General features: G+C 45.6%; 4 protein-coding genes, 1 long non-coding RNA gene, 1 other non-coding gene and 3 pseudogenes across 12 annotated transcripts; 7 read left to right on the top strand and 2 right to left on the bottom strand.

Moving 5' to 3' along the window:
- Positions 1–27,904: 27,904 nt before the first annotated feature.
- Positions 27,905–50,357, bottom strand: LOC111759643 (uncharacterized). Of its 2 annotated transcripts, none has more exons than XR_011647084.1 (4): positions 50,084–50,357; positions 46,402–46,492; positions 45,688–45,863; positions 27,905–28,238 (listed from the first exon to the last, which is right to left on the bottom strand). It is a non-coding gene; the product is annotated as an uncharacterized lncRNA (long non-coding RNA). The 2 variants fall into 2 exon arrangements; XR_002793565.3 differs by lacking the exon at positions 27,905–28,238 and adding an exon at positions 42,581–44,381.
- Positions 35,887–36,740, top strand: LOC101421372 (general transcription factor II-I pseudogene; annotated as a pseudogene).
- Positions 50,358–50,433: 76 nt separating the features above from the next.
- Positions 50,434–54,639, top strand: LOC101411454 (HLA class I histocompatibility antigen, alpha chain G-like). 2 transcript variants are annotated; one of them, XM_058285421.2, is made up of 8 exons: positions 50,434–50,545; positions 50,669–50,938; positions 51,231–51,506; positions 51,630–51,905; positions 52,020–52,139; positions 52,531–52,563; positions 52,725–52,768; positions 52,933–54,639. In XM_058285421.2, exons 1-8 carry the CDS (start codon positions 50,482–50,484, stop codon positions 52,951–52,953), a joined length of 1,104 nt encoding a protein of 367 aa, XP_058141404.1. In that variant the 5' UTR covers positions 50,434–50,481; the 3' UTR covers positions 52,954–54,639. The 2 variants fall into 2 exon arrangements, with proteins under 2 accessions (XP_058141404.1, XP_004475377.2); XM_004475320.5 differs by having other exon boundaries at positions 52,698–52,768.
- Positions 54,640–55,257: 618 nt separating this feature from the next.
- Positions 55,258–64,663, top strand: LOC101412576 (LON peptidase N-terminal domain and RING finger protein 1-like). Its single transcript, XM_058285126.1, is given in 5 exon segments — positions 55,258–55,352; positions 62,317–62,535; positions 62,537–62,578; positions 62,761–63,428; positions 63,801–64,663. Coding segments are annotated over 5 exon segments (1,887 nt in total).
- A 9,108-nt stretch (positions 64,664–73,771) lies between these two features.
- On the top strand, positions 73,772–82,114 carry LOC131275291 (U2 small nuclear ribonucleoprotein B'' pseudogene; annotated as a pseudogene).
- Positions 82,115–88,879: 6,765 nt separating this feature from the next.
- Positions 88,880–91,189, top strand: LOC101422259 (saoe class I histocompatibility antigen, A alpha chain-like). The gene is made up of 6 exons (XM_071211075.1): positions 88,880–88,943; positions 89,075–89,341; positions 89,493–89,780; positions 90,430–90,621; positions 90,735–90,842; positions 91,146–91,189. The coding sequence occupies exons 1-6, from the start codon at positions 88,880–88,882 to the stop codon at positions 91,187–91,189; spliced, it is 963 nt and encodes a 320-aa protein (XP_071067176.1).
- A 17,597-nt stretch (positions 91,190–108,786) lies between these two features.
- LOC101422700 (SIN3-HDAC complex-associated factor pseudogene) lies at positions 108,787–120,268 on the top strand (annotated as a pseudogene).
- On the bottom strand, positions 109,498–109,604 carry LOC111759645 (U6 spliceosomal RNA). The gene has a single exon (XR_002793566.1). It is a non-coding gene; the product is annotated as a U6 spliceosomal RNA (small nuclear RNA).
- A 6,481-nt stretch (positions 120,269–126,749) lies between the features above and the next one.
- Positions 126,750–131,372, top strand: LOC139437321 (saoe class I histocompatibility antigen, A alpha chain-like). Of its 5 annotated transcripts, none has more exons than XR_011647083.1 (8): positions 126,751–127,061; positions 127,186–127,455; positions 127,605–127,951; positions 128,511–128,707; positions 128,901–129,008; positions 129,397–129,429; positions 129,585–129,632; positions 129,796–131,372. XR_011647083.1 is itself a non-coding variant. In XM_071211030.1 (8 exons), exons 1-8 carry the CDS (start codon positions 126,772–126,774, stop codon positions 129,798–129,800), a joined length of 1,377 nt encoding a protein of 458 aa, XP_071067131.1. In that variant the 5' UTR covers positions 126,753–126,771; the 3' UTR covers positions 129,801–131,372. The 5 variants fall into 5 exon arrangements, 4 of the variants coding, with proteins under 4 accessions (XP_071067133.1, XP_071067132.1, XP_071067131.1 ...); XM_071211030.1 differs by having other exon boundaries at positions 126,753–127,061; positions 128,511–128,786; XM_071211033.1 differs by having other exon boundaries at positions 126,929–127,061; positions 127,676–127,951; positions 128,511–128,786.
- Positions 131,373–134,669: the final 3,297 nt, after the last annotated feature.

Genomic DNA, 134,669 nt, shown 5'->3' with positions numbered 1-134,669 from the left:
TCTCCACAAAGATATTAGAATAAATAAATGAATTTATTTTTTTGTCTTTTTTTAAATGTTACATTAAAAAAATATGAGGTCCCCATAAAGCCCCCACACCCCTCACCCCACTCCTCCCCCCATAACGACAACCTCCTCCATCATCATGAGACATTCATTGCACTTGGTAGATACATCTCTGAGCACCACTGCACCTCATGGTCAATGGTCCACACCATAGCCCACACTCTCCCACAGTGCACCCAGTGGGCCATGGGTGGACATACAATGTCCAGTAACTGTCCCTGCAGCACCACCCAGGACAACTCCAATTCCCAAAAATGCCCCCACATCACATCTCTTCCTCCCACTCCCTACCCCTAGCAGCCACCATGGCCATTTTCTCCACACCAATGCCACATTTTCTTTGATTACTAATCACAATAGTTCATGAATATAATATCAGTAAGTCCCCTCTAATCCATACTCTATTCCTCCATCCTGTGGACCCTGGAATGGTTGTGTCCACTCCACATCTATTTCAAGAGGGGGCTTAGATTCCACATGGATGATGGATGCAATTCTCCTGCTTGCAGTTATAGGCACTCTTGGCTCCCTTGTGTGGTGGTTGACCTTCCTCACCTCCATGTTAGCTGAGTACGGTAAGTCCAATAAACCAGAGGGTAGGAGTTGCAGGTCTGTTGAGGCTCAGGGCCTGGATATCACATGGAGAGTCCAGAGATTCAGGTCCCTTGCACATACGGCAAACCCCAGAACCAACCACAGGTCTGGTAGAAGTAACAGGAGAGGCTTGTGAACAAAGATCACATCTGAGTTCAATTCTTTCACACTCAGGAACACAAACTCCAAAGTAGGGTCAACTGACATGGCACTGAACTCCATCTGCCATCACCATAGAACCTGTGGGTCTCTGTTGCCCTCAGAAGAACCAATACCTGGGCTTGTATCTACTTTTGCTGCCTCTGGGACTCTGCTGAGGTGTGCATAAGAGCGACCCCTCTGATTACCTCCTGACTCTTTTTTGGAGACTCATAGCCATATAAACTCATTTGTCCTTTCTATTTCCCCCTTTTATTCAAGGTCAAAAAGCATTTTTAACACCTGATATTACATGTGGGCTGAGATATTCAGCTGATCTGAGTTGACCCTTTTATTCATGGTTGTTTTCTAGTTACATCATCAGTTAGTGCTTGGTAGTAATCCCTCAACACCAGGAGGCTTATCCCCAGGAGTCATGTCCCATGCTGGGTGGAAGGTACTGCAGTTAGATGCTGAGTTTGGCTTGGAGACTGGCCGTATTTGAGCAACATGGAGGCTCTCAGAAGGTAACTCTTAGGCACCCTGCTGCTCTAGGCCTAGTTCTTATTTCAGGTGCACAGGCTCACAAGCTTAGTCATTAGTATCAAGGGCTCAATGTTGGACCATCTTTCTTTATTGATCTTAGCCATTGCACTTGGGGGATTGTTGCTGTTCCATTGGGGAATGTGATAGAGCTTCCCTGGCTAGAAACTCAGCACTCCCTCAGTTGTCATTTTTAATTGTAACCGCTATGAAAATATCCAAACATTTTTATGTTCCCTGTATACATGCCCTGGAGAACTCCCTTCCAATCATGTGCCTCCTATCAATAACATCCCACACCAGTATTCCTCCTCTGCCATAGTTGCAACTCTGTGCTGCAAAACTTCTTAAAAAATGAAGCCTAATATATTGCCAGGTTCCATTAATAGTAAAATAGAATATAGTGATGGGTTTAAAGGTTAGATATAGAATACATACTAATTTAGAAAAATTAAAGTAAAAATAAATTGGGGTATCAAAAAATTAAAAATGAAAAAGCTTTGTTTTTGAAGTTTTGCCTTTTATCACTGCTATAAGTGTTGCCCTGTATATACAGTGGCAAGGCAATTTCTTCCATTTCTTCCTCAGTGTCTACATCCTTTCTTTTTTTTCTAATATTAAGTTTGTCTTCACAAAAGTTTTAGATTACAGTAATTCATATATACAATATACAGTACTCCTACATATCCAGCATCAAACACTTTGTCCCTTCCCCAGCAATGATCTTTTTACATGTTCATATTATATTTGCTGCAACTGATGTACAGCTATTGAGACAATAGCTTTCAAACAAGGTTACACTTGGGTTTACATCATGGGTTACATTTTAGCCTATAGGCTTTTATACATTTTTGGTGTAATTTACCGTGCCCTATATTCATTTTTGCATAATGTTGTGGAACACTTCCACTGCCCCATAGTTACACTGATTCCATCTATTCAATATCTCTTTCCCCCTCCCCTCAGGGCCCACAGTGACAATCAATCTTCATTACTTGAAGGACCATATTCAGAGATTCTTGCAATTATGTTGAGGGTTGGACATACTCGACTGCCTTAACCCATTCACAGCCACCAATTCCCATGAGAGATACAATTCCTTCTGTTTGAAAACGTCTGTCCTCCTCAGGATGTGGGTGTTTCTTCACTCTCATTGTATGAGTCTCCATCCAATGATATAACCCACTATGACAAAATGAGCACTCACACCTTCCCTAGAAGTCTGTCCTGTGTCAAATTCTCCCCTTTAAGTATCTTAAACAGGTAACCTTCCTTATTATATTTTTGAAAAAGTTTTCTCAACATTATACTTTCAACCATATACCTTACAATCTCCTATGAAGAACAGTGTGCTGTTAAGTCATTACACAGCTGCGACCACAGAACTGCAATGGTCTTGCCTCTTGGGTAGACTCCTCACCAGGACAAGCTGAGCAGAGGGCATCACTGCTTCATCTTTATTTTTTCTCTTTCTTTATTTGCGGGCAGCAGTGGGCCTCCAGGAGGGTCGGCAGTTGGCCGGGCGGGCTCTCCGGACGGGAATGCGGGCAGCGGCGGGCCTCCGGGAGGGTCGGCAGTTGGCTGGGCGGGCTCTCTAGACGGGGGCTGCCCCGCAGTCGAAGGAGAGGAGGGGGTTCAGCACGAAGCCGTTGGGCCCTCGCTCTCTCCGCTCAGGCACGGGGGACGCGCGGTGCAAGCAAGAACACCACGGAGACAAGGTCTGGGCACAAGTCTGCTTTATTGTTGAAGGGGACATGGTTTTATAGGGTCTAGGGATACGTAAAGGGACTTGATTGGTGCTGGCGGGTGCTGTTGCTTGCGTAGACGGTTACTGGACAGTAGGCGGTTACTGGACAGTAAGCTGGCTAAGAGGTTAGGAGCAAGGGAGGGGAAGGGGAAAGTGTGGGCTGTCTAGATAATGGCTAGGCGGAAGATGGAGAAGGGGAGAAGGAGGGGCAGTGCCGGCTGCCAATACTGGGCGGGAAGGAGATGGGGACAATTGCTTCCTTTTGTTTAAAAGTATGTGCTTCGGGGGAGGTGAACTGGTGGCAGCAGGGGCAGTATGGGACGGGGTACTGGGGTAAGACGAGGGGAGGAGGGAGACCACGAGGACCGGCTGGTGGTGAGAAGCAGAGGGCCCTCCCAGTTGCTCTCAGCTGCAGGGGACACAGCGTCTGGCCAGGACGCATGTGCCTGCTGCTGGGGTCGGCGCACGCCGGCACCTGGAGCGCGCCGAGCTCTGCCAGCAAAACGGGGTCATGATGTTCCTGAACCCCTCGCCCGATTGGGGGAGAAGGAGGGAGATGAGTGAGGAAAGGGAGACAGGAGGTTACAGGCGTGTGGTTTGGTGTTTGCGGCGGGGGCGGGAGGAGCGCGGCGGATGGCTTGGTGGTGGCTCTTTAGTGGCGAGGCGTTGATAATGAACCTGCACAAAGGAGCTGAATACCGCGTTGGCTTGGTCTTTGGCAAGGCGGACTATTTTTTTGACGGCCCAGGGTCCTACAGTGAGGGCTAAGATGATGATGATGAGTGGGCCTAAAAATGGAAGGAGGTATGGGAGGAGGGTATGGAGAACACTGGAAAAATAGTTCGCATTTTCTCGCTCTTTGCAGCGCTTATCCAATCCCTCCTGGACCTTTCTCAGGTTGTCCTCGACTAAGCCGGTGGAGTTGGCGTATACGCAGCACTCCTCTCCAAGGGCAGCACAGAGACCCCCTTCCTTAAGGAGGAGGAGGTCGAGGCTGCGGCGGTTCTGGAGGACTACCTCAGAGAGAGAATTGAGAGAAATTTTTAGATGTTTTACAACATTTTGAAGGTAGGTGATATCTTCGTCGACGGCCTGTCTGAGAGAGGAGAGGGCAGAGGACTGTGTGGCGAGGGCGGCGATCCCTGTGCCTGCCCCTGCAAGACCTAGAAGGGTAGCGACTGTTAGGACTGCGGTGACAGGCTCTCTCCTTTGTAAGTGGAGGGAGGTTTGTCTGCTCAGCACGCGGCGGAAAAATTCGTGGTCAGAATGGTAAACGACTCAAGGAGCGAGAAGGATGAGCAGGCAAGTCTCATGGGTAGCATTGAGGGTGGCGACATTGAGGCAGGGGGTTAGCCCGGTGGAGGTGCAAAGCCATTGGGAGGTGTTAAGGGGAATTAAGAACTTGGCAGAAGCGCTGGGAGAGGAGTAGTTAGAGCAAGTACTAAGGGAGGGGTGGGAACCTTGACGAGAATGAACACGGCGTCCTGTGGAGGAAACAGATTGAAAGGTTAGGGGGACAGAGGAAGTGTTCCAGTTGCACTCGGCTGGGTATACTGAAGTGGATTCGTTGAACGTGAAGTTAATGGCGACAGGCTCATAGATAGGAAGGGAGGGGGAGAGGCAGAGCCAACAGTTCTTGGTGAGGCTGGGGTGAGAAGTATTTAGAGATAAGTAGGATGCATAGATTAATGCGAGAAGGGGACTGGAATACTTGGTAGAGGGGGCCATGGCTGGGGAGCGATGGACGAGGGGGGGGTGCTGCTGGAAGGGGGGGAGGCGGGGGGATTGAGGACTTTATTGGGGCCAACAGCGAGGGGTGGGGATTCAGGCATGGGCAGTAGTTTTCTGATGATGAGGAAGGCTTCCTCTTGCCAGCGCTGGAGGGTCCAATTGGAGCGTTGATGGGCCGAGTTGACAACGGCCGGGGAGATGAAGGGAAGCATGACGATGAGAGCAATGGGAAGAACGGAACTACCCGCGTGGCGGCGAATCATCTGTGGAGACAAAAGAGAGAGAGAGAACTACAAAGGAAACAGCGATGGGAAGGAAGCAAGTTAGGTAGGCAACTCATTAGGAGGATCATTGGTGTCAGTGTTAGCGGAAGCCTCGGTGGTGTGGGGCTTGATGAGACGTCCTGGGACCCAGATGGGCTGCGGCTCTGATTCAGGGAAAACACAGGCGAATCCCCGTCCTTGGGCTAAGAGAGGGGCAGGTCCATGCCATTGGGTGGTCTGCGGGTCACGCCAGAGGACAAGCGGTGCAGGGGTGGGCCGGAAGGTAGGCCCCCAGTGCATGTGGACCGGTGAAAAGCCTTGGGCATTGAAGGTCATCAGGTTGTGTCAGATCAGGGCCTCTGTGACGACATTGCGAGGGGTGTGACGCGGCTGGTCGGCAGATGTCTTGAGAATGAGGGTTTTGAGAGACTGGTGAGCACGCTCTACTAGGCCTTGCCCCTGTGGATTGTAGGGAATGCCGAAGTGATGGGTGATGTCGTAGAGCTTGAGGAATTCGGCAAAGGAGGCGCTCCGGTAGGCAGGTCCGTTGTCTGTCTTGATGTCCCATGGAATGCCCATAAAAAGAATAGATTCTCTGAGCGCTTGGATGGCGTGCTTGGCCGTTTCTCCGGTGAGCGCGGTTGCATAGCAGAGATGAGAGAAGGTGTCGATGGCTACGTGGAGGTATTTCCATCGGCCAAACTGGGGGATGTGAGTGACGTCCAGTTGCCATCTGGAATTGGGGCGGAGCCCACGAGGGTTAACTCCCTGCGGTTGGAGCGGCCCCAAGGGCAGCAATGGAGCGCACATTCGGCATGACCGCACAAGGTGTTTGCAGGTATGGATTGGGAGGTCTGGAAAGAGTTTGTGGAGGCCAGCTGCTGAGAAGTGAAATCTGGCATGCAGCAGCTTGGCCTGATTGATGAGGTCTCCGACTGCGACGGTGGTCTCAGCTGGAAGCAGGTGAACGGCCTGATCAGCAAGGTGGTTGCCGCGGGCCAGGGGCCCGGGAAGGCCGGAATGGCTGTGGATGTGAGCGATGAACCAAGGCTGTTGGTGGTTCTCTATGAGCTCTTGAAGGTCCAGGAGAGCAACGTTGATGCTTTCACTCGCTGAGTTGTCGGGCGGAAAAAACGCAGAAAAGGCGATGACTTGGCAGACTTGTAGGCAGTAGAGGCTGTCTGTAAAGATGTTCAGTGGACAGTGGGGATGGGTTTGGAGTGCTAAGATGGCAGCATGCAGTTCGGCCACTTGCACAGAGGATTGATGGAGGCGCACATGTGAACGTGGCTGGTGCTCGCCGGGTGCAAAGACAACGGCGGCAAACTTAGTCTTGGAGGCGTCTGTGAAGATGATGGTGGTGTCTGGAAGAGGCTTGCTGACGGAAAAGGGAAATGGCCGGGGGCGGCGATTTCTAGCAGGGGAAGGCCCTGCAGTAACCGATGCTGTGGAAAGTGGTTATCGAAGTTGCCATGATAAAGCTCCATAAGAGTCTGCATATCAACGGAGCTGCGTAGCAGGGTGGTGACTTGCCCTGCGGTGAAGGGCCACACAATGGTGTCAGGTGGGCACCCATAATGATGGGTGGCTTGTGTGACTAGGGCGGTGGCGAGCTGAACGAGTAGGGTGGTTTGAGGTCCAATCTTTCGGAGCTTGCTCTTTGCCATATGGACCCAGAGGAGCAGTCCATCTTGCCAAAGAAGGCCAGTAGGTGTTCCCCGAGTGAGTAAGACTAGGCCTAACAACGGTTTCCCAGGCTCATGTCGCTGGAGTTGGCACTGTTCGATGGCTCTATTTACCGGGGCCAGGGCATTTTTGGCCTCGTCAGTGAGGCAAATCCTCTTTCCGGGTGTGGATGATGGCGGAGCGTTGGAGCAGAGTCGCCAGTACAGGGGCTGGAGTTGCTCTGTGGTAAGCGGCAGCGCTGGGCACGACCAACTGATCTGTCTGCAGAGCTGTTGCAATTCGAGGAGCATAAGCAGGTCAGGAATTCTGATGTGTGGCGTTTGGGGCGCAACGGTGGAAGTGATGGAGAACCCTAGGAACTGGTAGGGTGGATGAACCGTTAGCTTCTGTGTATTGACTTTGAGATCTAGGTCTCGAAGGTGGCGCAGCAGTTGCTCCAGGACTTCGTGCAGACCTGACTCTGAGGGATGGGCCACGAGCAAGTCGTCCATATAGTGGATGATGTTAGCGTACTTCACGAGTGGCTGGATGGCTTCGCGTACATACATCTGGCAAATGGCAGGGCTGTTTCACATGCCCTGAGGCAGAACGCACCAGTGGTATCGCAGTGCTGGTTCCTGATGGCTGGTCTGAGGAACCGTGAAGGCGAATTTCGGTCGGTTGTCCGGGTGCAACGGGATGGAGAAAAAGCAGTCTTTAATATCTATCACTGCAACAAACCAATGCCAGGGCACCGCGGTAGGGTGGGGGAGGCCGGGCTGCGGCGATCCCATAGGCTTGATGTGTTTGTTGATTTCTCTTAAGTCTTGAAGTAGACGGGACTTCCCGTTCTTCTTTTGAATGAAGAAAATTGGCGAGTTGTATGGGCTGGTGGAGGGCTCGATGTGGCCCGCGTGAAGCTGCTCATCAACAAGCCCCTTAAGGATGTCCAGTTTAGGGATCGGGAAAGGCCATTGCTCCACCCAAATGGGCTCCTCTGTATCCCATTGCAGAGGAATGGGTGCTGGAGGTTGAACGCGAGCAATGGCCGAAACTATTGGGGGGGCAGCTGTGGTGGCGTGGCAGTGAGAACGGCTCCCGACTGATGCAGGATATCACGGCCCCAAAGAACTTGCGAGATTTCCTTCAGAACAAGGGGGCGGAAGGTTCCCTGTTGACCTTCTGCATCTCTCCAGACGACGTCCTGGGCAACTTGCTGGGAGGGCGCTTGGCCGGTGGCTCCCACCACTAGGGGGCCATTGGTCAGAGGGAGGTGCCCGGCCTGGTCAAGTGGGATGCAGGAAATTTCTGCTCCTGTGTCGAGTAGCCCTGTGAGCCAGCGGCCAGAGACTTGGATAGAGAGAAGAGGCCTGGTGGAGGGTGCGATGGGAATAGACCAGAGTACTTTCATGGGCGGGGGCGCTGAGTCATTGCGGCCTCTTTGTTGCGGGGCTGAGGCCTGCCCCCATGGCCGTTTAAAGGCTTGCAGCTGGTGTTAGGGACGCGGCAGTCGCAGGTCCAGTGGTATCCTTTTCCGCACCGTGGGCATGGAGTGGAAGGAGGCCGTGGTGGATGGCCTATGTTGGGCACGTCCGGCGGTGGCCGTGGCTTGTTGGGGCAGTCTCGAGCGAAGTGGCCGAGTTTGCCACAGCGGAAGCATTCGTTGGAGGCCGAGATGGCAGCGAGGACAGCCTGGGCCACGGCGGAGACCTGGGCGTTGACTCTGGAGCAGGCGAGGACCCAGTCGTGGAGGGGCTTGTCTCTCAGCGGCCTGATAATCGCCTTGCAAGTTGGGTTTGCGCCCTCCTGAACAATATCCTTGATGAAGGAGGTCTGGGCCTGCGTGCCAATGACCTTGCGCCCGGCCGCAGCCTGGACACGCACCATGAAGTCGGAGAACGGTTCCTCTGGTTTCTGGAAAAGTCTGGTGAGTGGCTCGGGCGCGGAGGCGGCACAGTTGTGGAAGGCACGGAGGGCACACTGCCTTCGCTGGAAGTAGAAGCCTTGAGGGAGGGCGATGTAGCTCTGTGGCATGGCGTAGCGCCCCAGTCCGAGGAACGCGTTGGCAGGATATCGGGTGCCGTCGTGGGCGTTCTCGGCGATTTGTTTTTCGTTCTCGGCAGCGAAATGTGCGCGCCAGTCAATAAACTGCCCCAAGGGAAGTATGCCTCTCACAAGGGATATCCAGTCGTAGGGGAGACAGTGGGCAAAGGTCATACGTTCAAGGAGGTCTTGAGCATGGGGGCTGGCGAGACCATCCTCTCGGATAGCTCTGCGGAGCGTTTGCATGTCTTTCGGGGAGAAGGGAATCCATACTTGGGGGTTTGCTTGAGAACGATTGGGATTTAGCGGATACATATCAGCGATTGGAGCAGTGGGGGGCTCGAAGAGAAGATTATTAGAGCGTGGGAGGGGGTGTCTATTTGGCGGCACATAAGATGGCGGGTGCTCGTACGCATCATCTAGGTCGTCATCAGAAGATGGCGGATGAAGCGCTTCCGGTTCCAGGTAAGGGCAAGATGACGGCTGTTCCGGGTAGGGGCAAGATGGCGCCGAGGCAGGAAGGGGAGGGTACAACGGCAGATAGTCCTTCCGTGAAGAAGCAGGAAGGGGCGGGGAGTGCGGCTTCTTCCTCTTTTGGGAGGAAGAAGGAGGGAGCGTGCCCTCTTGGGTGGGCTTTCCTTTGTTTCGTGAGGAAGAAGGCGGAAGTGCGCCATCCTGGTTGGAGTCAGAATCAGTGGCGCAAGGGGGGTCAAGCTCAAGCGCGGCCTCCAACTGAGCCGAGAGTGATTCGGCATCGGAGTCGTTACCGGGAGCGCCGTCTTGGCGGCCGCGCCCTTCCCCTGACTCAACCACGGTATCGCACGGGAAGGCCTTGGCCTCGGGAGTGGGCATGCCTGGCAAACAAGCGTGAATGGCCACAAGAGCGGGGAGGAGGCTGGGGGGAAAGACCCGGCCCTCATGTTCCATGGCTGAGGCTACTCATTCGATCAGCCGGGCATAAGTCTGAGGACTCCAGAGCGGGCAGGTGATGAGCCAGGGATTGAACGGGAGAAGTAAGTCCCAGTAGCGCTGAAGCTAGCGGACGGAAACTCTAACCTGGTTAGTTTCCAGGAGGGCAGCCAGGGCCCGAACCTGCAGGACCTGACGGGAGGAGAGCGAAGCACCCATTCTGGTTTGAATGGAAGACGCCGAAGAGTCCCTACCTTAAGCAAAGCGTGGGGGGCAGGCGTCAGAGTGGGCCCCACCCATGTTGGGCGCCAAATGCGGGCAGCGGCGGGCCTCCGGGAGGGTCGGCAGTTGGCCGGGCGGGCTCTCCGGATGGGGGCTGCCTCGCGGTCGAAGGAGAGGAGGGGGTTTGGCACGAAGCCGTTGGGCCCTCGCTCTCTCCGCTCAGGCATGGGGGACGCGCGGTGCAAGCAAGAACACCACGGAGACAAAGTCTGGGCACAAGTCTGCTTTATTGTTGAAGGGGACATGGTTTTATAGGGTCTAGGGATACGTAAAGGGACTTGATTGGTGCCGGCGGGTGCTGTTGCTTGCGTAGACGGTTACTGGACAGTAGGCGGTTACTGGACAGTAGGCGGTTACTGGACAGTAAGCTGGCTAAGAGGTTAGGAGCAAGGGAGGGGAAGGGGAAAGTGTGGGCTGTCTAGATAACGGCTAGGCGGAAGATGGAGAATGGGAGAAGGAGGGGCAGCGCCGGCTGCCAATACTGGGCGGGAAGGAGATTGGGACATTTATTTCTTTTTTCTTTCTTTCTTTCTTTTAAAATAGATTATTTATTTTTAAAAGATACATAGATCACACAAAATGTTACATTACAAAATATAGGAGGTCCCCATATGCTCCACTCCCTGCACTCCCCACTCTTCCCATATAAACAACTTCTTTCATTAGAGTGGTATTTTCATTGCAGTTGATACATACACTTTAGAGCATGGCTACACCATAGATTATAGTTTACACTCTCCCCCAGTCCATTCAGTGGGTTATGGCAGGATATATAATGTCCTGCATCTGTCTCTGCAACATCATTCAGGACAACTCCACATCGCAAAAATTCCCCCATATCACACCTTCTTTTACCCTCTCCCTGCCTTCAGCAACTCCTGTGGCCACTGTCTCCATATCAATGATACCATTTCTTTCATCGCTAGAGTCACTATAATTCTAACGGCTGTTCTTTCTGAGAGTTCTTTTACCGCAGTTCCTAAGGAAAGCCAACATTCTCAAGACCACCCAGGAATTCTATGGGTTAGAAGCAGGAGAAAAGAGCATTCTAAGAAGCTAAAACACTTAAACATGTAAGAAAAAAATAAAGAGAATTTTAAACAACTGGAATGTTTTGCTTTGATAGTGACATCTTTTACTTTTGCACCCAGATCTTCATCATTCTTTGTCCTGTTTCAAGAGTGCTCAAAAGTGTATATTTCCATAAGTTCAGGATTCTATGTGTTCCCACTGAAGGATCTTATTATTCAGATATGCTATATCTTTGTTAGAAGAATCCTGATATTTTAAAAATATTTTTTATTACAGAAGTTGTGAACTTACAAAACAATCATGCACATGTGTAGAATTCCCATAAACACCTTTCACCAGCACAAAACACCATTCTAGAACATTTGTTAGAGATCATGAAATAATATCATCAGACTATTACTACTAACTGTGGCCCATAGAATACATTTGGCATATTTTTTCCATACCCTCCTATTATTAACACAATTCATCTTTGGCATTGATGCAAGGATATTACAGTATTGCTGTTAACTATAGTTCATAGGTTATATTAATTGTATTTTTCCCAAGCTTCCACATCCCCAGGGAAGGATCTTATTTTGTGGTTAAAATATTCTATGTCCTTATTTTTTTGTTTATAAATATTAACAACTGAAAGACATGTGTTTAATATCTGCTTCTCTGTTGCCTTATCAAAGTCTCTGTAATTCTGCAATGAATTACTGGATGCATTAATGCTTAGAATTGTTAGTTTCCAGGTAAATTGTTCATTTATAAAGTTCCTATTTATCTAACCTATTAATACTTTTTGATATTTTCTTTAATATTGGTATTGATAGTGACCTCAACTTTCCCTTGGTTGTCATTGCCTGCAGTGTCATTTCAAATCTTTTTTTATTTTGCTCACTATTTGCTCTCTGTATGTTCTTCTGTTTCTACATATGCCACCTTTCCTTCACAAGAAGGCTCCAGAAATCAAACTCTGGACCTCCTATATGGTAGGTGGGAGCCCAATTGCTTGAGCCATATCTACTTCCTTTCCTTTATATCTTTCAGCATCAACATTTATAAGTTCTTTTGTAAGTAGCATAGCTGCATTTTAAAAATCTAATCTAGGAGCTTGTCTTTTGACAAATGATTTTTTTCTGTTTTTGTTTATTATGGCTATTGATATATCAATTTCTATCATGTTATTTTGTGTATTCTTTTCATCATTTCTTTCTGTTTTCTTTCCCCCCTTTTTTCATATCTTTGTTGAATTCATTGACCTTTCTTTGTTCCATGGTTTCTCTTTTCCTGGTTTGGAAGTTATGAATTCTTTGTTTACTCTCAATATATTTTTAAAAATTATTTAATTCATTTACACAGAGAAATCATTTGGAGTGATCTATTTACAGTCTTTCCCAATTTTCATTTGGACTGACCAAATGCATTTCACATAATAGTCAACATTCACTTGAATTGACACAATTATAAACATGCCATGATTTAGGACCTTTTGGGCCAGAACTTTTAAAGAACATGAACTCACTGTTATTTTTAACAGAGAAAAATTAATTTTTAATTTCACTATATATCCCCATGTAAAATTTTATGATAAATGATTCATTAGTCTTTTTTCCTATCTAATTAATAAATCCACTAAAATTGATTTAATATGGTGAAATTTTCAACACATTTCATTATTTTCAAGCTCATTATTTGCAGGTTTTATAAACCAAGGCAAAAAAAGGTCACTTCCCCTCAAGCCTTCTACAACTTACTATACACCCTCAAGTTTAGAGTTTACTATCTTCTTTCACCTTCTGGCACAACCAGACATTTTATTTTAAGACAAACTTCCTCTCTTTTCCCTTCTTTTTTTTTTTTTTTTTAATTATTGCACATCAATTTGCCATTCTCTTGCTTTTCAGATTCTAAAACTTTCAACAAAATTCTTAAGGTGGTTTTCTCTCAGTAGTCTGGGATATACTACATCAGTTCATGTGTGTTCAATACCCCAAAATGCTACATTTTAAAAACTGTAATTTTCTATTTTTTAAAGATTTATTTTTTTATTTATTTTTCTCCCCTTCCTCACCCCCAGTTGTCTGCTCTGTGTCCATTCACTGTGTGTTTTTCTGTGGGAATCTGTCTCTTTTTGTTGCATCATCTTGCTGCATCAGCTCTCCGTGTGTGCACAGCACCATTCCTAGGCAGGCTGCATTTTTTCACATTGGGTGTCTCTCCTTATGGGGTGCACTCTTTGCATATTGGGCTCCCCTCTGTGGGGGACACTACTGCATGGCAGGGCACTCCTTGCATGCATCAGGACTACCCATGGGCCAGCTCCTCACATAGGTCAGGAGGTCCTGGGTTTGAATCTTGGACCTTCCATGTGGTAGACAGATGCCCTATCCATTGGGCCAAATCTACTTCCCTGTAATTTTCTTATTTGGCTCAAAAACTGTATGTCTTGGTTTCACTTGGTAAAGTTAATATTATTTAAGGAAAATACATACACATACACATTTTTAATAAAAAGGGAAATATTTAAAAGACATGCCAATTTGAATAGATTTTAAAGAAAAAATAAAAGCAAATATTAAAAACTACTCTACAACAATAAAATAATAAATTTCCAAGTTAAATAGATGAAAATGAGGATATACAATGGAAAACAAACTAATGGCATTCCAGTTGATATAATGGAAAGATTTAAATTTTATGGTTCTCCACAAAGATTATGTTTCAATGTGTATTTAGAGATACAACATATGTATATCCCACACAGATTTTTAGGTGCCAATGTTAAAATTTCAAATTCTGCATGCAAGACATACCAAAGAAACACTGGTAAAATACAAATATTTGCAAAATTCTCTAAGTTTTGGCAAATATTGTAAATATCACAATTGGTTGGTATTGAAAAGTCATGACAAATGCAGACTTAGGAGAAAATCTATTTAATAAGAATTTCATTTGATTAAAAATGCCAAACTTACATGTTATAAATGAACCCAAAAAAATCATATCTTAAAAGAAAAAAGACTAATTTAACAGTAATCAGTGTAGCTTTAGATGCCATTGGGGAAAAAATCTAAAAATCATAGAAAATGTTAAGACTTGTTTAGGGAAGTGGCTGTGGCTCAAGCAATTGAACTTCCTTTCACCATGTGGTTTAATCCCTGGAACCTGCTGATAAAAAAGAAAGAAGAAAGGGCAGCACACCTGAAGAGGCAACAAAAAGATACGATGACACAACTAGTTAGAAAATAAAAAGAGCTAATAAAGGGGTGGGGCAAGATGGTGGTTGAGTGAGTGCAACTTATAGTCTCTCCTGCAAAGAAGCAGCTGGGCAGCGTTAGAAATTCTTCAGGACCAGACTGTTTCAGGATTTTGCAGGGCAGGAGGTGTCTGGACATTGATTTGGTGGGAAGGCAACAGAGAAAATTCATCTAAAAGATAAAATTGAGGCTCTCTTACAGGGAGTTAGGGGCTGCAGGTGGGATGATCCCCCCTGGGGCAGGCAGAACCGGAGCACTGCAGTGGCGATTCCTGGAGGCTCTGCGGTACTGGGGAATTCATAAGCCATGAGCGGGCTATTCAGGGGCTTGCAGGACAGTAGGCCTTCACAAACCGATTTGGTAAGACAGACGGGAGTTCTTTGCGAGGCGGGGAATAATAGCGCTTCCAGCTACAGCCCCATCCCCAAGGCCGGCTGCCGATCTGCAGCGGCCTTAAATCGCTTGCAATAAAGAGACATCACCAGGAGGCTATTTCAGGGGCTGGCAGGGTGGGAGGCATCTGGAAGCCGATTAGGGGAATCTTTTCCGAGGCATGGTATTTTCAGTTTTGGACACTGATACAGCGCTTCTGGCTAGAGCCCTATCCCCTAGGCCTGGCTGCGGATCTGCAGTGTCCTTAAATTGGCTGCAATATAGAGGCACCCCCAACTGACTGTTTTGGGGGCTTGCAGGGCAAGAGGTGTCCTGAAGCTGAATTGGTGATACAGCCACAGAAGAAACCCTAGTGAGAGGAGGAATTGTGGGTTCCTGACACATATGTCAGAGCTTGTGGATGTGACCTCCCCCATAGGGCTGGCACCCAGCTGTGGGGATCCCTGAAGGCTGTATTGCCCTGCAGTGCTCCCAGGCTTCCTGTTAATTGGATTTGAGGTTTCCAGGTCTGTGTCCCCTAAACCCTGGTGGCCCATACCCCAGAGACACACACCTCTTGAGTCTGCAATATCACAGACTTTCCATCCCTGAATTCACCAAGCCCTGAGGTCCATCTGAAGTCCTTGAGTGTCCTAACCTTCAACACTTGCATTTATTTTTATTTTTATTTTAATTTTTTATTGTCCTGGTTGCTAATATTGCATTATTTCCTAGTCTTTTCTCTCATTGTATCCCTCAAATTCTTTTTTTTTCATTTATTTAGGTTTTTTTTTGTTGTTGATGTTGTTGTTATTCTATATCTTTTCTTTTCCTTACTTGTTCCCCTCACTTTTCTTTACCCACCCCCCCTTTTTCTTTCTTTCTTTCTTCTCTTTTTTCTTCTTTTCTCTTTTCCCTCATTTTCTTCTTTTTTGATTTTATCTTAATTATACAATAGGTGCTGCAGGGAACACCTCACATTTGCTGGGTTTCTTCATCCTCCATTGCCTCATTTCTGTGTGAATTGATTTTGGCTACCTACACTGTCCCCTTTCCCCCACATCTTGATATCCTCCATCATCTACTGTCTCTCCTATATTCCACCTCCCTTTCTTTGATCCCCAAATTGTCTAACTCTTAATTTCTAATACCTTTGTTTTGTTTTCTGTGTTTTATCCACTCTTGAAACTATTGCCTTTCTTTTCTCTTTCCCTCTCTCACAAAAACACTAGCTTTTTAATTCATACCATATTCCTCCCATATTCAGTCGACTAACTCATTATAGATACTCTACTTATTGCTTTAACTCTACACAACTTACATGAATCTAATATCCATCCTCCCAGATCTCATATTGTTGCTCTGTTAACATTTATTACCAATACTACTTTACACATTTTCCTTGCTTACACAATTGCCTATCCCTGGTCCTAATATTTTCCTTCAAAGTGAACTCAGCCAGCAATAAGAAATTAGAATAAGAAGAACAAAGTGACGAAGAGAAGATATAACACTTATGCAAAAACAACAGCTAATTAATCCCCAAGACTAGACAAAGAAGCTAAGGAACTGATTAAACCCGTCAAGATAAAATGATGACCAGACAGCAACAAAAATCTACAAACCAAACCAGTAATCAGGAAAACATGGCTGAATCCAAGGAACAAACTAAAAACCAGGAGGGGAGCAGAACTTCACACAAGTAATTAAAGATCTCAGAACATATATGAGAGACAAATTTAATGAAGTAAAGCAAGAGGTAAACAATATGAAGACAACACTTGGAGAGGAAATTGCAGACATATGCGAAAAGATAACAGATATGATGGGAATGAACACCACAGTTCAAGAAATCAAAAATACACTCACAGCAAATAGCAGCAGATTAGAAGAGGCAGAGGAGAGAATTGACGATGTGGAAGACAGTACATCGGAAATCAAACAGTAGAATTGATTGATAAAAAGACAGAAAAAATCCAGCTAGGACTTAGGGACCTGACTGACAATGCAAAATGCACAAGCGTACATATTATAGGCATCCCAGAAGGAGAAGAGAAGGGAAAGGGGTCAGAAGAAGTGTTGCATGAAATAATGACTGAAAACTTCCCAAATCTACTGAAAGAGACAGATGTACATATCCAAGAAGCACAATGCATCCCAAACATCATAAACCCTAACAGGACCACCCCAAGACATATACTTGTCAAATTATCCAATGCTCAAGACAAAGAGAAAATTCTAAAAGCAGCAAGAGAAAAGAAAACCATCACATACAAGGGAAGCTCCATAAGATTAAGTACTGATTCCTCATCTGAAACCATGGAGGCAAGAAGGCAGTGGTATGATATAGTCAAGGTACTAAAAGAAAAAAATTTCCAATGAAGAATACTCTATCCAGCTAAACTAGCATTCAAAAATGATGCCAAGCTCAAAATATTCACAGATAAACAGAAATTGAGAGAGTATGCCACCAAGAAACCTCCCCTTCAAGAAATTCTAAAGGGAATTCTGCAGGAAGAAAGGAAAAAACAGGACAGGTAGAACTGGAGGAGAGTGTAAGAGCAACAAAAAAGACAAAAAGAGAAGGAAAACAAACAAACAAACAAAATATGACAAATACAAGTCCAATCAAAATATGGCTAACATAAATAATTCCTTGAAAGTAATAACACTGAATGTCAATGCATTAAACTCACCTATTAAAAGATTCAGACTGGGACATTGGATAAGGAAATATGACCCATCTATATGCTGTCTACAAGAGACACATCTTAGACCCAGAGATTCATGGAGGCTGAAAGTGAATGGTTGGAAAACAATCTTACAAGTAAACAATAACCAAACAAAAGCAGGAGTAGCTATATTAATATCAGACAAAATAGATTTTAAATGTGAAACAATTGTGAGAGACAAAGGAGGATACTACATATTAGTGAAAGGGACAATCTCTCAAGAAGAATGAACAATCATAAATATTTATGCTCCTAACAAGGGCACCTCTAAATACATGAGGCAAATGCTGGAAAAACTAAGTGAAAGAATAGATGCATATACAATTATAGTGGGATATTTTACTACACCACTATCAACTCTGCACAGAACATCTCAAAAGAGAATCACTAGAGAAACAAAATATTTGAACAGTATATTAGAGGAGCTGGATCTAATAGACATATACAGATCATTACATGCAAACATAGCAGGATATACATTTTTCTCAAGTGCACATGGATCATTCTCCAAGATAGACCATATGCTAGGCCACAAAGAAAGGTTTAATGAATTCAGAAAGATTGAAATCATACAAAATAATATCTCTAACCACAGTGGAGGGAAGCTGGAAATCTGCAAGGGCCAGAGGCTGAGATTTCACACCAAGATATGGAAATTAAACAGCACACTCTTAGAAAAACAGTGGGTCAAAGAGGAAATCTCAAAAGACATCAATGACTACATTGAAGCAAATGACAATGATAACACAACATACCAAAATTTATGGGATGCAGCAAAAGCAGTACAGAGAGGGAAATCTATAGCCATAAATTCATACATCAAAAAAGAAGAAAGAGCAAAAATTGAAGAATTAACTGCACATTTGGAGGAATTAGAAAAAAAAATAATCCCACAGGAAGAAGAAGGAAGGAAATAACAAAGATAAGAGCAGAACTAAATGAAATAGAAAATAAGAAAGCACTTGAAAAGATAAACAAGAGCAAGAGCTGGTTTTTTGAAAAGATCAACAAAATTGACAAACCTTTAGCGAGACTGATGAAGAAAAAAAGAGAGAAGATGCAAATACACAACATAAGAAATGAGAAAGGAGATATCACCACTGACCCCACAGAAATAAAGACTATCATAAGAGGATATTTTGAAAAACTATATTCCAACAAAAACAACAATTCAGAGGAAATGGACAAATTCCTAGAAACATATAAGCAGCCTATATTGACAAAAGAAGAAATTGAAGATCTCAACAAACCAATCACAAGTAAAGAGATAGAATCAGTCATTAAAAACCTCCCAACTAAGAAGAGCCCAGAGCCAGACTGCTTCACAGGTGAATTCTACAAAACATTCCAGAAAGAACTAACACCAATCCTGCTGAAACTATTCCAAAAAATTGAAACAGAAGGAACATGCCTAAAATATTCTATGATGCCAACATTACCCCAGTACCAAAGCCAAACAAAGAAACCACAAGAAAGGAAAATTACAGACCAATTTCTCTAATGACACAAAAATACTTAACAAAATACTTGCTAATCATATTCAAAAACACATTAAACGAATTATACACCACGACCAAGTGGGATTCATTCGAGCTATGGAAGGATGATTCAATGTAAGAAAATCAATCAATGTAATACACCATATAAACAGATTGAAGGAAACAATCACATGATCATATCTATAGATGCAGAAAAAGCATTTGACAAAATACAGCACCCTTTCTTGATAAAAACACTCCAAAAGACCAGAATACAAGGAAATTTTTTGAACATGATAAAGAGTATATATGAAAAACCCACAGCCAACATCGTTTACAATGGAGAAATCCTAAAATCCTTCCCTCTAAAGTCAGGAACAAGACAAGGATGCCCACTGTCTCCCCTTCTATTTAAGATTGTCTTAGAAGTACTTGCTCGAGCACTGAGGCAAGAACCAGATATAAAAGGCATTCAAATTGGAAAGGAAGAAGTCAAAATTTCATTATTTGTAGATGACATGATCCTATACATAGAAAACCCTGAGAGGTCTACAACAAAGCTTCTAGAACTCATGAATGAGTTCAGTAAAGTCGCAGGTTATAAGATCACTGCGCAAAAATCAGTAGCATTTCTGTACACCAAAATTGAGCAAGATCAGGAGGAAATCAAGAAACAAATACCATTCACGATAGTAAATTAAAAAATCAAATATTTAGGAATAAATTTAACTAAAGAGGTAAAAAACTTATACACCGAGAACTATACAAAACTGTTCAAAGAATTCAAAGAAGACCTAAATAAATGGAAGAATATTCCCTGTTCATGGATAGGAAGACTAAATATTATTAAGATGTCTGTCCTACCAAAACTGATCTACACATTCAATGCAATCCCAATAAAAATCAACACAGCCTTCATTAAGGAACTAGTAAAACTAACTATGAAATTTATTTGGAAAGGAAAGAGGCCCTGAATAGCCAAAGACATTTTGAAAAAGAAAAATGAAATTGGAGGAATCACACTACCTGACTTCAAAACATACTACAAAGCTACAGTAGTGAAAACAGCAAAGTATTGGCATAAGGAGAGACACACAGACCAATGGAATCAAATTGAAAGTTCTGATATAGAACCTCATCTATATAGCCATATAATAATCAATAAAGCCACCAAACCCTCTCAACTGGGAGAGAATGGCCTCTTCAACAAATGGTGCCTGGAGAACTGGATATCCATATGTAGAAGAATGAAAGAGGATTACCATCTCACACCTTATACAAAGATCAACTCAAGATGAATCAAAGACCTAAATATAAGAGCCAAGACCATAAAGATCTTGGAAAGCAGTGTAGGGAAACTTCTACAAGACCTTGTAATAGGAAATGGCTTCATGAATATCACACCAAAAGCACGAGCAGCAAAAGAACAAATAGATAAATGGGACTTCCTCAAAATTAAAGCCTTCTGCACCTCAAAGGAGTTTGTCTAGAAAGTAAAAAGGGAACCTACACAATGGGAGAAAATATTTGGCAACCATATATCCGATAAGAGATTTATAACTTGCATATATAAAGAACTCCTATATTTTGAAAATAAAAATATAAAGAACCCATTTTAAAAAAATGGAAAAAAATTTGAACAGACACTTCTCCAAAGAAGAAATACAAATGGCTAAAAAGCACATGAAAAAATGCTCCAAATCTTTAGCTATCAGGGAAACGCCAATCAAAACTACAATGAGATACCATCTTACTCCCTTAAGATTGGCAGCTATGGAAAATACAGACTACTACAAATGCTGGAAGGATGTGAAGAAATGGGAACACTCATCCACTGCTGGTGGGAATGCAGAAGGATTCAACCATTCTGGAAGAGAGTTTGGTGGTTTCTCAAAAAACTAGCCATAGATTTGCCATATGACCCAGCAATTCCACTGCTGGGTAATACCCAGCAGAACTGAAAACAAGGACACAAACCGATATATGCACACCAGTGTTCATAGAAGCATTGTTCACTATCACCAAAAGTTAGAATCAACCCAAATGCCAATCAAAAGATGAGTGGATCAATAAAATGTGGTATATACATACAATGAAATAGTACTCGGCTTTAAGAACAAAAACACATGTGATAACATGGATGAATCTTGAGAACCTTATGTTGAGTGAAGCAACCCAGGCATTGAAGGACAAATACTACATGACCTCAATGATATGAAATAAGCAAGCTGCCCCAGAGAGCTAGAGACTGAAAGATAGGCTTACAGGAAATCGGGGGGCAGAGGAAGGATGTAAGCTAACATCTACATGGGTGAAATCTATGATAAGCTGGAGGTAAGTATGTGTACAAGGAAGGGATAAAATGGAGGCATAAGGTTACCTTTGGGTGGGACTTTGCGGGTTTGAGTGGGACTAGGGATGGGTGGATGGGTAATATTGCCCAAGAATTTGGGGGGAGGGTGGGGCAACATACGAACATAGAGATTGTCAAGTGTTGGTTCAGAGCATAATGCTGAGAAAAACTTTTCAAAATATAATTAGGAAAGTTACCTGTTTAAGATATTCAAAGGGGATAATCTGATGCAGGACAGACTCCTAGGGAATATCTGAATGCTCATTTTGCCAGAGTGGGTTATACCATTGGGTAGAGACCCATATAATAAGAGTGAAGGTAGACCCACATCCTGGGGAGGACTAATGCCATCAAATACAGGGAACTGTATCTCTCAAGAGAAATGGTGGCTCCCAGGGCATTAGGGCAGTTGAGCAAGTCAAGCCCTCAACACTGTTGCAAGTATCTCTGAACATGGTTCCTCAAGAAATGAAGATTGACTGTCACTGTGGGCCCCAAGGGGAGGGGGAAATAAATATTGAGTAGATGGAGCCAAAGTAACTGTGAGGGCAAAAGAAGTGTTTCACAAGAGTACACAAGGATGGATATAATACATGTAATATTACACTAAAAACATATAGGGGCCGACAGACTAATAATGTAAACCATAAAGTAAAACATAGGATAACTAAAAAATTTAGAAAACTGTATAGCCTAATGTATAAACCACAATGTAAACACAAATGTTACCTTGTTTGAAAGCTAATCTCTCAATATCTGTATAACAGTTTCAGTAAATATGATATGAATAAGTTAAAAGATTATCGCTGTGGAAGGGAAAAGGTTTTATAATGGATATGTGGGAGTACTGTATATTGTATATATGAATTACTGTGATCTATGGCTCTTGTGAAGAGAAGCTCAATAATTAGGAAAAAAGAAAAGAAAAAGATAGGATGTAGAATTTTTCCAATTCAATATGTATTCTATATCTAACCTTTAAACTCATCGCTATAGTCCATTTTACTATTAAGGGAACCTGGCATTATATTGGGCTTCATTTTTCAGGAAGTTTTGGATCACAGAGAAGTTCAACAATGGCAGTGGAGGAATACTGGTATGGGATGTTATTGACAGGAGACATATGTTTGACAGGAAGTTATACAGGGCGTGTGTCCAGGGTGCATGGAAATGTTTGGATATACTCATAGTGGTGCACCTGAAATAAGAACAAGGCCTAGAGAAGCACTGTGCCTAAGAGTTACCTCCTGACAGCCTCCATGTTACTCAAATATGGCCAGTCTTGAAGCCAAACTCAGCATATAAATGCAATGCCTTCCCCCCAGCGTGGGACTGGACACCAGGGGATGAGCCTCCCTGGCACCTAGGGATCACTACCAAGTACCAGCTTATGACGTAACTAGAAAATGACCTTGAATTAAAGGTTCAATGCGGACCAGCAGAATATGCCAGTCTACATATAACAACAGGAGTTACAAATGCTGTTTGACCTAAAGTAAGGGGGAAATGGAAAGGACAAATGAGTTTATATGGCTATGAGTCTCTAAAAAAGAGTCTGGAGGTTGTCAGAAGAATTGCCCTTATGCACACCTGTGCAGAGTCTCAGAGACAGATAAAGTAGATACAACCCCAGTTATTGGTTCTTTTGAAGGCTAAAGAGACCCACAGGTTCTATGGTCATGGCAGATGGAGTTTACTGCCAAGTCAGTTGGCCCTTCTTTGGAGCTGGTGTTTCTGCATGATGGAATTGGACTCGGAGGGGATCTCTTTTCACAAGCCTTTCATGCTACATTACTGGAATTGTAGTTGGTGCTGAGGTTTAAGATATATCTAGGGGATTTGAATCTCTGGACTGACAATATGATAGCCAGGCCCTGAGCCTCAACAGACTTCAGCTCCTACACTCTGATTTATTGGACTTACCCCACTCAGCTAACATGGAGTTGAAGAATGTCAACCACCACACCATGGAGCCTAGAGTGCCTACAACTGAAAGCAGGAGAAGTGCATCCAGTATCCATGTGGAATCTAAGCCCCCTCTTGACATAGATGTGAAATGGACACAACCAAGCCAAGGTCCACAGGAAGGAGGAACACAGTAAGGATTAGAGTGGACTTAATGATATTTTATTCATGAACTATTGTGGTTAATAATCGAGAAAATGTGGCATTGGTGTGGAAAAAGTGGCCATGGTGGCTGCTGGGTGTGGGGAATGGGAGGAAGAGATGAGATGTGGAGGCATTTTCAGGACCTGGAGTTGTCCTGGGTGGTGCTGCAGGGACAGTTACCAGACACTGTATGTCCTCCCATGGCCCACTGGATGGAACGTGGGAGAGTGTGGGCTATGGTGTGGACCACTGGCCATGGGGTGCAGCGATGCCCAGAGATGTACTCACCAGATGCAATGGATGGTCATGATAATGGGGGAGAGTGTTACTGTAGGGGGAGTGGTGGGGTGGGGGCGGTGGGGCAAATGGGGACCTCATATTCATTGAATGTAATATATTTTTTTAAATGAATAAATAAAATAAAATAAAAACAAAAAACAAAACACAAAAAAACAATCATTATATAAACTAATGGGCCAAATAAAAAATGAAGGAAAAATAAATAAATAAAAAACAACCAAAAAAAAAGAATATGATGGACTGTTAAGTAGATGGAGTTGGGAAAACTGGCTCAGGGTATAGAGAAACCTAGAGTTGGTTCTCTTAGCCCACTAGATGAATTAAATACTTTGTGAATGGAAAAATTATAAAAGTAATGGAAAATATGCACACATATGAATATATTTATGATCTTAAGGGGGTAAAAAAATCATACACCATAAGGTAAAAATTTGATAATATTTAATCACCAAAGTTCAAGAATTTTCTCATGAAGAGCACCATAGAATCAAAGTTAATGAATTATATTTCCAAGGCTAAAAGGATTAATATCTGGAATATATAATAAATTCCTGCAAACCAACAAAAGACAGCCTGGAAATTGAAAATGGGTAAAGGGCATAAATTCCAGGAGAGATGCTCAATTTTACAGATAATCAGAGAAAGTGAAAATAAAAGAATAGAGAGATAAAACTTTATAGTTATCAGATTTTTTAAAAGTATCAAGTTTGATAGTAGAATCTCCATGCCTCTTTGGTGGAAGTATAAACTGACATCACCATTCTAGGGAGCAATTTGGTGATACTTGAGGAAATTCAGGGTGCAAGCCCCCCATGCACTCCTGATGTGGCTCAGAGAGGCTCTTGCACAGGATCGTGCAGGAGTGTGAGCAGCATTGCTTGCAGTCCTAGGCAGGTGTCCATTCTGAGAGCAGGTGTAAATGTGGTGGGCATGTGCTGTGAAACATCCTCAGCAGTGAGGAGCCCTGGTGGAGTCTATGTGCAACATGGGGTCTAACACCATGGAACTGGGCTATGGTAAAATAGAAGCAGCAGGACAAATGCTGCCCTGTTTCTCTAGTCAAGAGTCCCTGTGTCTGAGAACGTATGAAAAACATCAGAGAATAGCTGCCTATGGGGGGCGGGAAGAATGGGGATAAAAGAGAGAGAGAAAAAGAAAGTAAGACCAACCATGCCTGTGTACAAAAAACAGAGGCATGTGAGTGAGCTAGATCCCTGAAGTCCAAAAAAGGAAGGCCCTGAGGATGGGAGGGCAGGAAAGGACCAAGCAAGGCCAGTGGCCCATGCATGGCCAGGAGGCTAGACCTCCATGGAGCAGAGCAGGCGGACAGACAGACCGCACCTGCCGAGCTCTAGTTCCCAACATCCCACCCAGTGGGTCACTCTCTTGGCTCCAGACAACCCACCCTGACCCATTTCCCCTCCTTGCACTGACCCCTCTCTCCTGGGACACCTCAAGCTGTGGCTGCCCCTCACATCCAGCAGCTTGGCCATCTCTGGTGAGGCCTCCTTTGGCTGCTGCCCAGGGGTGGACAGAACAAATACTCCAGGAACGAGCACCTCTCTCAAGGGTCAGGACAACACTGAGTGCACCGAAGGTCTTGCAGGGGAGACAGGAAGGCTTCACATCACCAAAGCTGCCAGCAGACCTCTATGGACTGTCCAGCGGCCACCAGAGGAGTCTCCCCTCTGCTTTCCTCCTGGCAGTGCCCAGTCCACACCCCTTACTCCTGGGCACACCCAAACTCACCCTCAGACATTAAGTTTCTCTTTCCTTTCTTTTATTTTTTTAGGTACTGGGGCTGGGGATTGAACCCATGAAACCCATATGTGGGGGGGGGGGGAGCCGTCACCCAACCACTGAGCCATGTGAGCTCCCTTGAGTTGGTTTTCTCATTGTTTTTGCTTATTGTTGTTTTTAGGAGGTTTCAGGAACCAGTTGAGACTTTCCACGTGGGAAGCAGGCACTCAACCACCTGAACCACATTTGCTCATCCTCTGTCCTTGCTCCTGCAGGGCAATCCTTTTGCTCAGAACTTCCAAATATGCCATCCATATCCCTCAGGGAACTGGACAGAGTAGGACACATGGGAGACTTGCAGATGCAGCGTGAGCGGTTGCTCATTTGTTCCATTCCACACCCACCCAGGAAAGCCCTGCCTGACTACACTCCTAGTACAACATGCAGCAAGTGAAGCAGAGCCCGTGGGGATGCGAGTGCAGAAGGTGTAAGCATGGTGGGAGGACCCGGGACTGAGGGCAGGGCCAGGTACCTGTGGACTCTACTTCCAGCAGCCACAAACCAACTGGGCACAAACCAGACAAGTCCATTTAAACATGTGCCAGTTTTCTCAAGCACAGAATGAGAAAAACAAAATTAGTCCTATGTATTTCACAGATTTGTTACAAGGTTCAAATGAAACTGTGTCATTTTCAGATCTTAAGTCTATAGACTTCTGTGATGTTGGACAAGTATTACCACGAGCATGTGTGAGTGGCAAAACAGTAATTATGGTATAATCTCATTTGTGTAAAAAAAAATAAAGCCACACACTTCTATCCAAAACTGGCAATTATGCAAAAATTTGAAACCAGTAGTTGTCTATGTGGTGTGATGAGGGAAGTGGGGTGGAGAGGGGTTTCTCACCTCTGAAAATGCTGGTATTTTTACCCCTGAGCACATGCTACTTTATGACAAACACAAGGCAGCGCTCCTGCTCCTCCTGCTGGTGGGACCACCAGACCCCTCTGCTTCCCTCTGGTGTAGACACGTGGTTCCGCCCACCTCACTGGAGGACAGAAGAGCCTCTGCTTCTTTACAGCAAGGCCCCCTCTTGCCAGCAGGTCACTCGGGTGATTGCTCAGGTCACAGCCATTCGCAGTACAGTTTTGTAAGGAAGCTCACGTGGACGAGGGCTTGGCTGCCTTGACCCCGGGCTTCAGGAGTGGAGCTCCACAGCCAAGACGAGTAGAGGCTTCTCTGCGGGGACCTGGGCTGCAGGTGAAGGCAGGTTTCTTTAGGGGCTGGGTGTGAGGGTGAGAGTGTGAGGATCTACCTTGAAAGGAGAGAGAGCTAGAGCCATAAGGGCAGGGGAGGGAGCTGTCACCCCGATGTGATTTGTAAGGTACTTTGTCAAGGGTTTTAGCAGCAGCCTGCTCCTGTGTCCAGATAATAACAGGAATAATAAACATTTAGGAGGCAGCCAGACCTGAGGAAAAGCCTCATTTCACAGGACGATGGGCTCTGGTGCTTGCTCCACTGTCATCAGGGAAGTCCTGGTCACAGTGACGGCTCCCCCTCAGCAGCCCCCCAATTGTCCCCACAGAGCCACTAGCCAAGTCTTTCACTCCACATGTGACATGCACAAAGTCTGGTCACTCACTTTATTAGGACACTCTCTGTGGCTCTAGAGAAATGGCCTGGAGGAATCAGATCAGAGGGGACGTGAGTCCAGCAGGGGAGGAGACCCAAGTCTCACTCGGTCACACAGCCCCAGTGGACGTCGAGAGGAACCAGCCTCTGCTGTAAACTTAGTGCCAGCCTAAGAGACCTGATTTTCCCCAATACGAATATTTGAAGAATTTTTATTTTAGATTGTTCTCCCAAAACTGGCTGGCGCCTGGTGTGCTGTGCCCTAGGCCAGCCAAGCCTGCCTCTGCTTCTCCACTGGAGGAGCAGACAAGGCGGAGCACGTGGGAGGATCAAATAAAATCAAAACCACTGGCTGCCCTGCCTGCACGGCCGCCCCCTCCCCTGGACCCCAGGGCTGGCGCCGAGCCTCGCTGCGCCCCAGCCTTTCAGGTACCTGGAACCTTTCTTCCCCAGGCAAGGAAGAAAAGCTTCTGCCTAAAAATACACGGCCAAGGAGAGCATTGCCCGCGTCTGAGCGTCCAGGAAGGTCGCTCGTCTAAGGCCAGGCGGCGCCCACTAGGCAGGACCGTGCTCAGCTCTGCCTTAACCCCCCCAAGGCTGGCCCCGCCTTCCCCCGTCTTCACCTGCCGCCCGCGCCCCTCGCCGCCTCCTGGGCCGCCCCCTCGCTTCCTGCCCCTGCCCCTGCCTGGACACCGCCTTCGGCCACACCTCCACCTATAGAAGGACCCCCGAGGGAGGCCCTCGTGGCGCAGGAGGCTGTGCGGCAGAACCCGCTTCGGCCCAGCGCCCCTCCCTGATGGCCTGTCCTCAGCCAGGGCCAGACTCGGGCTGCTGTGCGTGTACAGGGAGCCCTCAGGGCAGGGGTCCTTAACCAGGGTCCTTGAGCTCGAAATTCAAAAACACTTAATTCTTGTGGGGACGTGCTGGTGGGGTGTGATGTATTTATTTATTTATTTTTAAACAACAAACATTTATTATCTTCTAGTTTCTATGATCAGAAATCCATTACATGCTTCAGTCGGTTGCCTCAAGGAGTCACATGGAGTTATAGCCAAGCAGTCAGCTGGGCCTGCAGTCATCTCAGAGTTTGACAGTGGGAGGATCTGCTTCCAAACTCACTCATGTCAGCTTCTCCGCAGAGCTGCCCGTAAAATGGCAACTGGCTTACTCCAGGATTAATGAGCCAAGAGTGAAATAGTACACAGTGCAGTGTGGACTTAGTGCGAGGTCCGTGGTTTTCAACTGACTGGCAGAGGGAAGGGGTCTGTGGAAAAAAAAAGATTAAGACGCCCCCTGCTGTAGTGAGAAGAGATCAGCTTTGGGAGAGCTGGCAGGATGTAAAACGCAGAGAGCAGGTGAGTGCACTAGAGCAGGTGAGGCCCTGGAGCAGGTGAGGAGGAGCGCGGGGGCAGACACCTGCCCTTGGCCCGGCCCTCTCAGCTCAGTTTCCTCATCTGTCTCTTGAGGAGAGAGGACAACCACTCTTCTACCTGACCGCCGGGTGGCTCTTCAACACCTTGCATCTCCAAGTGTGGTCCAGGCCCAGAGCAGCTTCCTAGCATCTCCTGGGATCTTGTTAGAAATGAGCTTTGGGGCCCACCCAGACCTCCAGAGTTGGAACCTACCTTTAACAAGCTCCCCAGGTCATCTGTCTGAGCATCAATTGGAAAGGACTGACGTAAGGGTCTCTATCAGAATGAGATGAGGTTGGGGTTGCAGGGTCTAAATTACAAAGCAATTGAAAAGCAAAAGCTATATTTTGAAAGTGGGATGGTATTTATTCAATTCAATAAAGATTCTGGCACAGTGCTGGGCATAAAGCTAAGGCTTGATGGATGTTTTTGAATGGTAACAGCTATACAAGTAACTAATATTTATTGAACACTTACTGTGTGCCAGGTACTGTCCTCAACTCTGCATATGGCCATTCATTTAGTCCTCACAGCTGCTATGGGGTAGGTGCTATTATTCTTCCCGTTTGATGTACGTACGAAGATGTTGTGGAGCCAAAAGTTTCAATAACGTGGCCTCTTTTACTCTAGCAAGAGCCAGAACAGAGAACCCAAGCAGCTGGGCTCTGGGGATCCTGCACAAATGCTTTCCTGATGGGCTGGAATGGAGCTCCCAACACCCCAGCTCTTAACCTGAATCTGTTTGCAGGTGGAGCACCAAGTTGTGTGAGGGAAGAAGAAATAGAGCTGTGACTCTGTGTTCCCCAGCCAAGAGGGTCCTGGGTGCAGCATGAGGACATGGGAGAAGCCTTCTGGGGTCTAGGGGAGAGAGGTGTGCCTCCTACGGGAACACTATCAAGCACACAGGGCCAGCCCTTGGGGAGTGGAGGGGATGCCCCAGGAGAGGGGATCACTGAGGGAAAGCTTACTGGGGTCGGGAGATGGGAAAACTCAGTGGTGGTGGAGAGCAGAAGGGCAGCTGATAGGAGTGAGGTGAGCTGTGGCCCTTCCTATGTACTGGAGAAAGTTCTCACCATCACTGAAAGGGTCAGTATTTTCCTGTGGAGGGTACGGATCTTTTTGACAAGGTCAGCAGCAATGGGCTCTGGACACAGGAAAGTCTTCATTTCAACTCTGAAGACAGGTTGGTAGCCAGTTAAATCCAAATTCCTGACTGATGTGAGGCTAAATGCACAGGGAGGGAAGCTCTTGGGTCTGTGGTGAAAATTAGATGGTGCCACCTCTCTCCCCAGCTGCCAGGGCAGGAGGCTTTCAGTTAGACCTAAGAGGAAGGGGCAGTGGAGCCAATGGGGGGGATGCAGGCATTACCTCTGCTCACCTCCAGAGGATGGTGTGGCACATGGCAGAAAGTAGCCTTGAACCAACATTCTAACTTGTGCTGTGTTTTTCAAGAGGGAGGGGACAAGTGGAGATGAAAGTAGAGAAGAAAGGAAATACACATTACAGTGAAAAAGCCCCTGGTTGGTCCCCTGCTAGCCCCTGGCTGGTGACCTTGTCAAGCACTTCATCCTCTGGGGCTGTTTCCCCAGGAGCCCCAAGGCCCATCCAGACTCCTGGACAAGCAGGTGAGAGGCACCTCCTGACTCAGTGGTACCTGGCTCAGCCCCTCCACTCATGGAGGGCACACAGCACACGGCAAGTGTTCTCTTCCCCTCCCAGGGCAGATGGCTAATGCTTGAGCACTGAGGAAGGAAAACGCCTGTATTCCAGAGCCTGCAAAATCCTGAAAGCTGCCCTTTCTTACAGCATTTTGAAATTCTGGAGGAAAAGGTAGAGCTGGGTGGGAAAGATGACTGGAAGGCATCTCTGGTCCTCTGGGGTTCTAGATTTATTGTATTCTATGGAAGATCATTCCCCTTAGAATTTTACATTTTAAATGGTGTTAAGCACTGGCTTGAGTACTAAAAATTTCATAGATTAAGTAGATATTCCAGGACCAGCCTAAAAACATGATTATTTATAATCATTTCTGAGGAGGATGGGAGCTGTCCTCCAATAGCAAATAATCGATTTTTAAATGATGTGACTCTTTAAGCAGAGCTCTGTGGTGGGCTTGGGTGTTTGTGTGAGTGAATGACACGTTGTGTATATCAGAGCACCCGTGCTCTCCTGCAGAGTCATTCTCATGGGGGGTTGTAAGAGCCCCCTTCTCTGGAAATGCTGTGTTTAGGGGGCTGGGGAATGGGCCTCCCTGCTCTGGGTGACTCCAACATCCTACAAAAGCAGAGAAGAGCAGAGCTTAGTCCCACATACCCTTCCTGGGGTCCTACACATCCTTTCCTCCTTGAAATACGAGCTCAAAGGCTCCTCCTGAGAGAGCACCCCCTGCTGGAGGACCTGCTCCTGGAGCTCCTTCACCTTGACTTTCCTCACTACCTGCAGCTGCCTGTTCCTCTGTGCAGGTTTCTTTCTCCACCTCATCCTGGGAAGTGTTCTGCCTCCAGCAGGTGAGTGTGTGAGATCAGGGACTGGACCTTGAGTTATCAGCCGGGACTTGGGATGCAAACCATCTCTGCTAATTGGATAGGATGACACTGGTGATACCGCATCAGCCATGACTTCTTGCAGTCTTCCTGGGTGCTGGGACCGTGGTGAACATTTACGTGGATTAGTTCTCATAATCTCTGCAACATGCCGAACATTTACCTGGATTAGTTGTTATAATCTTAGCACAGGCCTACACCATCATCTTCTTCATCATCATCATCATCATCATTATACTAGTCAGACAAAGGGGTACTGATGCAAAATACCAGAAATCTGTTGGATCTTGTATAAAGGATATTTATTTGGCATTGAAGCTTACAGTTACCAGGCCATAAGTTACTTCCCTCACCAAATTCTACTGCCATATGCTGAGGCAAGATGGCTGCCGATGACTGCCAAGAGTTCAGGCTTCTTGGGTTCCTCTTTTTGGAGGCTTTGTTTCTCTCTGGTCTTAGCTGCTGTGCTCTCTGTTCTCTACAGCTGCAAACTACCAGGCAAATGGTTCATCTCTCGTCCCTGGGCCTTCTCTCTTTCCTCACAAACAAGCTCTTCTGTGTGCTTAATTCCCAGGGGCCCAGCTCAAAACAGCAACATTAAAACTCCAACATCAAAGCTCCAACTCTGTCCCTTGTAATGTCTTTTATCTTTGAGTCCCCATCCACCAAGGGCAGGGTTCAACACCCTACTAAGGTGCCCCAATCAAAGCCCTAATCATAATTTAATCATGCCCAGGTACAGACCAGTTTACAAACATAATCCAATATCTATTTTTGGAATTCATAATTAATGCCAAACTGCTACAATCATCATTGTCATCATCAACATTATCATCATCATCACTACTGAGCACTTCCCTGTGCCAGGTGCTGTGCCAAGCTCTTCTACATGTCTCATCTTGAGGGCAAGCATGCAAAAGTTTGGCTCTCAGAACTGGCCGCCTCCGAGGTCTGAGGCACGAAATACGCCTCCCTTGGTTGGCCCCTCGGGACGAGGTATGCACCTACGCCTCCCCGCAGGGGAAACTCACGCAAGCCCCCTCACACCACCTCCGTCTGGGCCAATCTCAGGGCCTCCTACCTCATAAAGACATGCCTGCTCTCTTCCACCTATCAGCGAGCTATCCAGCTCAGCCCTCTCAAATTTAAGCTCTCCCTAGTAACTACTGACCAGCCTAGTAGACGGGTTCTGCTTCTATGCCCTTATAAGGTAACAACAGCTAATCTAGCCTATCAGAACCCAATCACCCTCCACCAATCCCCTCTCTCCATACTCTATAAAACTGCTTGTACTTCCTCAATAAAGTAGACCTGCGCCATCCGCCTCGTCTCCGCAGTTGTCCTTCGAGTCACTGTGCGTCCTCTCATGCCTGCGCCTCCCCACCCCGAGCCCCCTGTCTAGAGAAGCGGGGGCTCCTCACCTCATCATCTCATTCACTCCTCACTAGTACAAGGAAGGAACCACTATTGTTCCCAGTTGTAGACCAGGGAACTAGAAGCTCAGGGTGCCTAACAGGACCTCACTAAGGTCACACAGCTAAAACACAAGTCAAGCTCTGAACCAGCAAACTTCCTGCTTCTAGAGCCCAAGTTTTTCATTACTGACCACAGCAGTGTGAGGCTGTCATTTCCCCAAGAGACCTGGAAGAAAATAGGTAAAACCTACCCCAGTCTTCAGAGAAACAAGGAGAAACTTAGGGGGTAGAAGCAACTCTCCCCCATGGTGCACAGCTCCTTGAACAGGAGTTAGGTCAGGAGGTCCAAGAAATGGGAGGATAGTCAGTGCTCTAGGCCCTGGCAGAAGTCATGCTCCCCAAGGTCAATGTAACTGGCAGAGCCAGACCAGAGCAGGTTCACAACCTATTTGTATTCATCTTAATTCTGCTTGTTCTGAGGGCCATTTGCCCAGTCTCAGGATCCCTCTACAAAGGGACCTCTGTGAGAGGATGATTTTGGTGGCAATGGCTTTATTGTCTTCCCAGGATAATAAGCTCTTGTATCTTATTTCTAACAGTGGGAGGATTTACAAAGATAAGCTTCACTGTGATAGCCCAATAGACACAAATTAAAAGAAATGCACACAGCTGTTTTCATTACATCTACTTTTGGTCCTGTGGATTTGAATACATCTATTTTTTTTTAATTGCCTGCTCTGGCCTTTCTCCCCTGACCTCCTCCTCCCCACCCCTGCAGGGAAACTGCACCTCTTGGAATTCTGAGGGCACCCAGCTCTAGAGATAAGCAAAGACTTGGCCGTGAAAAACCCACCCCAGGTTCTGTTTGGTAGATATGAACTGGATCACACCCGTTTAATTCTGACACTCAGACCAGCTGAGTGAGGCATCATCACTGAGCCTCCAGCCGGGTCTCATCCTGAGGGAATCTGCCCCAACTTCATCAGCAAGGCTGAATACCACGTTTATTGCCAGGCACTGTGCCACACCTGGGTTTGTTAGTCCCCTTGGTCCTCACCATGGTCCCATATCTCTATTTCCACAGAAGGAGACCAAACTTCAGAGGCATTAAGTAATGTGCCTCTGGCAGAGAGGGGATTTGAACTGTCTTAATAGTGAAGTCAAAGGGGTGGACTGTACTAGGCACTGCTTGACACAAGCAATTGTCCTGGAAGTAGATCCCTTACCCAGACACCCAGCCGCCATTGGGTCTGGCCCACAAAGCAGCACTGAGACCTGCAGAAGCCCTTCTCGGGAATTTGGAGTTTGGAAATCCATCATAGGGGCTGATGGGAAAAGCTGTGATGTGAAGCCTGATTCAATGTGTGGGTGGGTCAGCAGTGCCACCATACCCAGGAGCTCCTCAGAAATGCAGCATCTCAGCCCCCTTTTCTAAATCAGAATCTGCAGGACCCAGTTGCTCCCTGGTGCCCTCTAAACACTCTGAGCTTTGAGAAGCTCTTTACAGATCATGGCAGCACAGCCAAAAGGCCTGGGTATATTGAAGGAAAGAAAAAAATCTAAAATTACATAGCACTCCAAAAGTAGAGTTTTCCTCAGAAAGGCCATGATATTTTAATATCAGAAAATCTAATAATAGGATGGCTAGATCCATGGACAGATAGTGACTATCTCAAAAGATGATAAAAGGTATTATTTGAAAAAGTCTAAGAAAGCTAGGAATAGAAAAGGACTCTCTAACTGGATAAGGATGTCTACCAGAAAGCCACACTGTTCATTCTACTTAACAGGGACCTCAGTGAACTTATTTCATGGTAGGAGAAGGCATAGGCTGCCCCTTGTCATAGCTATAGTGCAACACTGACTGGAGGGCTCAGCCCACTCAACAAGGTGAGAAAAAGAAGAGTGATAACAAGTAGAAGAAAAGAGTCAAAACTGTAATTTTCAGAGGTGAAATAATGACAATTTCTATAAGACAACCCTACAGTATCAACACATTATTAGAATTATTAAGAGCATGTGAAAAAATTGCTGAAAACAAGATTGACTTAGAAAAACAAGTTATGAAAAAAAGAAATTTCAGAATAGCATCAAAAACCATGTAGATTTCATATAGACTATGAAAAATGCACAAACCTTATGAAGAACTCATTTTATTTTTCTTATAAAATATTTCAGACCTACAACAAGTGCTCTAAGGGACCTAATGAATAACCCTACACCTAACACCCAAGCACGCCCAATCCATATCTTTTGACAAATGGGATTTAGTCTCTCGCTAGGAGATAAAGCATTGCATGTATGTCTTTCCAATCCCATTTGCCTCCTTTCTTCCCCACTCAAGGTAACTACTATGGTTTGTTTTTATGCTATTACCACCTAAATATTTTCCCATAAATAATATGTAGCATTGTTTTGTATGTTTTCAAACTTTTACAGGAAGAGCTATCCATATGCCTAACTTGTTTTTTTTTTTTTTTGGTTATTCAATGGTGTGTTTTTGAAATGTATCCATGCAGAGACATGTAGCTGTGGTTCATTAATTTAAACTGCTATATGTTGGTATATTACATGAATATACTATAATTTACTACTGTATTTTAAACTGTATTGTAGTTTAAACTGTATTTACTGTAATTTAAACTGTATTGTAGTACTGAATGACTTTAACTGCTGTATGTTGGTGTGTATTATGAATATAATTTATTATCCATTCCATAATTTAAACTGTGTTGTAGTACTGAACAATTTTGAATTTATCTCCCTGTACACATGCATGAGTATTTCTCTAGTGGGAGTATTATTGGGTCATATGATATATTTGTTGCTAGATATGGTCAAATTTTTCTATGAAGAACATTTCAAAATCCTACTAAAGGATATAAAACTAGATCTAATATATGGAGAGAGACAATATGCTTATTGATAAAAATAATAATACCAATTTTCTCCAAATCTAATAAAATTTGAAACCAGTATCACTATAATTTTGATTATCTGCAGCAGGATTTTTTAAAAAAGAGTTTAACAAACTATTCCTGAAGTTTACATGGAAGCATGAGGGTTTACAAATAGCTAAGATAAATTTTGAAAGAAAGAGCTAAGAGAGGCATGTAGCCTATTGGATGTTCAGTTTTGAAACGGGATGCACTGGTCAGGGAAAGAAAGACAGATGCAATGGAATAGAAACATCAAAAACAACTTTTTTTGAAAAAAAGAAGTTTTAGATTATATAAATGCTACATCAAAAATATGGGTGAGGGAAGAGCAGAGATAAGGGCCACTGCTCACAGCTCCCTGCAGGTACTTTTTAGCAGGGACTATGGGTCACTCCCTCCATCCCTGTGACTGGACCAAGATGCTGAAAGACCCTCTGGGGTGGCCTTGACTGTGACCCAAGCTCAGCCAGATGCAAGGACCCTCCCTCTTGCTTCAGCCCAAACCTACTCTGTGGTGATCTCAGGTGACTGCACCCACCCTCACTTTGCTTTGGTTCCCCCACCCCTTCCTCTTCCCTACCTAGCCCTAACCCTGCCTGGAGGATGCTGCTCTGGAGGATCTTGGCCCAAGCAGTAAGGTCTCCCCTGCCTGTTGACAATGAGGAGGCTTGGGAAAGCAAGACGTGGTGCCCTCCTCGTGTCTGCTCTTGAGTCAGCATGTAAAGAGCTGGTCAAATCCAAGGCAGAAGTGACCTGCATTGCACTGTAGGAAACACATGTTTGTTGTTGGAATGGAGAGAGGACAAGTTTTCAGAGAGATTTTGTAAAATACCTTTTGAAGTAAAGGTTGCAGAGATGCACAAAATGAAATCTACAGCAGACAAATAGGATGAGTGTAGATGCTGCAGAAATCAAAACTCTGAGAACAACAGTTGAGGACTGTTTCTATTTTTGCTGTGGAAAAGCTTTTGCCAAATCAGCAATGGTGCCCATTCCAGAGGAGATGTTAGGAGACCAGTCAGCCATGGTAGTTCAGGGCTTCATGAAGGAGCTGCTTTTAAATGGCCTGAGATTTATGATCTTGCAACTCTGAAATGGATTCTGGAGAACAAAGCAGGGATTTCATTTATCATTAAGAGACCTTTCCTAGAGCCAAAGAAACACCTAGGTGATTGTGATGCAGTAACAGCTGGTGAAAGGTCAATACAGTCTGCACATGGAAGTTGTAACCCCAGCAAAGTGAAGACTGAACCCACGGAAGATTCTGGAATTCCCCTAGAAATCAAAGGTGTGACCATAAAGAAGAATCTGAAGACCCTGATTGCTCTCACTCCAACCTTCAAGGCAGCTATCACTCTTCCAAAGGCAATGATGGAACAGAAATGGAAGCAGTAGCCGAAGGTTCTACTCAACATGTTGCTTTAGAAACAAGTGGGGACCTTGAGGTTGATGTGTGACTATTGAAGATGATGAACAGTTTCCACCAAACAAGAGAAAAAGACCAGTGAGCCACCACAGTTCCCAGTTACTGAGTCTGCAAATTCTGGAAAACAAAAAAGTGAAGGGAGTTCAACTTTGCGAAATGGAATGCTCAAATTACTGATCTACATAAGCAAGTTGAAGAGTTGTTTGAAAGAAAACATGGCAGGTCATGCAAGCCAAAGGTCCTATGATGATCCCATATCTCCTTTTCCAGTCACATGTGGAAGATCTTTATGTAGAAGAACTTCCTGAAGAGATTCCTTTGAAACAACTATCTATTTACTGAATTCCTCACTTGAGAGGAGATTACATGCAAAGAAAAGTATTCATTTGATATTAAGAAGCATGAACTTCTGAATTCAACAAATGAAGATTTACAATTTGATAAACCAGCTTCAGGAGTAAAGGAAGAAGGGTATGTCAGGATCACAAAACTAAGAAAGATGGTACATCAGATTTTCTGAAAAAAAATAAAAAATAAATTTTTAAGATTGGATAGCACTGAAGCCAAGGCTGTCTTTTACCAGAAATTTGAGGCACATCCTAATGATTTCTATGTGAAAGATCTACCAGAAAACATTCCTTTTAGAAGTCCCTCATGGTATGCAATTCCAAGAGTTAAAAAAAATCATTCAAGTGGGCAATTGAATTACATTTGTCATTAAAAGACCAGAACTTCTGATTCACAATGCTATTGCAGTTATTCAGCCAAAAACAAATACACTAGTCAAAGAAGATTGGAATGTAAGTTATCAAGCTACACAAACAAGTTGAAGTGATTTTTAATTTGAAATTTGCTCTAGCTCTTGGGCTCACAGAGGCAGAAAAATACCACACCTGGTGTTTGAATCAAATTCCGAGTTCCTTTGTGCAGAAGGCGTGCCAGAAGGAATTCCCTTTTGAAGCCCTACCTGGTTTGGAATTTCATGTATTGAAAGAAATGTAGGTGGGAGTAATAAAATCTAGTTTGCTGTTAAAACACCTAAACTAGTTTTGTCCTATTTGCCTCCTGGAATGGCAAGTAAAATAAACACTAAAGCATTACAGTCCCTGAAAAGACCACAAAGCCCTGGGAGCAAATCAAAGGTTCCTGAAATTGAGGTCACTTGGAAGGCTCTAATGACAGCAATCCTCAAAGGACAGCTGTTTGGACCCCCAACCAGACTAAGGGTTCTAATGTGCCCCTCAATCCTCAAGGAAGGGAGTTTTCCTCTGAGGTCTGGAATGCCAAAATCATGGACCTAAAACAGAAAGTTGAAAGTTTTTTCAATAAAAAATGTGGTGAAGCTCTTGGCCTTAAACAAGCTGTGAAAATTCCATTTGCATTATTCAAATCTTCCCTGGAAGACTATGGGGAAGGCTCACCTGAGAGTGTGCCATTCCCAAGACCTACTCTTTTTTTTTTTTAGAGAGAAGGAAGTAAATAGTTTATTAAGAAACAAATATATGAGAAAAAGTGCATGGTCCTAGGTATGGTCACAAGCATGCTGCAAAGTGAGAGATGTGCCACAATCTACTTTTGAAATTCCAAGGCTGGATAACACACTCAGAAACAAAACCAAGATTAAATTCATCATTAAAAAGCCCAAAATGTTTGAGACAATCATTAAGGAGAGCACCTCCTCTAAGCCCACCAAGAAAAATAAATTAATCACCAAATGTTAATGCATTTCACCTGCATCCTTCAGGTGAAAATTCTAGATGATGATGATGGATTCTTCAATGATTCAAGTTCTTCCATTGCTAAAATAATAACAAGTCTAATTTAGTCCCTTATGCTTGTTGATTCCTCAATCTTGAGGATTTGGGGATGGTAATGCCCACTCTGTTTCTGATTGAGAGGGGACTTAGATCCCATGGGGGCATGTGGATGTCTTGGTCTTGCTTGCAGTTGTAGATGCTCTGTTTTTTGGGATGGAATTTGTCCACCAACATCCTTTTGTTAGTTGTCCTGGGTGAGTCCAGTGAACTGGAGAATGGATGTTGCAGCTCTACTGAGATTCAGGATTCAACCAGCATATGAAAAAACTGAAGATTTAAGTGTAGTTCTAATTATATGTTCAAATGAAAGGGGCAGAAGAGCCAGGTGTAGAGAAATTATAAATTCTTCTAACTGTTACATTGGGAAACATATATTCCAAAGTTAGTCCCACTGACAAGGTGCTAATTCCTAAGATTTTCTGCCCTGCCTATAGTGTCTAGATGTCTCTAGAGCCCTCAGGAGGTTGCTGTTTTAAGCAATGTTTGATGTGACAGTCAATGAGACCTGGCTGACACATGCATAAGCGTAACCACTGGTGTGACTTTCTGACTCATTTTGAAATTGCTTAGCCATAAAAACACATTTATATTTAATATTCCCCCTTTTGGTCAAGGTCTTTTCCCAGATGTATCACTAGTCAGCAGCTGATAATAATCCCTCAGTGCCAGGGAGGCTCATCCCTGGGAGTCATGTTCCACCCCAGAGGAAAGATAGTGCATTTATATGTTGAGTTTGGCTTAGAAAGAGACCAGATTTAAAAAAAAAAAAAAAAAAAAAAAAAAAAAGGAGACTTCCAGGAAGAAACTCTTAGGCAATATATACTACAATGCATGGTTTCAGTTTCAGAAGAACAAGGTTCGTAAGTACAAGTGTCACTATTAATGGTCTGGTGCTAGTGTAATGCTCTGTTCACCTTCACTAGGCATTGCCCATGTACTCAGGGGATTCTTGCCACTCTATTAGAGAAGGTCGTAGGAATCCCCAGGACAGGAATTCAATATTCTTTGGTTATTGTGTTGGTCTCCACACAATATGACATGAGACAGTGCCTCACGACCACTTGAACATATTCATATGCTATATAGACATTCCCAAGGTGCACCCCTCCTCTCACATCTCCTCACCACTGACACCCCACACCAGTGATCCTCCCCTGTCACAGTTGTGACCCTCAAAAACTACTTCTATGCTCATGGAAAATTGGTCTACTAAAATTGGTCATTTGGAATATGATGGACTGTTAAGTAGTAGAGTTGGGAAAACTGGCTCACAGTATAGAGAAAACTAGAGTTGACTCTCTACTAAACACTAGATGAATTAAAGACTTTGTGAATGGTAAAATTATAAAACTAATGCAAAACAACACATACACATGAATATATTTATGATCTTAGGATGGTTAAAAAAAACACAAAAACTCCCCAGACTTTCAGGAATGGGAGGAACCTTCCTCCCCAAGGCAAGGAAGAGAAGCCTTTGCTGAGAAAGATGCAGCCAAGGAGATCAGTGCATACATCTAAGCATCCAGGAGGGTCACCTGTCTAGGGCAAGGCAGTGCCCACATGCCCTCCCCCATGCTGACAGCAGGGAAAATGCCAAGAGCAGGTGAGGGCCTCAGGGCAGTAGAGCATCTGGAGCAGGTGAGGGCCCTGGAAAAGGTGAGGGCCCCAGGGCAGGTGGGGATGAGTGGAGGGACAACAGAGTACTGGCCTTGTCCAGCATGCCTTCACCCAGCCCCCTTGGCTCAATTTCCCCTTCTGTCTAATGAGGACAGAGGACGACCACTCTTCTACCTGACTCTCAGGTGGCACTTCAACTCCTTGCATCTCAAAGTGTGTTCAGTGTCCAGAGCTCCTTCCTCCTGTCCCTGGGAGCTTGTTAGTAACAGGCTTTTGTGTCCACCAAAGACCTCCAGAATCAGAAACTGCCTTTAACTAGCTCCCCAGGTGATCTGTCTACAAATCAATTGGAAAGGACTAATGTAAGGGTCTCTACCAGAATGAAATGAGGCTGTGGGAGCAGTGTCTAAATTACAAAGCCGTTTAAAAGAAAACTATGTTTAGAAAGTTATACATTTATTCAATTCAAAAAAGATTCTTGAACAGTGTTGGGCATAAAACATGGGCTTAATGGGTATTTTTAAATGGTAACAGCTACATAAGTAATTAATATTTATTGTGCACTTACTACATGCCAGGTACTGTCCTCAACTCTGTATATGGCCATTCAGTTAGTCCTCACAGCTACTATAGGGTAGGTGCTATTATTCATCCCACTTGATATATGAAGATGTTGTGGAGCAAAAGTTTCAATAATGTGCCTCTTGCACTCTAACAAGAGCCAAAATAGAGAACCTAAGCAGGTGGGCTCTGGGGCTCATGTGCAGATGCAGTCCTGATGGGCTGGAATGGAGCTCCCAATACCCCAGCTCTTTACCTGTATCTGTTTGCAGGTGGAGCACCAAGGTGCATGAGGGAAGCTGAAATACAGAGAGCTGTGATGTGTTCTTTATGGGCATCCCCAGCATAGCAGGTGCTGGAAGCAGCATGAGGACATGGGAGAAGCCTTTGGGGGTCTAGCGGAGAGAGGTGCACCCCATCCAGGGTCAGCGTCGGGTACACAGAGCCTGCACTTGGGGAGTGGAAGAAATGCCCAAGGGTGATGGTCCCAGAAGAAAAGCTTACCAGGGTTGGGAGATGGGAAACTCAGAGGTCGTGGAGAGCAGAATGGCAGCTGATAGGAATGAGGTGAGCTGTGGCCCTTCCCATGTACTGGAGAAAGTTCTCACCATCACTGAAAGGGTCAGTATTTTCCTGTGGAGGGTATGGATCTTTTTGACAAGGTCAGCAGCAATGGGCTTTGGACACATGAAAGTCTTCATTTCAACTCTGAAGACAAGTTGGTAGCCAGTTAAATCCAAATTCCTGACTGATGTGAGGCTAAACGCACAGGGAAGGAAGCTCTTGGGTCTGTGGTGAAAATTATCTGGTGTCACCTCTCTTCCCAGCTGCCAGGGCAGGAGGCTTTCAATTAGACCTAAGAAGAAGGGGCAGTGGGGCCAGTGGGGATGGAGGGGAATGCATCACCTCTGCTCACCTCCAGAGGGTGGTAGTACACACAGTGGAAGGCAGCCTCAACCAACTTTCTAACTTGTGTGCTGTGTTTTCCAAGGGGGGACTGAAGTGCAGACGAAAAGTGGAGATGAAAGGAAATACACATTACAGTGAAAAAACCCCTGGTTGGCCCCTGCTAGCCACTATCTGGTGACCTGAAGCAAGCACTTCATCCTCTGGTGCTGTTGCCCCAGGAGCCCCAAGGCCCTTCCAGACTCCTGGACAAGCAGGTGAGAGGCACCTCCTGACTCAGTGGTACCTGGCTCAGCCCCTCTGCTCATGGAGGGCACACAATACATGGCAAATGTTCTCTTCCCCTCCCAGGGCAGATGTTTGAGCACTGAAGATGGAAAATGCCTGTATTCCAGAGTCTGCCAAACCCTGGAAGCTGCCCTTCCAAAGAGGATTTAAAAGCTCTGGAGAAAGAGGGGGAGTTGGGTGGGAAAGAGAAGTGGAAGGCATCCCTGGTCCTCTCAGGCTCCAGATTGATTGTATTGTATAGAAGATAGTTCCACTTAGAATTTTACATTTTAAATGGTGATAGACACTGGCTTGAGTATTAAAAATTTCATAGATTAAATAGATGTTCCATGGAAGCAGTGGACTTGACCCAATGGTTAGGGCATCCGTCTACCACATGGGAGGTCCACGGTTCAAACCCCGGACCTCCTCAACCCGTGTGGAGCTGGCCCATGCGCAGTGCTGATGCACGCAAGGAGTGCTGTGCCACCCAGGGGTGTCCCCGGCATAGGGGAGCCCCACGCGCAAGGAGTGCGCCCGTGAGGAGAGCCGCCCAGCGCGAAAGAGAGTGCAGCCTGCCCAGGAATGGTGCCGCCCACACTTCCTGTGCCGCCGACAACAGAAGCGAACAAAGAAACAAGATGCAGCAAAATAGACACAGAGAACAGACAACCGGGGAAGGGGGGGGGGAATTAAATAAATAAATAAATTTAAAAAATAAAATAAAACAAAAATAAAAAAATAAATAGATGTTCCAGGACCAGACTGAAAATATTATTATTATAATCATTTCAGGGGGGAGCTGCCCCCCAAGACCAAATAATTGATTTTTGAATGATGTGAACCTTTGAGCACAACGCTGTGGCTAGATTGAGTGTTTGTGTGAGTGATTGAGATGGTGTGTATATCAGAGCATCCATGTTCTCCTATAGAGTCATCCTCAATGGGGGGGGGGGGACGGACGGACACGGTGAGAGCCCCCTTCCCTGGAAACGCTGTGTTTAAAGGATGTGGGGTTAGGAAATGGGCTTCCCTACTCCAAGTGACTCAGACATCCTACAAAAGCAGAGAAGAGCAGAACTTAGTTTCCATGTGTCCTACCCTGGGGTCCTGCACATCCTTTCCCCCTTCAAATACCAGCTCGAAAGCTCTTCCTGCAGAGAGCTCCACCTGCTGGATGACCTACTCACTGGAGCTCTTTCACTTCACATTGACTTTCTGTTATTTATTTATTTATTTATTTATTTATTTATTTATTTATTTCTCTCCCCTCCCCGCCCTGGTTGTCTGTTCTCTGTGTCCATTTGCTGTGTGTTCTTTGTCTGCTTCTGTTGTTATCAGCAGCACGGGAATCTGTGTTTCTTTTCTTGTTGTTGTGTCATCTTGTTGTGTCATCTCTCCATGTGTGCAGCACCATTCCTGGGCAGGCTGCACTTTCTTTCGTGCTGGGCGGCCCTCCTTACAGGGTGCACTCCTTGTGTGTGGGGCTCCCCTACGCGGGGACACCCCTGCATGGCAGGGCACTCCTTGCACGCATCAGCGCTGTGCATGGGCCAGCTCCACACCGGTCAAGGAGGCCCAGGGTTTGAACTGCGGACCTCCCATGTGGTAGACGGATGCCCCAACCACTGGGCCAAGTCCGCTTCCCCACACTGGCTTTCCTCACTACCTGGAGCTACAAGTTCCTTTGTGCTGGTTTCTGTCTCCACCTCTTCCTGGGGAAGTGTTCTGCCTCTAGCAGTTAAGTGTGTGGAGATCAGGGACTGGACCTTTAGTTATAAGTTGCAAACAACCTCCACTAACTGGGAGGATGACACTGGTGATACCATAGCAGCCATCACCTCCTGCAGTTTTCCAGGGTGCCAGGACCATGTCGAGTGTTTACCTTGATTAGTTCTTATAATCTTAGCAACATGCTGAGCATTTACATGAATTAGATTTTATAATTTCTGCAACACGGTGAGCATTTACCTGGATTAGTTCTTATAATCTTAGCAACAGCGCTGTGTGGAAGTGCTATTCATATTCTGTTGTCTACAGAGACTAAGCAACTTGCCAGGACCCCACAGCTAGAAGGGCCATCTCAGTCCCAAGACTCAGCCCAGCGCCCTAACAAGACCCAGTGACCAGGGCGGTCACTGCACTGTCAGCCTCATTTCCTCTCTGTGCCAAAGGAACCAGATACCCCTCAGTCCCCCCATTGGAAATATTCCCCAGTCCCCTTCTCCCTCTCTCCAGCATCCCCTCAAAGGGCGTTCTGCCTCCCTCTTCTATCCCATGTGCCGGGGAGTTGCTCATTTTAGGAGCTCACGTTCTGGCGGCTGACACTTCTCCAGCTCCTTGAATAGGGTGCCAAGCCCTTGACTTAGTCCTTGCCCTCCTGCAAGACTTGCTCCAACTCCCTCAACCCGGCCAGCAGGAGGCACTGCTGCCACCCCCAGCTCTTGCTGCAGCCTCTCAACAGCTGCTTCCATCTGTTCCTTCTTGGTTTCCATCTGAGCCTGTGAGGGGTAGAAGGACAGGCATGGTTAGGGAGGGGCTCATGGGGCAGGGCTCTGAGAGGTTCACCTAAATATTTACTATTGATTAAGTTGATGGGTGATGGAAAGGTTTTAGAAAAGGTGGAAGTGATGGCAGCACAACTTTGTGGTGTTATAAATACCATGATTTGAAAGTGATTAAAAAGGCAAATTTTAAGCTGTATATATGTTACCACAAGAAACACTTAAAAAAACAAACATAAAACTGTACACTACAAACACTGAACTCTATTGTAAACTATGAACTATACTCAGTGATATAATTATAGAGATGCTGGTTCATCAGTGACACCAAATATACCTCACTGCTGCAGAACATTAATAGGGAAAGATGCATTCAGGGGTGGGGCAATGTTCGGGGACTCTGCCTGGTTTTTCTGTAAATCTACAACTACTCTAAGAAAAAGAAATAAAAAAAAACAAGAGAAAGATATGGAATAACTCGTTCCAAGGCTTTCCCCCAAATAGCACCATGGTAGAAGCGGCTGGTCTCAAGATGAGCTTACCATGAGGAAGGCGTTTTATCCAGAGATTCCATAATGATGCGACAATATGCTCTCAGAGCCATATGGAGCTAAAAAATCCTTCCACATCTGTAATAGCATTTCAACCCTATAAAACCTTGGCAGGGTAAAGTGAGCAAATTATGGTCACTTTTAGAGAGGAAGTGAGTGCAAAGGAAGGTGGGATTAGCATCAACAAGCTGAGCAGAAGAGCGTGTGGCTGGTCTTGGCCACATCTCCACCTCTGGGGTGAGCTTTGATGGGAGCTGAGGGGAGCTGAGGAGATCTTTCTGTCTCAAGACTCTCTCCTGGTCAAGTACCAGGAATTGCCTCGCTTTGATTTTTCTACTGGGTGACTTTATAACCGGAAAACCAGAGGAGAGGGTCCAGATATGCCACGTCCTGAGCCTGTGGTCCTCAGTCGGCCTCGTGGCCAGGACTAGAGTCCAGGCACCAGCTGAGCCTTCAGTCTGAGCCCCCCCCAAGTGGTGTCCTCAGGCAGGCAGGCTGGAGTGGACATGGCCTGAGACCCCAAGGACCTGGGTGCTAGTCATTTCCCCAGATGTGGGCTTGGCCATGCTTGCTGAGCACCACACGCTGGACCTTAGTTTTCTGCTCTGTAATAAATGACTGATCCAAACCTTTGGGACTTGGACTAGAGGATTCAGAACCACTTCTGCTCTGTTGCTCAGTGACTCCACAACCTGGATTCCAAATGCCTCTGTGCAGGTGGTGAGTGAATGAAGAGCGTCTTTCTTGCTTACCAGCCATGGACAGATCCCAGAGAGCAGCCTCACCAGGTCGTGGAGAGGACACTAAAGGAGGGGGCAGGGGAGCAGCCTTCACCAGAGCACCTGGAGCTCCTGGGCTTCTCAGCACTCCATGTCCTCCATCTCATCTCCCTCCACGGTTAGAGATTCCAGTGCATCCTGAGACGTTCCTGTGGGGAGGCGGAGGGGAAGAGAGAGGTGGAGGAATTAGCACCTCAACACACAGGTACAGGTGTCTGCCCTGGGTGGAGTACACGGTTAGGGGTTGGGGGTGTGAAGGTGCTAAAGGGCAATCATTGTCCCTAAAAAGAGCACCATCTAGGAAGAGTGCATCCCCAGTGGTCAAGATGCAGACACTGAGCTGTGCACAGAGAGGTAGAAGCAAGAGGGAAGGGCTTTAGACAGCACAAAGCATTTATTTTTAGGAGGTATGGGAGTTTGCATCCGGAAACTTATACAAGGAAGCAGGTGCTCAACCACTAAGCTACACCATTCCCTGCACAAAGCATTTCAGCTGGGACTTGAGAGTTAATCTCAGCTGGACAAGAGGAGAGGAGAGCATTCCAGGAGGAAGGGCTAGCCTGTGGGCAGCTTCAGAAGTAAGAAAGTTAGGACAGCTCAAGAGAGTAGGTGCGGCTCAGCCTGGCTGGACACAGGTGCCTTGGGGAGGGGGCTGGAGAGGGGATGGAAGGGAAGGCAGCATCCCACCTGCAAAGCCTGTGTGAGCAGCTCCTGGGATGCCAGACACCTTTGGGCAGAGCAGATCCATGAAGGGGCTCTGAGAAGTGCAGGATGAGCTCTGCATCACAGGAGGGGGATGATGAAAGGGGTGAGAACGGTGGAAGGAGTGTCCCGAAAGCACCCAAGTCTGGTGAGAGCTGGTGAGGCCTGGCTGTGGGGAGGGCAGAGTTGAATACTGAGATGTTTCTGGGGAAGCCTCTTCAAGACCTGGTCACCTTCAAGACCAAAGAAGGAGCCAGCTCTGAGAAGCAGGTGTGGGCAGTGCCCTTGAGCCCAGGGGACATTCCGACAGTGCTGGGCTCCAGCTGCTCCTCCCTTTTTCAAAAAGAAGGGGCACACCTTCGGGTTGCCCTGCCCTTCCTTTCTTCCCTTGACCCCAGTGCAAGATCGTGGTCAGTCCATGGCTCAGGTGGATCCTGGGAACCTGATGCACCTGCTCACAGCCAACAGGGGGGTTTCTTCTAGGGTGGGGTTCTGCCGGCAGCGAGGCCAATTCTTCACTGCACTGTGGGGTCCATAAGGACAGTGATGGGGATGGCTCCTTATGGAGAGTCCTGTGAGGCTGGAGCTCAAGACCCCTAAGAGTGAACTCCCACACAGCCAGATGGAGCCCCGTCCCCGGGGTCTCTCGAGCTAACATTGTACTTAATGGTGAAAGATGAAAGTTTTCCCATTAAGATCAGGAACAAGACAAGGATGCCCACTTTCCTCTGGTATTCAATATTGTGAGAGAAACTCTAGATAGAGCAATTAGGCAAGAAAAAGAAATAAAAGACACCCCAATAGGAAAAGAATAACTAAAAATTTTGTTATTCACTGATATGAGTCTTTACCTTGAAAATTCCTCAAAATCCACCAGAAAACCAATAGAACTTATAGATAATTTCAGCAATGTGATGGGTACAAGATTAATAAGAAAAAATCAAAAGTCTTTCTATCCATTATCTTAGGAGGAATCTTACGAGGAAATCAGGGGGAAAAATTCTATTTACAATAGTGACTAAAAGATTCAATAGGAATAAATTTAGTCAAGGCCCTAAAAGACCTGTATTCAGAAACCCATAAAACAATGCTAAAGGAAACCAATGGTTATCTAAATAAATGAAAGTGTATTTCCATGTTAATAGGTTGGAAGACTACATTTCATTAAGATGACAATTCTACCCAAACTGATCTACAGATTTAATAAAATCCTGATAAAAATCCAAATATTCTTCTTGGTAGAATTTTTTAAAAGATTTATTTCATTTATTTATTTCTCTCCCCTTCCCCCTCCCCCCAGTTGTCTGTTCTATGTGTCCATTTGCTGCGTGTTCTTCTTTGTCCGCTTCTCTTGTTGTCAGTCGCACAGGAATCTGTTTCTTTTTGTTGCCTCATCTTGCTGTGTCAGCTCTCGTGTGTGCAGCGCCATTCTTGGGCAGGCTGAACTTTCTTTCATGCTGGGTGGCTCTCCTTACAGGGTGCACTCCTTGCGCATGGGGCTCCCCTACACAGGACACCCCTGCATGGCATGGCACTCCTCGCAGGCATCAGCACTGTGCATGGGCCAGCTCCACATGAGTCAAGGAGGCCCAGGGTTTGAAACACGAACTGCCCATGTGGTAGATGGACACCCCATCCATCGGGCCAAGTCCACTTCCCTCTTGGTAGAATTTGAAAAGGCAATTATCATATTGATCTGGAAGAATCAGGGTACCCATATAACCAAAAATATTTTTTAAAAGAAAAGCAAAGTTGGAGGACTCACTTCCAGACTTTAAAGCATATTATCTAGCTACAGGGGTAAAAACAGCATGGTACTGGTATAAAAATAGAGAGATTGACCAATGGAACCAAATCTAGTTCAGAGCAGACCCCACCAACTATGGTCAAGTGATCGTTGACAAGTCTGTCAGACCCACTCAGCTGGGTCAGAATAGCCTATTCAAAAATGGTGCTGGGAAGACTGAATATTCGTATCTCAAAGAAAGAAAGAAAGAGAACACAGTTTATTCAAAAATTAATTTAAAGTGGATCAAGGACCTAAATGTAAAAACTAGAACCATGAAACTCTTAGAAGAAAATGTAGGGAAACACCTTCGAGATCTTGTGCTTGGTGGTGTTTTCTTGGACCTTACACCCAAAGCACAAGCAACAAATTAAAAATAGATAAATGGGACAGCCTCAAATTTAAATACTTCTGTTCTTCAAAAGACTTTGGCAAGGGAAGCGAACTTGGCCCAATGGATAGGGCATCCATCTACCACATGGGAGGTCCACAGTTCAAACCCCAGGCCTCCTTGGCCCATGTGGAGCTGGCCCATGTGCAGTGCTGATGTGTGCATGGAGTGCCCTGCCATGCAGGGGTGTCCCCGGTGTAGGGGAGCCCCATGCGCAAGGAGAGCTCCCCATAAAGAGAGCCGCCCAGTACGAAAGAAAGTGCAGCCTGCCCAGAATGTCGCCACACACACGGAGAGCTGACACAACAAGATGACACAACAAAAAGAGACACAGATTCCCATGCCGCTGACAACAAAAGCAGACAAAAGAACACACAGCAAAATGGACAGAGGGAAGAAACAAACAAAAATAAATCTTTAAAAAAAAATACTTTGTCAAGAAAGTTGAAAGGCAGCTAATTCAATGGGAAAAAGTCTTTGGATACCATATATCTTATAAGGGGTTGTTCTCCATGTTATAAAGATGGCAAGTCACCCTATGAAAAAATGGGCAAAAGATTTTAAAAAAAGACACTTTTTTAAAGTGGAAATACAAAAGGCCAAAAGATATAATATGAAAAGAAGTTCACATAAGTAGCTATTAGGGAAATACAGTTCTAAACCCTCATGAGATATCATTTCTCATCATACCTGTTCAGACTTTAGCCCATTTTAAAAATTGGGTTGTCTTCTTATTGTTCAGTTTTATGAGTTCTTTATGTATTCTGGGCAGAAATCCTTTATCAGAAATGTGATTTGAAATATTTTATCTCTGTGGCTTGAGCCAATGATAAAATGTAAGCTCTCAAGAGAAAATTAGAATTTTGGAAAACTGGTATCCATCACCCTAAGCTTGACACCTTTCCAATACACACACATTTTCTGGTGGGATCTGTGTTAATTGTACCAGGTATCACCTTTTGGAAATATGTAAAGAAATGTGTCCATACTGGAAGATGTACATAACTCAGTGGGACAATGTGCTACTTTAAAATCCTTATGCATTTGTACAAGACCCTTTCAATGTGTAAAGATAGGCCGGAGGATTTTAGTGTTACAAGATGAAATATTCAAGAATAAGATTTTAGACTGCAACTATTCTTTAGAAACTACACTCATGTGCTTTTAGTTTAGTATCAAAGATGAACGTCAACACTCAATTGAAAAGTCTTTTAAACATACTCCTTTCTTTTCCAACATTTATAGCAGAGGCTGAATTTTTTTTTCCAACCAAATAACAGATTGAATGTGATATGAAAGTTCAGGGGTCCTCTATTGAGACTGTTGAGAAAGATTTGCAAAAACGTAAATTGATCCACTCTTACATTGTTACCTTTTGGAATTATTAATCAACGTGTAATGAGTTTTGGTATAAATATTAATCTATAGGAATTAGTATTTTTAGGAATTCGTATTTTAAATTACATTTTGAATTCTAGTATGATCAGTACCTGTAGAGGTAACCAGAATTTCCTCGGGGTCCTCACTAATTTGTAAGCTGTGAAGGATCAGGAGAGGGCCTCACTGACAGGGGGTGATAGAGCGCTCGGTGCAGGGGAGGGGTCGGGCAGTCCAGGACCCGGTCTCAGCTCTCAAGGTCTCTCCCCGAGGCTGGCCTGCGGGGCGGAGAGGCCGAAGGGGGAGTCCCCGATCCCCGCAGTTTCACTTCTTCTCCCAACCCGAGTCAGGTCCTTCTGCCCCAACTCTCGTGACGCGGTCCCAGGGCTGCCTCCCATTGCGGGCCCGGTTCTGGAGAAGCCAATCGCCGGCCCCGCGGCCCATCCAGAGCCCGCCCCGCCCCGCCCCGGCCCGCCCTGACTCAGCCTCCGCCAGACCCGGGGATCTGGCTATGGCGCCGGGGACCCTCCTCCTGCTGTTCTCGGGGGCCCTGGCCCTGACCCAGACTCGGGCGGGTGAGTGCGGGGTCGGGGGGCGCTGCCCCTGGAGTGGGGCAAAGGGACCTCCGGGGGGGGGGGGCAGAACCACGGAAGCCGCGTCCCCCCCACGCTGACCCCCGCCCCTTTCCTGCCCCCCAGGCCCCCACTCCCTCAGGTATTTCAGCACCGCTGTGTCCCGGCCGGAGCGCGGGGATTCCCACTTCATCGCCGTGGGCTACGTGGACGACACGCAGTTCGTGCGGTTCGACAGCGACGCGGCGAGTCCGAGGATGGAGCCGCGGGCGCCGTGGGTGGAGCAGGAGGGGCCCGAGTACTGGGAGCAGGAGACGCAGATAGAAAAGGGCCACGCGCATTGTTTACGAAGGCGGCTGCGGACCCTCCAAGGCTACTACAACCACAGCGAGGCCGGTGAGCCACGCCGGGCCGGGGGTCCGCGCACGACCGGGATCCCCTGGACGGGCCGGGGTCGCCCGGAGTCTCGGGTCCCCACTGCACCCCGAGGCCGCGGGACCCGGTACCGCCACCCGGGAGCGCAGCAGGGACTTTCCCTTGATTTCGTTTTCGGTTTAGGCCAGAGGGGCCACACCCCTCGCGCGGAGGGCACTGCGAGCCTGTGGGCGGACAGGTGGAGCCTGGTGGGCGGGCGAGACCACGGGGCGGTTCAAGGAGTGGGCGGGCCTGACTGCGGGGACGGGTCCAGGATCTCACACCTACCAGTGGATATTTGGCTGCGACATGGGCCTGGACGGGCACCTTCTCCGTGGGTACAGTCAGTACGCCTACGACGGCGCCGACCACATCGCCCTCGACGAGGACCTGCGCTCCTGGACGGCGGCGAACAGGATGGCTCAGATCACCAGGCGCCAGTTGGAGGAGGCCGGTGTTGCAGAGCGCTATAGAGCCTACCTGGAGGGCAGGTGCATGGAGTGGCTGCAGAGACACCTGGAGAGCGGGAATGAGACACTGCTGCGCACAGGTACACGGGGGCGGGGCTCCCCCCAACCGCAGATGTCCTGTCCATTCCTCGTGTTCACATGAGCACTGCTAGAATGGCCAGGAGAGACATGGAAAGTTCCTGAAGTTTCTGACCTTCCCGCAGACCCCCCAAGGACACACATAGCCCGCCACCCCCTCTCTGACCGTCTCGTCACCCTGAGGTGCTGGGCCCTGGGCTTCTACCCGGCGGAGATCACGCTGACCTGGCAGCGGGATGGGGAGGACCAGACCCAGGACATGGAGTTTGTGGAGACCAGGCCTGCGGGGGACGGAACCTTCCAGAAGTGGGCGGCTGTGGTGGTGCCTTCTGGGGAGGAAGAGAGATACATGTGCCACGTGCAGCACAAGGGGCTGCCTGAGCCCCTCACCCTGAGATGGGGTAAGTGGGACAAGGTGGGGGCCTCTTCTAGGGAAGCAGGAGCCCTTCTGAGCTCCTCCAGCAGGGTCAGGGCTGAGCCTGGGGTCAGGGCCCCTGACCTTCCCCCCTTCTCAGAGCCGCCTTCCCAGCCCCCCATCCTCATCGTGGGAATCGTGGCTGCCTTGGTCATCCTTGGATCTGCAGTACCTGTGGTGGCTGGAGTTCTGATCTGGAAGAGGAGGAGAAAGAGCTCAGGTAGGGAAGGGGCAGATCTGAGGTTTCTTGTCCAGGGGGGTTTCCAGCCCAGGTAGCCGTGTGCCCTGCCCCTTCCTGGTGCCATAAAGCCCCTCCTCACACACGTGCCCATCCAGGCTGGGCCTGTTTCTACACTTACTTTATAAACCTGTGAGAGAAGTAGGACAATGTCCCCCCATGATGACATGGAGGCCCCTGTTCCCAGCAGTCAGAGGGAAGGGGCTGCTGAGGACAGACCTCCAGGAGGGCAGAAAGTCCACCCCACACATCTCCTACCTCATGTTTCCTGATCCTTCCCTGGGTCTGCAGTCACGGTTCTGGAATCTTCCCTAGATCCAGGACTATTTCTCCAGGACCTCACGTCCTGCTCTCACTAGTTGTTTTTCCACAGGTGGAAAACGAGGGAGCTACGCTCAGGCTGCTTGTAAGTGGGGGATGGAGAGGGAGGTGGTGTGGAGGGTGCAAAGTTGACCTGAGACTTTGGGGAATGTAGACGGAGCCCACGGGGCAGCTCACCTCATCACTCCTTGACTCACATCTTCCTGTGGCTCTAACCAGACCCTGTGTTTGTTCCTCTCCATCCAGTGACAGTGCCGAGGACTCTGATGTATCTCTTGAAGCTTCTAGAAGTGAGACCCTGGGGCGCCTGAAAGGGGAGAGGGCTTGGGCTGAGAGGACATGTTTGGGTCCTGGGGATTCCTTGGACATGGACATGAGGACTGTGGAGGGCTGGTCATGACATCAGCATTTACAGAGACAACCTGAATGTGTTCTTTATTATTTTCTTCTGTAGCGTGACGAAGCTTCCTCATGAGGAATGGAGTGAGTCAAGAGCTGTTCATGCTCCTCATGTGACTTCAAGACCCCCTTCCTTTGAGATGTGAAGACTTTCTTTCCTGCAGCTGGCTTCTGTGTATCTGCATTCCCTTGTATACTGGAGAATGGAGAGGTAGCTCACCCCTGCAACCCATGAAACCCCACATGGACCTTTGTTCCCTGCCCCAACCAATCCTGCTCAGGAGAGCTGGGTGTAGAGTGTCCATAGCCCTGTCTTACTTCGTGGTGCACTGAGCTGACCTGTCCTGCTTCCCTTGAAAATGAGAGTCTGTATAAGACTTTGTTCTTACAAATTCTTGCTATTAGGTGGGATTGAGGAATCAATTGAGGGAGAGGAAGATTCTTAAACAAGAAAGATTGCCTAAGAGTCACCTCCTGAGAACCTCCATGTTGCTCAAATGTGGCCACTCTCTAAGCCAAACTCAGCACTCAAATGCATTACCTTCCCCCCAGTGTAGGACATGACTCCTGGGGATGAGCCTCCCTGGCATCTAGGGATTCCTACCAAGCACAAGCTGGTGATGCAATTAGAAAAAGAACTTGAACAAAAGGGGGAAGTGGTGAAGACAAATGAGTTTATATGTCTAAGAGACTTCAAAATCAGTTGGGAAGTCATCAGAGGCATCATACTTATGCATATCTCAGCAGGAACTCAGAGAGGTGAAAGTAGATAGAACCCCTGGTACTGGTGCTCCTGAGGGTTATGGAGACACACAGGTTCTATGGTCATGACAGAATGGCTCTGGAGTTCATTGCCTTGCCAGTGAGCCCTACTTTGGAATTTGTTCTCCTGATTGTGATGGAGTTGGACTCAGATGTGACCTCTCTATACAGGCCTCTTCTGTCACTTTTACTGAACCTGTGGTTGGCACTGAGGTTTGTGTATATTCAGGAGACTTGAATCTCTGGACTGTCCATGTGCCAGCTGAGCCCTGAGCCTCAGCAGAGTTGTAACACCTACTCTCCGGTTCATTGGACTTACGCAGGTCAGCTAATGGGGAGGTTAGAATGGTCAACCACCACACCAGGGAACTGAGAGTGTCTACAACTGCAAGCAGGAGAACTGCATCCATCAGGCATGTGGTACCTAAGCCCCTTCTTGATTTAGAGGTGGAGTGGACATAACCATCCCAGGGTCATAGTTTGGAGGAATATAATACAGATTGGAATGGACTTGTTGATATTCTACTATAGAACTGTTGTGACTCTAGCAATGGAAGAAAATGTATCATTGATGTGGAGATGGTGGCCATGGGAGTTACTGAGGGCAGGAAGAGGGAGGAAGAGGTGTGAAATGGGGCATTTGTGGGACTTAGAGTTGTCCTGAATGATATTGAAGGGACAGATGCAAGACATTATATATCCTACCATAATCCACTGGATGGACTGAGGGAGAGTGTGAACTACAATGTAAACTATGGTCCATGCTGTGTGGCAGTGCTCCAGGGTGTATTCACCACATGTAAATGAATGTGCCTAACTGATGGAATTGAATGGTGATGTGGGAGGTGCAGTGGTGGGGTGGGGAGTGAACTATATGGGAACCTCTAATGTTTTTTAAAGTAATGTTTTATGTCATCTATCTTAAAAAGACAATGGAAAACAAAAACAAATTTAAAGAAACACACAAGAGGAAATAAAATGCTCTGAGTACCATCCAGAACCCATGTGTCTGCTGTGGTTAGTGATGATGCATGGGATCCGAGGGTGGACACAGCTGTATCCAAAAGTGCTCCATCCACGTGGGCTTCATGATGAGGAGGATCAACAATTTCAACTGAAATTCCTGGTGGTTTGGTCCTTCTCTGCCCACCTGCCCTCCCTCTCTGCCCTTCCCCAGCTCCACTGACCCAAATGCTGGTTACAGATCAAGCCTATGGATTTGTAGATCAGACTCTAGTTGAGATCCACAAGTGGGCAATGGGGTCGTAGCCTGGATTGCTCTTGTCTTGGAGGGAATGGAAATTGTGCCGTACTCACAGAGTGGGTGGAGGGGAGGGGGGGAGAGCAGCACTTCTGAGGACAGTCCTGGTGGCCTCAGTGTCAAGTGAGTGGAGGTTGTACTATCGCTGCCAGGAAACCACACCTGTGTTAGGAAATGCACTGGGTGGGGAGGGCCTCATTGACCACTCACGCACCTGGTCTTGGTGGAGGACTGCAGGATGCCCCTTTTTAGCTTCTGGGAAACATTTGTGAACTAAAAACAGCTAAAATCTCTGGCCTCAATGAGAGGGAATGTGCTCTGTGAACTCAGGTGGTCAGTGTGGGCCTCACTGAGGCCATGAACTTTGAGGAAAGCTTGAAGGTCATGAAGGGTGTATCCCTGAGGATGTCTGGGAAGGTCTTCCCAGGCTGGGACCCAAGCAGTGTTTCATGGTAGGCAGGGAAGCCTGTTGTTCTGGGAAGTAGAGGAGGCCAGAGTGGCTGCAGCAGCTTTATGGAGATGGGCAGAGGTCAACCAGATCTTGGGGCTTGTGGATATTGGAAGACATGAGGTTTCTGCATGAGATGGGCCTTTTTTGAAAAAGAGACAAATGTTACAATTGCTCTTAAATGATTTCTTTAACTGCTGTTCTGAGAATAGAATTGAGAGATCAGGGGTCATTGAGGGAGTTGGGGAAAGAGGATGAAATCAGTGCAGTGTTTCAACTAGAGATGTGAGTTGCTCTGCCTGAATAGGAACAGGGAAAACAGTGGGAAATGGAGGTGTTTCTTTACAAATATAGGGATTCCTAGTGGATTAAGTTTGGGCTGTGAGAGAATAAGCAATCAGAAGGACACAAGAAAGTTCATTTTTGCAAAGGAAAGAAGGTTTTACAAGTAGAAAAATGAAGTTGTCAGTGGAAGTTGGAATATTCTGGAAGAAGAATAGTTGAAGGGTCGTTACAGGGATTCTGTTTAGGAAAACGATAATATGAGATGTCCATCAGAAATGTATGTGAGGTTGTCAATTGCCATTGGTAATAGGAATCTGGAGATTAGGAGAAGTGTCTGGGCTGGAAAGGCAGTTTTGGGGGTGAGGCCATATAAATGATATTTTGAACCTAAGGAGAGGATGAGGTCACCAAGATTGGATTAACTACAGAAAGGAGAGGAGCAAGGACTGACCCTGGACCTCCCAGGGCTCAACCATCCATGGACCACACTTGAGTGACCGCACAGCTCTGGCACCACATCTGGAAGGTATGTAGACCAGGGAGCCCCAAGTTCTCCATGCACAGGAAACTCCTGGAAATCCCACAAAGATCCAGAAGATCTGGTGGAACATGAGGTTCTGCGTTCATAAGAAGGGGTGCTGAGATGGTGGATTCCAGGTCCATCTTTAGAGCAAGAAGCCAGATCATTGAGACCAGGGATCTGAGGAGAAGCTCAAGTGTTTCATTACAAGCCCCTCAGGCCATCCTGGCTTAGCTGGATAGTGACGTTTGTTCTGCCAGTGATGAGCATAGCACCCCACATGGTGCTTAAACCATGTAAAAAAGTCCTTTCTGGAAAAGAAAAAGAGGAAATCTATCATCAGTTAGGAGACAGATGTTAGGAAATGCATGTGCTTTCTCTAGGATGGGGTTTAGCCAGGTGGGGATTTATAAAGTGGCTCAAGGTTCTCCATAAAGTAAATCTCTGAGTTCTTGCTATTTGTCTATATCTTAAAGGATCTTGGTACAAACAATGGATTTTTAAAGTTTCAATGTGAGGAATACATAAATGTGATACTTGAGCTCATTTTATTTAGGAAAAGCCACAGAACCAGGAATTTGAGGTCACACAGCCAGGAAAAGAAATCATGACTCACCCTAAGTGGGGTCACCTGAGGGAACCAAGGCCACTGTTGCTGAGCAAGGGGCTTGGCCACCCACTGGCCTGGTGCCACACATGGGGCCCTCAGGTAAGACCTGCTGCTCCTGCCTGGATGACCCCGTACCAGTCACGAGCCCCTGCCCACTGGACTCTGCATGGTGGGTCAATGTGTCCTGAGCCAGAGTCTGCTGTGGTTGTCTGATGGGGAGACCAAGGCTCCTCCGTGTCCAGCTCAAGCGTGTTGGGAAGGTGAGCTTCCCTCATGGTGGGCAGTGGCTCTGCCTCCACCAAGGCTCCTTAAGTGTGGAATTCCCTGATGTGGGAAGAGGTCCAGGTGCTGCAGGATAGGCATGGAGGATGGCAAGTGAGGACAGATGTCAATTCCTGGAACTGGGATCAGACTGGAATTTATGTGGTACATTGTTGGCACTTGGAGTTGGATAAGTGAGTGACTAATAAATGACATCTTTCAACTCATTACCTTATAGTCTGTTATGGCTCCACCTGTTGTCTTTGTTAGTTTATCTCCACAAATAATAAGCAGAGCATTACTGGATGGAGTAGTGACTTCTGAAAACATCTCTCCTTGTCTTTTTCTGAGTCCAGAATTCTAAAACTTCAGAGGATCACGTGGGCACTGGCATTTCATATCTTTTATATTTCCTTGTCCATGCACATAGTTCTGTGGAGAGGATCCATAGCCTTTATGGTTTTTATGCAACCCCCATAAAAGTCTAATACATCCCCCAGGTTAAGACACTGTGCTACTCCATGTCTGGTCATGAGCAGCTGAGCAACAAATTTTTAGCAGACCCAAGGACACGATATAAACACTCCTCCTTTGCTTGCATGTCTCCAGTCTGGGACATGATAAGGTGAATGCTTACTTGTTGCTCTCAGTCTCAGTTTCTCTCTGGATCTCACTGTGGCTGGCAAATGGTCCACAGAGCAGTGGAAGCCACAGACCACACTGAGGAGCATTGGGGAAGTTGGACCTTATCCCAGCACCTATCCTGGTGTCCAGTACCAGGAAGGAATGAATGGGTAGTTCAGGAGATTACATTTTCAGTAATATGGTGGGTGCACTTTTAAGACGTTCTCTTCCAGTGAAGAGAACTAAAAATAATAGGTACAATATAAGAGCATCCAATTATATTTTTAATTAAAGATAAAGAATAACCATTCAGGCCAAAATATCCATATGGAAAGGCATCTAGAGAGAAATTGCATTCATCCCATGATCATATGTCAAATCTGAAAATCATATCTTTAATTTCCTGGGCTCACACGCTGAAGTAGACAGGAGCTGTTATTCTTGTGGGGAGTGAAATAGGAGTCAGTCCACCACCCTGAAACTCTAGGAATCCAAAGGTTCATAGCCTCAGAGTAAGGGAGGAACAAAAGAAATCTGTCTCATCCCCCAAAGAAGAGCTCTGAGGAAACATGCCTTTTAGGCAATGGCATGGACTAAGCGGTGGGAAGGAGAAAGCAACTGTTTCTGAGGAATTGTAACTACCAGCCAGCCTTCCTGTGGTTGTCCAGATGTGCCTCATCTGTGGAACAAAATAACTTCAAGCCATGGATTTCATGTGTAATATCCTGGATTGGTGGTAATCTGAAAATTGGAAGAAGGAAAGCCTCTAGAGAATTCCATATTTAACCTATGTGTAAAAGATTTTACATGATTTCACAAGGAAGAAGTGCATCTCGTAGCAAGAAATATATAAATGAAATTTTTTAAAATCAACATGATAAAAAATCAGAAAGAATAGATCAAAAAGAGAGGCTCAGAAAACTTCAATATTTGAATTATGAGTTGTGGAATATAATATAACACAAATTATTTTGTGCAAAGAAGAAAATGCTTAGCCTAAAATTCCTGCAGAACATAGGAAACTAAAAATGACCTAGCTGTTCTGTGAAAGAAACAAATATACTTCTCAGAAGTTAAAACATCACAAATTGAATTAGAAAGTTAGGAATTTCACTTTGGATCATGATGTAGAAACAGCAACCTACTTCACACAACTTCAAATTCAGATAAATATAAGAAACAAATTTTTCAGGCACTGGAACACAGATATGACAAGGATTTATGATGGCTGAGATGAGGATAACAAAAGAGATGAGTTCTACAGTTGTCCAAAGCAAAGAGCTGGAGGGAAAGAATAAAGATAAGACCAAAAATCAATAAGACAGAACATAGAGAAAAAGAACGAAACACAAATCTTGTTTGATAGGTAAATATCAATACATTTTATACTGTGGCTAGACTGATCAAGATTAAAAAAAGACACAAATTACCAAGATCAGGAACAAAAGAAAGTCTATCTATACAGACTCCTTAGAAAGTGAAAGGACAAGGGAACATGCCAATAATTTCTCAAACTAGATGAAATGAAAAGTTTCCTTGAAAAACACAAATTACAAAAGAACAAACAAAATTTTGTTCATGCCTTTATCAATTGTAGAAATTGAATTAATAATTGAAAATCTTCCCATAGAAAAAACTCAAGGCCTTGAAGTTCTCATTGTTGAATTGTATCAAACACATGATGAAGAAATAGTATCATTTCTACTCATACCCTCCTACATATTAAAGGATGAACAATTCCCAATTCATGTCCAAGTCCAGTGTTACCCTCATTCAAAACCAGGCAAAGACATCACAAGGAAAGAGAAGTAGCGAACACTATCCCTCATGATATGGGCTTAAAAATCCAAACAAAATGTGAGGAAGCAAACCAAATGCAAAAATATGTAAAGGGTATTATAGGGCATGCCAAACTGGACTAGCTGGGAATGCAAAGGTGGTTTAATATACGCAACTCATCTCTGTTCTCCAAATGAATAGAATAAAGCACAAACACCATGTCACCATTACTGCAGATACAGAAAAGGGACTTGATAAAATGCAACACCCTTCAAAACAAAATCTCTCAGCAAACTAGGAATAGAAAGTAGATTCCTCTATGTGATTCCAGGCATCAATAAAAGTCTATGCTAACATCATATTCAGTGATGAAAGGCTAAATGTTTTCTTCCTAAGATCAACTAGTTAAAGAGGTCCACTCACACCATTTTTATTTAACCTTATTCTGGAAGTCCTAAGCAGTGCAAGAAGGAAAGAAATGAAATGCAAGACTTATAGATAGTAAAGGAAGAAGTAAAACTGCCATTATTTGCAATCAGCATGATTGTATATGATAGAAAACCATAAAAATATCTCCTCAATGTTATCAGAATAAAGAAATGAATTTAGCAAGGCCACAGTCTGCAAGGTCAGTACATAAACACTAATTCTATTACTATATACTAATGACAACCAGAAAATGAAATTTTAAAAATCCTCCACTTATAAATATTTATCAATAGTTAAAAATATTGTAAAATCCTTATCTAATACCATGTCGTACCTTGGGTTGGATCCTGGAACAGAAAAAGAAAAGGACATTTGTGGAAAAACTGGTGAAGTCCAAATAAAGTCTATAAATTCAGCAATTATAATAAACTAAGCATTATTTCTTAGTTGTAACAAATTACAATGCTTGTTTAAATACTAACTAGAGGGGAAGCTGGGTGAAGGATAACTGCAATTGCCTGTACTATCTCATCAAATTTTTGGAAATTAAAAATCATTCTAATATTTTAAAAGCTTCATTTAAAATTTGAAAAGAATAATTGGAAATAAATTTAATGAAAGCATGAAAATCCTTTACCCTGACAACTACAACAAATTGCAAAGGGAAATAAAGGCAGGCCTAAAGATATGGACTGATAGAACATTCCATTCATGGATTGGAAAATCAAAATTGTTAAAATTATAATGTAAAGGATCTTTTTGATAGGGAGTTCTTAACAAGGGGTCCATGAGCTTGAATTTTTAAAAAAACAACATAATTCTTCTGGGGGATGTGTTGGTGCAGGTGTACTTAGTAATGGACTTAGTAAGGGGTCCATGGTTTTCCCCTGACTGGCAAAGGGGTCTGTAGAAAAAAAAGGGTTAAGGACCTCTGTTTTAGATAAACAAAAACTGAGACAATTCATTGTTGTTAGTATTGAATTACAAATAATTTTCGAGGAAGTCTTTGGATGGCCAGAAGCTTGTTTGTGTGTGTGTGTACATCTGTCTATCTATCTGTATACAATTTCTGTTGCTAATTGCCCTTTCTGGAATTCTGAGTTATCACCTAATGCCACTTGCCATGTGAGGATGATTCAAAATAAGGTTCAATTGATGAAAGTATTTTGTTACATTAATAGAACAATGATCATCACAAATAATGCAGAAAAGACAACTGAAATAAATCCAGCATCCCCTTTTTTTTTTTTTTTCCTTTCTTGGCTTGAACTTTTCATGGCCTTGGGACTGTGAACTTTTACCCCAAATAAATACCCTTTATATAAGCCAAGGCATTTCTGGTACTTTGCATCAGCATCTCATTAGAAAAGTAAAACACCCAATGCCACCACTCTTACTCAATATTGTGCTAAAAGATCTAGCTAGAGGAATTTGGCAAGAAGAAGCAATAATAGGCCTCCAAATTGTAAAGGAAGGTGCAAAACCTTCCCTATTTGCAGATGACATGATCCTGTATATAGAAAATACTGGACAATCTACAACACAGCCATTAGATCTAATAAACAAATTCAACAAATTGGCAGGGTAAAAGATCAACACACAAAATATCTGTAGTCTCTATACACTAGTACTGAGCAATCTAAAGAGAAAAATCAAGAAAAAAATTCCCTTTACAATAGCAAGTAAAAAAATCAAATATCTATAAATGAATTTAACCAAATATGTAATGCAATTGTACACCCAAAAATTTATATACAAAACATTATGAAAGAAACCAAGGAAGACATAAATGAATGGAAAGACATACCCTGTTAACAGACTGGAAGACCAAATGCCTTTAAAATGACAATTCTATACAAAACAATTTACACTTTCAACACAATCCCAATTAAAATTCCAATGGCCTTCTTTGCGGAAATGGAAAAGCCAATCATCAAGTTTATATGGAAGGATAAGAGGACCGACACTGCCAAAACATCTTGAAAAAGAAGAATGAAGTTGGAGGACTCATATTTCCTGATTTTAAACTTATTACAAAGCTACACTTGTCACATAGTGTGGTCCTTGGGATCGAACTGAGAGTTCAGAAATAAACCCTCCTAAGAATGGCTGATTGATTTTTGACGAGGCTGCCAAGTCCCCTCGACTGGGAAAGAATAGGCTCTTCATCAAACTGGATATTTATATGTTAAAACTGGATATTTATATGTTAAAGAATGAAGGTCGACCATACTATATATAAATATTAACTCAAAATATATTAAAGACCTAAATATAAGAAAATAATCCGGGGGGGTGGGGGAAGTGTGCGGGGCGCGGGGCGTGGAGACGGCCCTGCCCGGGCGCCTGGGCGCGCTGGTGGACCGCCTGGCGCTCCAGTGCCGACTCCGCCTGGGGCCACTCAGCTGCCCGGGCTGCCGGGGCTTCCCGGGCGAGCCCGTGACCGCGGCCTGCTGCCAGGGCTACTGCGGCCGCCGCCTGCGCCGTGCTCTGCCGCGCCCCGCCCCCGCCCCCGCCCCCGCCCGGCCTCCGCACCAGCGTGGTGCTCACGCGGCTGGTGGAGAAGTGGTTCCGGCGGGGGCGCCTTGGGGAGCTGCTACAGCAGGGCCGCCAGGGTGAGGCCCTGGCCGCCGCGGGCGGGGCGCTGCGCGTAGAACCCATCCACTTGACTCTGAAAATTTAGAGCTGAATCATAGGCTGGTCTCCAGGAGTTTAAAGCAGCCATAGAAGATTTTTTAAAAAGATTTATTTATTTATTTATTTCTCTTCTTTCCCCCCCACCCCCCGTCCCGATGTCTGTTCTCTGTGTCTATTTGCTGGTTCTTGTTTCTTTGTACACTTCTGTTGTTGATGACGCAACAAAAAGAAACACAGATTCTAGTGCTGTGGGACAACAACAGAAGGCATAGAAGATTTCAATGCAGTTCTTGCTCAACTTCCCAATTGGCCTGAGGTCTATTTCAGGAAAGGAAAAGTGCCCCACTATGCTGGTTTTTTAGGGGATGCCTTACAGCTGTTTCTGCTGTGCTTAGCCCTTGATGAAGATTTTGCACCTGCAAAGCTAGAAGTAGAAAAGATATTGTGTGATTTATCATCACTTGAAAATTTAAAAGAAGGCCTGAAGGAATCTTCCTGGAATTGGTCACCATTTATTAAAAAGAAAGCTTTGGGAGTTCCTTCAGTAATGGAAGATTCTCTCTCTCCCACTGAGCTTAGCCCAAAGCAAAATGAAGAAATACCAGAGGTTGCTTCAGAGCCTGTCAAAGGAAGCTTAAATCGTGCCCAGTCTGCACAGGCTATAAATTCGACAGAAATGCCTGCCAGAGAGTATTGTTGGAAAAGAGCGGCCTCAGAACCATTACTTTCTGTTCAGGAGAAAGGTGCTCTGCTGAAAAGGAAGTTGTCTCTTCTAGAACAGGACATGATTGTCAATGAAGATGGAAGAAATAAGCTTACAAAACAAGGAGAAACTCCCAGTGAAGTTTGTACAATTTCATTAGCTTATGATGACATCCCAGAAGAATTAACAGATGTCTCAGATTTTGAGTGTTCTCTCTGCATGAGGTTGTTTTTTTTTTTTGTCTTTACTTTTTAATGTTACATTCAAAAAATATGAGGTCCCCATATACCGCCCACCCCCCTCACCCGACTCCTCCCCCCATAACAACTACCTCCTCCATCATCACGAGACATTCATTGCACTTGGTGAATACATCTCTGAGCACCGTTTCACCTCACAGTCAATGGTCCACACCATAGCCCTCACTCTCCCACGTTCCACCCAGTAGGCCATGAGAGGACATACAATGTCTGGTAACTGTCCCTGCAGCACCACCCAGGACAACTCCAAGTCCCAAAAATGCCCCCACATCACATCTCTTCCTCCCACTCCCTACCCCCAGCAGCCACCATGGCCACTTTCTTCACATCAATGCCACATTTTCTTCGACTACTAACAACCCCTTGTGGACATTCATTCTGTAAGAACTGTCTTGAGCGCTGTTTAGATCATACACCATATTGTCCCCTTCACAAAGAAAGCTTAAAAGAGTATCTAGTAGATAGGAGGTACTGTGTCACACAGCTGTTGGAAGAATTAATCGTGAATTATCTGCCTGATGAGCTGTCTGAGAGAAAAAAATTATATGATGAAGAAACTGCTGAACTGTCACACTTGACCAAGAATGTTCCAATGTTTGTTTGCACTATGGCCTATCCCACTGTGCCTTGCCCTCTTCATGTATTTGAGCCAAGATACAGACTGATGATTCGAAGAAGCATACAGACTGGAACTAAACAGTTTGGGATGTGTGTCAGTGACATGCAAAATAGTTTTGCAGGTTATGGTTGTATGTTACAAATTAGAAATGTACATTTCTTACCCGATGGAAGGTCTGTGGTTGACACAGTTGGAGGACAGCAGTTTAGAGTTCTATCAAGGGGAATGAAGGATGGATATTGCACTGCAGACATTGAATATCTGGAAGATGTTAAGGTTGAGAATGAGGATGAGATCAAGGACCTCAGAGCGCTTCATGATTTAGTATATTCTCAAGCCTGCAACTGGTTCCAGAATTTAAGAGACAAATTTCAAAGCCAAATTCTTCAGCACTTTGGATCAATGCCTGAGAGAGAAGAAAACCTTGAGGCAGCCCCGAATGGACGTGCCTGGTGCTGGTGGCGGCTCGCAGTTCTTCCTGTAGACCCCCGGTATCAGCTGTTGGTGTTGTCCATGAAGTCTCTGAAGGAGCCGTTGACAAAGATACAGCACATACTGACGTATTTTTCCAGAGACCAATCTAAGTGACTGCGTGCGAGGCTCTGCCTTTAAAGTGACTCTGATCTGGCTCTGCTGGCAACCAGATTGTCCGCTGCCTTTGCCCATCTAGTGCTGGTCTGAGAAATGTAAAGAAACAATTCTACCTACTTCCACCTTCTGAATCCCGTGGTTCTTTAAACAAATACCTTCAGCGAGGATTTAGACCACGAAGAACTTGCACTGAATGTGTGGTGAACCTCTCCATTGTGATGACATTGCACTATGTACCATATTCTAAAATGAAACGACAACGCTGTGTATGTGGCATGTGTGTAAGAGAGAGACTGTGTGTGTGCGCGCGCGCATGCGTGGGTAGTGTGTGTGCATTTTCTCTGGCTTTAAACTTTTCAAATAAAAAAAAAGCCATAGAGAGCAGAACTTGCCAAGGGTCATTTACTGCCCAAGTTTACAACGGTAGCGATACAAGTTTTTGCAAATCGAGTTAGTCTCAGAGTTACCTGTCCTCATGCTTATACTTGCACAAGTGTGTAAGCTACGGTGTGGTTGGCAATCCTGCTCTTGCTGAGCTGTCTTGACCATTGCCCTTGACACAGTTCTTAGTAGGTAAATAGTTGTATCACAGTGGCCAAGACATTGGATGCAGGACCTCGAGCCAGTTTTCAGGAACAGTCGCAAACCTGACGTGGTACTGTGTATCCATAAACACTTAAAACTGTGAAAGTATGGTTTACATCTAATTGTACATAAATGCAAATGCAGAACTCAGTTCAGTACCAGTTGGTTTGTATATTTTAGGGGCTTTTCACATTAAATGCCCGTCTATGTAATTTATAGTTTGACATGATGTATTTGTTTAAAAAAAATGTAGTATATGCGCATTAGGATTTGAGGGAAGAGAAGAAGTTTAATATAGAACTAAGCTTTTAAAGTTTGTTTTTTTAAATTCTTGTCTTGGTGTGAATGTTAGTTATGCCTTATTCATATAATGATTAGATCACCATGCTGCCCTAGATAACTTTTGTAATTATTTGTTGCAAACTCGTGACTGTCCTTATTAGATTTCTTTTATGTAAGTCATTTGTAAAAGTTTCTTAAAAATTTTGCCTTTGCTTATTTAATTTTGAATAAAAGCTAAATTCATAATTAAAAAAAAAGAAAATAAGTATATGACTCTTAGAAGAAAACAGGGAAGCATCTTTAGAGCTTTGTGTTAGGCATTGGTTTCTTAGACTTTACACTCAAAGCATGAGCAACAAAAGAAAAAACAGACAAATTTCAAGCTTTTGTGCATCAAAGGGCTTTAGCATTAGTTAAAAGACAATCTACAGAATGGAAGGAAATACTTGGAAATCGCACATTGCACAGGGCAATATCATGAATAAATAAATTCTAAACTCAACAACAAGAAGACAAATGAGCTGCCTCCTGGTACCAGAGTCTCAGGCTGGGGGCTGCAGTGGGAGGATCTTTGAAGAGGAGGAAGAGGGAAAGGGGCTGTGCCTGGGGGGCCAAAGCCCAGGAGGAAGACAATGGTGCCAATGCCCACATCCTTTGCTACTCTGCCTCATTCCAGCCAGGTCACAGAGGCAAAGGAAGGATCAATCCTGGCCAGGCATGGAGAGTTGAGAAGAGCTACAGCAGGTGGCGGGAAGTAGCATCCTGACTCCCTGCTGGCTACTGAATACATCTACCTGACCAAAGGCTCAAGCTGGGCAGCAAGGGCTCGGCTGAGCCAGCCCTGGTGAGGCAGGCTAGTAAAATATAGAATCACTAGATGGATCTGGAACCTGGCAGAGAGTCCACATGGACATCAATAACCCCAGGATGGCTGCTGGAGGACCCTCCCCAAGATTCTGCCACTCAGAAGAAGACATCCTCCAGAAACTAGGAAAAGTCCCAGATATTTCCAAGGACTTTATCATTGGGCCCTCCTGGGACATTGATGGGAGAAATAAGCAATCAAAATGGTAAACAGCTGGAACTCCTCCCCTGCCATTAGCAAAGGTGTGGGATAATCGACAGTTCATAAAGGCAGGCACAGGCCCAGGGCTCTGTCTTGTGCATGCTCTCTTGCATCTGGACCCCAACTCTGGCTGCCTTCTCCCCCGCTTGGATCACTATGAAATAAACCTGGGGATTTATAACCTATAATGGGGAACTGTAGCCTATAAATCAGCCCTCTTTATCATTTTTCAACCCCTTCCTCTTTACCTGGGACTCCTGATCTATTATTTTCTCTCATTTCTCTTCTCTTCCTACTTGAATAAATTACTGGCCTAACTCACCTAACATGCTCTTGAAATTCATTTCTGCAGCATAGTCAAGAACCTAGATAAAATCCAGTAACATTGGACCTGGGTCTGACTACACTCCTTTCCAGCAGTTTTTCCTGGTGACAAAGCACTGCCTGGAATATGGCTTGAAAGCCAAGAAAACTTTTCTTGGACAAAATAATCCCTCCTGTGACTGTAGAACTGTAGGAAAGCTTGTTCCAGGGGCTGTAGAGGAAAGAGCAGGTGTTAAAGGTCTCCCAGGACTGAAGACACCAGGAGGCAGAGGAAGAGCCTGGGTTCATTTGGACCAAAGCAAAAGAATCTCTCAGAGTGTACAGTAGCTGTCATCAGTAAAAAGGAACTTCTCACAAATCCTGTGAGCCCAGTGACCTCACAGTGGAAGAAGAAGGAGTTAGGACTGCTGGCCCATCAGTTATTCTTAATGATATTGATGCCAACTTCTGTGTGAAAGGAAAAGGTTTGGACATCCAGGGCTTTCAGCGTTTCAATGTATCTCAAAGATGGAAACAGCAGTGAAGGCATGAAAGAGATGGTTAGATTTCCTGCAACTCTGGACCAGAACAACGAGGCACGGGAGCTCCAGGGACATCTGAATGGTACATAAAAACCTTCAAGCAAAAGTGGATGCTTTAAAAATCCACACTAAACTAACAGGGGATCTTGCAGTTGCAAACAACAGGGTTATTACCTTGTGAGAAGAAATGGAACAGAGTTAAACAGGAAAGCTCCTGCATATCGGAATCCAATCAGAAGGGTCCTAAGCAAGACAGAACTTCAGAAGGGCAAGCACTGGGTGAAGCAAGAAAGCATTTTTTTAGAGATTCCACCTTACAAGGTTTACAAGGATTAACAGTTCATAGACCTTGTCTCAACTCTCCCTGACATAAATTGAAGGCAGCCTCCAGCCCTAACCAACTGAGCCATTGCCTATGGGCTAGGAGAAGCCAATCCCATTCCAAGAGTAAGCAGAGTGGAGTAGACAAGGGCCTACACCCCCTCCAGACTCAGGCACTACCCACCCCTCCTGCATTCCAAGACCTCCTAGCCCTCTCCCTCTGGCCATTTGGCTGCAGTCTCTACTTGGTTTCTTGCCTATGGATGTACTATGTAAATTCATACCCCCAGTCTTCAGGGGCAGGCTGGTCTCTCTTCAGACCCCCTCCTTTGGGAAAACTTCCCAATAAACTTCCTGCCTGCAATCCTCAGTCTCTGCATCCCTGTGAGTGCCATTTCTCTAACATTTGTTACAAAAAACCAGAGTCTGGGGTCACCTTGAGGCTGATCAATTGGTGAGGAGTTTCCACTGTGCTGTTGCAAGGAGAGCCCACCCAACACCAGACACCAAATGATAGCTGAGTGAGTCAAGGGTTTCTCCACCAGAGGGTCTTGCTCTCTCTCTTTCTCTCTCTCCTTTTTCCATTGTCCAGGACAACCCACCAAAAAACCTAGCACTAGGTCAGTGATCCGCTGTCCTGGGAACCGTGAAGGACAAAAGCTTGCATCCTCATGGGAAGAGACCCCTTGGCTCCAGAGATGTCTGGTTCCAAGAGTGGTTTCCTGTTCCCTTGGGTGATTTCTGACTGCTTCAGGGATGCTTGTCTCACTCAGAATCTCCTCTGTCCTAGAGATCCTTAGTCTCACCCATACCACCTGGAATGGGGAATTCAATTCCACACCCCCAAAAACCACACCTCTGGATTATCTCCTTTACAGCCTTAAAACACTATACCCAAAAGGAGAATTTAGACCTAAAAAGTTCTTTTTCTGTTCAACCTCCATGTGGCCACAATACAAATTGGGTAATTAAAGTCAATGGCCAAACGGCACCTTCTATTTATAAATTATCCAAGACTTGGAGAATTTCATCCATTGCAATGGCAGATGGCCCAAAATTCCTTACGTTCAGGCATTTTGATCCTGCAGACCAAGCCCCTCCCATATTCCCTCCCCATGTACCATCACCCTCATCTCTGTCCTCACCCTCCATCCCACTTCCACTCTCCCCATCACCACTGCCTTCCAACCCCCTATCTTCCCCTGTGCTGCCCTCTGCCCCCTTTTCTCCCCTCACACTCATTCATGAGGACTATACCCTTCCCCTCCCCCATTGCTACCCTCCACCTCTAAAGATGCAAACCCTGGACCTTCTCCCCCTCTTAGCTCTACACATACTTCAACCGCTCTCACTCCTTGGGAGGTGGCTGTCGCCAAAGGAATAGATAAAGAGCACAGAGAGGTTCAACAATGGCAGGGGAGGAATACTGGTGTGGGATGTTATTGACAGGGGACACAGGGTTGGCAGGGAGTTCTCCAGGGCATATATCCAGGGTACATAAAAATGTTTGGATATTTTCATAGTGGTTACAATTAAAAACAACAACTGAGAGAGTGCTGAGTTCCTAGCCAGGGGAGCTCTATCACATTCCTTAAAGGAACAGCAATAATCCCCCAAGTGCAATGGCAAAGATCAAAAAAGAAGGAAGGTCCAACAATGAGCCCTTGATACTAATGACTATGCTTGTAAGCCTGTGCACCTGAAATAAGAACAAGTCCTAGAGCTGCAGGGTGCCTAAGAGTTACCTCCTGAGAGTCTCCATGTTGCTCAAATGTGGCCAGTCTCGAAGCCAAACTCATTATGTAAATGTGTTGTCTTCCCCCCAGCGTGGGGACATGACTCCCAGGGATGAGTATCCCTGGCACTGAGGGATTACTACCAAGTACCAGCTGAGAGACCCATAGGTTCTATGGGCATGGCAGATGGAGTTCAGTGCCATGTCAGTTGGCCCTACTTTGGAGTTTGTGTTTCTGTGTGATGGAGCTGGACTCAGATGTGATCTTTGTCCACAAGCTTCTCCAGTTACTTTTACTGGAACTGTAGTTGGTGCTAGGGTTTAATATATACCCAGGGGACCTGAATCTCTGGACTGACCATGTGATAGCCAGGCCCTGAGCCTCAACAGACTTCAGCTCCTACACTCTCTTTTATTGGACTTACCCCACTCAGCTAACATGGAGGTGAAGAAGGTCAACCACCACACCATGGAGCAAAGAGTGCCTACATATGAAAGCAGGAGGATTGCATCCAGCATCCATGTGGAATCTAAGCCCCCTCTTGATATAGATGTGGAGTGGACACAACCATTCCAAGGTCCACAGGATGGAGGAATAGACTATGGATTAAAGTGAACTTACTGATATTCTATTCATGAACTCTTGTGATTAGTAGTAATCGAAGAAAATGTGGCATTGGTGTGGAGAAAGTGACCATGGTGGCTGCTGGGGGTAGAGAGTGGGAGGAAGAGATGTGATGTGGGGGCATTTTCGGAGATTGGAGTTGTCCTGGGTGGTGCTGCAGGGACAGTTACTGGACATTGTGAGGGGAGTGGGAGGTATATGGGGACCTTATATTTTTTTAATGTAACATTAAAAAACAAATAAAGCAAAAAAATTTAAAAATAAAAGAAAAAAACACAGAGCCAAGTCAGGATTTATAAGATGCTAAACCTGTTTCTTTGAAGTTACTGATATGTAGTAGGAATCATTCTAGTACAGATAAATACTGTGCTTAGGAATATTCACAGTGTGAGGAAGGAAGGAAAGATGGAAGGAAGGAAGGAAGGAAGGAAGGAAGGAAGGAAGGAAGGAAGGAAGGAAGGAAGGAAGGAAGGAAGGAAGGAAGGAAGGACTGAAATGGGCAACTGAAGTGGTTGCAACTCATAACTAGACTGACTGTGGGATGTAGGCGCAGTTGCTAATTCCCACAGGAGATAAAATGTCTTGGATAATTAAGTGGTTCTTTTAAAGCAGATCTTTACACATTTCCTGTGATTAAAAACACTCCACCAGAAACACTCCACCAGAAACATCCATTTCATCAAAGCAGATCTGAATACATGCAACTGCAGTAGCGTACTGGAAATTTTTACCTAGACATTTCTTAGGTTTTGAAAGTTTGAATAAAATAAGCACTCTGGCAGTTAACACCCAGGGAAGACTTCAACAATCAAAGAGAATATGATGTGTATATAGACACACACACACACACACACACCTTGACAGCATTTGTAAGAGGGGTAAAAACTATATTTGAATATATACTTTTTGGAATTGGAATGCAACTGTAAAGGGAGGGATAAGGAGATAATGCTGCTGAAGCCCAGGATCAAAGGAAAGACCTTCAGGGGTTCAGTCCAGCAGCTTCCAACCGAACTTTTTCAAAAAAATTCAGTTTCTTCAGATATTCTTTCAAAAATATTACTTAAAGTTTTCCTTAGGAAAGTTCTTGGATTCTTTCATATTTAATTGTATTTTGCTAACATCACCTAATCACTCACCCCAAAATATATGGGCTCCAGTGCCATCCAAGTTTGAAAATAGGATCTAATTTTCCAGACAATAAATGACTTATCAGACAACGGGGCGGGGGGGAGGGAAGGGGCAGAAGAGGCAAAGAAGGAAGAAGGTTTTCCGATTGGTCGCCCCCAGCAGTTGCAAAACCCAAACACTGCTCAGAAAACTAGGGAATAAAATGAATTATCGAGCCTCTTATCTGCCCCCTCCCCATCCCATGACTGAAGAAATCCTGAGCTAGCCAATACTTTTTTCTCTAATTCTTTCTCTTCCTTGTCTGATACGGCCACAATGAATGGTACAGAGACCCATGGAGTTGAAATAGAAAAATCATGGAATGTGCTTACCTCAATATGAGCATCTAAAAGGGAAAAGTAGAGAATTGTTGAGGATTGTGAAAGGCAGATGAACATGTATGGTTTCGTACCCTCTCAGTAGGAAAAGTCACACAATCACTGAGCCACACTTCTCTCAAGATGGAAATGTCAAGAAGAGTCTCCTGGAAATAACAGCCATATTTCTGAAGAGGTGTTTTGGAGATATCATATTTGGCCAGATAAAAAGTCCACTGTTATACACCCACAATTTCTTTTTTTAATAAAGGGTATGTATTTGGGGTAGGAGCTTACAGATACCAGGCCATAAAACATAATTTACTTCCCTCATCAAAGTCTATTTTCATGTGTTGGAGCAAGATGGCTGCTGACATCTGTGAGGATTCAGGCTTCCTGGGTTCCTCTGTTTCAGGGTCTTGCTTCTTTCTGGGTTCAGGGTTACTCTCTTTCCAGGACTTGCTTCTTCCTGGGCTCAGAGTTCCTCTTTTCCTGGGGCTTGCTTCTCTTTCCTCTGTGTGCTTACTTCCCAGGGCTCCAGCCTAAGGCTTCAGCATCAAATTACAACATCCAAACTCCAACATCAAAAACTCTCAACTCTGTTCTTTGTAGAATCTTTTATCTGTGAGTCCCCACACACCAAGGGGTAGGGACTCAATGCCCTAACGATGTGGTCCAATCAAAGCCCTAATCTTAACTTAATCACACCCAGGTACAGACCAGATTACAGACATAATCCAATATCTATTTTTAGAATTAGTAACCATATCTAACTGCTACACCCCACCCTCTGAATTCCAAAAAGACATTATAATATTTGGGGAAAAAAAACTTAAATCAGTAAAAATTCAAGTACTAAATCATATCACAATCAATTTAAAGAAATACAGTTTGGCTTGAGGCAAAGTCCTGTCTGCTATAGACCTCTGAAACTTATAAAACAATTTATCTGTTTCCAATACACAAATGAGCAAACAAAGGATAAACATTTTCATTGCAATGCAATAAGGAGAAATTGGGAGGGAAACATGAGTCGTGGTCCTCTACAGTTCAGTAAACCTGCCCGGCATCCTCCTTTCAATTTCAAAGTCTGAGAGTCATTCTTGAGATGATGGTTTCTTCTTCTTGGTGCCTTATGGGAACCCACCCTTTCCACAGGCTTTCCCAATGGCCATTTTCTTGGTTCTACCCTCATCAAGCATCTGGATGTTGACCAAGCTCCAGACCTTTCTCTCCAAGAGTGTTGGGGTGATTACCACACCTTACCCAATTTTGGGGTTAGAGTATTAATACCCCTAGTACAATGCCATGAAGACAACATTCACCCTAACATTTGGCATACAGGCTCAACCCACTCAGAGCAACTAGTTGACCACCTGGCCTTCCCTAAACTTTTGCATACATTCTCAACCCTCTCAGACCAATGAGTTACCACCTGGCTTTCCCTAACCTTTGGGATGTAGGCTCAACCTTCTCAGAGCAACGAGGTGACCACCTGGCCTTCCCTAAGCCATGGGGGACAGGTCCTCTCCTCTCAGACCTGTGGGGTGCTGACCTTAACCACCCTAATCCTTGGGGAATGTGTTCCACCCTCTCTGTACCCTGGGATGGCAAAACTCTCCCTGATCATCGGGTGGGAACATCCACCCTCTTCAAATGCTCACCCATGATTTCTTAAACCTCTGAATCATATCCTCTTGAGATGCTGTCCTGTTAAGGGATCATAGACCAGATATCAGCCTCTCTGCTCCTAAAATACTCCACCCCATTAGCCTGTTCCAAGGTTTGCTCCCCAACACACTACCTGGGGCATTTTCCACAAGTACCTGGAAAGATTCCAGATGCAGCTTTTCTTGTCGTCAACATTTTCCTCTGCAACTTTTCTCTTCTCTCTCTTTATAAAATGTTTCAAGCCTTAGAAAGCAAGATGAGTCATAGTCTGGGACAAGATGTATCAATAATTATATTTGACAAAGGACCCTTATCTGAAATATGTGATGAACTCCTACAGAAAACTGTGAAAAATCCTAAAAATTCAATTAGAAAAGAGCAAAGAGCAAAAATGCACTTACAAAAGAGGATGCCCACCCCTTTCTGACTTTCAGCCCACAGGAGAGATGGCGAAGGCCTCAGGCTATTTGGACAATTTAAACCAAAGCATGGATATCTGACCAAACCACACAGTTTATTTCAACAATAGGAATGACAAAATTAAAAAGAAATTGAGAGATACGTGTGCCCTGTTTTCTCAGCTTGGCCATGTGGTAGATATTGTAGCTTTAAGGATAGTCAAGATGAGGGGCAGTCTTTTGAATATCTTTAAGGAACTGGACTCATCCACACACATCTTGAGACAGTTACAAGGATTTCCATTTTATGGTAAACCAATGCCAATACAGAAGGCAAAAATAGATTCTATATAATATCTCAAATGCATGGCACATTTGCTAACAAAGAAAAGAAAAGGAAAGAAAAAAGCCAAAACTGTGGAACAGACTGCAACAACAGCAAACCAATGCCAGATCAGGGAGCACCAAATTCAACGAACACCCAAGGAAATAGTCAATAAATCTTCGGGTTCCTGACCCTCCAACCTATTTTTATTCCTCAACTTACCAGAAGAAACTAATGAGGTAATCTTATCCATGATGTTTAATCAGTTCCCCTTAGAAGTCCCTGGGTACCTGGAAAACATGGCTTTCTGCCTTTACCCAAACTTTGGTGTGGTGATGAATTTGGATTTACAGTATTGGATGATTTCTTCCAAAAACACTTTGCACCTCACAGATTCATTCAGCCCCACACCAGATCTGGGCATTCACCTACTTTCTGTTCCCCCGGCTGTGCAGCTTGCCTCCACTCAATCTTGCCTCAACCTGTGCTGGGTAAATGCTACACAGGGTAAATGCTGCATGGGGGTAAATAAAAATATCAGCTACAGTGGAATGTCAATATAGAAAGTAAAATGAATGGAAGCTGGACTTGAAGTGTGCTAAACTTCACTCAAGAACAGAAGGAGGGAGGCAAAGGGGGAAGCGCCCACTGACAGAGTGGGACAGAGGCAGGTGGAGAGAAGGACAGAAGAGAAGGAGAAAAATTGAGTGAGGAGGAGGGCAGGAAAGCGTCCTCAGGCAGGCTGGGGTTCCCAGGTGGCACAGGTGAGCACAGGGCTCAGCCTAGTGATGCACAGTCCCATTCCAAGACATTAAGGAAGAAGGAGATTTATGAAGGAGAGCAGAATGTGTACTTACTTGGAAAAAAAGTAAATTTACAGACCATCATTGCAGGTTGGGGGGAGGCTACAAATACAAAGGCAGAAAGAGGCTGCCTGTTGCTCTCAGTCTCACCAGAGCCAGCCAGTGTACTCACTGAATGGTTCTTTGGTTGAAGATGTTATTTTCTTCCTTTGAGGGTCTCTCACAGAAAAAGCAAACTTGAGCACATCAGATCCTCAGCTGCTGGCAGTGAAATCCAGAAGCTGCTAGAGCTTCTGCAACCTGCATTAGGAAGGGCATAGAATAAAGGCAGTACCCACAGATAAACTTGAACCTTCAATCTTCAAACCTAGAACCAGAGGGCTTACAATTAGGAAATACATACCAGTATTCTTTTACCTTTTTATATTCTGTTCCACTGGAAATTAGCTGTGAGTGGGGGATACTGCTACTTTCTTCAATAGTACAATTTTCTGAAGCAACTGTTATGGAGCACAAGTGGGGCATTCTCTGCCCAATGTGTTCACATAACCAATTCCTGAGACACCACGTTTCAAAGAAAGAAAGAGTTTATTGCCAGGTGCAAAGCAAGGAGATCTGAGGGACTAGGGGCCTAAAATCTTTCTCTCCTAACTGCAGTAATTATGATAATTTTAAAGTATCCAAAGACAGGCAGTTTTATGCTAATGAATGAGGAAGTTGAGATGACTAATTACTGAGCATGTGCAGATTGATCACTTGCCTAGTCACAGGAACCACTGCCATGTCAGGGGGCCAATTTGGTTCAATCGAGGTCCATCTAGTGTGAGTTTAGGAGTTGGGGTGGGTAGTCCCAGGCTGGCTCAAGTGCCTCCACTAGTAAACATTAGGAGGCTGCCCAGTGATCATAAGACTTTAAATTTGTAAAACAAGCCAAGGGGGTTACAAAGGGGGCCAGTCACCAGGTTTCTACAGTCACAAGATAAAAGCTACATAGTTTTACCACCATTATCAAAGGTCAAGGAGTCTGGGCTCCAGTTCAGCAAGTTTCTGCAATTTCAGATGTTGACTTTTGGCTCTTCCACAATACACTGGAAAGTACAAAACCATCTATATGTAATGACTCAGTGATTATAACCATTTGTTAATGTCTAACTCTCAGTTACAAACCAATTTGTACTGAAATGTAATTGACCAACATTCAAAATAGGAAAGAAAAAAAATTCCTCTGAGTTTTTCATTCTGAAGCAAAGCACCTGAGACCCCATGAAATGCTTGGTGCTTCCAGGAGACTGTCTGTAAGGATGAGGCCAGTGGGTAGAGAAACCTGGTCCAGAGTCTACAGGGCTGCGAAGAAGAGAGAGATGAAACAGGGAGGAGAGAGCACCAGAGAGAGACATCTAGGAGATCAGAGTTTAGAGTGAAGATGGTGCCCACTCCAGGGAGGGGCTCTAGGTCTGCAGGAGGCAAAGAATATCTGGATTAATACCAAAAAAAATTTATTTAAAAAATATAATTCTTCATTGATAATATAGGTTTAAATAATGAGATACTGGACTAAATTCTTGCTGCAAACACCAAATCCTAGGAAAGGGTGTGGCAGAGGGTACCAATCACTCTGGGATAGAGGAAGGCACAGGAGGGGGAGATTGAAGGGATGAGAACGGAGAGGGAGCATCCTGAGAGCACCCTGAGTCTGGCGAGACCTTCTAAGGCCTGGCTATGGGGAAGACAGAGTTAAACACTGAGATGTTTCTGGGGAAGCCCCTTAAAGACCTAGTGACTGGAGGATGAGCTAGCTCTGAGAGGCAGGCAGCGGGCAGTGCCCTCGACCCAGGGGATATTCCTGCAGCACTGGACTCCTCTGCGCCTACCTTTCTCAAAACTAAGGGGTAGGCCTGTGGGATGCCCTTCCCTTTCCTCCCTTCCCTGGACCCCAGTTCAGGGTGTTGGTCAATCCATGGCTCAGGTGGATCCTGGGTGCCAGGTGCACCTGCCTGCAGCCAGCAGAGAAGTTCCTGCTCAGGTGGGGTTCTGCCAGCAGGAGGCCAATTCTTCACTGCACTGTGGGGTCCATAATGGCAGCAACCAGGCTATCCATGTGGAGTGTCCTCTGAGGCTGGATCTCAGGAGTGAACTCCCACAAAGCCAGGTGGAGCCACATCCCCTGGGGTCCCTCAAGCTAACATTGTACTTAATGGTGAAAGATAAAAACTTTCCCACTGAGATCAGGAACAAGACAAGGATGCCCACTCTCCCCCTGGTATTCAATATTGTGATAGAAACTCTAGCTAGAGCAATTAGGGAAGAAAAAGAAATAAAAGTCTCCCTAATAGGATAGGAAAAAGTAAAAATTTCATTATTCACTGATGATATGATCATATACTTAGAAAATACTCCCAAAATCCACCAAAAAAAAAATAACTTATAGACAATTTCAACAATATGATGGGTACAAGATTAATATGCAAAAATCAAAAGTGTTTCTATCCACTATCTTAGAAGGAATCTTAGGAAGAAGTCAGAAAAAAATTCCATTTACAATAGTGACTAAAAGAATCATGTCTCATGATGGTGGAGGAGATTTTTGTTATGGGGGGAGGAGTGGGGGGACGGGGGTGGGGGTATATGGGGACCTCATATTTTTTTAATGAAACATTAAAAAAATAGACCAAAAAATAAAAAATAAAAACAAAAATAAAAACCAAAAAAAAGGCCTTATTGGATGGGATCCTGACTTTTACTACTCTTTTCCCATAATTTCTACACATTCCTGGGCATGTAGCTGCTTCTTTTTATAATTAAATGAGTTTCTCAACCAAAAAAAAAAAAGAATCAATAGGAATAAATTTAATCTAGGCCATAAAGGACCTGTACTCAGAACCCCATAAAACAATGCTAAAAGAAACCAATTGTAATCTAAATAAATGGAAGGATATTTCCATGTTCCTAGGTTGGAAGATGCATATCATTAAAATGTCAATTCTGCCCAAACTGATCTACAGATTTAATACGATCCTGATAAAAATCAAAATATCCTTCTTGGTAGAATTTGAAAAGCCAATTATCATATTTATCTGGAAGAGTCAGGGTCCCCACATAACAAAAAATATATTTTAAAAGTAAAGCAATGTTGAAGGACTCACTTCCAGACTTTAAAGCATGGTGCTGGCATTAAAATAGAGAGATTGACCAATGGAACCAAATCTAGTTCAGAACAGACCCTCCCATCTATGGGCAAGTGATCATCGACAAGGCTGTCAACCCACTCAGCTGGGTCAGAATAGCCTGTTCAAAAATGGTGCTGGGAGAACTGGATATCCATATCTCAAAGAAAGAAAAAGAGGACCCTTATCTCACAGCTTCTTCAAAAATTAATGGAAAGTGGATCAAGGACCTAAATGTAAAAACTGGAACCATAAAACTCTTGGAAGAAAATGTAGGGAAACACCTTCAAGATCTTGTGCTTGGTGGTGTTTTCTTGGACCTTACACCCAAAGCACAAGCAACAAATTAAAAATATATAAATGGGACAGCCTCAAATTTAAATACCTTTGTTCTTTGAAAGACTTTGTCAAGAAAGTTCAAAGGCAGTTAATTCAATGGGAAAAAGTCTTTGGATATCATATATCTGATAAGGGATTGTTCTCCACTTTATATAAGGAGATTATACACCTTAACAACAACATGGCAAGCCACCCTATGAAAAAATGGGCAAAAGATTTGAACATTTCTCCAAAAGTGGAAATACAAAAGGCCAAAAGACATATAAAAAGAAGTTCACATAAGTAGCTATTAGAGAAATGCAGATCCAAACCATCATGAGATATCTTTTCTCACCCTACCGAATGGCCACTCTAAAGAACAGAAAACTTCAAGTGCCGGAGAGGTTGTGAAGAAATAGGAACTCTCCTTCACTACTGGTGGAACTGTTAAATGATGCAATCTCTGTGGAAGATGAGCTGGCAGTTCCTCAGAAACTAAATAAAGAACTGCCCTATGATCCAGCAACCCTGTTACTAGGAATTTATTAAGAACTAAAAACAAGGACGTGAACAGCTACTTGCCCAGCGATGTTCATAGAAACACTATTCACAGTTGCTAAAAGATGGAAACCGATGAATGGATAAGCAAGTGGCATATTCATGTGATAGAATATTACTCAAGTCTACGAAGAAATCAATCAGAGAAGACATGACAACATGGAGGAAGCTTGACGATATTTGGCTCTCAGCGTAGGTGTTTTTTAAATAACTATTTTGAATTCAAAAAATAAAATAATAGGAAAAGGCAGCACAACCAGAACTCCTAAAAAGTTCTGTCCGGGCACTTTCATCTCATCAGATTCCAACTGCTAACTCAGTTGTTCTTCTAGTGTTCAGAAAGTGACACAGATGAAACAGATGAGTTAAATGCCTTAAAACAGGGGTTCTTAACGTTTTTTTGTTCCACAGACCCCTTTGCTAGTCAGATGAAAACTACAGACCCCTTACTAAGTCCAGACTAGATTGTGCGTTATTTAATAAATAGGTCACACCTGCACCAACTTGTCCCCATAGACAAGGTTTTTAATTTAAATTCAAGCTCATGGAACTCTTAAGAACCCCTGCCTTAAAATGTTTAAGAAGAAATGTGGAGGATCCACTGAGCAGATTTAAAACTTACTACAGAGCTCCAAAAATAAAGAGCACTTAAGTAGAACCACACATACACATGCTCATGAAAACATCTTCCACCTCATCCAGTGGGGAAAAGACGGTCTTTTCAGCAAATGGTTGAAAATTTCAAATACGGTTTTGACCCAAGGAGCTGGCGGGGGCGAGGCCGAGGGGACCTGGACAGCTAAGGCCCCCGAAGGAGAAACGACCCGGGACGCCGGGCTCCTGCGCTCAGCCTGGGGGAAGGTCCACCTTGGTGTGGGGGTGGTGGGCAGGTGCCTGGTCCGGGGGTCTGGGGAGGCGGGAGGGTCAGCCCTCGGGTTCGTGGGGTGCGTGGGCAGAGGGGATCTTATCGCCAACTCCCCGCTGATTAGGAGTTGAGGGCAAAGGGGGGCGCGGGTCTCTGTCCTCCGCCCGGTGGCCACGCGGGGGCGCCGCCGCGCTCTCTAGGATTCTGACGTGAGGAGGGGTCGGGGTTGAGTGGGGCAGAGCTGGGGGACCTGGGAGTTCAGCACTGATGGGAAAGGGGGTGAACTTGCCTTCTGAGCATCCCTGGAGTCCACTGGAGGCAGACTCCCAGGGGTGCAGGGAGTGGGAGAGGAGGAGCGCTCAGCAGCCTTTGTGCCTCCTTGAGGTTTCCATCTCTTCCCCAGAGCCTCCACCCCAGCCCGCTTGAAAGTAGCACCTGGGGACCCTGAAAAGTAGAAAGTACTTTATCGACTCTGTATTCTTTTTCAGAGGGATGCTTTTTTAAAAATAAACTTTTTAAAAATTAATTTATTGAACTACAACTCATACATAAATATCCATAAACAATAAATGTATAATAATAGTTGTGAACTTATAAAACAAATATATATAACATCACACAGGACTCTCATAACTCACCCTCCCACCAATAACTTGCATTGTTGTTAAACCTTTTAACTAATGATTAAAGAGCATTGTCAAAATATTATTACTAACCAAAGAATTTTTCCCCCAACCAACCCTATTTTTATTATCTTTATATCATTTCTATATGAACATACATAAACAACTAAGTGTATAGTAAAAGGTTTGAACTTACAAAGCAAACATGCATAACATCATACAGGGGTCCCATACATCAACCCTCCACTAATACCTTCCATTGTCAGGAGACATTTGTTAAAATTTATGAAATTATCAAACTCTTACTACTAATCATAGTCCTTATCTTACATTTGATGTGTTTTTCCCCAACCCACCCTGCTATTACTTTTAAAATATATTTTTATGACAGAAGTTGTAAACTTATAAAGCAATCATGCACATGTGCAGAATTCCCAAACAACACCCCTCCATCAACACACCACACGGTGGTGCAACATTTGCTCCAGATAAGATAATATCATCTGATTGTTGCCATATCCATAGTGTACACTTGCCCCACATTTTCCATTCTGCCTCATTGTCAACGAAGTACATCTTTCACATAGATACAAGAATATTATTACTGCTAACCACAGTCCCTAGGTCACTCCAGCTGCATTTTTCCCATGCTTCTCCACATTCCTAACACCCTACAGTAGTGATGTACATTTGTTCTAGCTCACAAAGGACACACTTACATCTGCACCATCAACCACAATTCTCATCCAAATCTTGGTTTACTGTGCTATTCAGTTCCTAGATTATTCTCTAGCATTCTGTCAATTGGCATTTACATAACAAGACTAACATATTCAGCCACATCCACATTTATAAGCTAGCTGTTACTCACTATGTGTTACCATCCATTCTATATATTTCCACTCTTTTACAGTAAAGCTAATTAAGACCTCTACATACATTAAACATCAGTAGTCCATCTCAATCTTCCTCTTATCTCTTTTAAGAATCCACCACCTACCGCCAGGGCATGAAGATATTTTCCCACAATTTCTTCTAGAAGCTTTATGGTTCTTGATTTTATTTTTAGGTTTTTGATCCATTCTCAGTTAATTTTTGGAAAAGTATGAGATAGAGGTCCTCCTTCCTTCTTTCGGTTATGGATATCCAATTCTTTCAGTACCATTTGTTGAATGGACTGTTCTGCCTGAACTGTGTGGGTTTGACAGGCTAGTCAAAAAATCACTTGACCATACATGGGAGGGTCTGTTTTTGAGCCAACTATTTGGGTCCATCGGTCTATGTGTCTGTCTTTATGGCAGTACCATGCTGATTTTTACCACTATAGCTAGGTAATATGATTTAAACTCTGGAAATGATGGTTTGCTTTTCCTTTTTTATTTTTTTGATGTTTCTTACCCTTCCAAATAAATTTGGTGATCATGTTTTCAACTTTTTTTTAATGCTGGTGGAATTTTTATTGGGATTGCATTGAATCTGTATATCAATTTGAGTAGAATTGACATCTTAATGATACTTAGTCTTCCAATCCATGAGCATGGAATATTCTTCCAGTTATTTAGGCCTTTTTTCAATTTCTTTTAACATTGAGTTGCAGTTTTCTGAATACAAGTGCTTTACATCGTTGGTTAAGTTTATTCCTGACTATTTGAGTTTTATCTGTCATATTTTATTTTCACCACTCTTTTGACAATTTTAGTAGCTTCTACTAATATAATCTTCATTTCTAGACTCTCTTTCAGGCTTCCCTCTCCTGTCTTTTCTTCTCAGGCTCTAGCACACCCATTAGTATTTCCTGAAAATCTGATCTCTTGCTTAGAAATTCTCTCAGTTTCTGTTTATCCGTGAATGTTCTAATCTTGCCCTCATTTTTTAAAGACAGTCTTGCTGGATATAGAATTCTTGGCTGGAAGTTTTTCTCTTATAGCATCTTATATATATCAGACCACTATGCTCTTGCCTTCATGGTTTCTGAGGAGAAATTGTAGTTAATCTTATTGGGTATCCCTTACATATTATGCACTGTTTTTCTCTTGCTGTTCTCAGAATCCTCTCTTTGTCTTTGACATTTGACATTCTGATTAGTATGTGTCTCAGAGTTGATCTGTTTGGATTTTTTTGGACGGGAGTATGTTTGTGCTTCTTGGACATGGATATCTATGTCCTTCAATAGGATAGTGAAATTTCTGCCATTATTTCTTCAATATTCCTTCTGCCCCTTTTCCCTTCTCTTCTTCTGGGACACCCAAGATATGTATGTTTGCGCATCTTTTACTGTCTTTTAGTTCCCTTAGACCTTGTTCAATTTTTTCCATTCTTTTCTTCATCTCTTCTTTTGTATGTTCACTTTCAGAGGCCATTTCTTCAAGCTCACCAATCCTTTCTTATGCCTCCTCAAATCTGCTATTATATGATTTCAATGTTTTTAAATTTTCTTTTATTGTACCTTTCATTCCCATAAGATCTGCTATTTTTCTATGTATGTTTTCAAATTCTTCTCTGTGCTCATCCAGCGTCTTCTTAATATCCTTAATTTCTTTAGCCATTTCTTTGAATTTATTAAGGATATTTGTTTGAATATATATGATTAGTTGTATCAACTCTTTTGTGCCAGCTGAAGACTTGTCTTGTTCTTTTAACTGGGCCATATCTTCCTGTTTCTTGCTGTGGATTGTAATTTTTTGTTGGTGTCTTGACATCTGGCTTACTAGAGTATTTATTCTGGATGCAATTTTTTTTTTTAGTTTAGGGCTTCCTGTCCTTTCTCCTTTGCTGATTATGCAGTAGCAGCCAAGGTTGTAATTGGTGCTAAAAGCTTTGGAGGCTCAAGCTCCCCTCATTGTGCCAGGGATCAATGAAGCTTCTCCCAACTTTCCTCTTTGCCAGGGGTAGGGACAGAGTCAGCTGTGTGGAATAATCCAAGTCATGCAGGCCTAGACTCTAGTTGCCCAGAGAGACTGATGAAGCTTCACATCCCTTTCTCTCCTGCCTGGGGCATGGATGGAGCTGCAGGTGTGAGCAGCCATGTACACAGTGCTGATCCAAGATGACCACAGTTGCCCAGGTTGACTTCTGATTTTCAGTGTGTGACAGCCAAAGGTACCTGCAGTTACCTGGATAGGCTGTTGCAGGGCCCACCAGCCTCCTCCCTGCAAGACATGGGACTAAAGCCTAGATTAGGGCTACAAGCCAATCTGGGTGAAAGAAACAGGTTCCTACCATCACAGCGATTTTGGTCAGCCTGGCTTTCCCTCGTGCTGGGAGCAGAGTCAAAATGCCAGCCACTGGCCTTTTTCCAACTTGGGCAAATTCAAATGCCAACTGTTCCCAGGGTTATATATTAGACAGCAGAGTTTACCAATCAGTAGCTGAAAGCAGCATCCAACTCTCTCCTCCTCCCCTGTTTTTGGGAAGTGGAGCTTCCAATTCCAGCCACAGAATAGATTCTTGAGCAGCTTGTGCTGCCAGAGCAGGACAATCACCAGCCTCCATGGCTTGGCCAGTAATTTCCCAGAGAGCCCGGTGCAGGTCCACACAGCTTCCTCTCTCCTGGTGATGGCACTGAGGCCTAGGCTACAGCTGCAATCTGACCTGAATATAAAGAAGCCAGTCCTTACCAGCACTGTGTTTTTCAATCTGCCCTGCTTCCCCTCATACCATGTGCAGTGTTAAAATGGCATTTACCAGCCTCTTTCTGACTTGAACACTTTCAAACTTTAGCTGTTCTCAGGATTATACTTTAGCCCATTGAATTTATTCATCAAGAGCTGAAGTTGTTGCACAGCCATCTCTTCCTACCCTATTTCTGAGAAGTGGTGCTTTCAGTCCCATCATGAAAGAGCTCCCAAGGCTACTTCTGCTTCCAGTGAAGAATGGACACCAGCCTCCATGGTGTGGAGCATTCTACTTATGAGTCTTCTCTGCAGATGGGCAGTCTCCTCCTTCCATTCCTTCAAGTATATGGCAGGTTGCTCTTCTGACCTCCTGGAGTCCCCAGACAGGTGCTTCAGCTAGCTCCAGATAGCTCTGGGTGTTTACTAAATTCCCTGTAGCAGGAGCTGAATCTAGGAGCTCCTTACTCTGCTGCCATCATGCTAGTTGCCTCTCTAAATAAAGTTTTAATATTAGGATAGTGTACATTTACACGAAATGGTGAAGGTGATCAGAGTACTCACAGACAACCCCCAGTTTCTCATCTTGTTAACATCTTACATTCCTGGCACTTAGCTCCTGCTAATGAAGTAACATCGATTCACTATTAGTAACCAAACCCTGATTTCATGCAGCTTTCTGTCGCAGTGTGGGCTCGCCCGGAGGGCCGCTGCAGGGGAGGTGTGGGCTCGGGCGGAGGGCTGCAACACACGGAGGGGCCTTCCGAGAAGGCGCTCCGGGGCCGGCAAGGTGCGGAGGACGCGCGGTAGGAAGAAGACTACCGAGGAGACCAGGATCTGTGCACAAGTCTGATTTATTCAGGAAGTACAGCGGTTAATATAGGGCGAAGACGGCGGAGGGGCAGGGGGCGTGGCCGGGGGCGGCAGACGGCTGATAGGCTCGTGCAGGGGTGCATCACTGGTTGGGGCAGAAGACAGGGTAGCCAGGGTTCTCGGCGGCAGCGAGGCGGGGCTGTCATGGCGCGGCGGTGGCCCTCGGGGGAGAGGCGGGGTTAGGCCACCGAGGGGGAAGCGGGTGCAGCTGGGCAGAGGGGCGGGCAGTACGCCCGAACCCCAAGTGGAGGGCCTTAACGCCTGTTCCCGCCACCCCGGTCCGACTCGCACCAGCGCCTGGAGACGAGCCGACCCTTGCTGTCGCCGTGCTCCCACACGGTGCCACCCTACAGCTTTCATTATACCATTACCCCATGTCCTCTCCCTGTCCCATGATCCCATCCAATGCACAGCATTACATTTAGTCCCATTGGGTCTCCTTCAGCTCCTCTGGCTGTGACAGTTTCTCAGACTTTTGTTGTTTGGGTGACCTTGAGAGTTTTGAGGAGTCTTGCTCAGGATGCGTAGTCTGCCTCTCAATCTCAGTTGGGTTGATGTTTTTTCTCATGGTTAGACCAGAGCTGTGGGTTTTTAGGGAAAAGGCCATGGAGATGCCATATCTCAACAGAATAAGAAGAGGATGTGGAGTGACCCTGATTCATCTCTGGTGATATTAACTGGGTTTCTTGTCCAAGGCAGTGTTTGCCAGGATTCCATAGCCTGAAGTTACTGTTCACATCCCCCTTCCATTGTCCTCATTGGAAGGACATTTTCTGTGCAGCCCACACTTAAGGGGTGGGGACTTATGCTCAACTCAATGAGGGTGGAGCATCTAAATAAACCACTGGGAATTCTTTGTGTTTGGGAGATTTGTCTGTTCTTGTCACATTTAATTATTTATTCAGTTGTTTACAGGCTCATGGATGTTAATTTTGTACTTTTGACTATAATCCAGCACTGTGTTATTTATATTGTTGTTCAAATTGTTCATTTTGGCCATAGAGAGTCATTCCAGTTGACGCCTGAGTCCTTCTGACATGTCCTCATGATTTGATGTTTTGGGTAATACTCACTTTCTGGCACTCCCATATATGCTCCAGACTCAACGTAAGTATTTCCTACCCTAGCCCTAGATTCAACCTTTTCTGCAAGGAGCCTTGGTTCAATTTTTGAGATAATGGTATTAGAAACTGAAATTTGGAACTGGGTTTGCTCATTGCTATTGGGGTGTCAATGCTTCCAGGCCCTTAGTAGGGGGAACTAGGAAATGTGTGTATACCAATGCATGTGTAACAAATCTATAATACATATACATACATGTATATTAATATTTATGCTAAGCTGTATTATGATAAATATGAGTTGATCCCAAGTCTCCAACTCTAATCCAGTATCATATATTTCATTCTGGTTTGCCCCCTTGCTAGTTTGTGACCTCCTGCTTCTACAGTGAGAAACTTGACTCTTACCACCTACCACGTATTTATTGTTCATCCCTCATACATATGGACAGTTATTTCAAAATTGTTAGACCCTACCCCATGAGAAAGAACTTTACCAATTACAGTTAGTGCTTATTAATAGTTCCTTTTGTCTTCACTCTTAAAATTTCCAGCCATCTCTAAAGGTCCTCAGTCCAGCAGCCCCTACCCCCCTCCTTCAGTGAGGTCATGCCATGTACCTGTAATTCAGCTAGATGCTTCTGCCACTGTTTACAGCCATTCAGGGATTCCCCACCTATCTGGATAGCTTTTTAAAATTTACACACTCAATGTTCACTCTTTGTGCCATAAGGTTTATGGATTTAGACATATGGACAGTGTCATGTATCCGCCCTGTAGTACCATACACAGTAGGGTCAGAGCCCTAAAAATCCCTTGTGCTTCCCCTGAACAATCCTTTCCCCATCCAAAGGTCATGGCAACCAGGGATCTGCTTTCAGTATCCATAGTCTTTCATTTCCAAAATTTCGTGTACATGGAACAAGACAACATGGAACCTTCCCAGAGTGGCTTTCTTCACTAGCAAACTGCAGTTCAGATTCATTCATGTTCTTGTGTGAATTAACAGCTTATTCCTTCTGATGGCTGAATAATAATGTGAAGTATGGATCAATGGATTAGCACTGCTTTTTATGAGCTACCATGGACTCAGTGCCTTGCATGTTGGCTGCACCCTTTGGCCTTCCCACCAGCAGGGAGTGTGAGTTCCTGGGGTTCCACATCTTGCCAGTGCAGGTGTCACCACTTGTTACAGACTGAAAAATCCTTCCCACTCCCACCAATGACTTCTACATCCTAATCCCTGGACCCTGAGAATATTACCTTATATGGCAAAAAGTAGCATTTGTATATGTAATTGATCTAGAGATGGGGGATTAGCCAGGATTACGCCCATGGGCCCTCAGAGTGATCACATGGATCTCGTAACAGGGAAGTAGGGGGAGATTTTACTACACCCAGAGGAGAAGGTGATGAGAAGGAGGAGAGATCTGATGCTGTTGGCCTTAAGGTTAGAGTGATGCAGCCAGAGGCCAAGGAGAGCTGGCAGCCACCAGAAATGGAAGAGACAAGACACAGCTTCCCTCTGCTTGAGTTTTCAGAGGGAGCGAGGCCAAGCCAACACCTTGATTCCAACCAGGGATATTGATTTTGGACTTCTGGCTTCCAGAATTGTGAGAACATAAATTTCTGTTCTTTAAAGATACCAAAAGTGAAAATTCGTTCCACTGGCAATAGGAAACTAACCCACCAGTTTATTTAATTTTAAATTTAGCCATTTTAACAGATATGTTCATGGGCATCTCATGGTGGTTTCATGCACTTCCCTAATGGTGGTTTCTGCACTTCCCTAACGACAATGACGCTGAATATGTTTTTAGGTGCTTATTTGCTACCTGTGTATCCTCTTTTTTGAGGTGTCTGTCTAGGCTTTAGGCCATTTTAAAGTTGGGTAGTTTTCTTATTGTTGAGTTTTAAGAGTTCTTTATATAGTGGGCAGAAATTATTTATGGAAATGTGATTTGCAATATTTTATCTCTGTTGCTTGAGCCAATGATAAAACATAAGCTCTCAAGAGAAAATTAGAATTTAAATAACTTGTATCCATCACCTTCAGCTTGACAGCTTTACAATACTTACACATTTTTGTTGTTAATTTTAACAAGTATGACCTTTCAGCAATATGTAAAGAAATGTGTCCATACTGGAAAACCTATATAAATCAGTGGGCCAATGTGTTTTTTTAAATCTTCATGCATTAGTACAAGATCCATTCAATGTGGTAAGACAGAACTGAGGATTTCAATGTCACAAGATGAAATAGTCAACAATAAGATTGCACACTTCAACTCACCTTTAGAAATTACCACTTGCGTGCTTTTTAGTATAGTATGGGAGATGAGTGTCAGTCCTCACCTGAAAAGGCTATTCAAAATACTCCTCTCTTTTCCAACAACATTTATATGTGAGGCTGAATTTTTGGTATGAAAGTCCAGGGATGCTCTATTGAGGCAGCTAAGCAAAATTTGCAAAAATGTAAATTGATCCACTCTTCTTATTACATTGTTTTCTTTTGCAATTGGTTATTGATGTGTAATGAGTTTTGGTGTAAGTATTAATCTGTGGGAATCAGTATGTAAAATTCCATTTTAATTTCTAGTATGGTCAATACCAGTAGAGGTCAACAAAATTTTCTCAAGGGTCATCACTAATTTGTAAGCTGTGAAGAATCAGGAGCAGGCCTCACTGACAAGGTGTGACTGAGTGCTCTGTGCAGGGGAGGGGTCAAGACCAGTCGAGGACCCTGTCTCAGCTCTCAGGATTTCGCCCGAGGATGGCGTGTGGGGCGGGCAGGCTGAGCGGGGAGTCCCGGGTCCCCGCAATTTCACTTCTGCTTCTCCCAACCCGAGTGAGGTCCTTCTGACCCTCGTGACGCGGGCCCAGGCTGCCTCCCATTGCGGGCCCGGTTCTGGAGAAGCCAATCGCCGGCCCCGCGGCCCATAAAAGTCCGTCCGGACCCGCCCGGACTCAGGTTCCTCTAGACCCGGGGATCCGGCCATGGCTCCGGGGACCCTCCTCCTGCTGCTCTCGGGGGCCCTGGCCCTGACCCCGACCCGGGCGGGTGAGTGCGGGGTCGGGAGGCGCTGCCCGGGAGGGGGCGAGGGCACGGGGGTGAGGGGGACAGGACACCGGAGCCGCGTCCACACCACGCTGACCCCCACGCCGACCCCCGCCCCTCTTCTGTCCCACCAGGCTCCCACTCCCTCAGGTATTTCAGCACCATCGTGTCCCGGCCCGAGCGCGGGGACACCCACTACCTCGCCGTGGGCTGCGTGGACGACACGCAGGGCGCGCGGTTCGACAGCGACGCGGAGAGTCCGAGGTTGGAGCCGCGGAAGCCGTGGATGGAGCAGGAGGGGCCCGAGTACTGGGGGGAGCAGACGCGGAGGGCCAAGGAGCTCGCGCAGTATTTGCCCGCAGTCCTGAGGATTCTACTCCGCTACTACAAGGGAGAAGCCGGTGAGGGACGCGGAACTCGGGACCCCTACCCGGGAGAGCGGGAGGGACTTGTTCTCGGTTAGTTTCCAGTTCAGATCAGATGGGCGCAAACCAGTCAGTGCCGGGGGCGGGGCGAGCAGGTGGGCGGACAGATGGGCGGGGTTAACCGCAGAAGAGGGGCCAGGGTCTCACACCCTCCAGATGGTGTATGGCTGCGACCTGGGCCCCGACGGGCGCCTCCTCCGCGGGTACCTTCAGTTCGCCTACGACGGCGAGGACCACCTCTCTCTCAACAAGGACCTGCGCTCCTGGACGGCGGCGAACACGGCACTTCAGATCATCCAGCGCAAGTGGGAGGAGGCAGATGTTTGGCAGTTCGAGAAAGCCTACCTGGAGGACAAGTGTGTGAAGTGGCTGCAAAGATACCTGGAGAGGGGGAAGGAGACGCTGCTGCGCACAGGTACAGGGGGCGGGAGGCCTCTCCCATCTCTCTTGGGCTGGGCTGCGCCCCCACCTGCGTCCCACGGAGAAGGGGAAATCGGGTCAATTCCGGGACACTCTCCTGCCTTGGGTCCAGGGGGCGGGGTCGGCCCAGGTGTCCAGACCCTGAACCCTGAGTGACTCGCAGAGGCCCCGCCCTCTGTCAGGACAGTGAAGGGTCCAGCCTCCCCCCGGGATGGAGGAGACCATCCCTGAAGCACCTGGGCAGCAGGTCAGCCTTGGGGACCACCGGGACATTCTCAGGCCTTGTTCCTGCAGCTTTTCTGAGCCCCTCAGCCTCCACTAGGTCAGGTCTAGAGGTCCCTGTTCACACCACACACCTGGGGCCTCCTGCACTGGACGGTCTCACCTGACCCCAGAACTTCCAAGAACAGGACTTATCCCAGAACCCTGAGTCCAGGCTGGTGTCTGGGGCTTCCACTGCCCCCCAAGACTGTCCTGTCCATTCCTGGTGGTCACATGAGCGCTGCTAGAATGACCAGGAGAGAAATGGAAAGTTCCTGAAGTTTCTGACCTTCCTGCAGAACCTCCAAAAGCACACGTGACCCGCCACCATGTCTCTGACCGTGGCGTCACCCTGAGGTGCTGGGCCCTGGACTTCTACCCAGCGGAGATCAGGCTGACCTGGCAGCGGGACGGGGAGGACCAGACCCAGGACATGGAGTTTGTGGAGACCAGACCTGCGGGGGACGGAACCTTCCAGAAGTGGGCGGCTGTGGAGGTGCCTTCTGGGGAGGAAGAGAGATACACGTGCCACGTGCAGCACGAGGGGCTGCCCGAGCCCCTCACCCTGAGATGGGGTAAGTGGGACGAGGTCGGGGCCTCTTCCAGGGAAGCAGGAGCCCTTCTGAGCTCCTCTAGAGGGTCAGGGCTGAGTCTGGGGTCAGGGCCCCTGACCTTTCCCCCTTCTCAGAGCCGCCTTCCCAGCCCCCCATCCTCATCGTGGGATTCGTGGCTGCCCTGGTCATACTTGGAGTGTCCGTGGTGGCTGGAGTTCTGATCTGGAGGAAGAAGAGCTCAGGTAGGGGAGGGGCGGGCCTGACGTTTCTTGTCCCAGGGGTTTTCCAGCCCAGGTAGCCGTGTGCCCTGCCCCTTCCTGGTACCGTGAAGCCCCTCCTCACACACGTGCCCATCCAGTCTGGGCCTGTCATCACACTTACTTTATAAAACCTGTGAGAGAAGTAGGACAATGTCCCCCAGTGATGACGTGGAGGCCCCTGTTCCCAGCAGTCAAAGGGAAGGGGCTGCAGAGGACAGACCTCCAGGAGGGCAGAAGGTCCAGCTCCACATATTCCCTACCTCGTGTTTCCTGATCTTGCCCCAGGTCTGCAGTTATGGTTCTGGAAACTTCCCTCAATCCAGGACTAGTTCTCCAGGACCTCATGTCCTGCTCTCACTAGGAGATAGCTATGCTCAGACTGCTTGTAAGTGGGGGGTGAAGGTGGGGGTGTGTGGAGGGTGCAAGGCTGCTGTGAGGCTTTGGGTAGCATAGATGGAGCCCACGGGCAACTCACCTCCATCACTCCTTGACTCACATCATCTCCCTGTGGCTCTGACCAGACCCTGTGTTTGTTTCTCTCCAGTCAGCAACAGTGCCCAGGGCTCTGATGTTTCTCTTGAGGCTTCTAGAGGTGAGACCCTGGGGAGCCTGAAACAGAAGAGGGGTTGGGCTGAGAGGACATGCCTGGGTCCTGGGGATTCCTTGGATTCCTTGGACATGAGGACCTTGGAGGGCTGGTCATGACGTCAGCATTTACAGAGATGGTCTGAACGTGCTCTTGATTGTTTTCTTCTGTAGCATGACAAAGCTGCCTCGTGTGGGACAGAGAGATTCCAGAGCTGTTCTCACCTCTCGTGTGACTTCAAGACCCCCTTCCTTTGGCATGTGAAGACTTTCCTTCTTGCAACTGGTGTCTGTGTGTCTGCATTCCTGTTGTATCCTGGAGGATGGGGAGGTAGCTCACCCCCTGCCCCCCACATCCCCCACACTGACCTATGTTCCCTGCCCCAACCAACTGTCCTGCTCAGAAGAGCTGAGTGTGGAGCATCTGCAGCCCTGTCTTAAATCATCGTGCCCTGAGCTGCCCCTTCGTGCTTCTCTTGAAAATGATAACCTGTTATGATTCTGCTTTTACAAACTCTTGCTATTAGGAGGGTTTGAAGAATCAATTATGGGAGAGGAAGATTCTTAAATGGGAGAGAGGAAGTAAATTGACCTGAGAACCTTCCAGAACCACATGTCTGCTGTGCTGAGTGCTTCTGTGAGGAGCTGAGAATGCACAGGCCTGTGTCCTGTTGGTGCTCAGTCCATGTGGACTTTGAGTTGACCACTCCTTAGGTGGGCCGTGCTCACTGCTCCTGTGTCCTTGTCCCTACAGTAGGATTCTGTCCTTCCAGGACCTGAGGTTGCAGGGTCTCAGATGTCACCTGGCCTCATCCCATCTGCAGAACCATAGGCAGCGAGGGTTCATGCAGCTTGTCATCCCGGCTAAGCCTGGTCTGACCTCAGCATCCCTCATTTCTTGTTTGCTTGATGGTTCTGTGATGATGAAGGAATGTGGCTTATTTTGCTCCTCTCCATGAGGTCTGCACTCTTGCTCTTCTGTGTCCCCAGCTCTGACTCCAGCAGGCATCATGGTGACTGTTGTTGACCCACGAGGACCAGGGCAGCTCCTGCCCATGAGCATCTAAGATAACAAGAGACTGATTTCCAGACCATCCAGCTCCTGCCTCATGCTGGGCCTTACAGGTTATTCTTTCCATGCTTTCCCCATTCTTTCTAAGGAATCAGATTCTGATTTGGGGGTGATGCCATATAAGTGATATTTTGAACCTAAGGAGAGGATGAGGTCACCAAGGTAGGATTAGATACAGAAAGGAGAGAAGCAAGGACTGACCCTGGACCTCCCAGAGCTCAGCATCCATGGACCACACTTGAGTGACTGCACAGCTCTGGCACCACTTCTGGAAGGCATATAGACCAGAAAGCCCCAACTTCTCTGTGCACAGGAACCTCTTGGACATCCCACAAGGATCCAGAATATCTGGATGGAGTATGAGGTTCAGTGTTCATAACAAGGGAGTGCTGAGCTGCTGGATTTCAGGTCGGTCTTTAGAGCAAGAACCCAGATCAGGGAGGACACATGTCTGTGCTCCAGCTCCCTGGGGTGGTAGAATGTGCCTTCTGGGCTCTGCACCCATATCCTGAGAGAGGACTCAGGGGAGAAGCCTGAGTATTTCATCACAAGCCCCTCAGGCCATCCTGGCTCACCTGGATGGTGAAACTTGTTCTGCCAGTGATGAGCATAGCACCCCACGTGGTGCTTTAGCCATGTAAAAAAGTCCTTTCTGGAAAATAAAAAGAGAAAATCTATCATCAGTTATGAGAGTGATGTTGGGAAATGCATGTGCTTTCTCTACGATGGGGTATAGCCAGGTGGGGATTTATAAAGTGGTTTAAAGTTCCCTATAAATTAAATCTCTAAATCCTTGCTATGTGTGTCTATATTTAATGGATTTTGTGCTCACTTTTGGTGCATACAATGGATTTTAGATTTTTCTAATTTCAACATAAAGAGTTTGTACATGTGATATTGGGGTTCATTTTATTTGTAAAAAGCCACAGAACCAGGAGCTTGAGGCCACACAGCTGGGGACAGAATCCATGACCCACCCTAGGTCAGGTTGTCTGTGGGAGCCAAGGCCACTGCTGCTGGGCAAGGGGTTTGTCTGCCCACTGGCCTGATCCTGGACATGGGACCCTCAGGTAAGACCCACTGCTCCTGCCTGGATGACCTCATCCCAGTCACAAGCCTCTGCCCATGGGACTCTGCACAGTCCGGCATCACTGGGTCAGTGCATCCTGAGCCAGAGTCTGCTGTGGTCTGATGGGGAGTCCAAGGCTCCTCCGTGTCCAGCTCAAGCATGTTGGGAAGGTGAGCTTCCCTCTTCATGGCGGGCTGTGGCTCTGCCTCTACCAAGGCTCCTTGAGTGTGGAATTCCCTGGTGTGGGAAGAGGTCCAGGTGCTGTGGGATGGGCATGGAGGATGGAAAGTGAGAACAGATGTTGATTTCTGGAGCTGGGATCAGCCTGGAACTTTATGTGGTACATTGATATCATATGGGTTTGGTTGGATAAGTGAGTGATTTAAAAATGACATATTTCAACTCATTCCCTTAAATCTGTTATGAGTTCCACCTTTTGTCTCTGTCAGTTTATCCTTAGAAATCAGTAGAGGGGCATTGCTGGAATGATAAATGATATCTGAAAACATCTTGTGGTAGTTTGATATTTTTTATGAGTTCCAAAAAGAGATATGTTTGTAAACTGGTCAGTTCCTCCGGGCATGATACCCTTTGATTGTATTAAATTCAAAGGTTACATTTACTCAATTAAATTAAGATTAGGTCTCTGGTTTGGCCAGGCAAGTAGGGTGTTGAGCCCCTGCCCCCTCAGTGGGCAGACACTAACTCAGAAAAAGACAGGGCAGAGGAGGAGAGCTGCTCATTGGACATGGCTGAGGCCTGTTGAAGAGATGAGTCTGGTAGTCTACAGCCAAACAGATGAAGTACAGGCCATTATAAATCCTGCCCTATCCTCCAAAACTGAGTGGAAAAGAGTGTAAACAACAATGTAAACTATAACCCATGGTTTGTGGCCATGCTCCAAAATGTGTTCATCAATTGCAATGAATGCACCACACTAATGAAAGAAGTTATTAATGTGGTGGGAGGTGGAGGAGTGGGGCGTGTGGGAATCCCTTATATTTTTTTATGTAATATTTTATGTAATCTAAGTATTTTTTTAAAAAATAAATAAAAAATATATTTTAAGAAAAAGAGAGAGCAGCTCAGCTGAGCCCAGAAAGAAAGGCAGCACAAGGAGAGAGACAATCCTCAAGCCAGCCTACAGCTGAGATCAGAAGAAGCTGGGACCATGGAGCCTTAAGAGGAAAAAGAAGGCTGAACCCTCACTCACATGGTTTCCATCTTGCTTGAACATGTGGCAAATGACTTTGGGTTAGAAAATACCTCTTATGGTACCTTGGGATGGACTCTTTAGGGTCTTGTGACTGTAAGCTTCTACCCCAATAAATGCACTTTATAAAAGCCAACAGATTTCTAATACTTTGCATCAGCACCCCTTTTGCTGACTAATACACTTGTCTTTTTCTCTTAGTAGGATTAATATTAGATCTCTAAGACTTCAGAGAATCATGTACACACTGACATTGTATATAATTTTTATATTTCCTTGTACATGCACATATGTCTATGGAGAGGTTCCATAACAGTTATAGTTTTATGCAACCCCATAAAAGTCTAATATACCCCCCATGTTTAGATACTTTCCTACTCAAGGTCTGGTCATGAGCAGCTGGTCAACACACTTTTTGCCAGACCCAAGTACATGATGTAAACACTCCTCCTTTGCTTGTGTTTCTCCAGTCTGGGACACAATAAGGTAGTGGTTCACGTGTTGCTCTCAGTCTCAGTTTCCATGTGGATCTCACTGTGGTTGGTAAATGGTTCACAGAGCAGAGCTAGCCACTAACGACACTGAGTAGTGTTGGTGGAGATGGACCACGTTCCAGCACCTACCCTGGTGTCCAGTACCAGGAAGAAATTAATGGGTAGTTAAAGAGATTCCATTTTCAGTATTATGGTAGGCGCACTTTGAAGGCTGTCTCCTCCACTAAATAGACTAAAAATCAATAAAATATTTTCTTTCCTGTCTTAGCCAAATACAATTTCCAACAAATATAAGAAACAACATTTTTCAGACACTGGAGAAGAGATAGCACTAGGACCATTAAGAGTTGAGTCCTACAGTTGTCCAGCTTCCTTTCTGGAGGGAGTTTCCTAGACACAGTCTAGAAGGAGGCACCCTAAGAGAGCCATGCAATCTCTCTGAGTGAGGGGAACCGGGTTATGAATTTGGGGCATCCAGGACAGCTAGAAACCATCATATGAAGGTCCATAGAGAACAGAGCTGAACAGGAAAAATTCTGGTAGTCAGCAGGGGCTTCCTCTCAAGTCTTCAGCTGATCAGGGCATTTGTGTAAGGAACAATTAACCCTAACCTCTTTAAATGTAAACAATACCACTGAATTGTACACTTAAAAATGGTTAAAATGGGAAATTTTGTTTTCTATATAAGTTACCAAAATGAAATTTTAAAAAGTTTATTAAAAATTAAGAACTTTGGATTATCAGAGATGCCAAAAAGAGAAAGAAAATACAAGTCACAAACTGGAAGAAGATATTGGCAATACATATAGCTGATAAATGACTTTAATCAAAAATATATGCAGAACTTCAGAGGAAAATGTAGAAGACAATTTGAGAGAAAAATGAACAAAGCCTTTCACCTGCAAGATGGTAGGCCTTCACCATCCTCCTCCTCATCATCATCATCATTATATTATTCAGCCAAAGGGGTGCTGATGTAAAATACCAGAAATCTGTTGGATTTTATAAAGGATATTTATTTGGGTTAGAAGGTTACAGCTACCAGTCCATAAAGCATAAGTTATTTCCCTTACCAAAGTCTAATGCCACATATTGGGGCAAGATAACTGCCGACAGCTGCCAAGAGTTCAGGCTTTTTGGGTTCTTCTTCCTAGAGCATCCATTTCTTTCCCAGCTCAACTGCTGTGCTTTCTGATCTCTGCAGATGCAAACTATGCAGTGAATGGCTCCTCTCTCTTCCCTGGGCCTTCTCTCTTGACTCACAACAAACTTCTGTGTGTATAAATCCCGGGGCTCCAGCTCAAAACCCCAACATCAAAACTCCAACTCATCTTTCCCTCTAAGATCAGGAGCAAGTCAAAGATGCCCACTATCACCCCTTCTATTTAACATTGTGTTAGAAGTACTTGCTCAAGCACTGAGGCAAGAACCATATATAAAAGGCATCCAAATTGGAAAGGAAGAAGTTAAAATTTCACTATTTGCAGACAACATGATCCTATACATAGAAAGCCCTAAGAAGCCTACAACAAAGCTTAAGAACTTATGAATGAGTTCCATAAAGTCGCAGGTTATAAGATCAATGTGCAAAATTCAGTAGCTTTTCTATACACCAATAACAAACAATCTGAGGAGGAAATCAAGAAACAAATACCATTTACAATAGTAAATTAAAAATATCAAATACCTAGGAATAAATTTAACTAAAGATATCAAAGAAAACCTAAATAAATAGAAGAATATTCCCTGTTCATGGATAGGAAGACTAAACATTATTAAGATGTCTATCCTACCCAAACTGATCTATAGATTCAATGCAATCCCAGTAAAAATCAGAACTAGAAAAACTATGAAATTTATTTTGAAAAGAAAGAGGTCCCAAATAGCCAAAGACATATTGAAAAAGAAAAATGAAATTGGAGAAATTACCCTACCTGACATCAAAATACACTGCAAAGCTACAGTAATGAAAACAGATGATACTGGAACTAGGATAAACATACTGACCAATGGAACTGAATTGAGAGTTCTGATATAGATCCTCATATATACAGTCATCTGATATTTGACAATGCCACCAGCCCACTCAACTGGAAAAGAATGGCCTCTTCAATAAATGGGGCCTGGACAATTGGATATCCATATGCAAAAGAATGAAAGAGGATTACCAACTCATACCTTATACAAAAATCAACTCAAGATGGATCAAAGACCTAATTATAATAGCCAAGACCATAAAGACCTTGGAAAACAATGTAGGGAAGCATCTATAGGACCTTGTAATAGGAAATGACTTCATGAACTTCACACCCAAAGCATGAGAAGCAAAAGTAAAAATAGATAAGTGGTACCACCTCAAAATTAAAGCCTTCTGCACCTCAAAAGAGTTTATCAAGAAAGTGAAAAGATAGCCTACCCAATGTGAGAAAGTATTTGGTAAACATATATCTGATAGGAGACTCATATCCAGCGTATTTAAAGAAATCTTATATCTTGAAAATAAAAAGAAAAACAACCTGTTTAGAAAATGTGCAAGAGATTTGAAAAGACACCTCTCCAAAGAAGAAACACAAATGGTTAAGAGCACATGAAAAGATGCTCAACATCCCTAGCTATTAGGGAAATGCAAATCAAAACTGTAATGGGATACCATCTAACACCCAATAAACTGGTGGCTATTAAAAAGCAGAAGGCTACAAGTGTTGGAGAGGATGTGGAGGGAGGGGAACCCTCAGCCACTGCTGGTGGTAATGCAGAAGCATCGAGCCATTCTGGAGGACAGTTTGCCAGTTACTAATAAATAAATCTTTAAAATGAATTAAGAAACAGAACTTCTGACTCACATTACAATTACAGTTACTCAGCCAAGAGCAAATACATAGTTAAGGAAGATTGAAATGTTAGAATTACCAAGCTATGCAACCAAGTGGAAGACGTGTTTTATTTGAAATTTCCTCAAGCTCTTGGACACACAGAGGCAGTAAAAGCACCATACCCTGTGTTTGAAACAAATCCTGAGTTCCTTTAGGCAAAAGGAATACCAGGAGAAATTCCCTTTTGAAGCCCTACCTGGTTTGGAATTTTATGACTTGATTGTGCATGGGAGTAATAAAGGCAATTTACTGTTAAAATACCTGAACTGGTTGTGTCCTATTTCCCTCTTGGAATGGATAATAAAATAAACACTAAAGTGTTACTTTACCTGAAAAGATCACCAAGCCCTGGGAGCAAGTCAAGGTTTCATGAAGTTGATGTCCTCAAATGTCAGCTCTTTGGACCCCTACCCAGACTAGAGATCTGGTTCTAATGTGCCCCTCAAGCCTTGAAGAAAGGAGTTTTCCACTGAGACTGGGAATGCTAAAATCATGGACCTAAAACAGAAAGTTGGAAGTCTTTTCAATGAAAAATGCAGTGAAACTTTTGGTCTTAAAAGAGCTGTGAAAGTGCCATTTGCATAATTAAAATCTTTCCTAGAAGACTTTTATGGGAAAGGATTACCTGAGGGTAGCTTTCCAAAGATCTATGGTTTTTTTTAAGACAAGGGAGTAAAGAGTTTATTAAGAAAAGAGGAAACAGCCCCAGCTGGTGGACCCGAGTGAGTTCTAAGACCCAATAGTAATTTTAAAAAATTCAGCTGACCAGCCAGCTGGACGTTCCAGCAACAGAAGAAATGACCGAAACTGATGGAACCTCTCAGAGCAAGCAAAAAGCAGCCCCAATGTGGAAGCCCTCCTTCCTGCTGGGCTTAAAGTATCAGTGGTTTAGAGGAGGTTTTCAAACCTGTTACTGCTCAAGCTATATAATATGCTTGCATAATAGAAATACCTTCTATACAAACCATTTTTCTACTTTTAGGTAGAAACGCTTAATTTTTCAGCTCTTCTGTGATTGAAGAGCAGAGTGATTGTAGATTTGGAATGGCTGGTTTACTCTGGAATATAGTATAAGGATTTTACAGTAGTGCTGGAAAACAACAGGGAAAATAAGAGGAATGAATCTCATCAGATTTTTTTACATATTCAGCAGAGCCTTCAGTCATGGTGTTTATTTTCCAATCAAGTGAAGACATCTCCTACTGAAACATCTCAGCTTCTTCAGTGAAGAAAACACCTGTGATAGTTCAGTTCTTTAGTTTTTCTACTTGAAAAGTCATTTAAATGATTGTTTGTTCACAGCTCTCCTTAATGACTGAGTGAACAATTAGTATCTGTATATTTGACTAAACCATTTCCTAAGCTTACCTATCATGTTTATATGTTTCTTAATCATAATTTTTTAAAAATCTGGATCATCTAATAGTAAGAGGTCAGTATGTGAGCATGTGGACTCTAGGTGAATTACAGAGAACCTCTTCCACTTTTATTTTGTCCATATAAAATGCATGGTGTATCAGAAGTTTAAGATCAGGTATGAGTATTTGGGCAAGCTAAATGACAGTACAGCCTCACTATCATGTGACATATTGTGGTGTGAAATTCTTGGAGACACTGTGCCAACTTGGATCAGGCTCAGAGGGTTCCATTGCCCTCATTGTTTTATAATTCTACCTGTAACATTGAGGATCCAGGGTGGGGAGTAAGGGTTCAATAGGCTAATTATTCACCCTTTAAGATCTTCGCCAGTTGTAGGAGAATCTTACATGTGTTGGTATTTCACAAACAATAAGAGTTGTAAAATACTGGTTCCATGAAAAGCTTAGAGTATGTGATGGCATAGAGTTTTCTATAGCTTATCACAATATTCACGGTGGAGAATTACATTACATAGTAGCAGAAATAGGCATTTATATGTGTTGCTTATATTTAACTTCAAATTAGATTGTTTATAAAGGGTAATAAATAAAATCCATCCATGTCTTTCACACACTAAATATGTGTGTGTGTGTGTTTGTATACCCCACTGCCTCCCCCTCTTTTCCACATTGACATCTTTCATTAGTGTGGTACACTTGTTACAGTTAAGGAACATACATTGAAGCATTCTACTAGCTAAGATCTATAGTTTATGTTATAGTTTACATTTTGCCCTGCACAGTTTTATAGGTTTTGACAAATGACAGCCTGTAGTTGTCATTGCAATATCATGTAGAAAAATTCCAATAGCCTCCAAATTCCCCCATGTTGCACCTTTTTTCCCCTTTCCTGCCCCACAGACCTTCCAGTGGCCATTGCCTTTATATGAATGAAACAAGTTCTTCCATTGCTAGAATAATCATAAGTCTACATGCATTCCCCCCTTATGTTTGTTCATTCCACAATCTTGAGGCTTTTGGGATGGTGGTACCTACTCTGTTTCTGATTGAAAGGAGGTTTTTGCTGAGACCAGCTCAGCAATAGATCTGCATGAAGGGAAGGTGATGCAGAACTGAAGAAATAAAATGACAGAAAGAAAGACACAAGAGAGGAAACAAAGATGGAACCAGGAGAATTCATAACATCTGAAACTGAGAGACTCTACCTAGTTTCCACACCGTATTTATTTGAAAGCTAATGAGCAGCTGTTTGCTACAAAAAATAACTTGCAACATCTTCTACAACAGCAGGAAGCAAATTGCAACATCTACAATAGGAGGAAGCAACTTGCAACATCTACAAGAAGGTAATTTACAATAACAGGGAGCAATTTGCAACATCTACAATAACAGGGAGCAATTTGCAACATCTACAATAAGGTAATTTATGATAACAGGAAACAACTAATAGGTAAGCCAGTTTCCCACAACAGGCTTTGATCCCTTGGGGGCAGTTGGATGGATCTGTCTTGCTTTAAATTGAAGATAGTCTGTTTTTGGGATGGGCACTATCTATCATCATTCTTTGGTTAGTTGTCTTGGGTGAGTCCAGTGAACTGGAGAGTAGATTATGCAACTCAGATGAAATTCAGGGCTCAATTGGCATATGAACAGACTGAAGATTTAAGTCTCTGGGACAAATATTTAATGGATACAGTGCTAATTATAGATTCAAAGTAAAGGGGCAGAAGAGCCAAGTGTAGAGAATCAATAAATGAGTCTAACTCTGTTACACTAGGGAACATAGATTCCAAGGTAAGGCCCAGTGACAGGGTGCTGAATTCCTGAGACTTTCTGCCCTTCCTATAGTGTCTAAATGTCTCTAGAGCCCCCAGGAGCCCCACACTTTGAGATCCTGTTTACTGTGGGAATTGATGAGATCCTGCTGAGATGTGCATACGTGCAACCTCTGGAATGACCTCCTGACTCACCTTGATATCTCTTAGCTATAAAAACTCATTTGTACTTAATATTTCCCTCTTTTAGTCAAGGACTTTTTCCAGATGCATCAGTAGACGGTCCTTGGCAATATGTCCTTGGTGCCTATCCCTGGGAGTCATGTCCCACACTAGAGGGAAGGTAATGCATTTATATGCTGAGTTTGGCTTAGAGAGAGGTCATATTTGAGGAATGAGGAGGTTTTCAGGAGGTAACTCTTAGTCAATATATATCAATATGCTCAGTTTCAATTTCACAAGAAAAGGTTCATAAGTACAAGCATCAATATCAAGGGCCTGGCATAACGCTCTGTCTTCCTTTACTAGACACTGCCTATGTACTCAAGGGATTTTTACCACTATATTAGAGTATGTAGCAGGACTCCCCAGGATGGGAATTCACTATTCTTTAGTTAACTCTGTGGGTCTCAACTAAGTGAGAAAATGCTCCATAAATACTTGAACATATTCACATGCTATAGAGCAATGCCTCATGTGCACCTGTCCTCTCATATCCCCCACCACCAACACCCTACACCAGTGATCCTCTCCTGTCACAGTTGTGACCCCCAGAAACAACTTCTGTGCTCATAGAAAGTTGGTCTACTAGAAGTGACACCACTGATTGCCGTCTGCGGGAATATGATGGACTGTTAAGTAGACAGAGTTGAGGAAACTGGCTCACAGTATACACAAAACTAGAGTTGGTTCTCTTATGCACACTAGATGAATAAAGACTTTTTGAATGTTAAAATTATATAACTAAGGGTAAATACACACACACATGAATATATTTATGATCTTAAGATGTTAAAAAAATACTCCTTATAAAAGACCCTAAAAATATAAACCAAAGGTAAAAACTGGATAAAATTTAATCGCCAAAATTCAAGAGTTTTCTCATGAAGAGCACCATAGTCAAAGTTAATGAATGATATTTTCAAATCTAAGAGGATTAATACCTAGAGTATACAATAAATTCCTGAAAACCAACAAAAGAAAGACTGGAAACTGAAAATGGGCAAAGGGCATAAATAAGAAAATCCAGAAGAGATGCTCCTCTTTACAGGTAATCAGAAAAAGTGAAAATAAAAAAATAGTGAAATAAATTACAGTTATCAGATTTTTAAAATGTAGCAATTTTAATCATAGAATCTCCATGCGTCTTTGGTGGAAGTGTAAACTGACACCGCCATTCTGGGGAGCAATTTGGTGATACTTCAAGAAATTCAGGGTGCGAACTCCCCATACACTCCTGTTTTAGCTCAGAGAGGCTCTTGCACAGGATCGTGCAGAAGTGTGAGCAGCATTGCTTATAGTCTGAGGCAGTTGTCCATTCTGAAGGCAGGTGTGAATGTGGTGGGCATGTGCTCTGGGACAATCTTCAGCAGTGAGGAGCCATGGTGGAGTGTATATGCAACATGGGATCTAACACCATGATCCTGGGCTATGGTAAAATAGAAGCAGAAGGACAAATGCTGCTATGTTTCTATAGTCGAGGGTCTCTGTGTCCAAGAATGTATGAAAAACATTAGAGAGTAGCTGCTTATAAGTGTGGGAAGAATGGGGATAAGAATTGTTGATGGAGCAAAGAAAAATAAAGTAAGACCAACCTCACCTGTGTACCAAAAACTGAGGCATGTGAGTGAACCAACTCGGTATGACTTCAGCATACTTGAAGTCCAAAGAAAGGCAGGCCCTGAGGATGGGAGGACAGGGAAGGACCAAGCAAGGCCAACAGCCCATGGATGGATGGGAGGCTGGGCCTCCACAGAGCAAAGCAGGTGGACAGACAGACTGTGCCTGCCGGGCTCTAGTTCACAACATTTCCACCCAGTGGGCCACTCCCTCGGCTCCAGACAGCCCACCCTGACCCCTTCCAGGTCCTTGCACTGACCCCTTTCACCTGGAGCACCTCAAGGTACAGCTGTCCCTCACATCCAGCAGCCTGGCCATCTCTGGTGGGGCCTCCTTTGGCTGCTGCCCAGGGGTGGACAGAACAAACTCTCCAGGAATGAGTGTCCCTCTCAAGGGTCAGGATAATTCAGAGTGCACCACGGTTCTCGCAGGGGAGACAGGAAGGTTTCACATTACCAACACCACTAGCAGACCCCTGTGGACCGCCCAGTGCCCACCAGCACCTCTTCTTTCCCCCAGGCAGTGCCCAGTCCTCACCCCTAGCTCCTGGGCACTCCCTAACCTCGCCCTTAGGCACTAAGTTTCTCTTTCCTTTCTTTTTTTTCTTCTTTTTTTCAAACAATAATTTGATCTTTATGACATAAACAATATTTGCAAGAGAGCTTTCACAGCCAAAAACCCTTCAAATTTACTAACTTTTCACTTTACAACAAAGTAGATATAGAATATTTCTTCACACAAGATGTGGGAGTATATTCATTTAATAAACATTCTGGAAATCAAGCTATGTACATTACATACATGTTAACTACATTTACTGTAAATAGAAATGTTTTCTAAGAAAATAAGAAACCAAATCATGGCTTCTGGCTCGCCATTGGCCTAATTTCTCAGCCAGCACATCTGTGCAGGTTTATGCAGAGATGTGCATTTGCAAGTTGGAAAACAGGCATTGCTGTACCTCAGGCACTAGAACTGCTGCATCTATAAACAGCTCCCATTTTGACTTACTTTGGCACCAAAATAAACTGGTCAAAACACAGGTGACCCTGAAGATGCCTGTCTGGGGACCATGGTCAGTCCAACTAGACCTCAGAAATGCCTCGAGGCCCTGGCTGCACTCTCCACACCGAGCCCCCTGCTCACTGCTGCTCCCTCTGATGGATGTAGGATGACGGAATACCTGAAAGTAACTTGTTTCTCTCCCTGTTGCTAGGATACAAAGAAAAGAATTGTATGTAAGTCAGAAGGTAATGAAATGCAACCCTCCCTTTAGGCCAAATTCTGCTTTTGTTGGTCAAGAATATCCTGTTGGAGCAATGAAGTATGAAAACCAGCTTCAGCCAGTTGGCTGGACCTGCGCAGAAGCAGCCCCTTGCTGTCCTCACTTTAGCTTGCTTAATTAACATAGTAAAACATAAATAACATAGTTATCTACCCCTTTCTTGATCATGCCTGTATGTTCAAGTGTGATTTCCTGAACATGCTAATCATACAATTATATAACCAGCATGTGTGTTCATCCATATGGATGAGCACTAATGCATAATCAAGGCAAATGCTAAGTAGTAACTTGGGTATTTAAACTAGAGTGGAACTGCAGCATGGGGAGTCGGGTCTGAGTCACTTTGGACTGGCCTTGGCTCCTTACCTCTGCAGACATAATAAACATGAGTTTGCCTAACTCTCATGTTGAAGTTTTCTTCATGCCATCTCTGGTTATCCATAAAGGCCCTGTTTTGAGGCCTAACACCTCTGCCTCTGACTTTTGTCTCTGGCCACAGTTGAACTGGCCATTCATGCACTGAGCATGGACCTTTGGGGGTGTGATGAACATGAGCAGTTGTGCTCAGTGAGGAGCCCAGACCCCATGTGGGAGGGGACCTGTTTGCCCCCAGCAGGGCCAGGCAGACCTGGGGAGGCTTCTGGGCCCCTGCCTGAGGGCGGCTCGCTCGCCTGTGGATGCTGCAGAGCCTGGAATTGGGGACAACAGGTCCCTGGAGCCTCAGCCCCACCTCTGCAGTGGTCCTTGAAAACCAACCTTTGGGTGATGCCCCCAACTGTGATGGAGCAGAGGAGCACTTGGTCAGGTGCTTCCTTCCTGCTCTCTTGTCCCAGCACAGCACTGAGGCCAAGTCCAGGACAGGTGCCCTGTGCTCCAGGGTCACAGCAGGGGTCAGAGTCAGGAGGGGTAAGACAGTTTTCCCGAGCATGAGGTACTGACGGGGGGACGCGGCATCCTGGCCACAGAGCGGCATAATGGCGGCAGCTCTGGGGTGATTTCTGTGCTCGCAGCGAAGAGCCCAGAGCTGGTGCACAGCAAACAGATGGTCCTGGAGCCGACCGGCGCCTTCTCAAAAGCCAAGGCTGGGATTCAGGCACCAGCACAGTAACAAAGCCTAAAACCCTGGGAATGTGCCCAAAAAGCCCGTTTGACCCGTGACGCAGAGCTCCAGGCTCAGACCCCTCAGTCCAGCAGCGTGACTTAAAGCCACGCCAAGGTTAGCTCCGCTGGCAAAGGGCCGCAGCGGGTCAAGGCTCGGGACTCGTTCTGGACATTCCCTCTGCTGTTCAGAACTGAACTTAGGCCCGTGCAGCCCGAGGTCTTCTTTGACTTCCTTTCCCACAGGAGCAGTTAATGGCTCCTCCAGGTGCAAACTCAAGGTGGTCTACGAGGGGGCAGGGGCAGCAGGTGCTGTGGGATAAAGACCCCTGTGCAGAGCCCCCGTCACAGAATGGTCCTCACGGCCAGCAGCCCCACGTGTCCATGTGTGTCCTGGGGTGGAAATGAGCTCCCATGGAAAAGGCTTCCTGGAGGCCCACGGCCGCCTCCCCGGGCACTCGCCCTCAGCCCCCCAGCTGACCACTGCGTGGCCGTCCTCAGGGAGCAGCGGCCTGACCACCTCCTGGTCAGGGTCCTCGGGTTTAAACTGTCCCCAGCAGTCCTAATGCCCCGCTGTTTGGTCTAAAGGTATCTGTACCTTACATCAACTTCCCATCCAGAGCTGGCTTTACCTCCTCAGAGTGGGAAATTAAATATCTGAAAACAGTTTATTCATTACATTAAGAAATTTAGTCAAATGGTTAGGCCAGTAAAATTAAGCATTCATTTTGTCAAAACCTGAATTGTTGGGCCAACCCTGTAAGACCCGCTGTGGGGCCACACGCAGGCAGCTGAGTCCAGGGAAGAGGCTCCATTTCCTGAACTCGTCCCTTTTAAATGGTTCCTTCTTGATACTTTCACAGACCTCCGTACCTCTGGCAGCAGCCCCTGGCAGGTCCCCACCTCCCTGGGGCCTGTCTTCAGGCCTGAGCGCTCCGGGGCTTGTCCCGCTCTTTGTGCTGGAGGCTGGTGGAGCAGGACGGTGGAGCACAGCGTGGAGCCCCCATCAGGGACTGCAGGACGCCGGGCGGCACAGGCAGCAGGGACCCCACGGCTTCCCGCGTGCACTCGATTTTCTGAGGCTCCCCTGGAAGTCGAAGGCTCCCAAGAACTGTGTAAGGCTCATGCCAAGCTGAGATCTGCAAACTCGAGGAGCTCCAGAGGGTGGAGGACGTCGTGCTTGACCCACCCCTTTCACCCAGAGTCCCAGCTGGGGCTTATGTAGGTCTCTCCTGTTTAAAGGAGCAGCTGCATCTCTGGGAGCTGCAGCAGGCCCTTCTCTGCTGGACACTGGTCCCCTCTGTGGGATGCACGTGGAATTTCTTCCCACAGCTATTCGCTTGCTCCTCTGAGCAGTGCTGCTCTCCTCTAGGGAAGTTAGGTGCCGATCTGTCATCACTTCTGCAATTTTGTACTTCAATCTCTCAATGGCATCAATAAGTCCTTTTTTTTCTTCACTGGATGTCTAAAAGTTTCCTCTCCACTAATGAGAGGTCCTCAGGCTCACCACTGCCCTCATTCATCTTGACACAACTCCTGCTGCCAGCGAACCCGGGGCTGTGGGCGAGGGGTGGCAGGCCAGGGGCGGTGGGTGATGAGGGTCCAGAGCCTGTACAGGGGGCTGGTGGCCTGGAGCTGCCTCCTCTGTCCTTGCTCCTGCAGGGCAATCCTTTCCGCTCAGCGCCTCCACACGTGCCGTCCACATCCCTCAGGGAACTGGGCAGAAAAGGACGCACGGGGGACTTGCAGATGCAGCTTGAACAGTTGTTGGTTTGTTCCGCTCCACACCCACCCAGGAAAGCCCTGCCTGTCTACACCCTAGTTCGACACTCAGTAAGTGAAGCAGAGCCCGTGGGGATGCGAGTGTGGAAGGTTGAGCGTGATGGGAGGGCCCGGGACTGAGGCCGGGGGTGGGGACCTGTGGACGCCATGTCCAGCAGCCACAGAGCAGCTGGACAACTGGACAATAAGTCATTTAACCATGTCCTGGGTGAAACTGTAGACTCAACTTGTGTAAAAGTAATAAAGCCACACACTTGTATACAAAACTGGCAGGATTCACAAAAAATTGAAACCAGTAATTATCTATGTGGAGTGACACGGGAGTGGGGTGGAGAGGGGTGTCTCACCTCTGAAAACGCTGGAGTTTCTCACCCTGAGCACAAGCTACTTTACAACAAACACGAGACAGTACTCCTTAGTGCCAGCCCAAAAGAGATCTGATTTTCCCATGTCTATTATTTGAAGAGCTTTTTATGTTAGAATTTTCCCCGAAAACTGGCTGGCGCCTGGCTGTGCTGTGCCCTAGGCCAGCCAAGCCTGCCTCTGCTTCTCCACTGGAGGAGCAGACAAGGCAGAACACGCGGGAGGATAAAATAAAATCAAAACACCGGCTGCCCTGCCTGCGCGGCCGCCCCCTCCCCTGGCCCCCGGGGCCAGCGCCGAGGCTCGCTGCGCCCCAGCCTTTAAGGTTCCAGGAACCTTCCTTCCCAAGGCGGGAAGAAAAGCCTCTACCTAGAAAGACGCGGCCAAGGGGATCGGCGCCCGTGTCTGGGCATCCACGAGGGTCGCCTGTCTGGAGCCAGGAGGCGCCCACCAGGCGGGACCACGCTCAGCGCTGCCCGCGCCCCCAGGGCTGGCCCCACCCTCCCCAGCTCTCGCCTGCCGCCCCCACTCCGCTGCATTCGGGCTGCATCTCCCCCTGCAGTGGGACCCCCAAGGGAGGCCGGCACCCCTTCCCGACGGCCTGTCCTCCGCCAGGGCCAGACTCGGGCTGTTCTGCGGGTCCAGGGAGCACTCGGGGCAGGGGTCCTTAACCAGGGATCATGACCTGCACTGAAATTCAAAAACACATTCTTCTTGTGGGGACGTGCTGGTGGGGTGTGACATATTTATTAAATAGTATACAGTGCAGCGCGGACTTAGTGGGAGGTCCATGGTTTTCACCTGCCTGGCAGACGGAAGGGGTCTGTGGAACAAAATGATTAAGACCCCTGTTCTAGGGAAAGAGAGAGAGTGGTTTCGGGAGAGCTGACAGCGAGCAAAACGTGGAGAGCAGGTGAGGGCCCTATGGCAGGTGAGGGCTCTATGGTAGCTGAGACCCTGGAGCAGGTGAGGGCCCTGGAGCAGGTAAGGGCCCTGGAGCAGGGGAGGCCCTGTGGCAGGTGAGGTCCTGGAGCAGGTGAGGCCCTAGAGCAGGTGAGTGCCCTGGAGCAGGTGAGGCCCTGGAGCAGGTGAGGGCCCTATGGCAGGTGAGGACTCTATGGCAGCTGAGACCCTGGAGCAGGTGAGCCCTGGAGCAAGTGAGTGCCCTGGAGCAGGTGAGGGCCTGGAGCAGGTGAGGCCCTAGAGCAGGTCAGGGACCTAGGGCAGGTGAGGCCCTGGAGCAGGTGAGGCCCTAGAGCAGGTCAGGGACCTAGGGCAGGTGAGGCCCTGGAGCAGGTGAGTGCCCTGGAGCAGGTGAGGGCCTGGAGCAGGTGAGGCCCTAGAGCAGGTCAGGGACCTAGGGCAGGTGAGGCCCTGGAGCAGGTGAGGGTAAGCATGGGGGCAGACAGAGCACTGGCATGTCAAATCTTCCCTGGCCCAGTCCCCTCTGCTCGGTTTCCCCTTCTGTCCGAGGACAGAGGACACCATCTTCTACCTGACCTCCAGGTGACACTTCAACACCTTGCGTCTCAAAGTGTGGTCCCTGCCTAGAGCCACTTCCTTTCATCTCAGGGGAGCTGCTTAGAAACACTCTGGGTCCCAGCCCAGACCTCCAGAATCCAACCCTGCCTTTAACAAGCTCCCCAGGTGGTCTGTCTGCATGTCAATTGGAAAGGACTCATGTAAAGGTCTGTATCAGAATGAGATGTCATAATATTAAATTCAATAAAGATTCTGGCAAAGTGCTGGGCATAAGACATGGGCTTCATGGATTTTTTCTTTTACTTATATAAAGGGTATTTATTTGGGGTTGAATAGGAAACACTCCAAGAATCTGCATGTCGTCCGTGCACAGTGGCCAGACTAATCTGCTCTGTACTGTTCCAATTTTAGTATATGTGCTGCCAAAGTGAGCACTGATGTATATTTTTGAATGATAACAGCTATACAAGTAACTAATCTATATTGAGCGCTCACTACATGCCAGGTACGGTTCTCAACTCTGCATATGGCCATTCACTTAATCATCACAGCTACCATGGGGTAGGTACTATTATTCTTCCCACCTGATATATGAAGATGTGGAGCCAAAGGTTTCAACAACTTGGCCTCTTTCATTCTAGCAGGAGCCAGAGCAGAGAACCCAAGCAGCTCGGTGCCTGGCTCCTGTGCAGACGTGGTCCTGACAGGCTGGAATGAATTCCCCAACACCTCAGCTCTTTACCTGGCAGGTGGAGCACCAAGTTGCATGAGGCAAGTAGAAACAGAGAGAGCTGTGACGTGTTCTTTACGGGCATCCCCAGCATAGCAAGTGCTGGTGCAGGGTGAGGACATGGGGAAGCCTTCTGGGGTCTGGGGAGAGAGGTGCACCCCCTCCAGGGTCAGTGTCAGCACACAGGGCCTGCCCTTGGGGAGTGGAGGGGCTGCCCCAGGAGTGGGGGTCACTAGGGAAATCTCACCAGGGTGGGGAGGAGGGAAAACTCAGAGATGCTGGAGAGCAGAAGGGCAGCTGATGGGAACGGGGGAGCTGCGGCCCTTCCCTGTATCCGAGAACGTTCCCATCATCTCTGGGAGGTGAGTATTTTCCTGTGGAGGGTGCGGATCTCTTTGACAAGGTCAGAGAAATGGGTTCTGGACTCACGAAAGTCTTCATTTCACCTCTGCAGACAAGTTGGTAGCCAGTTAAGTCCAAATTCCTAGTGAGTGAGGCTAAACTCACAGAAAAGGAAGTTCTTGGGTCTGTGGTGAGAATTAGATGGTGTCACCTCTCTCCCCAGCTGCCAGGGCAGGAGGCTTTCAGTTAGACCTAAGAGGAAGGGGCAGCAGGGCCAGTGGGGATGGGAGAGACGTGGGCATTACCTCTGCTCGCCTCCAGAGGGCGGTATGGCACAGGGAGGAAAGCAGCCTTCAACCACCTTTCTACCCACTGTGCTGTGTTTTCCAAGGGGGAGGGGACAAGTGGAGATGAAAGTGGAGAGGAAAGGAAATACACATTACAGTGAAAAAGGCCCCGGTTGGGCCCCTGCTAGCCACTGGCTGGTGACCTTGTCAAGCACTTCATCCTCTGGGGCTGATTCCCCAGGAGACCCAAGGCCCTTTCAGACTCCTGGACAAGCAGGTGAGAGGCACCTCCTGACTCAGGGGTACCTGGCTCAGCCCCTCCACTCATGGAGGGCACACAGCGCAGGGTAAGTGTTCTCTTCCCCTCCCAGGGCAGATGGCTAATGCCTGAGCACTGAGCAAGGAAAATGCCTGTATTCCAGAGCCTGCCAGACCCTGGAAGCTGCCCTTCCACACAGCATTTGAAAGTTCTGGAGGAAAAAGTGAAAGTTGGGTGGGAAAGAGGAATGGAAGGCAACGCTGGTCTTCTCGGGTTCCAAATTTATTGTATTCTATAGAACACAGTTCCACTTATATTTTACATTTTTAATGGTATTAGACATTAGCTTAAGTACAAAAATATCATAGTTTTAAATGGATGTTCCAGGACCAGCCTAAGAATATTATTATTCATAAACATTTCTGGGGGGCAGGTATACTCCCAATACCAAATAATCAATTTTTGAATGATGTGACCCTTTGAGCACAGCCCTGTGGTGGGCTTGGGTGTTTGTGTGAGTGAATGACATGGTGTGTATATCAGAGCATCCGTGCTCTCCTATAGAGTCATCCTCATGGTGGGTGGTGAAAGCCCCTTTCCCTGGAGATGCCGTGTCTAAAGGAGGTGGGGCTGGGGGACGAGCCTCCCTGCTCTGGTGACTCCGATGTCCTATGAAAGCAGACAAGAGCAGAACTTAGTTTCCACTTTTCCTTCCCTGAGGACCTGCACATCTTTCCTCCTTGAAGAGCCAGCTCAAAGGCTCCTCCTGAGAGAGCGCCCCCTGCTGCATGACCTGCTCCTGGAGCTCCTTCACCTTGACTTTCCTCACTACCTGCAGCAGCTGCCTGTTCCCCTGTGCTGGTTCCTGTCTCCACCTGGTCCTGGGAAGTGTTCTGCCTCCAGCAGGTGAGTGTGTGGAGATCAGGCACTGGACCTTGAGTTATCAGTCGGGCCTCAGGATATAAACCAGCTCCCATAACTGGGAAGATGACGCTGGTGATACCACAGCAGCCTGCAGTCTTCCAGGTGCTGGGATTGCACTGAGCGTTTATCTGAATTAGTTCTTATAATCTCCGCACCATGCTGAGCATTTACCTGGATTAGTTCTCACAATCTCTGTAACGTGCTGAGCATCTACGTGGATTAGTTCTCATAATCTCTGTAACATGCTGAGCATTCAACTGGATTATTTCTTATAATCTCTGCAACACGCTGAGCATTTACCAGGATTAGGTCTCATAATCTTAGTAACAGCCCTGAGAGGAAGTACTATTAGTACTGGGTTTTCTACAGAGACTAAGAAACTCTCCAGGGCCCCACAGCTAGAAGGGCCATCTCAGTCCAAGACTCAGCCCAGTGCCCTAACAAGACGGCGGTCACCGCAGGATCATCCTCGTCTCCTCTCTGGGATGAAGGAGTCAGATAAACCTCAGTCTCCCCATTGGAAATAATCCCCAGCACCCTCCTCCCTCTCTCCAGCATCCCCACAAAGGACTTTCTGCCTCCCTTTTCTATCACATATGGCACAGTCACTCACTTTTAGGAGCTCGGTCCTGACTGCAGACACTTCTCCAGCTCCTTGACGAGGGCGCCAAGCCTGCAACTTTCTCAGGGACCTTCTGGACTTAGTCCTTGCGCTCCTGCAGGACCTGCTCCAGCTCCTCGACCTGGCCAGCAGGGGGAGCTGCTGTCCCCCAGCTCCTTCTGCAGCCTCTCCACAGCCGCTTCCACCTGCTCCTTCTTGGTTTCCATCTGGGCCTGTGAGGGGTAGAAGGACAGGCATGCTTAGGGAGGGGCTCACAGCGCTGGGCTCCAGGAGGATCACCAACATATTTACTATTGATGAAGGTGACGGGTGATGGAAGAGTTTTAGTAAAGGGTGGAAGTGATGGCAGCACAACCTTGTGGTGTAATAAATACCATGAATTGAAAGTGGTTAAAATGGAAAATTTTATCCTATATATATGTTGCCACAATAAAAACTTAAAAAACAAAACATATAAAACTGTACACCACAAATATTGAACTCTATTGTAAACTATGGACTATAGATAGTGATATAATTAAAAAGATGCCGGTTCATCACTGACACCAAAGCTACCTCACTACTGCAGAACATTAATATGGAAAGATGTGTATGGGGACCATGCCTGGCTTACAATTGCTCCAACAAAAAGAAAGAAAGAGGACAAGAAAGGGTAGGGAGTAACTATTTCCAAGGCTTTCCCCCAAATAGCACCATGGTAGAAGCAGCTGGTCTCAGGATAAGCTTACCATGAGGAGGGCGTCTTATCCAGAGATTCCATAATGATGCCACACTATGCTCCCAGAGCCATATGGACCTAAAAAATCCTTCCATGTCTGTAATAACATCCTAACCCTCTGAAACCTTTACAGGGTAAAGTGGGCTGATTATGGTCACTTTTAGAGAGGAAGTGAGGCCAAGGAAGGTGGGATTAGCATCAACAAGCTGAGCAGAAGAGCGTGTGGCTGGTCTTGGCCACATCTCCTCCTATGGGGCAAGCTCTGATGGGAGCTGAGGGGAGCTGGGGAGATCTTCCTGTCCCAAGACTCTCTCCTGGTCAAGTACCAGGAATCCCCTGGATGACTTTGTAGCCTGAAAAACAGAGATGAAGAGTCCAGACATGCCACATCCTGAGCCTGCGGTGTTCAGTCAGCCTCATGGCCAGGGCTAGAGTCCAGGCACCAGCTGAGCCTTCAGCCCCCCCCCCCAAGGTGGTGCCCTCAGGCAGGCAGGCTGGAGTGCCACGGCCTGAGACCCCAAAGACCTGGGTGCTAGGCATTTCACTGGTACGTGGGCTTGGCTTTGCCCTCCAAGCACCACACTCTGGACCTTGGTTTTCTGCTCTGTAAAAAAATGTCTGCTTCTGAAATTGGATGTTTGACTAGAAGATTCAGAACCACTTCTGCTCTATGCTCTGTGACTCCGTAACCTGGATTCCAAATGCCTCTGTGCAGGTGGGGAGTAAGTGTGGAGCATCTGCCTTTCTTTCCAGCTATGGACAGACACCAGAGAGCAGCCGCCCCAGGCTGCGGAGAGGACGCTGAAGGAGGGGCAGGGGAGCAGCCTTCACCAGGAGCACCTGGAGCTCCTGGGCTTCGCGGCACTCCATGTCCTCATCTCACCTCCCTCCATGCTCAGAGATTCCAGCGACTCCCGAGACGTTCCTGTGGGGAGGTGGAGGGGCAGAGAGAGGTGGAGAAATTAGCACCTCAACTCATGTACAAGCATCTGCCATGGGTGGAGCACATGGTTAGGGACTGGGGGTTTGAAGGAGTAAAGGCCGATCATTGTCCGTAAAGAGGGCACTATCTAGGAAAGGGGAATTCCCAGTGGTCAAAATGCAGAAATTGAGCTGTGCATAGAGAGATAGGGCAGGGGGGCAAGGGTTTTAGACAGAATTAAGCATCTATTTCTTTTTAGGAGGTACCAGGGGATTGAACCTCGGACCTCATACGAGGAAGCAGGTGCTCAACCACTGAGCTACACATTCCCTGCACAAAGCATTTCAACTGGCCCTTGAGAGAGAATCTCACCTGGACAAGAGAAGAAGAGGAGAGCATTCCAGGAGGAAGGGCTTGCCTGTGGGCAGCCTCAGAAGTAGGAAAGTGTAGGATAGGTTGGGAAAGCAGGTGTGGCTCAGCCAGGCTGGACACAGGTGCCTTGGGGAGGGGCACTGGAGAGGGGACAGAAGGGAAGGAAGCATCCCACCTGCAAAGCCTGTGTGAGCAGCTCCCTGGGATGCCTGCATGCCTTTGGGCAGGGAGGATCCATGAAGGGACTCTGAGCAGAGCAGGATGACCTCTGCCTCTCAGGAAGGTGGTGATGGAAAGGGTGAGAACTGAGGAGGGAACATCCCAAGAAGACCCCAAGTCTGATAGAGCTGGTGAGGCCTGGCTGTAGAGAAGGCAGAGTTAAACATCTGAGATGTTTCTGGGGAAGCCTCTTCAAGACCTGATGGCCAGAGGATGAGCCAGCTCTGAGAGACAGGCAGTGGGCAGTGCCCTTGACCCCAGGGGACATTCCTGCAGTGCTGGGCTCCTCTACACCTCCCTTTCTCAAAAAGAAGGGGTGCACCTATGAGATGCCTTTCCCTTCCCTCCTTTTCCTGGCCCCCGGGGTCATAGTCAGTCCATGGCTCAGGTGGATCCAGGGGGCCAGGTGCACCTGCCCACAGCCAGCCAGGGGGTCCTTCTCAGGTGGGGTTCTGCACACAGTGAGGTCAATTCTTCACTGTACTGTGGGGTCCATAAGATGGCCACGGGGCTGGATACATGTGGAGAGTCCCCTGAGGCTGGAGTTCAAGACGCCTAACAGTGAACTCCCACAGAGCCAGGTGGAGCCATATCGCCTGAGGTCCCTCCAGCTAATGTTGTACTTAATGGTGAAAAATGAAACCTTTCCCACTGAGATCAGGAACAATACAAGGATGCCCACTCTCCCCCTGGCATGCAACACTGTGATAGAAGCTCTAGCTAGAGCAATTAGCCTAGAAAAAGAAATTAAAGGCATCCAAATTGGAAAGGAAGAAGTAAAAATTCATTATTCACTGATGATATGATACCATACTTAGAAACTCCTTCCAAATCCACAACTAAATGAATAGATCATATAGACAATTTCTGCAATACAATGGTATACTAGATTAATATGCAAAAATCAATAGCATTTCTATGCACTACTAATGAGCAATCAATCTTAGGAGGAAGTCAGAAAAAAATTCCATTTACAAGAGTTACTAAAAGAATCAAAAAGGAATAAATTTAGTCAAGGACATAAAGGACCTATATTCAAAACCCATAAAATAATGCTAAAAGAAACCAATGACAATCTAAATAAATGAAAGGATATTTCCATGCTCATGGATTTGGCTGTTCCTCAGGAAACTAAGTATAGGACTGCCATATGATCCAGCAATCCTGCTACTAGGAATATATTCAGAATAACTGAAAGCAAGGACGTGAGCAGCTATTTGCACTCTGATGTTCATAGCAGCTTTATTCACAATTGCCAAAAAAATGGAAACAAGCTAAGTGTCCATCAGGTGATGAATGCATAAAAAACAAGTAGTATATTCATAAAATGGAATATTTCGCACCTGGAAGAAGAAATCAAGTGGGGAAGCACAAGACAACAGGGAGTAACATTGAAGATATTATGTTGACTGAAATAAGGCAGACACAAAAAGATGAATATATTATGGTCTCACTAATATTAACTAAATAGAATGACTAGAATTATGGATTTGGACTCTGAAGTGTAGATTGGTGTGAGATGGAATGTGGGATGAAAAGGGGTGATGTTGGATGTATGTGGATCATCTTCCACAGAGATTGCACCATTTTTTTTTTATTTAATTCCCCTCCCCCGGTTGTCTGCTCTCTGTGTCTTTTTGCTGCGTCTTGTTTCTTTGTCCGCTTCTGTTGTCATCAGCGTCACGGGAAGTGTGGGCGGCGCCATTCCTGGGCAGGCTGCACTCTCTTTCGCGCTGGGCGGCTCTCCCTATGGGTGCACTCCTTGCGCGTGGGGCTCCCCTACGCGGGGGTCACCCCTGCGTGGCGCGGCACTCCCTGCGCGCATCAGCACTGCACATGGGCCAGCTCCACACGGGTCAAGGAGGCCCGGGGTTTGAACCACGGACCTCCCATGTGGTAGATGGACGCCCTAACCACTGGGCCAAAGTCCATTTCCCGAGATTGCACCATTTTACAGTCCCATCAACAATGAAGGAGTGTTCCTATCTCTCCACATCCTCTCCAGCACTTGATGTTTTCTTAGAGTGGCCATTCTGTATGGTAAGAGATGATATCTCATGGTGGTTTTGATCTGCATTTCCCTAATAGCTAGATATGTGAACTTCTTTTCATGTGTCTTTTGGCCTTCTGTGTTTCCACACCATGACAAGTCATCCTATTAAAAATGCTCTATCCATTGAGCCAAATGCTCTATCCATTGAGCCAAAACCACTTCCTGACATCTTAATTCTTAATGATATCTAGTCTTCCAACTCATGAGCTATAGTTAAAAGCACTGTAATGTTTTTGTAACAAAAGCAAAGTTGGTACCATATTAATTCTATTAAAGGTAGAAAAAGAAAATGGGGTTTGGTTTTGTGAGATATGAATATGATTAAATAATTTTTTTCTTCATTTTTTTTGGAGTAATAATGAGACCTTGACTATGTCACTTAACTAATCTGTGTTCATCTATTCATCTTTCTGTACACTAGAGGAAAACCTGATGAGCAGTTGCAATTAGGTGTGATAAACGTTCCTGGAAAAGAACTTTTTAGGAGTAATTTTTCTGTGACTTGTTGAGCTGCATTTTCCTACTCTTTCATTTTTTGAATTTTGAAATAAAATTGTTAATAGGCGGCAGACTTGGCCCAGTGGTTAGGGCGCCTGTCTACCACATGGGAGGTCCATGGTTCAAACCCCGGGCCTCCTTGATCTGTGTGCAGCTGGCCCATGCACAGTGCTGATGTGCACAAGGAGTGCCCTGCCATGCAGGAGTGTCCCCCGTGTAGGGGAGCCCCATGCGCAAGGAGTGCGCTCTGTAAGGAGAGCCACCTAGTGCAAAAGAAAGTGCAGCCTGCCCAGGAATGGTTGCCGCACACAAGAGAGCTGACACAAGATGACGCAACAAAAAGAAACACAGATTCCCATGCCACTGACAACAACAGAAGCAGATAAAGAAGACACAGCAAATAGACACGGAGAACAGACAACCAGGGTGGGGGTGGGGGGAAGGGGAGAGAAATAAATAAATAAATAAATCTTAAAAAAAAAACTATGGGAATTTAAAAAAATTGTTAATAAACAAATTTTTAAAAAAGATGCTGTAAACATTATTGACATGACAACAAAGGATTTAGAATATTACACAGACATAGTTGATAAAGCAGTGGCAGGTATGAGAAAATGAGTCCAACTTTAAAAGAAGTTCTACTCTGTGTAAAGTGCTATCAAACAGCATTGCATGCTACAGAGATAACTTTAGTGAAAGCAAGTCTATTGATGCAGCTGACTTCTTCGTTGTCTCATTTTTAAAAATTGCCACAGCCCCCCACCCTTCAGCAGCCTCCATCTGATCAGTCAGCAACCATCAACATCGAGGCAGGACCCTCCACCAGCAAAGGATTATGACTCGCTGAAGGCTCAGGGGAGGGTGAACGTATTTTTAACAATAAAGTATTTTATGTAAGGTATATACATTGTTTTTTAGACAGAAGCTATTTATTGCATCCTTAATAGACTACAGTACTGTGTAAGCATAACTTATATGCATTCAAAATCAAAAAAATTGTGTGACTCATTTTATTGCAATATTGGCTTTATTGCTGTAGTCTGGAATTGAATCTACCTCATCTCCAAGGTAGGCCTGTGCTGTTGTACCTGTGGAAGGGATAACGTTGAGGAGACTTTTCACTACAACCACAGTGTCCTCTTGGTGACCTCCAGGAAAGACCCTCTCTCCAGTGTCAGTAAGGCATTACCAGGTTTCTTGTGAAAACTGTCTAATGTATATGTTTTGGATCTTTTCACTAAATTTTCTCTTTTATTTGGCTTCCAGGAAACTCAGAGCCCAATTCAGGGACCCCTGGAGTAAGAAGATGAAAGCTTATGTCCATATGTGGCTGCTAAATATATTCCTGGTTTCACTTTGTATTTTTCTGTCTTTATTTTCACTTCAGCCCAATTTAGCCTCTTATTTAATTTTCAAATCTTGCTCTGTGTGGTTTTTGCTGTTGTAACTTACAGTCCCTCCAGGATGAGATAAGGTAAAAATAAATAATAACCCCCTCACCCTGCCAGTCCTGTCTTGGGGTGGAATCAGGTCAGTGACTTGGGGAGAGGCTGGGGAGAGACTGGGGTGACCGGCCTTAGAGGGGGCGGGGCAGGCCATGATGCAGTGCTGGGAACTGTTCCCAAAACACTTGGACCTGAGAAATGCCACATTTTTGTAGTTTTTGCAATAAACTTAAAATTGGCAAAAAGTATTTAAAGTTCAATTTCTAGCATGAAATGGACAGTAAAGGAAAAACAGAAACAACTTATGCCAATATATTTGATAACTGAAACAAAATGGACAATTTCCTTTAAAGAGACAAATTATCAAAACTGGATCAAGAAGAAATAGGACATGTGAATAGCACTGTGTCAATTAAAGAATTTAAATTCACATGAGAAACCATCCCAGAAAGGAAACTCCAGGCTTAAGTGGCTTCATTGTTGAATTCTACCATATATTTAAGCAATAATTTATAACACTACTGTGGAAACACTTAGAGAAAATAGACACTTTCCAAATCATTTTTTGATGCATTACCAAAGCTGACAAAGTTATCAGAAGAAAACTGTGGTGGTTAAGTTCATTGGTCAACTGGGCCAGGCAGTGGTGTCCACTTGTTTGGTCAAACAAGCACTGGCCTGTTTGTTATTGTGAGGGTATTTCATGGATTTAAGTCATCAGTACATTGATGGCATCTGTGGTTGATGACATCTACACTCACTGAGGACTTTGCCTTCAATAATGAGAGATGTCTGATTAAATCAGTTGAAGGCCTTAAAAGGAGAAGTGATGGTTTCAGCAGTCAGAAGAGGGTATTTCCATCTCTACTTCAGCCAGCTTCTCCTGGGGAATTCATGGAAAACCTTCACTGGAGTTCCCAGCTTGCAGCCTGCCCTTCGGAAATCAGAATTTGGACTTGCCCATCCCTAATGAAGTAGAATATCAATAAGATCAACCACATATAGAAAAAGCATTTAAAATTTCAACATCCTTTGATAATAAAATTTCTCCGCAAACTAGGAACAGAAGGCAAATTCTGCAAGGTGAGAAAGGGTACCAAGTCCTCTAGTTCTCGAGTCACTGACAGGAAATGCTATGAAAAAGACTTCCAGAGCTGTTTTGGGCTGCAGGAGGCTCGTTCAGCAGATATCTGCAATGCCTGCATCCTGCTTGTGAAGAGGTGGAAGAAGCTGCCATCAGGGCCCAAGAAAAACTGGAATCAGATGGTACATGCAAGAGCAGGACCCAGCCTAAAGACTACATTGAAACCAAAGAAAGTGAAAACTGAATCTGGAAAGAAGATGAAAAGCAACCAGATCAGTAAACTGCAGAAAGAATGTAAACGTCAAAATTCTGACACTCACAGTACCACATCAAGTGTCTCCCCAGTCCAATCTCCTTGCTACAGTAACTAGTCAGGTGATGGTTCAGATGGTTCAGAGATGGCTTCTGGCTCTAAAGGACACCAGTCTTTTCCTTTTGAGATCTCACATACTGGAAAAGACAGAAAATATGCTGTGGGATTATGCGTATAGGCTGTTTTGGGGACATCCTCCTTGACACTCATCTGTTCAAGCCTTGCTGCAGCAACAAGAAAGCAGCTGTTGAGAAAAGAAGCCAGAAGAGCAGGGGCCAGAGCCTCTACCCATCTCCACCCAGGAGTGGTGACAGGTTTATGCAGATGGGAAACATTTTTTTTTTAAGTTTGGAAAGATAACACAGTGACCCTTTTAACTTGGATACTTGCTATTCTGCCAAAAGACAATTTCTAGAATGGTTCTGAATGGGTTATTCTCCCCCCACCCCACTCAGTTCCACAAACTCTGAAGCCAGTGTCTAGTTTAGTATAAGAAATGTACATTTAAGATGCTGAGTATTTCATAGGAAAGCTGAATGCTCCTGTAAAGTCCTGTTAGGTCTTTTTAAAATCCTTCTCATAAATGAAATTAGGGGAATTTCAGGGGACAGAGATGGGATTTGCTGTATGATAAACCATATATAGTTTTAGTCTTTTTCTATATTGAGAAAAAGTGGTTGGAGCATTTTTTTTAGCTGGCTATGCTTGTTTTCCCTCATGATAGTAAATTTTACATAACTCAGTAACATGAACTTGCCCATAGACAAATTTGCTAGTAATTTTGAAATATTATGGTCTTGCCAAGATTCTGATGGTTCAAACCTGTACTACTGAAATGTTAAGCAGGACAAACTAAGCTTTCTGGTGCAAATACCTTGAAAGAGAAAGTAATTACTAAATATACAGAGAGGTAACTTGAGTGTGTACATTGCATCCTGCATCACCTCCCTCCATGTTAATATTTTATAAAGATTTTGATTTATATGAAACTTCTGAAGCAGAATTGAAACTCCTCTTGGGAAGTGGCAAGGTTCAGGATCAGCAACCCTATATGAATAGTACCAAAACATGACCACCTGATAGAGAACACACCCTATTCTCTGAAAAATAAAGTGCAAGTCTTCAAGATGGCACGAAACAAAGGTTAATGCTTCCAGGGGCACATTTCTTAGAGGGCTTGCTGGGTGTGTGTATATGATTACTTATGTTTGTGTTCTGTGATTGTTGGTGACTTAACTGAAAATCTGCACGATTCTGTTTTAGCTCTGGATTACTTCAATTGACCTTTATAAATGTTTTATCTGTGTAGAGTGGGTGTTTGACTAGTTTTAACCTATTAGAGATTTTTTTTTCTTTTTGCTATATTTAAAGTAAAATTCTACTAGAAGATAAAATGTGTGTGTTCATGCTGAGCAGGTTGGTTTTTGGTTTGACTTCTTCTAGTCAGGCTTTCTGAACGTTGACAAGGTAGGTGATAAATCCAGAACGTGGAGCTCCTCAGTTCTAAAATCTCCATTAAAAGCCTCTCACTTGAATCCAAACCAAAGTACTCTCATTGCCTCATTCCTAAAATTTCAGGGGGAAAAATGTCATCACTTCAGATTTTTCATGAGGGAGGAACATTTTTGCCTGCCTTTTAATGACATGACTCAGTGCTTATCTTTAAAACTGGATTTTAAAAATTGGGTAGTATAAATAACATAAGGAGTGAGCCTCTTTTTATAGGCACCTTGTGGTTTTATAGTTCTTAATCTAAACATAAGAGTCTCTATTTCTTCTTTTGGAAAAACCTACATGCTACATGCCACCAAATGCACAGACTATACAGTGAGTTGGGTTAGCCTTTGGGGTGTATTACAAGAGTCCCAACCATTATCCTCTTCCTCCTGATTTACATTTGAAATATTTTTTGTACCTTTTGATTGCAGTATTGGTGGTAGAATATACTATGATATGGATCATCTCTACTTCTGTGTTTATTTATTACTAGACCTCAACCAGAGGTCTTCTTTTCCCCTTTCCATCTTTCTTTGCCTGTAGGATGTACTGTATGTAGTCATGCACTTTGTATTAACATATTAGACATCAACAAATCTGTTTTGTACTTTTTTATACTGTTGGATACTTATAATCAAAACTTTTACTAGGGTAGTGAGTAAATGTAGTCTTGTTAGAAAATTTTTAAAAAAAGGAAATAACAGACATACAGATTAAAACAGAAGAGAAAGTGTCTCATTTTGTAGGTGACATGATTGTGGACATAGCAATGCTACGGTTCCCTACACAGATATCATCTTACATACCTCTGGCACTTTGCTCCTGCTAATGAAACAATATTGTTACAGTATTAGTAATTCACCTGAAATTCATGCAGGTTTCATTAGCTTTACTCCCTGTCCCAGGATCCCATTCAAGGTACTACATTATATTTAGTCCCATCAGATCTCCTTCAGTCCTCTGGCTGTGACAGTTCCTCAGACTTTCCTTGTTTTTGATGACTTTGATATTTTTTAGGAGTCTTGGTCAGGATGTATAGAATGCCTCTCAGTTTGTTTGATTGATTTTTTTTTTTCTCATGGTTAGACCAGGCTGTGGGTTTTTAGGGAAAAGGCCACAGAGATGCCATATCTCAACAGAATAAGAAGAGGATGTAGCATGAGCCTCACTCATCTCTGGTGATGCATGCTGGGTTTTCCATCCAAGGCAGCATTTCCTGGGATTCTCAGCCTGAAGTTACTCTTTACATCCCCCTTCCATTGTCCACTTTGGAAGGGTGTCTTCTAAGCACTCCACATTAAGGGGTGGGGAGTTATGCTCAACTCAGTGAGGGTGGAGCATCTACACAAATCACTGGGAATTCTTGTGTTTGAGAGATTTGTCTATTCTTGCCACATTTATTTCTTTATCCAGTCATTTACAGGCTCATGGATATTAATTTTGTACTTTGGGTTATAATACAGTTCTGTGCTAATTATTTCACTGTTCAACTTGTTCCAGTTTTGGTCATAGAAAGCCCTTCCAGTTGGCTCCTGAGTCCTTCTGACAGGGCTTTATGTTTTGGGCAATACTCATTTTCTGGTTCTCCCATATGCTCCAGATTCATCTTAAGTACTTCCTACCCCTGCCCTAGACCCAGCCTTTTCTGCAAGGACCATTGGTTCAAGTTTGAGATAATGTATTAGAAACTGAGGTCTAGGCACTGGGTTTGGTCATTGCTATTGGGGCATCATTGCCTCTAGGCCCTCAGTAGAGGGAACTAGCAATTATGTTCATAATAATGCATTTTTAACACACATTTATAATACATATATATGCATATATTAATATTTATGCTAAGCTGTATTATGAGGAACAAGAGTTGATTCCATGTCTCCAACTCTAATCCAGTATCATATATTTCATTCTGGCTTCCCCCCTTTCAAATCAGTAACCGCTGACTTCTTTGGTGAGAAATTTGGCTCTCAACACCCACTATATATTTACTATTGTTCAGCCTTCCTACACATGGGTAGTTATTCCAGAATTTTTAGCCCCTACCCCTTGAGAAAGAACTTTACCAACTACAGTCAGTGCTTATGCATAGTTGCTTTTGTCTTCAGTCTTACAGTTTCCAGCCATCTCTAAAGGTCCTCAGTCCAGCAGCCCCTCCCCCTCCTTCAATGAGGTCATCCATGCACCTGTAATACAGCTGGATCCTTCTGCCACAGTCTGCAGCCATCCTGGGACTCCCTGCCTGCCTGCCTGGATAACTTTTTAAAGTTTGCACATCCAGGTTCACTCTTTGTGCTGAAAGCTTTATGGGTTTAGACACATGGGCAGTGTCATGTATCCACCGTACAGTACCATACAGAGTAGGGAGAGGGCTCTAAAATCCCTTGTGTTTCACCTAAACAACCCCTCCCCCTCCCCATGGCCATGGCAAAGAGGGATCTGCTTTCATTATCTATAGCCTTACCTTTCCAGAAATGAATTTAGATGGAACCAGACAATGTGGAGCCTTCCCAGAGTGGTTTCCTTCACTAGCAGTATGCATCTAAGATACTTCCATGTTGTTGCATGAATTAACAGCTCATTCCTTTTAATGGTTGAGTAGTACTGTATACTATGCATCAAATGATTACCACTAATTTTTTTAAGGTACTGTGATTAAACATACATGGAAAGCAGGTGCTCAAACTACTGAGCTACACCTGCTTCCGAACCACCAATTGTTTTATCCACTCACATATAGAAGAAAAATATGGTTCCTTCAAGTTTTGGGTAATTATTAAGCTGCTATAAGCATTTCATGTAAATATATGTTTTTAAATTAGATGCACAAATACCTGGAAGTGGCATTGCTGGGTTGTAAGTCAATGTTCAGCTTTAAGAACCTGCCAAATGCCTCGGTGGTTGCTGCCCCCTTTGTCCTTCCTGCCAGCAGGGAGTGCAGGTTCCTGGGGCTCCATGTCCTTGCCAGTGAAGGGGTCACCACTCGTTACAAACTGAAAAATGCCTTCCAACCCACCAATGACCTCTACATCCTAATCTCTGCACCCTGTGAATATTTCTTTATATGACAAAAAGGGGCCTTTGCATATGTAATTAATCTAGAGGTGGGGGATTAGCCAGGATCATCCCCATGGGCCCTAGTTGTGATCACATGGATCTCTTAATAGGGAAGTAGGGGGAGATTTTACTACACCCAGAAGAGAAGGTGATGAGAAGACGGAGCAGAGATTTGATGATGTTGGTCTTAAAGTTAGAGCTATGCAGCCAGAAGCCAAGGAGAGCTGGCAGCCCCCAGAAATGGAAGAGGCAAGACACAGGTGCTCTCTCTGCTAGAGCCTCCAGGGCAGTCAGGCCTGGCTGACACCTTGAATTTAACCAGGGGCATTGATTTTGGATTTCTGGTCTCCAAATTTGTGAAAACATAAATTTCTGTTGTTTAAAGCCACAAAATGTGTGAAAATTTGTTCCTCTGGCAATAGGCATGAGCCCACCAGTTGATTTTAATTTAGCTATTCTAACAGGTATGTACGGGAGCATCTCATGGATGTTTTCATCTGCAATTCCCTAATGACAATGATGCTGAGAGTGTTATGTGCTTATTTGTCATCTGTGTATCTTCTTTTGTGAGGCATCTGTTCAAACGCTAGCCCATTTAAAAAATTGGGTTGTTTTCTTATTATTGTGTTTTAAGAGTTATTCTGATAAAGGAAGAAATCCTTTATCAGAAATGCAATTTGCAATATTTTATCTCTGTGGCTTGAGCCAATGATAATACATAAGCTTTCAAGAAAAAATTAGAGTTTTGAAAAAGTTGTATCCATCATGTTCAGCTTGACAACTTTCCAATACTTCGACATTTTCTTGTGGGATCTGTGTTAATTGTAACAAGTATCACCTTTTCGAATTATGGAATGAAATGTATCCACACTGGAGGATCTACATAACTCAGTGGGCCAAAGTGCTACTTTAAAATCTTCATGCATTTGTACAAGACCCTTTCAATGTGCAAAGACAGACCCGGTATTACAATGTCAAAAGATGAAGTATTCAACAATAAGATTTCAGACTGCAACTCACCTCTAGGAACCACACTCATGTGGATTTAATATGGTATCAAAGGTGAATTTCAACTCTCACCTGAAAAGGCTATTAAAAATACTCCTCTCAGGAAGCAAATGTGGCTTAACTGATTGGGTTCCTATCTACCATATGGGAGACCCTGAGCACATGTCCCAGGGCCTCCTTATAAAGGCAATCTGGCCTGTGCCCACAGAGAGCTGCCATCCCATGCCTGCAGAGAGCTGGTGCGGCAAGATCACCCAACAAAGGATACAAGCAGACACAGAAGAATGCACAGCAAATGGACAAAGAGAGCCGACAGCAAGGAAGTGGCAAGAGGGAGGATGGTAAATAAAATAAATCTTTAAAAAAAAATACTCCTCTCTTTTCCAAAAACATTTACAGGTGAGGCTGAATTTTTGGGTCAAACCCAAATAACAGATTGAATGTGATATGGTAGTCCAGAGGTGCGCTATTTGAGGCAGCTGAGAAAGATTTGCAAAAATGTTAAAGATCCACTCTTCTTATTACATTGTTTTCTTTTGGAATTAGTTACAATGTGTAATGAGCTTTGGTATAAATATTAATCTATAGAAATCTGTATTTTACATTCCATTTTAATTTCTAGTATGGTCAGTGTATAAGTCAGGATTCTCTAGGGAAACAGAATCAACAAGGGATATCTGTCGATAGTAAAGATTTATCAGAGTCTATCACGCAGCCGTGGGGATGCACAAGTTCAGGTTCTGCAGGCAGGCTGCAGCCAGGCGCTCTAATGAAAATCCAGTGATGATTCTTGGTGAATTCTGGGAGATGTTGGCTGTCCAAAGATGAGCTGGGAAATTCTCTCTCAATGCTAGAATCGCTTCTGCTTTTAAGGGATTCAGCTGATTTTTGTTAAGTGTCATTCAGTGCTGATGGCAATCTCCCTGATCGATGTAACTTAATCTGTTATCTATGATTTATGACTGCAGTAAATTCAGTGGTGACTAAGGCCCATAAATGCCCTTGTATTACAGTTAGCCCAGTGCTTGCTTGACCAAACAATGGGGCCAATTATCTGGTCCAGTAGACACATTAGCCTAATGATCACAGTCAGTAGCAGTAGAAGTCACCCAAATCTCCTTGAGGACTCACAAAATTGTAAACTGTGCAGAGTCAGGACCAGGCCTCACTGACGGGGTGACAGAGTGCTCAGTGCAGGGGAGGGGTCGGGGCCAGTCCAGGACCCGGTCTCGGCTCTCAGGGTCTCGCCAAGGCTGGCATGTGGGGCGGGCAGGCTGAGCTGGGGAAACCCCGGTGCCCTCAGTTTCAATTCTCCGTCTCCCCGCCCGAGTCAGGTCCTTCTGCGCGGATCCTCGTGACGCGGGCCCAGGCTCCCTCGCATTGCGGGGCCGGTTCTGGAGAAGCCAATCGCCGGCCCCGCGGCCTATCCAGAGCCCGCCCCAACACCTCCCGACTCGGGTTCCGCCAGACCCGGGGATCCGGCCATGGTGCCGGGGACCCTCCTCCTGCTGCTCTCGGGGGCCCTGGCCCTGACCCAGATCCGGGCGGGTGAGTGCGGGTCGGGGGACGCTGCCCCGCGGAGGGGAGCGAGGGGACCTCTGGGGGGGACAGGACCCGGGAAGCCGCGTCCCCTCATCCCGCCCTCCCCCCACACCCTTTCCTGTCCCCCCAGGCCCCCACTCCCTCAGGTATTTCAGCTCCATCGTGTCCCGGCCCGAGCGCGGGGACACCCACTACCTCGCCGTGGGCTACGTGGACGACACGCAGGGCGTGCGGTTCGACAGCGACGCGGAGAGTCCGAGGTTGGAGCCGCGGGCGCCGTGGGTGGAGCAGGAGGGGCCCGAGTACTGGGGGGAGCAGACGCGGAGGGCCAAGGAAAACGCACAGGATTTCCGGATGGACCTGCGGACCCTGCGCGGCTACTACAACCACAGCGAGGCCGGTGAGCCACGGGGCCGGGGGTCCGCGCACGACCGGGATCCCCAGGAAGGGCCGGGGTCGCCCCGATTCTCATGTCCCCAGTGTACCCCGAGGCCGCGGGACACGGGACCCCCCACCCCGGAGCGCAGGAGGGAATTTTTCTCTGTTTAGTTTTCAGTTTACACCAGACCGGCCCAACCCAGTCAGCGCCGGGGGCGGGGCAGGCGAGGGGGCGGGTCCAGAGTCTCACACCTACCAGATGATGTCTGGCTGCGACGCGGGCCCCGACGGGCACCTCCTCCGTGGGTACCTTCAACACGCCTACGACGGCGCCGACTACCTCGCCCTCAACGAGGACCTGCGCTCCTGGACGGCGGCGGACGCGGCGGCGCAGATCACCCGGCGAGAGTGGGAGGAGGGCGGCGTTACTCAGTATGAGAAAGCCTACCTGGAGGGCAGGTGTGTGGAGTGGCTGCAGAGATACCTGGAGAGCGGGAAGGAGACGCTGCTGCGTACAGGTACAGGGGCCCGGGGCCCTCCCCGATCTCCTCGGGCTGGGCTGCGCCCCCACCTGCGTCCACAGGGACGGGAAATCCAGTAGGTGCAGGAACACTCTCCTGCCTGGAGTCCAGGGGCGGGGTCGGCCCAGGTGTGCAGACCCTGAACCCTGAGTGACTCGCAGAGGCCCCGCCCTCTGTCAGGACAGTGAAGGGTCCAGCCTCCCCCGGGATGGAGGAGACCATCCCTGAAGCACCTGGGGAGCAGGTCAGCCTTGGGGACCACCGGGACGTTCTCAACCTTGTTCCTGCAGCTTTTCTGAGCCCCTCAGCCTCCACTAGATCAGGGCTAGAGGTCCCTGTTCACATCACACACCTGGGGCCTCCTGCACTGGATGGTCTCACCTGACCCCAAAACTTCCAAGAATAGGACTTATCCCGGAACCCCAAGTCCAGGCTGGTGTCTGGGGCTTCCACTGCCCCCCAAGACTGTCCTGTCCATTCCTAGTGGTCATATGAGAGCTGCTAGAATGGCCAGGAGAAAAATGGAAAGTTCCTGAAGTTTCTGACCTTCCCGCAGACCCCCCAAGGACCCACGTGACCCACCACCCCATCCCTGACCGTGGGGTCACCCTGAAGTGCTGGGCCCTGGGCTTCTACCCGGCGGAGATCACACTGACCTGGCAGCGGGATGGGGAGGACCAGACCCAGGACATGGAGTTTGTGGAGACCAGGCCTGCGGGGGATGGAACCTTCCAGAAGTGGGCGGCTGTGGAGGTACCTTCTGGGGAAGAAGAGAGATACACGTGCCAGGTGCAGCATGAGGGGCTGCCCGAGCCCCTCACCCTGAGATGGGGTAAGTGGGAGGAGGTGGGGGCCTCTTCTAGGGAAGCAGGAGCCCTTCTGAGCTGCTCCAGCAGGGTCAGGGCTGAGCCTGGGGTCAGGGCCCCTGACCTTTCCCCCTTCTCAGAGCCGCCTTCCCATTCCCCCATCCTCATTGTGGGAATCGTGGCTGTCCTGGTCATCCTTGGAGTGTCCGTGGTGGCTGGAGTTCTGATCTGGAGGAGGAAGAGCTCAGGTAGGGAAGTGGTAGATGTAAGATTTCTTGTCTGGGGGGTTTCCAGCCCAGGTAGCAATGGGCCCTGCCGCTTCCTGGTACCATGAAGTCCTTCCTCACACACGTGCCCATCCAGTCTTGGCCTGTTACTAAACTTACTTTATAAACCTGTGAGAGAAGTAGGACAGTGTCCCCATGATGACGTGGAGGCCCCTGTTCCCAGCAGTCAGAGGGAAGGGGCTGCTGAGGACAGACCTCCAGGAGGGCAGAAGGTCCAGCCCCACACATCTCCTACCTCATGTTTCCTGATCCTTCCCTGGGTCTGCAGTCACAGTTCTGGAAACTTCCCCAGATCCAGTACTAGTTCTCAGGACCTCATGTCCTGCTCTCACTAGTTGTTCTTCCACAGGTAGAAAAGGAGGGAGCTACGCTCAGGCTGCTTGTAAGTGGTGGAAGGAGGGAGAGGTGGTGTGGAGGGTCAAGGCTGACTTGAGGCTTTGGGGAGTGTAGATGGAGCCCACAGGCGGCTCACCCCATCACTCCTTGACTCACATCCCTCGGGGGCTCTGACCAGACCCTGTGTTTGTTCCTCTCCAGCCAGCGACAGTGCCCAGGGTTCTGATGAGTCTCTGGCGGCTTCTAGAGGTGAGACCCTGGGGGCCTGAAAGGGGAGAGGGGTTGGGCTGAGAGGACATGCCTGGGTCCTGGGGATTCCTTGGACGTGGACATGAGCACTGTGGAGGGCTGGTCATGACGTCAGCATTTACAGAGTTGACCTGAACGTGCTCTTGATTGTTTTCTTCTGTAGCGTGACAAAGCTGCCTCGTAGGGGATGGAGAGATTCAAGAACTGTCATGCCCTCATGTGACTTCAAAACCCCCTTCCTTTGCATGTGAAGACTTTCCTTCCTTAGCTGGCATCTGTGTGTCTTCATTCCCATTGTATACTAGAGGATGGGGAGGTAGCTTGCCCCATGCCCCCACGTCCCCCACATTGATCTTTATTCCCTGCCCCAACTGACCATCCTGCTTAGGAGACCTGGGTGTGGAGCGTCCACAGCCCTGTCTTTCTTCATGGTGCCCTGAGTTGCCCCTTCATGCTTCCCTTGAAAATGAGAGTCTGGTTATGATTTTGCTTTTACAAATTCTTGCTATTAGATGGGATTGAGGAATCAGTTGAGGGATAGGAAGATTTTTAAACAAGAAAGAGGAAGTAAATTGCTCTGAGAACTTTCCCAAACCTGTGTGTGCCATGCTGAGTGTTGCTGTGAGGAGCCAAAGGTAGACAGACCTGTGTCCAGTCAGGGCCCCATCCACGTGGGCTTCACACTGTGGAGGATCTACAATTTTGACTTTAACTCCTGGTGGTTTGGTCCTTTTCTGCCCACCTGCCCTCCCTCTCTCTCTTACCCAGCTCCACTGACCCCAATGCTGGCTGCAGCCCAAGCCCGTGGATTTGTAGAGCAGACCCTAATGTAGACCCACAGGTGGGCAGTGGGGTCTTAGCCTGGATTGCTCTTGTCTTGGAGGGAGTTGAAAATGCGCTGTAGTCATGGGGGGGTGGAGGGAAGGGGAGGAAGAGCAGCGCTTCTGAGGACAGTCCTGGCAGCCTCAGTGTCACGTGAGTGGAGGTTGTGCTATCACTGGCAGGAGACCACAGCTGTGTTAGGAAAGGCACTGAGTGGTGGGTGAGGGAGTAGGGAAAAGAGGTTGAAATCAGTGCAGTGTTCCAACTAGAGATGTCAGTTGCTCTGCCTGGGATAGGAACAGGGAAGATAGTGGGAAATATAAGTATATATTTATAAATATTATAGGTTTCCTAGTGGATTAAGTTTTGGGTTATGAGAGAATACAAAGTCAGGAGGACACACAAAAATTCCTCTATGCAAAGGAAAAAAGGAATTGCAAATAGAAAGGTGGAGCTGTAGCCAGTGAACTGGGGGAAGACTTTGGAAGGAGATAGTTGTAGGGTCATTGCAGGCATTTTTTTTTCCCAGGGAAACAAGAATCTGAGATGTCCATCAGAAATGTAAGTTAGGTTGTCAGTTACCATTGGAAATATTAATCTGGAGATAAGGAGAAGTGTCTGGGTTGGAGACACAGATTTGGGGGGGTGATGTCATATAAGTGATATATCAAACCTAAGGAAAGGACAAGGTCACTGAGGGTGTGATTAGCTACAGAAAGGAGAGGTACAAAGACTGACCCCTGATGTGGGAAGAGTACCAGATGCTGCAGGATCGGCATGGAGGATGAAAAACAAGGACAAATGTCAATCTTGGAGCCAGAATCAGACTGGAACTTTATCTGTTACATTGATGGCACTCAGGTTTGGTTGAATAAGTGAGTGACTAATAAATGACATCTGTCAACTCATTTCCTTATACTCTGTTATGGGGTCCACCTTTTGTCTCTGTCAGTTTATCCTCACAAATAAGTACAGGGGCATTGCTGGATGGATAAGTGATTTCTGAAAACATTTCTCCCTCACTTTCTCCTATTAAGATGAAAAAACCCCAGATCTCTAAGACTTCAGAGGATCATGTGAGCACTGGCATTTCATATAACTCTTATATTTCCTTGTCCATGCACATTTATCTGTGGATAGGACCCATAACCTTTATAGTGTTTGTGTGACCCCCTTAAGAGTCTAATACAGCCCCCAGGTTTAGACACTAGGCTACTCCAAGTTGGTCATGAGCAGCTGGTCAGCAAACTTTTTAGCAGACACAAGGACACAATGTAAACACTCCTCCTCTGTTTGTGTGTCTCCAGTCTGGGACACGAAATGGTAGAGGTTCCCTTGGTGCTCTCCAATTCAGTTTCCATCTGGATCTCACTGTGGCAGGTAAATGGTCCACAGAGCAGCACTAGCCCCTGACCCTGTGGACTGTTGGTGGAGATGACCATGTTCCATCACCTTCCCTGGTGTCCGGGAAGGACTTAATGAGTAGTTAAGGGAATTTCATCTTCAGTAATACAGTGGGTGGGCTTTTAAGACTTTCTCTTCCAGTGAAGAGAACTAAAATTAATAGGTAAAATATAAGAGCATCCAAGGGGGTTCAAGTGTAGCTCAGATGTTGAATGTCTCCTTCCCTGTACAAGGTTCCTGGTTCCATCCCCAGTTCCTCCTAAAAGTAAATAAATAAACAAATCAAGAGTGTTAAAGAACAGGTGGACAATCATCTAGGCTAAAATATCTGTATGGAAAGGCATCTAGAGAGATAAGCTGCATTCATCCTAAGGGTATTTGTCAAATCTGAAAATCCTATCTTTAGTTTCTCATCTCACATGCTGCAGTAGACAGGAGCTGATACCAAACCTTGTTCTTCAGAGTGAAATAGAAGTCAGTGCACCACCCTGAAAAATCCAGGAAACCAAAAATTCATAGCCTTGAGTAAGGGACAAACAAAAGAAATCTGTCTACTTCTCCAAAGAAGAGTGTTCTGAGTTAACATGCCTTATAGGCAAGGGCAGGGGCTGAGTGATGGGAAGAAGAAAGTAACTGTTTCTGAGGAGTTGTGACCACCAGCCAGCCCTCCTGTGGTTTGTTGTCCAAATGTGCCTCACCTGTGGAACAAAATAACTTCAAGCCATGGATTTAGTGTATAATACCCTGGATTGGTGGTGATCTGGAAACTGGAAGAAGGAAACAAGAGCTTCCAGAGAACTCCATATTTAACCTGTGTGTCAAAGATTTTACATGATTTCACAAGGAAAAAGTGCAGCTCAAATCAAGAAACATCAATGAAATAGAAAAAAGTCAACATGTTAAAGAATCAGAAACAATAGATTGTCAAGACAGCCTCATAAAACTTTAGTATTGGAACTATGAGGTGCAGAGTACAACATAACCCAAATTATTTTCTGTAAAAAAGAAAATACCGAGCAGCAGGCTTGGCCCAGTGGTTAGGGCATCCGCCTACCACATGGGAGGTCCGTGGTTCAAACCCCAGGCCTCCTTGACCCTTGTGGAGCTGGCCCATGTGCAGTGCTGATGCACGCAAGGAGTGCCCTGCCATGCAGGGGTGTCCTCTGTGTAGGGGAGTCCCACGCACAAGGAATGCACCCTGTAAGGAGAGCCGCCCAGCATGAAAGAAAGTGCAGCTTGCCCAGGAATGGTGACGCACACACAGAGAGCTGACACAACAGGATGACACAACAAAAAAGAAACATAGATTCCCATGACGCTGTCAAAAACAGAAGCAGACAAAGAAGATGCAACAAATAGACACAGAGAACAGACAACTGGGGTGGGGGAGGGGAGAGAAATAAATAAATAAATCTTTAAAAAAATCCTTAGCTTAAAAATTCCTGCAGAACATGGGAAACTTAAAATGAACTAGGTGTTTTGTGAAAGAACCAAATATACTTCCCAGAAGTTAAAAATACAATAAATTGGGAAGCAGACTTGGCCCAGTGGATAGGGCATCCGCCTACCACATGGGAGGTCTGCGGTTCAAACTCTGGTCCTCCTTGACCCGTGTGGAGCTGGCCCATGCACACTGCTGATGTGCGCAAGGAGTGCTGTGCCATGCAGGGGTGTCCCACGTAGGGGAGCCCCATGTGCAAGAGTGCACCCCATAAGGAGTGCCACCCAGCATGAAAGAAAGTTCAGCCTGCCCAGGAATGGCACCACGCACATGGAGAGTTGATGCAGCAAAATGACACAACAAAAAGAAACACAGTGGCTGCTGGGGGTCGGGAGTGGGAGAGAGAGATGTGATGTGGGGGCATTTTCGGGACTTGGAGTTATCCTGGGTGGTGCTGCAGGGACAGTTACTGGACATTGTATGTCCTCCCATGGCCCACTGGGTGGTCTGTGGGAGAGTGTGGGCTATAATGTGGACCATTGACCATGAGGTGCAGCAGTGCTCAGAGATGTATTCCCCAAATGCAATGAATGTCTCATAATGATGGAGGAGGTTGTTGTTATGGGGGAGGAGTGGGGTGAAGGGGGTAAGGGGTATATGGGAACCTCATTTTTTTTAATGTAACATTAAAAAAATAAATAAAGACAAAAAATGCAGGAAAAAAAACACAGATTCCTATGCTGCTGACAACAACATAAGTGGACAAAAACAAGAACATGCAGCAAATAGACACAGAGAACAGACAACTGGGGTGGGGGGGGGGGAAGGGAGAGAAATAAATAAAATTTAAAATAAACAAAAATAAAAATAAATACAATAAATTGAATTAGAAACTCAGTTTGGAATTTTACTTTGGATCATGATGTAGAAACAGCAACCAGATTTGCTTTCCTGCCCTAAACAACTTCAAACTCAGATAAATATAAGAAACAACATTTTTCAAACACTGGAGAACAGATATGACAAGGATTTATGGTGGCTGAGATAAGGATAACAATAGTGGTGAGTTCTACAGTTGTGCAAAGCAAGCAGCAGGTGGGAAATAATAAAGAATAGATCAAAATTCAATGTGATTGAAAATAGAGAAAAACAATGAAACGAAAAGCTGTTTCATGGGGAGATATCAGTACATTATATAAACCTGTGCCTAGACTGATCAAGATAAAAAAGACACAAATTACCAATATCAGGAATGAAAGAAAGGATATTTCTACTCTCTTTAGGGAGTAATAGGACAAGGGAACATGCCAATACATTTCTCAACTTAGATGAAATGCACAGTTTCCTTGAAAAACACAAAAAAGAAAAAA

This window comes from Dasypus novemcinctus, chromosome 22, assembly GCF_030445035.2.
Source record: "Dasypus novemcinctus isolate mDasNov1 chromosome 22, mDasNov1.1.hap2, whole genome shotgun sequence".
In the NCBI taxonomy this organism is placed as follows: domain Eukaryota; kingdom Metazoa; phylum Chordata; class Mammalia; order Cingulata; family Dasypodidae; genus Dasypus; species Dasypus novemcinctus.
Note: the sequence above shows the minus strand (reverse complement) of the source record. Positions and strands in the feature narration are given on the sequence as shown.

Excerpts from the sequence above, each read along its gene's own strand:
- LOC101411454 (XM_004475320.5), top strand. The coding sequence starts at position 50,482 with ATGGCGCCGGGGACCCTCCTCCTGCTGTTCTCGGGGGCCCTGGCCCTG. Across the intron at positions 50,546-50,668 it reads CCTGACCCAGACTCGGGCGG|GCCCCCACTCCCTCAGGTAT; the intron begins GTGAGTGCGGGG and ends CCTGCCCCCCAG. Across the intron at positions 52,769-52,932 it reads ATCTCTTGAAGCTTCTAGAA|CGTGACGAAGCTTCCTCATG; the intron begins GTGAGACCCTGG and ends TTTCTTCTGTAG.
- LOC101422259 (XM_071211075.1), top strand. The coding sequence starts at position 88,880 with ATGGCTCCGGGGACCCTCCTCCTGCTGCTCTCGGGGGCCCTGGCCCTG. Across the intron at positions 89,342-89,492 it reads CTACTACAAGGGAGAAGCCG|AAGAGGGGCCAGGGTCTCAC; the intron begins GTGAGGGACGCG and ends GGTTAACCGCAG. Across the intron at positions 90,622-90,734 it reads GCCCCTCACCCTGAGATGGG|AGCCGCCTTCCCAGCCCCCC; the intron begins GTAAGTGGGACG and ends CCCCCTTCTCAG.
- LOC139437321 (XM_071211030.1), top strand. The coding sequence starts at position 126,772 with ATGTGGGGCGGGCAGGCTGAGCTGGGGAAACCCCGGTGCCCTCAGTTT. Across the intron at positions 129,009-129,396 it reads CTGGAGGAGGAAGAGCTCAG|GTAGAAAAGGAGGGAGCTAC; the intron begins GTAGGGAAGTGG and ends GTTCTTCCACAG. Across the intron at positions 129,430-129,584 it reads GAGCTACGCTCAGGCTGCTT|CCAGCGACAGTGCCCAGGGT; the intron begins GTAAGTGGTGGA and ends GTTCCTCTCCAG.